The sequence below is a fragment of the Syngnathus acus genome, chromosome 6 (genome assembly GCF_901709675.1).
Source record: "Syngnathus acus chromosome 6, fSynAcu1.2, whole genome shotgun sequence".
NCBI classification, from domain to species: Eukaryota; Metazoa; Chordata; class Actinopteri; order Syngnathiformes; family Syngnathidae; genus Syngnathus; species Syngnathus acus.
Window position 1 is genome coordinate 10,590,590 of NC_051092.1, and position 110,692 is coordinate 10,701,281.

At 39.8% G+C, this 110,692-nt stretch overlaps 5 protein-coding genes and 1 long non-coding RNA gene across 12 annotated transcripts; 3 read left to right on the forward strand and 3 right to left on the reverse strand.

Annotated features, from left to right (window-relative positions):
* Positions 1-2,814: 2,814 nt before the first annotated feature.
* On the reverse strand, positions 2,815-19,256 carry kcng4a (potassium voltage-gated channel, subfamily G, member 4a). Its single transcript, XM_037255438.1, has 3 exons — positions 19,127-19,256; positions 17,060-17,701; positions 2,815-4,651 (listed from the first exon to the last, which is right to left on the reverse strand). The coding sequence occupies exons 1-3, from the start codon at positions 19,232-19,234 to the stop codon at positions 3,749-3,751; spliced, it is 1,653 nt and encodes a 550-aa protein (XP_037111333.1). The 5' UTR covers positions 19,235-19,256; the 3' UTR covers positions 2,815-3,748.
* A 411-nt stretch (positions 19,257-19,667) lies between these two features.
* On the reverse strand, positions 19,668-65,554 carry si:dkey-246g23.2 (solute carrier family 66 member 2). Of its 4 annotated transcripts, none has more exons than XM_037255442.1 (6): positions 65,250-65,554; positions 63,373-63,612; positions 63,043-63,176; positions 50,125-50,341; positions 43,011-43,213; positions 19,668-19,770 (listed from the first exon to the last, which is right to left on the reverse strand). In XM_037255442.1, the coding sequence occupies exons 2-5, from the start codon at positions 63,576-63,578 to the stop codon at positions 43,039-43,041; spliced, it is 732 nt and encodes a 243-aa protein (XP_037111337.1). In that variant the 5' UTR covers positions 63,579-63,612; positions 65,250-65,554; the 3' UTR covers positions 19,668-19,770; positions 43,011-43,038. The 4 variants fall into 4 exon arrangements, with proteins under 4 accessions (XP_037111337.1, XP_037111336.1, XP_037111335.1 ...); XM_037255441.1 differs by lacking the exon at positions 19,668-19,770 and adding an exon at positions 40,121-40,179; XM_037255440.1 differs by lacking the exon at positions 19,668-19,770 and having other exon boundaries at positions 41,923-43,213; positions 65,250-65,553.
* Positions 39,734-58,269, forward strand: LOC119125023. Its single transcript, XR_005098408.1, has 3 exons — positions 39,734-39,818; positions 47,344-47,348; positions 58,258-58,269. It is a non-coding gene; the product is annotated as an uncharacterized LOC119125023 (long non-coding RNA).
* Positions 65,555-65,628: 74 nt separating the features above from the next.
* Positions 65,629-68,457, forward strand: hsbp1b (heat shock factor binding protein 1b). The gene is made up of 4 exons (XM_037255444.1): positions 65,629-65,829; positions 67,056-67,122; positions 67,339-67,465; positions 67,822-68,457. The coding sequence occupies exons 1-3, from the start codon at positions 65,785-65,787 to the stop codon at positions 67,461-67,463; spliced, it is 237 nt and encodes a 78-aa protein (XP_037111339.1). The 5' UTR covers positions 65,629-65,784; the 3' UTR covers positions 67,464-67,465; positions 67,822-68,457.
* Positions 68,458-86,778, reverse strand: zgc:173742 (DNA topoisomerase I, mitochondrial). 4 transcript variants are annotated; one of them, XM_037255437.1, is made up of 20 exons: positions 85,769-86,778; positions 85,576-85,679; positions 82,398-82,452; positions 81,819-81,865; positions 81,051-81,152; positions 80,373-80,463; positions 80,134-80,261; positions 79,877-79,992; positions 79,144-79,265; positions 76,494-76,616; positions 76,205-76,392; positions 75,729-75,873; positions 75,248-75,391; positions 74,152-74,337; positions 73,382-73,450; positions 71,362-71,476; positions 70,606-70,736; positions 69,730-69,830; positions 69,270-69,419; positions 68,458-68,801 (listed from the first exon to the last, which is right to left on the reverse strand). In XM_037255437.1, exons 2-20 carry the CDS (start codon positions 85,614-85,616, stop codon positions 68,699-68,701), a joined length of 2,157 nt encoding a protein of 718 aa, XP_037111332.1. In that variant the 5' UTR covers positions 85,617-85,679; positions 85,769-86,778; the 3' UTR covers positions 68,458-68,698. The 4 variants fall into 4 exon arrangements, with proteins under 4 accessions (XP_037111332.1, XP_037111329.1, XP_037111331.1 ...); XM_037255434.1 differs by having other exon boundaries at positions 81,051-81,155; XM_037255436.1 differs by having other exon boundaries at positions 81,051-81,155; positions 82,398-82,449; positions 85,573-85,679.
* Positions 86,779-86,828: 50 nt separating this feature from the next.
* On the forward strand, positions 86,829-92,578 carry mlycd (malonyl-CoA decarboxylase). The gene is made up of 5 exons (XM_037255439.1): positions 86,829-87,432; positions 89,083-89,195; positions 89,319-89,475; positions 89,753-89,905; positions 91,988-92,578. Exons 1-5 carry the CDS (start codon positions 86,887-86,889, stop codon positions 92,531-92,533), a joined length of 1,515 nt encoding a protein of 504 aa, XP_037111334.1. The 5' UTR covers positions 86,829-86,886; the 3' UTR covers positions 92,534-92,578.
* Positions 92,579-110,692: the final 18,114 nt, after the last annotated feature.

The following is a 110,692-nucleotide window of genomic DNA, read 5'->3' on the forward strand; positions in this document are numbered from 1 at the left end:
CAGCCAACAATCTCACAGCGCACGCAGGTCACCCACCAGACATGCCAGACCCTTTCCTCACTCTTAAACTACAACACAAACTTTAATCACTCGCATTTCTACTAATATGTGGGCGAGGGAACGTTTCCTTGCGAGCAAACATCTTTTTTTTTAGAATAGTCACAGCGAGAAAACACATTTTAATACAATTACTCTGTTAAATATTGGTCAAATTGCATTACATAATACTGCCAGTAGCAAATATATTATGAGATTACCCTGGTCAACAGCAAATTTTAATCAGATCAGTTTTTGGGAGATTTTTGTGTTTCGTTTTTAAATTTGATTGATAAAAAGCTTTTGCAATCCCAATTTTTTAACACAGTTGTTTGACTGTCTCCATGTACCCTGGAAATTGGCTGATGCAGTTGTTATTGTGTTTTGACACTTGCATTGTGTGCATGGTTGCATTGTTACATTTTCACATTGAAATGCATTGAGTTTTATTTGGAGTCCAACTCCTTCCTAATGGAACTTTTCGGAAGAGTGAATTTTTCTGCAGAAAATTAAGGTTCACCCAAAACAAACAAATGTGAGTTCGTTCAGAGTGCTTTAGCCAACTTAGTTGTATTTTCTTGCTAAATAAATAACCTCGAAATAGCACATGAACAGTGTGTCTATATAACTCATTCCTTTCCCAGAAACCCAGTACGCTTTGTAAAATCATTTTTTCAGTTACAGATTTTTTATATCTCCCTAAATTGCTTCGCATGTCCACAAAATGCTTGTCAGACTGTGGCACGGATTGTCATTCCATTTTCATTTCTGTCACTTCATTTCGGAGCTAAAGTTTCTCCAGGGTTAACGTTAGACTGACTGAGCAGATAACAATTTAAAGTTGTGCTGCTGTGCTTTTGATCTAGTCAATGAGGGGATATTGCCTGTGTGTGGGGGGAATTCCTACAGATTGGCTGCTTGGTTTAATTAGATTTAATTTCTTATCAGATGTCTTGTGGAGTTCACTTACATTGACATAATCTGCAGAGAGCATTTTATAAAGCCAGCCAACTTTAAAAGCCGAAATGTTAGGATATTTTCTCATCTTGTGTCTTCGGGTATTTATATTTACCAAACTGCAGAGGGGAGTGAGTTGGCTTTATTTGTGAAAGCCACATATTTAACATGGATAAGAACAGCTACTTTTACTTCTCTGCTTGGAGAGAAGCACATATTTGTTTTAAACTGAGTGTGGAGGAAATGGGCCATGACTGAATTTGTGCTCAGTGGTGCTATTTGACCATGGGGCACTGTGTGATGGTAGGGCTCATCAAAACCACACGCATTAAATATTGGTGGATTTAGGGGTTGAGGTAAAATGAGTCTAGTGTAGAGTGGAAAATCTGGGACAACTCATTGAACTGTTTGGCCTGACAGCAAGTCCGTCTGGAAGGTGTACCTCTTGCTCTCTGCATGAAATAAATATCCATGTACCCATAAAAGCTATGGCCCAGTGGTTTTACCAACTGCTTTGCCAGTAAGTCATTAGGTCCACTGGAGGAGGGACAAAACTTAGCCCTGCCATTTGACACCAAGAGGCTGCCAAGTTTCTCAAGTGCCTGCTTTACATCATCTGTCATCTCGAGTGGTAGAGCAGGTCTTCACATTAAGGATCGATCGCCAAATACCTGAACGTCCCTTCTGACCCTCCCAAGATGAATTAAAGATGCCAACGTTAAAAATACAGAATATGGTTGAATACGACACAACTCCATATTGTATATACTGATAGTTTTTCCTCACTTTCGTTTTGCAAGAACCACATTATAGGGACAGTTTGCTCGTTTTTACGCTTGCAAGCGGGGAGAGCCAGCATCACTTTTGTGCAACACAAAAGTGCTTGAAAGCAACTCCGAACTCTGCTCCCGCAGCAATCTTATTTATTCTCAACAAGGAGGATGTGTTTTGCAGGACATGTCTTTGTCTTTATCTTATGAAAGCTTCAGCAAGCTGGTTCCAGCAAATTTCAGAGGTGGTTTTATCTCTATCTTCACAACAGTCAGCTAGGAGATTTTTCCACTCCCGGGTGGAGCATATAACTCAACGTTACAGCAAACGAAAGCAGAATTAACAGTTCTAGTGAACACTTCAAAATAATCATAAAATCAAAATAAAGACTATTAAAAAAATTCAAGACATGGCATTTTAAAAGCTTTTCACTGAGATATTGACTATTTAGATTAATTCTAAACTCTAAGACTGACTTCTATACCCTGTGTAATCCATCACACGTATTTGTGTGAATCAGGATTACCCAATCCAAATAGATATATACTCCAAACCATATGTTGACCACATGAATCAAAATTGGCACTGAAATGAAATAGGACACCATATGGCCAAAAAAACCCAATCACTGGTAATCTGTGGAGAGAAAACACTATCAAGAAGATCACATTTCAAACCATTGGTTACAGTTGAGTTTCTGACAATTTGGCTGTGTCCCATAATCCTAACTTTAATCTAGATTGTGCTCACATCTGGTACGTCCTTGTGTGCTTTCATTGGGGAGGGGCAGGTTACTCCCCTTACAAATATGGAGTGGCTTTATCCCTAACTTGGAGATGTTACCTATCACACTATTTTATAGGGCTTGACAGAGAAATGGCACTCATCTAGTTTGAGTGTAATTGTGCGTGTGACGACAAACAGATGAAGATTGTTGTTTGTGGAATACTTATCTATGAAGCTGGCTGGAGAAGCTCTCTTCTATTTCTTCTTTGAAATGTTCCGCAGTGTGACTCTGCACATCACTGAGGCTTACACTTGAGACAGAAATTGGATTTGCCTCTGATTATTGAAAGAGCTTTTATTTGGAGCCTTGCAAAGTACATTTCATGGTTGTTAGCGCTCATTCTCTACTAGTCACTCACAAAAACCATGCCTTCATTTGTCCCTTTCGCTCTAGCAGTTTATAAAAGTATCATGTTTGATTTTTTTTTAAATCTATCTCTCGTCATTTGTATCGTATGTGTTTTCACTTCTATGCTCAGAATTAAAAAAAGTCCCCAAAATATTTTTGAAAACCGACAAGAAATGGTTAGACATACATGCATTAACCAAATCAGATTACATGGCAATAGGCATCTCAGAAATGAACCAAAAGGATCCATTACATTATTTGTCATGTCTCGAACAACATAACATTTTGCTTGAGTTTTTTAAAGCGCATTTTTCCAGACAATTGTCTCAACACATTCTAGCTTGGCTTTGGATATCCCTTGGTATGCCAAAAATTGTGCCTTTACATAGCTTAGATTAATTTGTGGAATAATGTTTATATTTGTTTGCAGTGAAACTGCTTCTGGGCGAATTAGATGTGCACGTATGTCCAATGAAGCGCGAGAATATGAGTCATTTGATACATTGACACGCTAGGCTAGTGAGTATTACATTTGAAGTTGCACAGTATTTTTCACAGTGGAAGAAAAAAAAAGCAACTTCGGATTGATATTGCATGTTCATGGAAGTAAAGAGTCACTAATATTGCAGCAAAGGCTTTCAAGAGGTCAACCTGTACCAAAGGGTTTAAAGGGTTTTAAAGAGTCTTTCGGTCTGTGCCAGTGCGTCACACTGAAGAGCCAAATAAATGCAGCAGATGTAATCTCCTTATTTTGAATGCATTTAAAATACACGTGGAAAGAGATGAGTTTATTTTCTTCATGTAACATGGGGATTGGAATGTTTGAATTGACAGCAAGGAGATGTTCATTCAGAAAGCTGATGCTGGGAGGCTGTGATTATTTGCTGCAGCATTGTCTCCTTTTCCTAAAAGAGCCAGATATTCTAGTGAGTGCACACTATCCTTGTCCAGATGGTAGGCAAGTCCAATCGCGGCTGAGTCCTCTAGTTTCACGTTACCACCTTCTTCTCCGGCCATCCCTACCTCCTGCCACTCACCAGTGGCACCAGCTGCGGCGGCGGCGGCTGCGGCGGCGGCGCACTCCTCTTTGAACAAACGGTCGTGCTCCATCTTGAGTTCTTGGTAGGAGCGGGAGAACATGTGGAAGATGGAGGTCGCAGGGAAGGCCATGATCAGGATCCCGCTCAGGATGCTGCTCAGCGCTACAACCTGCCCAGGGATGGATCGAGGCACCATGTCACCATAGCCCACTGTTGTCATGGAGATGATAGCCCACCAGTAGGAGGCGGGGATGCTGCTAAAGTCGTGAGGGCCCGTAAGTTCACTTTCAGCCAGGTGGACCAACGGTGAGAAGAGGGTGACTGCCACGCAGAGGAAAAGCAGGAGCAGGCCAAACTCACGAGTGCTGCGTCTCACCGTCAATCCGAGCGTCTGCAGGCCGAGGGAGTGGCGAGCCAGCCGCATAACGTAAAGAATTCTCAACGCCCGCAAGATCCTCAGCACCAGACCCAGCTTGTCCAAGTAGCCTTTACCTCCCCCTGGCCGATCGCTCTCCAGGTTGGGGTCTTCTTTCACCACCAGGGACACATAGTAAGGCAAGATGGCCATGGCGTCGATGATGTTGAGCGGCCCGCGCAGGAATTCTAACTTGCTGGGAGCCTGAATGAAGCGTAGGATGAACTCCAGAGAGAACCAGGCCACACACACCGTTTCGATGATGAACATGTTGTGGCACTTGGACGAGCACTCGCCCTGCAGAGGACAGAGGGTTGGATGACGAGAAAAAAAAATGGAAGAGGAAAGTGTGAGATGAAGGGAAGAATCATTAGCAAGCCTCACACGTAACTGTCACTCTTTGTTATCCGTTGCAAATCATAACGGGGAAACCCAAACTGCTACAGCTGCATTGAATCGACAGAAATGGGACACAATAAATCACTTTTATGATCGAGGAAACGAGGACTGGCAGAAAGACACACTAGCTCAACTAAATAATGAGATAAAGGTTGCGATAACACAATGTACAAATACTAAATCACGCTTCAGACAAGGATTCTCACCACCATGTTAATCCACCAAATTCAGTTGCGACAAATATGCAATATTGAACATATTTAGAATGCTATTTTCGTTTTCAGTAAACACGGATGATAATCTCTTCAATTTTGAAGAAATACTATGGAGAGTGAATACTTAAAGGGGAAGAAGTCAAGTACTCCCAAATTCTTTTAAATAAAATGGTCCATTCACTCCCACCAAGTAGTCAAAACGCTGAATTCTGCTTGATATTGGATTTATGGATTATTAATTAAGCAGAAAAATCCTCCTGTTTTTATTCATCTCGGGGCTTTTCCTTGCACTGCCACTTGCTGTCGACTGCAAATGGCATCATAGACCGTCATGACTTCCCTGTTTTCTGGGGTTGCTCATGTGCCGTTCGCAAGCTGAGCCGTTAGGCACTGTGATGTCATTATCAGTTGACAAAAGGCAACACGGCAATGAGATGGATTTTTCTGCTTAGTTCATATTCCAAAAATGCAAGATTCATCAGAATGTTTTAGACTAGTGGGGTTGCATAATATATATTTTTTTACTTGATTGATAAGTGTGAAGCAGATCCAGAATCTAGATTTTTCCAGTGTGCGTATTTTTAATTTTCTAGCTTGTGCATATCTGAATTAGACGCTTAAAATGATATAAAGGAAAGACATTTGGCTACCAACAGCTTCTCTCTGCCCTTTGGGCATTGACTCTGTGCTCATGTATTTCCATTCTCTTGTATTTCCTCACCCAGCAACCATCTCCCTCTCATTTTCTCCTCCTCCTCATCATTCATTGCGGTTCCTCCTTCATCAGCCTCTCCGCACTCCCACCCTCTCATCCGTCATTTGCCGGTCGTCCCAGATGCAGCTCACCCTTTCTCCTTTAAAGTCTTCATTGGTTTCAGTTCCCCCCCAAGTGAAAGACAACTCCCTCGGTTGTTTCTCTACATGACACATATGCGTCCCATTCCTCTGATTCTCATTTATCACTTCTTTCCCCTCTGAATCTCTTAACTCAATGTGACTTGAAGTATTTTACATCTGCCGTGTGGGGTTCACTAGCCTCCCTTTGGGCATATTTCTATTATTTAGCTGAGATGAGCTGTTTTTGGCAGCGAAACCAATTATTTCTATTAGCAGCTCGGGCACGGTCATCCTTCCATTCAGTTCTTGGGTAAGTAGCATTAAGAGGTTTTATGGGAATGTTCTTTTCAAGCTGGAAATTGCAGCATCAGCATCCTGCATGCGTCATCCAACATAAAATCATGAATATTTCCATGACCTTTTTTTTTTTATATAGCTAATGTCCTCAAATGGTCGTTTACCCGGTATGCAATACAAAATAGATGTGTTACGTTTAGCAAATGCAAAATCATCACGATTAAAACGTTGGCAATTCTATGCATCCAAATTAGTGCGAACAGTCAGAGGAAGGAGCTTGACCATGCCCAGGTGTACACGTACATAAGTCATGGTTGGATGAGTGTGGTGTGCACAAACATAAGAAGCTAACCCCATTAGGAATGAAATAGAACAGCGATTGTGATTTTCAATACCGAGCCAGCATTATGGAAAAACTGCTGATACTGTAATAGTATCATGACTACTCTCTTCAATCTCCAACTTAATGCCAAAATAAAGAAAATGTGGATATTATTCATCTAGAATCAATCAAATACCACAAATATAGCCCAGAAAATGAACAATGTATTCCTAATCACCGAAGCAACTTCAAGCAGATTTGTATTGAAGGAAAGGACAAATATAATTAAAAGAAGTCTCTATCTGAGAAAAGCAAGTGGTAAATCGAAGTAAACATCAGCTTCTACACCTGCCGTCTTCCTTAAACAAGCCAACATTCTTCACACTGCCTCTGTGTGACATCCAGCCCTTAAAGCACTGTGGGAATTCAGGGCTGCCATTCCCACATCAATCTTTCGGACACTTTGTGCCCTCTGCTCACATGTTTTGTCTCTTATGTGCACTTTCTAGCTCTCATTTATTTCCCTTCTCTTTGCTCTTTCTGTCTTGTGTGCCGACATTGGTCCCATTAGGGCTTTGCGCCACTGTTCTCACCCCTGGTATGAAAGGCCATTTGTTACAGTGACAGGATTTCTTCTTCTGTCTCTTCAAACAGTCACAGCGAGCAGCTGACCTTATCTCCTTTGTGTTATTCTCCCTGGAACTTTGTGACAGCTCATTTCAACATAAACGCAGCAGACGACCCAAACGGGCTTTTGAATTTTCATTTCATTCAGATTCATTGTCAAATTAAGTCAAACTCCACCATGGTGAGAAAAGGGGAAGAGACAGAATCATTCAGGTGAAACGATTGATTCTTTGACATATTTTCCTTGGGTAGTGCTGTGCTTCATGTAATCTATCCGTCCATGACCTAGAACAGGATAAGCAGTATAGAAAATGTATGGCTTGATGGTCAGTTCTCTTCTTCAAAGGAAGTTTAGTGTAATGGCAATATAATAGGGAAGAGAGGGAAGTCTGGGAGTCCCTCCTGAAGCTGCTGCCCCCGCGACCCGACCCCGGATAAGCGGAAGAAGATGGATGGATGGATGGATGGCAATATAATATGGCAGAATGTTTGCCAAGAACCACAGGAACAAACTTGATACTCACACAGACAGTCATGCAGCAGACACACGCAAGTGGCCGCATTCGATTTCTCCCCCGATTAACATTAATTAGTGGAAAGCAGCTGTCGTCAACACTCAACGCGTCATTTCCCGCCAGTGAGTTTTGGATTAACATGAGAAGCTTGCAACTGTGATGCTTGAAGACACAATCACAATTGAGATCACATTTGTTTTTAACATGTCACAAAAATGTGTGCTGTGTTGTGATCAAGAGTCTAAAAGCCTCCAAAAACATTATGCGCCATAGCCTGATGTGTTGAGATCAGTAAATTTGAGAACAATTCTGACCGAAGTAGACCCCTAAAAAATACATAATACAGATGGCATTGAAAAAGCTTCTAAATGATAATAATGGAAACTGTAGCAGTTGTCTCTGTTTGCTGTTGAATGTAAACACCAAGCACTTGGGGAAAATATATGCTTTACTTTGATGTAGGTGCTAATGGTAGCACAGATGGTAAGGGACCTAGAAGTGAGGAAATATAGTAAATTGCTGAATCATAAACATCTGTCTTTCTGTGATAATGTGCTCCAATTGAAATTCGTCAAGATACTGGAAGGGATCTAATTTGTGCTGGGTTTTGAGTCCGAATCAGATACACACACACGCACGCACACAAACACGCTCGGTCAAGCGTATGACAGCTGCTGGCTTTTGTATTCTATTCAGAATTGACTTTTGTAAGAATTCTTGTTCACTGCCATCCACTGGGATTGAGGACCATCGCCTCACGATTTGGTTTACAGGCAACTGCCTCATCAATGAGACCAAGATGTGAACATTGCATGCAGGGTTTAAAGCGTAAATGTGTCCTCTTCTTGTAAGACAAGAAGAAGCTTCTATTGTTTTGAATAGTGAGTTTTTTCACTTGTGGATCAGTTAATGCGCTATATTATGTACCGTCTTTGACAAATTCCACAAGATAAATAAAAGGTGTACAGTACATGTGTGATCGATAATAATAGTCAGGAAATAAAGCATACTCAGAGATAAGCAAACCTGCTATGGCTGAGGAAGCTTAATTCAGAATCAGATTCACACATGAGGGTTCGAATCTTGGGTCTGAACTTTTTATGTGTAGTTTGTATAATCTCCCTGTGCTTATAATACCCCATGTGAGTGCAATGCTTGTTTGTCAAAACAATGCCTGTCCATGCAACTCCATACAGGATAACTGCATAAATGGATGGAGAATGAAATCAAAATATATTAAGCTAATATAGTGTCAGTATTACAATAAGGCGCCTTACACTTCTAAGGCTGAGGATTTGAATCTGGGCTCCGGCCTTTCTGTATGAGGTTTATGTTACTTGCATACTTGCTTGGGTTTACTTTCAGTAGTCTGGCTTCATCTTACATTCCAAAAACATGTTCCATTAAGTTAACTGAAGACCCTTAATTGTTGCTTGTATCTGTTCATGTAAGTCCTGCAGTTACACGGTAACCAGGAAGTCCATGAGTCTACCATGCCACTTGCCCAAAGTCATCTGGCATCGTGAGGACAGCGGTACAGAGAGTAGATGGATGAAGTATTATAAATAGCATAATAAAAAATTGTAGAAAAGTCTTTTGGGCTTCAAGGTTAAAGCTTAGATACGTCTGCCCTAGCAACATAATAAAAATACAGTAGACCATAGTGTCCAGCATCTACTGCAACTCTATTATACCTCATCTTATTGCAGGTTCTAGATTTCAATTCATAAAAAAGACGATGAATCATAATCTTGTAATCCCACTGTGTTCAAAGGTTGTGGGTAGAAATAGGAACAAAATATTGAGACCATCAATCAGCTTTACCTTGTGACGGACCTTGGCCATACTTCACCGAGCCCGCTGCTATACGTACCTAGCACTTTGGTCAAAGTCAGTCAAACGGCGAGGAGCAATGACAGAAAGAAAGAAGAAGTACTGTGTCCATGCGTCATGGGTTATTAAAGGCCTTGTATTATGTGACATCTCCATCCGTCACCAGCACTGTCCCCTTGTAACCTGATGGCTGTAAGTACGCGTACGCACAGTGGAAGGTGTTCGTCTTTGTCGATAACATTCCATCCATCAATTTTCTCTTTCGCGGGAGTAATGCTTATCCGAGCGGACTAAATAGTCACTAGTTAATCTCGGGTACATCCAGTATAGACAAACATGAACTCACATGCACGCCTGAGTTAGTCTTCAATTAACCCAACAATCCCACAAACCCCTGTAAGGCAAGCACAGGGACAATATGCAAATGCTGCACAGAAAAGTCAGAGGTGGGATTTGAACCCCAAACTATAAATTTTGTGTAAAATGCAAACTAAGCCACCACGCCGCCCCGCAACGTAAAAGAAAACCGTGACAAAGGTCCTTCAGAGAATAGTTCCATACTTGCACAGAAAGCTGCTTTTGTGTGCAAGTATGGAACATTAGCTCTTCACTTAGCAATCACACTGCACACCAACTGCGATAAAGATCTTCATTTCATACTTGGGAAAATCACACTCCTTTGCTTTTGATTTTAATGCCAACAGCATTTTTCAGTAAAGGATTCATTCCAATTCAGTTAAAGACCTTGTTAATAAACAAAGACTTGGTGAAAAATCAATGAGTGTACTTGCTCAACACTAACTCTTCTGCGATGGGCCCCAAATGACTTGCTGTGTATTGTAGGCCTGGCACATTTTTAAAGAGACTGCATAATTCACCATTGTTTGTTGAACAAAACAATTTTTTTTCATGTGGTCTGGACATACATTAGCTCTTCATTTAGCATTCATACTGGCAGTTTTTTGGTGGTCTGGACCAAAGTAAATAAATAGAGATACATTAGCTCTTCACTTAGCAATTACACTGGCACTGTCAAGACGTGAATGGAGCACATTTGTCATCCATTATATAATTAACATTATAAAATGCTGTTTGTTATGCCATTATTTTCACCAGCTTAGAAGTTTCTAAAAGGTATTTTGAGAAATGCTGACTCAGACAAGCGTCACCGATGATGTATGTGTTGTCCTCATTTCCTGTGATGCTTTAATTTTGATTTGAATCATGACTGTGTTCAGATTTGAGCAGAAGTGACGCGTACTAACCACCTCCTCTAACAAATGGCCAGTTATTTTTCATTTGGTTGAAACGTGACATGACGGCACGTATATGAATAAATAAATATGAATGCTTCACATTTCCATAATGTACAGGTGTCCTTATCTAAGCGTTACATGTGAAGAAGTTGCCGTAATCACTGGTCAAGTTCATACAACATTACCTGCCCTCATATATAACGCTCAGCTCTAAGAAATCCACTGCATTGTGTTGAATATCTGTACTCTGTTAGCTGTCCAATCCTGTTCTGGCACGGACAAGATAAACACCTCATACTTCTGTTCTCTCCCATAATCCCACTTGGCAGCCATGCAGCGAAGAATGGAAAGAAAACATCTCATAACCAGATAGGCTATAATAGGCATAAAATCTGCTGCACACTGATACTGTCAAACTGAGTTATACATCCTCGAACACACAGGTAATGCCTGAGCATTCACATTAAATGTCTAAGCATTGTTTGATATTTGATCGTCTGGATATTAGTATTCATCCACACAGATACTTCAGATTCTAAAGAGAGATGCCACATATTTTTAAAACAATAGCGAGGCCCCACTTCAAAAGTGACACCACACACACATGCATGCACACACAAATACACACAAACATCACAAGACTCGGATTTGATAACAATACAATTGGCAGACAGAAAGATTACTCTGATTGCAGCACAGTGGTGTACTGGCTAGCACGTCTGCCTCAGTGCACAGTTTGCCGGTTCTATTTCAGCTCCGGCCTTGACAAAAAAGTTTGCATGTTCTCCCCGTGCCTGCGTGGGTTTCCTCCAGGTACTCTGGTTTCCTTCAACATTACAAAAATATGCAAGGTAGGCCGATTGACCACTCCAATTACCCGTAGGTGTAATGGTGAGTGTGAATGGTTGTTTGTCTATGTGCGCCCTGTGATTAGCCGGCGACTGTTTTGGGGCGCCTACTGCCCGAAGTCAGCTGGGATAGGCTCCAGCACATCAACGACTCCCACAAGGATAAGCGTTTGGAAAATCATAGAATGAATGAATGCCTCAGGGACTGTTCAATGGTTTGTCATCTCATCCATATCTGTTTTCCCTTCAAGCTGCCACATTGTGCCTAATGTCATTTTGTTTTCTTTTTATGCAGTCTGCTCATGTCAATCTCAACGGAACAATCAAAGTGGTGCTCCTCACTTATCAGCCTAATGAAGAAAATTATGAGGGGAAAATAAACATGTAGCACACCAAGGTTGATGTTCGACAAAATGTTCTTGATCCATTCTGTATTTTCTTATATTAACAATTAACTTCTCTTCATACTAGGACAAATGTTCTGAACTCCTGTTTCGGCTGCACTAGAATGCTGCTTGGAGAGTTGTGCAATCGAAAGTCTGCATGGATGTAGCTCAATCGCCGATGTACAATCTGATTGATAGTGAATCAACAGCGCTTGTGCTAGTAGTGCACATTTTGCATCGGTTGCTTGGATTTAACACAATCAACAGAAACGACCAATAAACTAGAACCATGCTCAAGCCAACTTTTGTACATACTGTATCATCGCACTTCTTCTGTCAAGTTGCCCTGATTTTCCCCAGTTCTTTGCTCCAACTTGAAAAAGGGCCTTGGTTCTTCGAACAACTCAGATCTTCCTCTTTTTCCTTTTCTTTTCACAGTTTATTGCAAGGTTAATTAGAGGGTGATTAGGTTGATAACCTTAAACAAAGACAACATGGCATTATTTTAAGTTTAACTAAGTTCAGTAATTGCATACATATACCGGGAAAGTATGAAGCATAAGTAACTAATAAAAGTAAATAAGCAACTTAACTGAGTGTTTAAACATAAGCATATGCCAAACATAAACATCCACTTTGCCTTTGTGAATTGATTGAGCCACTCAAAGTTCAGATAAACACAGCTTGTAGCTTGAACCAAACATTTCAAACAAACTAAGCATTAACCAAACTTAACATCCAAGTCCATTTCCTACCAGTTGCGTTTGACCAGGAACTGAGGAGTCTTGTTGGGGTCTTTTTCCTTTGCTTTCTCTGTTTAAGCTTTTTTTTCTTTCACTAACAGGCTTTCCTTTATTTGTTCCCCCAACTTGCATGCTGTTCTGTTGGCAATATGGCCATCCCTGGCATTTAACAGGAAGTTTGGTAAATTGTGATATGGCTGTTTTTTTCTCTGCCCCCTGCAGGTCTGAAGTGGACTAGTGGATATTTTGTCTGAATGATCTGTGCCTCTGTTAGTTCATGTGAGACCTACCGTTGAGATGCTTGCATCCTGTGCAAAATCAAGTATACCTTCAAGGACTCACAACATCCAGGCTACTATCTTAAGTGCAATTATCAATTATACTACAAATACCTTTTACCTTACTTCCAGCCCTTGGGGATGTTTTTGCACTAATTTGCCTAGCATTCAATTCCATCCATCCATTTTCTACAGCACTTATTGTCCTCACTGGGGCCATGTTTGAGTTGGAGCTCCCAGCTGCTTATGGGCAAAAGGCAGTGCACACCATGGACTGATTTCTGGTCAATCACGGGGCATACACTGCACAGAAATACAGCCATTTAATTTAATTGACTCATTCCCTTTACAGGTTTGCCATAATGTGCATGTTTTTCAAGTGCGTGCAGAAAACCATGTAACCGCTGGAAGAACATGCAGACTCCACGCAGGAAGGGCTAAATTCATAATCAGTGCTACCAAGACCTATTGACTGTGAGGCAAATGTGTTAAGAATCTATTCCACCAAGCATTTCTATGTTAAATTACCCTTGAACAGGTTTGGACTGAAATAATTCCACTGCAAAAACATTGTATGTAAAGTAGACGGCATTTGCATTGTCAGACGGTCTAAAATTTTAATAACTTCCCCATTCCAGGAGATGAATGAGGAAAAAGAAAAGAAAAGAGGCTTTACATCGCTGGTTTGATGTTTGATCCTCCCTTTTTAGTTTATTTTTCTCTTAACTTTTTGACTTGCAGCCCCTGTCTTCCTTAAAGTTCTCTTTCAATCCACCACATGAATACTTAATGAGCACTACACAGTACATATAAAAAAATCTACTGACCCTCATTTTAATTATTTAGCCAAGAAGAAATATTTTTCGGTATGTACAAAAAAAATATAAAATAAAAAAAATCCTAAATGTTCATCGTATCAAGACTGACCACAACATTGCTCTTACTATGTTGGTTTTCTTATTATCCTCTACCTCTTTTTCGCTCTCTATACTTGAAATTGATGCTGGGGAGCGTAATTACTGAACAGCAAATCCTACGTTGTAAATGGCCACTTCAATTACTCCTCGGGCCATAAAATGACCGAATTACAAAACAAGAGCAAATCTGATTGTCCTTTTAAAAGACAATGTCATTGGGTGAGAAAAATGAAAACAGAGTATGCAGGAGCAGAATGACAGCTTACACGTGACGGGGGTGACGGTATGGGAAAAAAACTCGGACCATCAGCATACTGCAGTAGGTTATCGATGTGTGATTCCCACTGCACAGAACCGAACTCTTTTTGCACTGCAGACATCATGTCTGAGATTTTACTGAGAGAGCTTACCGGGGTCAGTGCTGGGTTAGCACTCACAGTGCAGTCAAATCAATGCTAGCGTCAAACATAACCCAGTTAGAGTGGAAGTTGTATGTTCATACATTATGTGTCGGAAGTAGTGAGACAAACGTAGGCACGTAAAGCTAAACCAAATAAGGACAGGATCAAGCTCATATCATCTGTTAGCAACATATTGTTCTGATTTGTGACAGTGACTGCAAGAGGGACTACTCCACTTCATAAAGTTAATTGCTATCCAGGTATTAGACATACCCAGACACATTCATCAGTCCCCCCAAAAAACCCGAGTCAGAAATCCGTTAAATCTTTGTCTTCAAACAGCAAATGGGCAATGAACTGCAGGACCAGCAATAAAATAGTATTAAAGCAGCACTAGGTATCAGTACATTGACCTTCATCCCAATTGAACAGTCTAAGTGAAAATGCGTATGGCAGCGGGAAGGCTTATGAATTTTTAAAACTTTTATCTGTGGCAGTATTTTTCCATAAACTGTGAATTATTATGAGCTTGCCCGAAAGAGATTTGTTGTGAGAGTTGTTCCATCCTGATACCGATTTAACCTTCAAATGGACAACTGCTGGCGCAGAAGGAGAAAAGCAGCTTTTGGCGACAGCTGCCCTTTTTTGCCTTCCTTTGACAAAAATACCCTATTATCCTTCTGTGTTATATTGCGGTGCAAAGGTAAAAGAATCTCTCTTTTTCTTAGTAACCTATTGAATTTTGGCTCCAAAATCCTGATTCTGATGTGTTGGAGGAATGTGAGCGTACTTTACATGCAAGTATATTTCAAAACTTCACTGCTATAATTAATGACTTTAAAGTTTTTGTTTTCCCCAAACAGATTGCAGACCTCCTCAAGCTATCCTTCTCGCATCTTGTTTTCTATTTTGATCTGATGATAACTTTTGACTTTTTGACAGGTATCAATGTTTCATACATCTACTTGCATTTACGGAGCACATCAAGGAAGGGCTCTGCTTCCCAACAGAATGTTGGCAACTCAACAAAATCCAGATAATCCATTACAAAGACTTTAGAGGTTTTACATTAAGAGCACTCGTGAAAAAGCAGACAGGGGATGAACCAAATGTCTAAAGTATAGCATTGCAACCAAAACATTTGAGATCACTAAGTGATTGAAGTGACGAGCTGAAGACAAGCATAAGCGCAAGTCTATGCAGGAACAGAATCAGGGGTAAAAAGTTCATTCCATTATGTTGTCTTTTTGAAGCTCCATACTTAGTTCATATAGTTCATTCTCTCAGGCAACCAACCCATTTTCACCCGACATCTTCGACTTACTTTATCCATCTCTGCACTCTTTCACACAGCCACACTCGACTCAGGTGAATGATGAGCGTATGAGAGAATTTTGGCCACTCTCCAGCAGGAAGGAGCACAGAGATGGACCATTTGAATTAAAGATGACAAGACTCTCACTGCTATCACCAGGCTTCACTTGGACACTGAACTCAGGAATTGGGCCCAAGCGAAGGACGGAAGTCAGATAAATGGATGCATGAAATTGTCTTACTTTCCAAATAGCTGGCGATACGCACTCTACAATGTTGAAACCGTATGACGATACAGTCAGCCGTACACTGTAAATTGTTTCCTAACACACTGGATGTCTTGCCAAAGATCAATAAAATGCTGTGTGAATAAGAGTCGATGGGTAAGGTGCTCTGTTCACATTGGAGCGTAGTGGCCCCCGAGGATAGCTTACTTTCTCTGATGGTGTGCCACTGTTTTACTTTGGCTGTGATGAACCAACAAAGAGAAAAGCCCAATTCCTCTCAGTCTTGACAATGAAACTGTAAACAGTACATTTATCAGAAAGTCCTGTTTGCCTCGTTAGCTGCTTCTCAGCCTTGTGTACAAGAAAATAACTACCACAATGCATCACTCCGCTGTTTTTATCCTCTGAGATTCATTCCATCATATCGACAACATCATGCAAAGGTTCTCAGTATCCCTGCAATCGAGCTTATTGGTAGGCTATGCTTCAATCTTTTGTCTGAGCTTCTTTATTAGTTTTGCTTGGACAGCCAAGACCTCCTCCTGGTAGTGAAATCAAAATTCTTATTTTCAGGCCTTTTAAATAATAAGGTCCTCTGCAGATTCTCAAAATTCTCCTGCAAAATCTTCCTGGTGTCACACTCAGACCGATTTTGATTTTAATTTCCACAGAGACATTACAGTCTGTTCTGTCTTCCTCCTCGGTTAGCAAAAGGGACATTTGTGATCTAATTATTTTAAGTATTGGGTATTTAGTTTACACAACATATTGAGGAATAATTATAAAGTTTGTCGACAGCTTTATACGCCAGTTTTAAACAACATCCCAACTTCATTAGAGTTGTATTTGTAAATGTAAACCTAATTCAAAAAGCACAAAATGAACACATTCAATGCTATTTGTGTGTGCATGACTGTTTATGAGTCGCTTTTTATGTGACTTGATGGCTCTGCTAATGTGCACATCTGCTTGTTCCTTATGTAAGTGACAAAGTGAAGCTATTTCATTATTTCTCCAGTGTTTACTGACAGATTCTGGACAGGCCTCAGTGAGCACGAGGCTTCGTTCTCCACGCTGTTATGGGTAGGCAGTTCACGGGATATTCATGCCCGTCACTCACACACGCAAAATGCACAACTTTTGTTTCTAGTTAAGCCTTTTGTGAAGGGACATTTTCAATATATATATGCTCATTACAGCATTGCTGAAAAAGAACAATATTAAGGTGGCCTGCGACGGTTGCACAGGGGTGGATATTCACTGCATGTTCACATTATGTAACACACTCACCCTGTCCTCCTCCTCTCTGAGGTCAGGCATGGTGCTGATACACAAGCTCACCACAGTCACTGCGACCATGATGACTGACAGGCAAGCAAAGATCTTCCCCGGTAAGCCAGACTGCGGATTCTCCACCATATCTCGGAGCCAGTTCATGATTTTTCGGGACGTCGTCTCCTCCACGATAACATGCTGCATGGCGTTCCTCTGCCTGCGCTCCTCCTCCTGTCGTTCTTGCTCGTGCACCTCCTCGATTCGTGTGTACATCTTCCTCTTGCAACAGCGCTCCATGTACGCCATCTCCACGCCCCAGTAGGTGAGTTCGTCGTGCAGGGAGAGGATGCACATCTCCCGCAACAGGCGAAGTTTACCTGCGGCCAGGAAGTTGAGAATAACCCTGAAGGCGGATGGCGAGCGATCAAAGAAGAATTCCTTGCGTGCTTCATCGTAGTCGTCACAGACGCTGGCAATGTCCTCAGGTGACCTGCAGCCGCACAAGCGGCCAAGCCGTGTGAGAGGAAACTGCTGCAGCGTGCTCCAAGGGAAGGTGTAGCGGTTCCCCCCAACGTTGATCACTGCCAGCAAGCGGTGGTCGACGGAGACGAGGTCCTCCGGCTGCCGGATGAACTGAGCCCTTTGGTAATAAACGCCCTATGGAAAAGTTCAGAACTTGTATAACTCAACTTCACCAGAAATAGAACATTTGCGGATTTCAATACGGTTGACATTGTGTATCATTCACAAACAGTCACACAATCATTTTTGAAATGTAGCAATAACAATTCATGAATCACCAACGCCACAGTTAATATTTCAGATTTTAAAATACAATATGTTCATCTTTAAATGACTTTGAGCCACAAAGTTTTTTGAAAAGGCGGAATTGCTCGCACTTGCATTCAGTCCATTTCTCGTAAGTTTCCTTTACACTAGAATAAGACTGGTGTGCTTTGTGTGCAAGATTCTATAGGTCATGAAGGCTTTGATGCCTGGTACAACAGACAACTCAAATGTCACCACTAAGACGCTGGCTGTCACAAACACCTTTCCATTCTCTGAACCATAGATAAACTTTGAATGTGGTAGGCCCCAGATACACTTGAAATAAGGAGATGCAATACAAGAGCCCATAGACACCAAGGATACCCCATGGCCCATCAGTCAAACAATCATTGGCATGTGCTTGCTGCACCATGGACTACACTATTGGAAATTTAAATGCAAGCTGAATATTCCTGTACTTGGCAGGTGGCAATACTAAAGAAGGTGAGTAGGAAAAAAAGACTTACATTTATGATGTTTAAATGAGAGAACAATTAATTGCACATTATTAAATAAATGTAATCTGTAATTTATATATAACCATCAGTGATAGTCACAATGTGATTAAAGCATGTAGTTATCGTGACAAGTTTGAACTTTTAAGCGTCAGAGCTTGCACATTTGCCTTCTGCTTGCAGTGATGTTGTTGCTGCAGTAAAGATATTCAAAGCAGAAGGTGCTTGCCTCTGCAGCGGATTATCTGTAAGGAGATGAATTACTCCCCCCGCCCCTTTCAGATCAATGCAATTGCTGTTCACTGGACACATGATAAAATTAATGCCGAATTGTGTCCCACATTTCTTTATTGTACTATTTCTACTAAATAATGTGTTTTTATTAGTTTCTATATCCTGCAGCAGTGCCTGTAATTGTCTTGGGTGTTGTGTTTGTTTCAGCCTTGTGCCTGGATCAGACTGCAAGACAATTTGCTCTCTCACAATGTCCCATGTCACACTAGTGCCGCACAGTCCATTAGATACAAAGCCACAATATTACTCCATTTTACAATTATTGGACTAATATGGTCAACTCAAGCGGCCAGTAGAGGTGCGACCTAAAAATGGGTCAACGCTACTAGATATAACCTTCTCATAGCGGCAACAAAACAATCATGGAGGAAGAGGTGCTAGTTTTGATTGTGGCGATATTTTGTGTAGTAAAAAAAAGAACAAAGAAGAAAATGCATGGGGTGTCATATCTGTATGAAGATCTGCCACACATTTGTCAGGGACAATCACATCCAAAGTTTCATACCTTGATGGTCTCAGTCTCGGGAATCTCGGTGAATATGCGGTCGAGACTGCTGTCGTCACTGACGGACAGATTGCTGAAGTCGTGGTTAGCATTGCTGATGATGGGCATGGCAGCATCCGGAACGTAGGCAGCTTAGCTAAAGTTGGGAAGATGAGCAAGCTTTTTCTTTAGTTTTAATTTTCAGGATTGAGATGTCCAGTCTATAGTCCTTTTCCAGGTCAGAGGTCAACAAATTGAGCAAAAGCCTTCTTTAGCGTCATCAAGGTCTCTTTGACCTCAGAGCTATCGAGTCTCCTTTTCAGTGATAAACGATGGATGTCCATTTGCTTTAAACTAATGAGGCAAAACCCCAAAATTGGAGGAGGGAGCGTGTCGGGCAACCTGCTGTCACATTTGGGTGACTTTGATGTTGCCACCAGAGGATAAAATGGACTTGCCTGCTTTAACAGCAGCCACCAGCAAATCAGTGGGTAATCTTTGAGTGAAGCAAGAGCGCATTTAGATGGATCAGTGGCTGACAAGTGTGGAGAATGAGAGGGATACGTCAAGGAGCCAAATGTGGTACTGATGTGTCCAGGGAGAGATGGTGATCCTCTGAGGCCCAGGCAGAATTAGTGAGGGCCTGTGGTGGCATCATTCGGGATCTGGGAGAGAGAAAGAGAGAGAGACAAGGACAGATACAAATGTCAGTGAGGAGCCAAGATGGCTGACTCGGATTACGTACTGATATTTTGAGATTTAATTATAAAATCTAACGCATGCATACATTTTTTTTCAGAGCAAAAAAAAAAAAAAAAAACACAAAATACTTAATACCACGCGACAACAAATAAATTGCCATTCTTTTATTTTACAGTTATAACTGACTCATAATATTTTAATTGTTAACACCTTTAACAACTTTTTAACTGTTACTCTGTGTCAAACACTTTTATATCCAAATAATACAATAATATACATTATTAAGTGGGCAAAGCCAATGCTAGGACTTTTAATGGCAATATGAAAAGCAACTACCGTATTTTCCGCACTATAAGGCGCACTTAAAAACCTCCAATTTTCTCAAAAGCCGACAGTGCGCCTTATAATCAGGTGCGCCTTATATATGGACCAATATTGAGCCACTACAGCAGGCGTGTCCAAAGTCCGGCCCGCGGGCCAAATGTATATATCTTATATATGGACAAAGTTTTAAAATGGGCCATTCATTGACGGTGCGCCTTATAATCCGGTGCGCCTTATATATGGACAACGTTTTTAAATGGGCCATTCATTGAAGGTGCGCCTTATAATCCAGTGCGCCTTATAGTGCGGAAAATACGGTAAATCATGCTTACAATTTGGATTTATGAGCAGAATCCATTTTTTTGTCATCAATTCAACAAATTATTTTACCAACAAAATATAATAGCATTCAGTAGAGCAATTTTAAATAGTGTTGGGGAAACATTAAGGACTAACACATTTCTTAAAATGTGCCTGTGAGAAACCCCATTCTGAGTTTTTCAAAGTTGTGACAAGTTTAGCAACACTATTCATTTGCAGCCTGGATGGAAAGGTTTAGTCACTGTTCTTAGTCACTTTAAAAAAAAAGTACATTAGGATGACACAGATGGGATTAAACCATTTAAAGTGGTGACTCAATTGATTGTCAATCAATCAATATTTTCTGGTTTTGCACCAACATGCGCTCGGCACGTGCCACACCTTGACCAAGTTTCATGGAAATTGCTTGTTTATTATTTGCATAAATCTTGTTTAACTATGACAATCAAAACAATAGTACCTTATCTTTGGGAATATTTGGTGGCGGTACTTGAAAACAAAACTTGTAGGTGATTTACAGTTTGGGTGGTTCAAAGAAAAAAAACATGTCAAAGAGAGCAAAAAATGTCTGCAGGTCTATTTTTAACCAAATAGAGTATGTGCTGTATGTTAGACACACGACTGAATTTACTTGGTACAATAAAAATAAAATCAATCTTGTCACCATGATCAATACTGGACTTGAGTGAGAACATAACGAACATTCATCACGTTGGTTTGATCATCATGAGTACTATTTAAAACTAAGGAACAGGAGGAAAAGAGAACATTCAGGTTTAATAGTGTAATTCACACCCAGAGTGAAGTCGATGGAGGCTCAAAATGTGTTTCTTGGCAGTACGATTGCCCTAAAACTTATTGGCACACACAGTGATTGCAGTTGCCCAGAATGGCTTGCCCTGTATCAAGGCCCTAATAGTTATCAACTCCATTTTCTCATTATAGTTTCCACCATGTCTGTAGCTAGCCGCAAATCAAAGTGGCTATTAAATACTCCTTGCGAATAGACATATTTTTCTCGGCTGACATGCCAAAACATGAATTTTGCAATCGTTATCATTCAATAAGCAAGACAAAATAATAATTTTACCCTTGTCAACTTCAAAGAATTGAAGATGCCGTAACAGTGTCCATAACAAAAAAACATGCTCACTTTACTTATCTTCATACAGTATAATAATCCCAAATCTATTTCGAGATGAAAAGGTCACGTTCACCCATTGAAGCATCGGTGATAGACATCAGTGATCAAAGCTGTACATTATTAAAGAGGAAGAAACTCAAAAATGGTCTTTACATAATGTTCTATGCACCAGTGTAAACACGGTATTCTGATGAATATCATGTTTGTGCAATATGAATTATGCAGCAAAATCCATCCATTTTCATCCTTTTTGGGGGCGGCCATTTTGCCACTTATTGTCGACTGAAAATGACATCCCAGTTGCTCAGGGCTCAGATAACGACCAATCATATGGATGGATAGAACATATTATGGTAAAGAAGACCACATTGAAAAGGTAGCAATGATCCAGTGACAGAATTGAAATAAAATAGTTTCTGCTGTATATTTTTAACAGTTTTAAGAACAGTCAGTACATTTTATGATCTCCTGGCAGCCCAGGTGCCATATACTGTTAACATACACATTTCCATGTCAACACAGCATGCAGTTATTTATAATTGACCCACTGGAATTTGTCATACAAGGCCAACCTGCATACTTAACCAGTTGTATACAGTACAATCTGCAGATTACATCTACAGTGAATAACTTGGACAGGCAATATGCAATGCTCATTCCGAACCAGGAGAGCGACTCACATTTGGTGAAAGCAATAAATCATGCCTGTCACAATGTTGGCATTTCATCACCATATCACAGAGAGCGGAAAGCGTGATCAACTATTTCAACATCAATTTGAATTCCCTGTGGATATTTTCATGAGGGAGGTTAATTGATGATGGTGGTTTTGGTAGCACACTGGCATGAACAGCTTTGATTGGTCTTATATCCATTGAAACTTAGAAAAAGTTCAACCAATTCTAAACACATTAAAGCCTCATGGAAAACACTAAACGCATCAAGAGACCCATTTATCAATATATGATAATGTGGAATCATTGAGCTGAGACCACACTAATGAAAAATTCAGCAATGGGGTAAAAAGATTGAAAAAAGTCTCACAAATCTTTGACACATCTCAAAAGACTTCGTCTTAGTGAGAATCTGAAGAATTACCTCCACAAGTCTATTTACCTTTTCTTTGGCATGTGAACGACCAATGAGAATAGAGGACCAGAAATGGATGCAGACCATGGGAAAGATGTACATGCATCTCTGCCTCGGCTGCTCAATACAACTTTGCATTTAAAAGGAAATGATGCTTGAAATTTGCTTTGAACAAAGTTTTGGAATCACCCTGGGGTGAATGTATTCAACTTTGAATAGCAGATGTTGCTATCTTGTAGTGACCACATTATCCTTCTGAAACCATCGCATCCTGTTTGAAATATAATTTAAAAACATACTTGCAATGGTGAATTTGTTATATGAAAACTGTGTGATGTGAAAAATTATTAACATCCAAGTAAAGAATTGCTAGTATATGGTCAAATGTCAATAAAATGTTATCGATCGTAAATCTGATCTTTTTTTTTAGAAAAGTGACAGTGCAAATTGTATCCCGCATTTCGTGCGCAAGCAAACAATTGCGCGCCCGTATTTCACGGGAATCGGGACGAGCGAGAAAGTTAAATGACGCTTGTAAAAATGAGTAATTTTGCAGAAATAATTCAATGAACGTGCGATAGATTGTAATGCGGGAGAAGAAGCACAACAAGACAGCTTTGCATCGAAGTATACAGAACACATCTCAACTTGCACTGCGACGACTGGCGCTATTGCGAACATCAACCTAACTTACCGTCCCGGGCTTCGAACTCCTCTTCATGCGATCGAACCTGCTCGGTATGGGATAATCGGTCGCTTAACGCCAAAAGCGAGAGCGTGCGAATGGCAGCTTCGTAGTACCGCAGATGGATACACCTGTCCGGTATCGGCGCATGGCGCACTGGCTATGGAAGCACACCGCGGCAGGATGCGCCCACGAGCTCGGGGAGCTCACAGTATCCCGTTTCAGCTCGGTTCGTGTTGCTGCAGCAGCAGGAGGAGAAGAAAGAGGGAGGTGAAGAAGAGGAGGAGGAGGAGCAGGAGCGTCAAAAGTTAAAGTTTGCACAAAGGTGGCCAGAATCCACATCCTTCCTGAAGTGCATATTTGAAGGGTACAGACAGACACGCAAAAAAATATGCATGCAGACAAACTCTTCCCTTTGTCTTTGAAATTCAAGGACATTCGGTCTTCATTGCACTCTGTCTTTCCTGGTAGTTACTTAAAAGCCATTGAAGAAATCATCAACAACAACATTCGTCGTATAAGTGCTGAAAATATTATTTGTCTGGAATGCCAATCACCCACCCAAATAATTGTAAGATTTGTGAATGAACTCTAGTATAAACAACAATACATTTACAAAAAAAGGTACATGCAATTCCCGTTTTGAATATTGTAAGAGAAGTATTGTAGTACCGTATTTTCCGGACTATAAGGCGCACCTAAAAACCAAAAATGTTCTCAAAAGCCGACGGTGCGCCTTATATATGGACCAAATTCTTAAATTTAAACTGGCCCGAAGCATTGTGTCATGAAATCAATCATAAGTGGCCCACTGAAGACTATGAATCATGAATCAAAAAGACTATGGATCATTAGTTTGTGATTATAAAGTAATTTGTTGCATCTGAAGTTGAAATAAAAAAGATAAAATGGAGAATGATTTGATTTGGATTAAAAATCTGACATGATGTATTAATGGTGCGCCTTATAGTCCGGTGCGCCTTATATAAGGACAAAGTTTTAAAATGGGCCATTCATTGAAGGTGCGCCTTATAGTCCGGTGCGCCTTATAGTCCGGAAAATACGGTACTATTGAGGTTTTCCTACAGTGCGTACAGCATTCAAATGTTTTTATTTTACATTTAGCCTACAGTAAGAATTCATGCAGTTTAAACATTTCTCAGCCTTTTAGACTTGTTGCTCCACAAAATGAAATTCCCACATCTCATTATGGACATGGGACATGATTAGATTTGTGATCTGTGTTTTTGTTGTTATATATGTAGTTGGTTTTGCTTCATGCTTTTATCTTGTCCTGTTGTCTTTGGGGTTTTTTGGTTCCTCATGGGCCGGTCCGATCCCCTTGTGGCATCGAGTATTTGTTTGTTATTTTGATGCTTGTTTTTGAACTTTTGTTCATCTTTCAATAAATTCTCATACTTGGTTTGTCCTTTTGAATAAATATTGACACTTTCCCTCCCTGGTCTTGCCCATGTGCTTTCCTGAACTTGGGTCCTCAACCTTGGAAAATCCCGACAATTATTTGCATTGTTTCTTAAAAAGGAACAACAACAAAATGCTGTCATTGTTTTTATAGTCCTTATTTTTGCTCTTTATTTCTTAATGTTAAAAAAGACACCTTGACACAGCTACTTGTTCTGTAGACTTATACAATCTTAAAAATGAACGACCAACAGTGACCACCATAGTGCTGATGGTTTGTTTGAGGAGTATGAGGATTTAGTAAATTTGCATCCTCCAGAAACATGGTTGATGTAGTCAACACTGTTACAAACACATGCAGTTGCTAAATTGGACAAACAGTCGTTTGAGATGGACTCACCGAGGAAATGGATCCAGGACCAATTTTACCGTGCTGTTCACATAGGTAAGTGAGCCAGCCTATTTGTTTGGGAGGAAAAGCACGTGGTAGAAAAAGTTTCAATCTTTGAGTAAGTTGATTTTTATGGAAACGTGCACAACGTGAGTTCTTGCATTAAATATTTTGTTGTTCAGCATTTCTGTACTATTTTTAGATTAGGTTTTTTAATCAAGAAAGCAGTTTTTATTAGGAGGCTCAGGGGGCAGCGCGTGGTTGTTATTTTTAAGTCGAGCAGTGGATCTGGAATATTTTGGGGTATTTCGATTATGCAAGGTAGATATTAACTGCATTGATTTCTCAAGATGTCGAGGATGGGGAGCTCGTGTGAGTGCGCTCACACGTGAGTAAGAGTGCCACAGGGTGGGGCCAGGGAAATGTATTACACGCTTCGGCACTAATCACTGACTAAAGCTCACACTAGCCAAATAAAGTGACTTTTCGGTGTTTCGTTTGCTTAAAGCCAGCACAAATCACCTGGTGTGAATTTTCCCTTATCTCAAAAGACAAGCCCATCTTCACTCTGTTATAAAATCTGCATAATGGATTCACGGACGATTCCGTGCACTTTTTACGTGTTGCCTCCTTTTGAATTTGTACATAGTGCCACATCAGCCTTTATTTGGATTATTTTCATTAAATGTCTTCAGAAATGCGCACTGCAGACTTTTGCTTGACGATATGTTCAAGTATATTCTATATTTCATGTAAATTCTACACACAAAGGACCCTTTCATTGCTTGTGAATGTCATTCTTAAACTTGGTGGAAAAGATAACGTGAAACAAATTATTTTAAATTGGACATTAAAGGCACTATAAAACGATTCAACTCAATGAACTTTGCTTTTCCTTTAACACCTTGTACATGCAATTTCACTGTTAAAAGTCAGCGATGAATTCTTACTTATTTTTGCTAGCTTTGCGGGCTCAACTGGGGAAACATGTTATGTGTGTCTTGACCTGAATTAATTGATCGTCGATACATTTTTTTTTTTTCTGTGCGGCCCGGTACCAAATGACCCACGGACCGGTACTGGTCCGCGGCCCGGTGGTTGGGGACCGCTGCTGTAGATAATATGAGGCGTTAATACATTTATTTGGGTTGACAGTCATAATGGCCCTCCGAAGGAAACTATGACTACAATTTAACAAAACAAAAATGAGTTTGACACCCCTGCCCTAATTGAACATGCCTACTCGTGCCGTATGACAAGTACCGTATTTTCACCTTCAACAATAAATAATAAGTGGTAGTCCGCTGACCCACCGACGACACTGCAGTGCGACACAAAAGTTAACAGTCAGAAAACTTCTGTCATTATACTCAGAAAACAGCTTAACAGTGTGACCTAACACACCCACTTTGTCCTTGAGAGGTTCCTCATTTGATCGCCTATGGCTTAGGGAACAACTCTTACAAGGAAACACTTGTTTGTCCAGGAGTGTATGGATGCTAATAGAGTGAACAACACATTAGCAGGAGTGGACTCAAATTGAACGCATGTATATGTGTGTGCATTTGTGTACTGGTCATGTTGAAATCATCGAATCCCTCCATCACTATTCATTAACCTACAGTGCAGCATGTGCCTGCGGCTACCTTGTATATGTAACCTGACACCGACCACACATGCTGGGCTATCAATTTTCGGACTGCTTTTTCCTTTTTTTGCTCAAAGAAGACAATTCCTCAGTTGGAGTTGAATGTATTAGCTGTGCTGCAGGATGCCTTTATGTGACAATAACACTTAATTCCATGTTTTAATTCAGTGTGCTCTATCATTTTATCAGGTTATACACAAAGTGTATTTGGCACATGTGTGGCATTCTGAAATTTCAACAGGGAAATGTTTTCTACCCTCTCCACTATGGAATGTGCTTTCCTCCTAAAATGTTTTATTATTAACTCATGCAGCGCACAATGCGACACACTATACACACACGGTAGAGAACACAGCAATAAACAAAAGAAAACTGCAGCCTGGTCTGCACAAGCAGGCCTCACTCTGGTGGATTAAGGGTTTAATCCCTCACAGGCAAGCAAGGATGAGATTGAATCACGGCAGCCGGCCTGCTGGGGTCTACGGCGATGTGAGGTGCATGCAGGAGAAGTGCAATGAGTCACTGACTATTTAAAACAAACACTGTCACAATGTCACTCCTGACTTTCCGCCTCCATCTGACTCTTCTGTAATTGCAGTCCTCGCTCAGGGAATGCCTTACCACCTCTTACATTTTAATCAGGTAAATTCATCTGTCAGCCAATAGGGCGAAAAGAAAGATTAACCCTCAAGATCTCGGTGACAAATGGAAGCTACTGTATAGCTGCATTGGGAGAAATGGTATTTTGGATTGGGAAATTGGAGTGGAGTGGGTATGGAAATCAATGGAACGTAATGGCTGAGAACCTCACAAGATGAACAGAGAAGGAATCAATCACTGTACATACATGAGGACGGAAAAAATATTATTTTGCTTTCATTTCTTTCAAAGACATGACACGTATTTCCATCATTACCCAATTACCTTTTCACAACTTTCTTTTACACTCGTGATAATATTCCCACGTCGCAATGATGGGTAGTTGTTGTGATTGATTGAGTGCTCATTAAAACATCTAACTCACCGAAGACAATCATCAGCCGGACCGTTAAGTATGCCTGCATAATCTAACGATCCAGCAGAATACCTTAATTAGCCAAATTATCAAAACACGATGCCGTGCAGTTCGAGCAAACGTATTGTTCTATCAAAATATACCGCAGTGATATCACGTCTGATCAATTATTTATGTCAAACAAACATGTGGACCTGTAAGCTTAGCTTGGCGTCCAAACATCCAACAGCGAGATGTTTGGACTCCTTGGGTTACCATACTACATCGTGTTTCCAGCAACATGAAAGTAATTCAAAACGTTAAACTCGGGAAGGATTTCCTCTATGTAATGCGATGGGCTATCAATGTCAATAAGAAATTAGCATACTGTATTTCTTTTTGCAAATGCTGTTATCAATACAGCTCTAGTATTGGATTCCATTATATTGCGCAGGTACTGTCTCTAATTACAGTAAAGTCAATGGAATTTTCTCATGGGAAGTTTATCTTGTCCTCTCATGCTGTGTCATATTTAGAGCTTGCGTGTGTATATTTAGTTGACAAACACCATTTAATGTGTTTACCATGGACTACAATAGGATTTTATTGGTTGCCGTCTGTGCAAAGAGATTTAAGAGTAAAACAAAATACACCACCATATGACTCCTGCCAAGACAGTGAGTCACATACTGGCATTTTATTGTGGACAGCTGTTTGAAGTGAATAAAGCAGGACAGGTGTTGTTGCTAATTCTGCAGCATTCTATTTGAGATCCATCTTTCTTAAATAATGAGCTATAGCTGATTTACAGTCCAAACAAATGGAGATCATAAAGCTGAACCATTCCAAAAGTGCCAGCGGTGTAAAATAAACCACATTCATATTCAGAGCACTTTCACAGCTTATCAAGGTTCCCGACTGAGGTTCCGTCTGTCTCAGCTTTAAACGAAACAGACATTTCTCCACGGCGGGACAACAGACAAGTTGCATACTGCAGTCTTCTCAATGTATCCATTTAGTATGTCACCGATTTCAAAGTCCTCTTTTTTTTTTAACCGTTGCTCTAGCCAAGCTATTTTATCCCATTGAAGCTCAATCTGTACTCAAGCCATTAAACTAACTCTTTTGTGAGAACAGGGTCAAGCCTTTACTGAAATTGAAATGCAGAGGGGTAATGTCTGGTATTTTTCATTTCTCATGACATTAAAAGGAAGTAAAAAAAAAAGCGCCTTCCTTCTCTTTCTCTATCTCACATTCTCAGAGGCCAGGTAAGTTCAAAATGTATTTTTCAAAACTATTAAGAAGCTTCTGAAGAAAAATGAAGAAAAAAAAATTTAACTTTTGGGCTGAAAGTTTAGCAGCTATTTTTTGCAGGAGCCCTAAAATGTTTGGAGCCCTTTGCAATCATACCCCATCCCATGCCTGTATTAGATCACTACTTTCATAATAGACTAATTTTAATTTTAATTTTAAACACATTTACCTAAAGTTGTACAATTAAAGTGGTAATGAGGTTACCTGCATGCCAGAACGTTTTAATGACATTTTCAGATATTTAATCATCCAGAAGTGTTGTTCCTGCTCATTGCCCTGATTTGATGATCAAAATTCCCCTTCCACAGGGACAGAAAAGAAAGTGCGACCGTTCAACTCCAAATACGAGGGCTATACAAATCTAATTACATTCTCATTGCTCAGATATTTGTCTGTCCTTTACAATTTCATTACTGGGTAACAGAATACACACCAATGGACTCTAGGATGAAAAGGGAGCATGTAATAGGGTGAACAAGAGGTGATCAGGTCTACTAATTCACAAAAGAGTCTCATAAATCTGTCCACAGAAAAGCCAGGCTTCTGTAATGGATCGAGGTGTCAAGGTCCACGTCCAGAAAGTAAAAACTCCGCCATGATTTGGTTTTAGCCACAGTTGCATATGAATATTTGTGCACAAGACCAAATATAAAGCTTTGATGTACACCGGATGAGTATGATGAATTCCATTGTGAGTATTGCACAACCAAATGTTAACTTATATACTTGGAACTATCGACAATAAGACTTAAATCTCATGATCATGCTTGTGGCTTGTGATGTGAGTCGTTGGCCAGATGCTGATGTGCATCTGTGTCTTCCTTGAGGTCTTTTTGCACCTTTCCTATTTAACCTGGGCAGCCTGGTGTGCTCAAGCCAGCTGTCCTCACGGTTCATCAGAGCGTCCCCTCTAAACATGTCAGCAAGGTATAATTCAGGCAGAATGATGATTTCTCTCACCTGGTTGGCTTCTGAGCAGGTTTAGCCGTGCTCTCCCATGCCATAGGCATACATGCAATTGGTGTGTCGACAGGGTGAGAAAGACTGTGGCTAAAGTGTGCTAACTGGAGGTTAACAATGGCAGACTTTGTCAAATCTGTCAGTCTCTTAGAGGTGGAGAAACATGCATAATATTTGACCACATGTGAGGTTAACCACACGCATTGGTCCGCTACTGTAAAGCAGCCTGTCATATTGTCTGAAATGGATTAGCATCCTGTCAAAAGCCTCCTTGGATTTAACGCAACACAGATTAGCCGAGTCTCAATATATTTATTGATATTACCAAAGCCAAAAATTCCCCAAAAATAAATATACTACATGGTTTACATGCCTTAAACTTTCTGTTAAAAAGAAAAACAGTGATGCAAAATGATTAATGTAGTCAAGCCTGAAAATATCCAGGGGGTATGGATAATATTATTGTGCTTGAAAAAGCTATTCATTTGTCTTGTCTATCTATCTGATTGGAAAGATCCTATTTAAAAACTGTTTAAATGTCTGCTACTCTGTTACATGAGGTTGGGTTAAAAAAATTATCATACCTTGCATCCACAATTCTTTTTCTTAATGGATTAAGAATAATGGAACATAAACAATTCTTGGAGGAAGCTAGGGAGCGGAAACATTTGATCCTTGTCTTATCTATACATGCACAATCAGCAGGAGGAAGCAGCTCCTCCTCACCTACTCTACTATGCAAGATTGACTGCGCTGATATATGTGCAGTGAGCATCAGAATAGCAGAAATTACATTGTAACGCAACACCATACACAGAGACTTGGATGGGAGGAAATGTTTTGTTGTGATAAATAAAACTGACATATATTGAAGCTTGGTTACACTACAACCAAAATAGAGATGTTTTTGGATTTTTTTTCATACATACTTGCAGAATTGTGTATTTATTTATATTGTAGAAGTTTTTTTTCCCATGCTACAAAATGTGATAGTGTGAATTTAAACTATGTTGTGTCAAAATTGTTGACTGGCTTGCTAGTCTGTTCACCACTATCTATTTACATTCAGTGATCCTGAATAGGGACAGGTGGCAGAAAATGATCAAATGAATACATGGATCCAATTAGATTATCTGGGTAGCCAAAGAAATTGTGCTTACAGTATACCGTTGTCACTTTTTTGTTTTAATACCACTCTTCATGTCTTTCTCCAATGAGTTTTCCCTTTTTTCCTTGCCTCGTACTTTCCTGACTCAAGACTCCTTGTCTACTAAACCAATAATGTACCGACAAAAGGGGGAGCGGGGTGTGTATTCAATGACAATTAACCCCCAGTTATTGTTCAGTGTATAAAATACAGCAATGTTTTAAGCAGCATCAACATATGGATGGAAAGAGCTGCTTTTGGGAAAGGCCAACTGTTCTCTCTAATTAACACGCAAGTTTCCAAACAAGGGACACATTGCTGCGTGGCAAACATGCTGCATCAGGAGGTAAGCAGATGACACACCACCATGAGGGATGAGAGGAAAAAGGATGAAAGTCTTGAGTCGGTTACTGTCACCAAGTGCCCAATCACTTTGTGTCATTCTTTCTAAAATAAAAATATATCAGAAATGTTCAAGTGTTTATGGTTAGAATTCTTTATCTAAGACAAGTATCTCAAAACAGAGAAATTTTGCATGTTATTTGTGATGACACTCATTTTAAGGTGATGTCGGGAAAGGTAACTATGTCTCAATACCTTAGATAATTTATGTTTTAGAAAATCTTGGAAAATTGTGTTTGGCATTTGTTAGCATATTTTTGCGCCTAGTACTAGCTTTAGTGCTCTGAACCTTAACTTCTATTTTGCAATTTAAATGCCCTGGCATCTTGCAATGAAGTAGTAAATGAACAATGTCAATATCTGCCACTCTCTGTCACACGTGATCATCGAGCAGGCCAAGAGTCAAATAACACACTCTTGAAATGATATGATGAATGGAGCTGGAGATCTATAATAATCCCATGACCCACTGACTTCCGCTCTATAAAACATTCTCTTCGTGACTGCCAGTAAATCCATAGATAATAACCCGACTGACTGGTCATCTGGGATTCTGCTATCTTTTTGTGACTTGGAAGAAAAACTGTGAACAGAAAAGCACACAGCACCCAAAACAGAGTAATGTAATAAAGCCTACCGGTTGTTGACAACCACTTTGTTCATAGAATATTTGATGAAAACCACTATCGATAAAAAAAGCATATATAATGTCTGTCTTTATATCATGTCGGCTGGTGACTGGCCATTTTGTGATGCTCTCGACTTTTTGTGGCCGTTGGTCCCGGTCAGGGCTCAGCAAGAGTCTAAAATATCACCACAGCAAGCGGTCAAAAAGATCACATACCATTGGACCCGTTCCCCCTCAGGCAGAGAGTCTGTGTGTGACCAAGCTCAATGAAATCAGAAACTGATCCTTTAAAGTCACATAACAGGAAAACAATAATCCCTACAGTGATAATATTACAAATATGAAGCTGCCAAAGTCAAATTAGTCACCTAATCTTTCTTTATAAAACTTTCCCTCTACAAACTATACTATGTTATGTTCAATAGTCGAAATAATGTCAACAAACTATTCACTAATATATCCAAAGAGTTTTATAGCTATTCCATCTTCAGCCGCCTGTAATGGACTCCCCAAACACACGAACACAACCAGCACATTTTCCACAAGTGCTTCCATGACTGAATGGAAAGTGGGAGGCAGCTAAAAACAAAGTGAAGCTCTCTTCTTTTAAATGGAGTGAGAGATTCTCAAGTCGCTTGTCTGGGCTTGTAGCGTGGTAGTTAATAATTCACACTGGGAGCTAGAGGTCCATAAAGGCTGCAATGATATAGCACAGAAGATGAGAAGAGGCAAGCTCGTTTTTATGCACCAGTGTGGGAGGAGAAAAGTCTACTCTTTCCTGCTCAACCTCTCCATCTCGGCGCCGTGTTTCTAAAAGGAAACAAGTGCAAAGAAAGCACATTTGGAGTGCATTTGTATGTGTGTGAGCCGGCACGTGACGCAATCATGCATACTCTTAATGTGAGCTGGTACGTCCCACAGTGGATGGACAAATGGAAAAAGGTCACGGAGTTGTTTACCAGCAGACTGGAGACGCTGTGGGCATCCCCTGTGTGATGTGCACCCACACGTGAATGTGTGTGTGTGTGTGTGTGTGTGTGTGTGTGTGTGTGTGTGTGTGTGTGTGTGTGTGTGTGTGTGTGTGTGTGTGTGTGTGTGTGTGTTTATGTTCTTGGCTTGTGTTTTTTGTAAGTGGACCACCTTATAATGAAGGGTGGTTTTTTTAGCCACACAGAAGAAAAAATGGATTTATTGATCCCATTAGGCTGTCCAAGTGAACCAAATAAATGTATTGTTCACTACTTGTTAAGTATTATTTTGTAGTATATTTTCAACACGGCACAATATATTGCTAATTCATGTAGTTATACGGACACATCCTTTGAAATGCAATTAAACCCATGAAAACCTCAGGGGTTTTTAAAAAGTCAATGTAATTCCTCCCATCCATTTCTATACCACTTATATTTGCAGTTGAGCTCAAGCCGCTACCAGATGACTTCGGATAAGTAGACACTGAATCTAACATGCATGTATTTGGAATGTGGAAAGAAGTGCCTGGAGAAAAGTCACACAAGCGCTGGAAGAATATGCAAAGTTCAAAAAAGAGGCTGGAACAGGATTTGAAGCGCTGACCTTAGAACGCCGCGGTTGAAGTGCAAACCAGTTGTTCTCCGTGCTGCCTGAAATTTACATATTAATGCTTAACCCCACTATGATAATGAAATATTCATTTTTTACAGCTATAATCCTCCTTGGTCGTTTATAGTCTCAATACTGATGAGCATACATTTTCAGCGCACTAGCGAAAATGACATTGTTCCACTGAGCTGTCGCCTGCTCTAATCCCTTAAAACCAACATGATTAACAAAGGCAGGAAGTCACTTGCAATTCTATCCATCTCAAATATTTTACCTTTGTGTGGTTGTAAAAATGTGAGGTGTGAGTTGCTCCAATTGTAGTAAAATCATCAAATCATCAGTCAAAGGGGAGGGTGAAATGAATTTTACTGGTCTTGACAAACCTGTTGAGTCTGTGGTAGTTGATACTTTAAAGGGGCCCCAATAAATATAATTAACATCTTCAGCGAATTTGATAAACATGTTTTTGAACAGTGGGAGAAGGCAGAGTACCCAGAGGAAACTCAACCAAGCAAAATAAGAGAGAACATGCAAACTTCCCACAGACATGCCCATGAAATTTGAAGGCTGATTCCACCAAACCGTGTTGTAGTGAGGCAGCAGTGCCACCGTGCATACGGCACTTGTCGCCCCGTATTAGATTATACGTGCACGTTTGCACAATCTCTGCTAATCAATACGGGAAAAAAAAATGTTACCGGAAAAAAATTGTTCAGTAAAGGCACCACTGCTACATCAAGCTGAACATTAAGGAATCAGTTCTTTTACAAGGCAGTGGAATAAATGTGAGTCACACTAATGAGGATGATTTAGCATCACAATAAACATTACAAACAGCCCTACGGGGGGATGTAATTCCAGAGTTTGCGAACATAAATATTGTACTTAAGAAAATTAGGAGTACAAAAGTGTGATTGAACATTAATCTGCACTGTTAACAAGTACCTAGACTGCAAAAGCAAGATTTATAGCAGATGAGTAGGCCATTTGTGATCTGCTGTTGCCCAAACAAGCCTTTAATGTGATGGCGTGGTTGTGATTACCAATATACGTTCACCACTCTATTTCTAAAAGACGAAGGAGTCAAGCCAATGATGCATATATAAATAAAGCATCCATACACTTATGCTGATGGCCTATAACCTCATTTCCTTTTCATTATCTCGTCGGGCCAACCATCTTCACGTTTCTCCTCCTTTCATGTCTTTCTAACCCTAGCCCTCTTTTCTCGGTCCAATTCACCATTTTTTCATTCCTCATCATCCTCTAAGCCTCCCAACCTCTCTCCTGTCCTCCCACCCCGAACCCATCAGTGTTCCCGCTCAGGGTGAAAACCGCGAGGACCCCATTGCCCTTGGATCTGAAGAGCAGCGCCAACATCTGTGCCTGGATTTTTACTTTCCCGCTTGGGAACATTATAATCGAGCTTACACGCTGCAAAATGCACCGCACAGCTGACTAATGGACCTCAATTCGGTTCAGGTCTCGTTATGAATGTGCTGAATTTTTTTTATTTATTTTTTTTCCTCGGCCAGGTTATGTTTTGTCTGTCGTTTTGCAAGATTATGCAGAAACAACATTGCCCTGCAGCAATTCCCTGCTTTCAGAGGATTATGGTACTATTGGGAAATAGAGCTGTCTGGGTGGAGATTGCACTCTCTAAGTTAAAAGAAAAGGTCTGAGTGTCTGAAAAAATATTTAATACTATGTTTTATGGTTCCCTATAGTCAACATAAATTCATTCTATTTAATCTTGAAGAAATCTTCAGGAAATCCTTGAGCACCTTGACCTCAACATTGTTGTTATGGCCATAAGTGCATAGCGTGTTTTCGAACAGATAATGTATCTCGGGATATAAATTGCACCGATGCCCTTTTGTTAAATGGCCACCGGCCAACAGCCATGCGCCCTGCGATACTGTCACGCAAGAGAAAAGTATGCAGATGACGCTGGGTGCAATGACTACTAGAGATTGTCAATGATAGTTTGTCAACTCGACAGAGTGTGAAACATGGCCAATAGCTGCCCTGCTTTTTCCTCCAATGACAATGGCAGGATCATTTTACTGCAATGGCCATGAGGGTTATAGCTCACATAATCATCTCCACACTGTCATGCACCACCACCTCTTTCCATCATTTGTCCTGCATATCACCCATAGTCCCAAATAGTATGGTTTGTGGCTTCAACTTCCTTCCTGATACAATGGCTCTATGAATACGATCACGAGTGCTGAGAATTAAAAAAGGAATAGGCCAAGAAGTGACAAAAGAGTCCCAGAGCTCACTTTAAAGGCAAGCTCAAAAACGGATTCATTGACTGTAAATTGAAGCGGCAAAGAAATCGTAATTAATTGAAGAAGTGACCTCAAAAGAGAGTGTAGTAGACCTCAGACCTCACATTCATCCCCAGCTAATGGCAGAAGGAATAAATGAATCAAGCACACGGGAAGGCTTATCAAAACCCAGTGAACGAATGGAGGCAGAGGAGTCTCCAATATAGAACCGAGGTTTTCACCATAGCACCTTGCTCCGCTGCTTTGTCTAAACCACAGGTGTCAAACTCAAGGCCTGGGGGCCAGATACAGATACCACATCATTTTTATTTGGCCTGCGAAGACAAATTGTGCATCAAATTCGTGTGTCATTACTAGAATTGCAAATTGTCTTCACTTTTAAAAATATCTTTTTTTTTTAAAGATTGACCAGTTTTACTCGTCTGATTTGAAAACGAGTTATTCGTCAGTTTGTTTTGTAGCTTTTACTGTATATAACATGAGGTGCTCATACATTTATTTGGGTTGACAGTCATAATGGCCCTCCGAAAGAAGCTATGACTACAATGCGGCCCGCGAGAAAAATGACTCTGAACGCTAAGAAAACAGCTGCTGCGTGGGTAGATGACTACTGCGCTGAATGCGTGATCTGACATCCCGTCTGACGAGTAGAGGAGAGAAAGTATAGCAAAGATGGGCAGAAGCAATCACGAGGCAAAAGGGTGCAACCCCCCACACAAATACAACAGCGACAACATATGAGGCAAACGACACAAAAATGCTCTGTTTCAATTTGCCGGCCAGCTGTGGCTCTGTGACATGGTGGATATTTCACTCGCACTCTGCCTCTCACCCCATTAGGGCAACTTATGGAGTCATTTGACATTTTCGAGAAGGAGGAAGACAAGACAGGGAGGGAGTGAAAGGAGGGGGAAAGGATTGCATGTCGTTACATCTTGACTTACCTACTGGCATGATGTGTAGAGTAGTTTAAACTTGACGTGAGACAGAATGGCTTCATTGATTTTGATCATTTTTATAAGGTTGGTCTGAAGATAAAAATTTAAAATTAATTAAATTATAATACAATAACGTTATGCAAGTAGCCCACTAGAAATGGCATTGTCAAGATTGGACAATTAGCCTTTGAATCAGTCAAACACTTCATGCTTGTGTCATTCACCATTTCCTTTGCAAGGCAATTAATTGATTGCAATTGGACAGCTCTTTTTGTCATAGAAGATGTTTCACCTCTCATACAAGTAGTTTTTTATTTTTTATTTTTAAATATATTAAATACATTTTTTTAAATGTTAACATGGGCAAACTAAGTTTTAATGTAAATCTGATGATTATTGTTTCCTCTTTATGTATATTATCTCTGTTCAAAGTCTACTATTTTGTTGATTTTTTTTGGGAATGACAGAATGAAAAGATTTTGAGTATATTTTGTGCAATATGTAATTTTATAAATTATTTTGCCATCAGCATTTGTTGTTTCTTAAGGTGCCCTGAAAGGCATTTGGAAAATGTAATCATGTGCCGTTTACTTGTTATGTTTGAAACTATAAAAGTGCATATGATGTTTTTACCTTTCACCCACATGTGTGAAGGGTTTTTTGAAAAGAGAAAATAGGAATATGACTTCATTTTCATAGTAGATACCTATTGAAGAGCTTATGTTTTAAAATACAAGAGCTTTATGTAAGAAAAGATAAGTGGATGATGCCTTACTTGATGTCCTCTCTACATTTTCACACAATGAGCCTCTAGGTTTTAAAGGCGAGCTGGTACAGCTTTATAAATAACATCATCTAAAAACAAACCAAAGGAATACACTTTGCTGAGCAGCAGAATATAAGATCTATTTTTGTGCATCTGGTTTTGAAACATCTTCAAAAGAACACAATCTAAGACAATTACACATTTCTGCCATGTGTCCAGCAGCAGTAGCAGCTGACATCAAACCAGCCAGATTTATAAGGTTCAGAGTCAGAGTCAGAGTCAGCTTTATTGTCAATTCCTTCATGCTAAGACACACAAAGAAACCGAACACAACAGACTACCTCTGAATTCTACGAAAAAGATAGAGACTAGGTTTTCCCATGACACACACATGTGCTTTTCTGTATGTTCAGACAGTTGGACCTTGAAAGGATCACATGAGGTTTTCAGAATCCTACTTTAGTCCAGTTTGAAGCTGTGGCGGCAGCCTGGTGAGCTCAGAGAAGCTCTCTGTTTGTTTTTCCATTGTTTGTCATTGTCACTGTGTTGCAATCACACTACCAAGAACAACACAAACCAGCATACTGCAATATAAATATTTTATGCTTGAAACAAGTAACACCATCAATATTTGCCAACATACGGTCTCTAGAAGACTGAAAAACATTCATTGAAAAATGCGGACAGTAAATTTGCATCGTTTCATTTCACAAATGTAACCTTAATAGAGTTGAACTTACTATCAAAACAGTTTGGCTCTTCTCTTTGTATTATAAGTCAATTACACACGTTTGCAGAGCAAAAACATTCAAAGTAAAAGATGTAACATTCTGACATTTTTCTCTCCATACTATGTAACAAAATGGCAAGAAACGCAAGATGAAAATCACTGCGTCAACAAACTATGAACATGAGGCAACCATGTACACTTAAATCTCGATTTTACTCGCTTAAATCCTACTGGACTTTCTGTCTAATGCGGTTTGGTCATGAACCTCAATTTCTTTTGTCATAAATACATTTTTAAGTAGTATTTTAAATTGATGATATAAGGACTGTAAAAAGCTCAATGACTAGCGCGTAAACCTTAGCGCTGATTTGATGAATTTCCGTGACCAATTTAAAGGCGTTTGATAATAACAAATCGTGCTGTTTGTTCTTTATGACTGCTTTATCACAGTGTTAGAGATAGCTAGGATTGAAAATTCACGGAAGCACCTTATCCACAAAGTTACTCAGTAGTAGAATATGTGGTTTTATTCCCTCTTCCATCCAATTCACATAGCATCAAAATGACTTACTCAATCCGCCTGATATTGTCATCTGCGTATTGCTTCTCTTTTAATAAAATGTCAATAGACTTCGATGTGTGTGGAGCAACATGACCCCTTGGGCTGCCAAACAACATGGCTGACTTAAATTATTGATACAATGAACCCTTTTGACAGCCTAAAAACATGCCTTTCTAAAAAAAAACAAGATTTCTATACAACGCGCTATCGAGGTTAACGTGATTCCCAAATCCTGGACACCAAAGACCGCGTAAGATCGAGATTTAGGTGTATTAGCCAATGCAATTGAAGTCAAGTGGAAAATAAATCCTATTAATAAGGTATTCAAAAATACAACACATCTGGTGATGAATACTTTTTGAAAAAGAAACAAGACAAAGAAGTGCAAGAGATTAGACGGACTCACCAACTATATGTAAATTGAGATAAATGGATGCACACGAGAAACCCAAGTGCAAAAAACACACAGAGCAAATAAACAATAGAAGGTCACAGGCAAACAATGCTGACAGCTGCAGTATTAACCGGACATCTTGAAAAAAAATCTATCTACCACTTGGACACTTCTATAAATATAAGAATTTGACATGTAAAGCCCGGGTCGGGATGCTTTTGCAGCTCATGCATAATGTGGCACTGTGAGATCCACATCCATCAAACATGTTAAAGTTAAAGTCCCAATGATCGTCACACACACATCTGGGTGTGGTGAAATTTGTCCTCTGCATTTGACCCATCCCCGTGTGATTTTGATCCATCCCCTGGGGGAGAGGGGAGCAGTGAGCAGCAGCGGTGCCGCGCTCGGGAATCATTTGGTGATCTAACCCTCCAATTCCAACCCTTAATGCTGAGTGCCAAGCAGGGAGGCAATGGGTCCCATTTTTATAGTCTTTGGTATGACCCGGCCAGGGTTTGAACCCACAACCTTCCAGTCTCAGGGCGGACACTCTACCACTAGGCCACAGAGCTGGTGTGTGCAGTCCGGGAGATGGTACGAATTTGGACCGAGCAGGGGCAATTCGTTCAAGTCTGCAGAGATCACAAACAGTGTCTCATTTTCATCCATGTAAAACCTTCAGAGAATGTAAAAAATGTGTTGGATGTTCATTAAAGTTTGTCAAACTCTGATCAGAACGTGAGAAATGTGAGTGACTCCAACAAAATGTAACAGGTCGGGAGAGGTCGTACTGGCATGTGTGGTGAACAGCTGCCCAAATCATAGTGCGCATTTGAACCTCCGGGACTCATGACACCATCACGAATATTACGATTGAGCATGGAAAAAAACTTTGCAAGACCAAGCAAAACTGTATATGGAGACAAAAATGGCCCAAATCCTACAGCGCAATTCATTTTGGGCAAACTGTGCCTTGCTGTGGAACATAATTTAAACGTAGAACATCAGAAGCAAGCTCACTGTCGATTTAAAAGTTGACTAAAAACATACTATACACGGATGAATCAATTAAAAGCAGGCATCAAAGGATTGTTAGGCTTGCATTGGCAAAACCTGTTGATTGGGACTGGTGATATTGAGTAATTTCATCTCCATAGCTGTAGACTGAGGCGTAACTATCTTTTTAGGACTATAGTAACCCCTCGCTATGTCACGGTTCATCTTTCACGGTCTCGTTGCTTCACAGATTTTTTTCACAGTGCATTGTGTTATGGCTTCAGAAGAAATAGACACTACAGAGTGGAGTCAGGTCATAGAGGCACAGTCAGAGGCGCAGTGAAATACGGGCGAGTCACAATTTGTCCTACTATAGTATGTACTTCGTATTGATAATTAAAATGATTATTTTACTGTAGTTATTTGGAAGAAAGTGTTTACCGTAATTTTCGGACTATAAGTCGCACCGGAGTATAAGTCGCACCAGCCATAAAATGCCCAAAAATGTGAAAAAAAAACACATAAGTCGCTCCGGAGTATAAGTCGCATTTTGGGGGGTAATTTATTCGACAAAATCCAACACCAAGAACAGACATGAACGAGCAACAACAGGCTAAACGATACGGTATGCTAACGTGACAAACACAAACGAGGAGCTGAGAACGGGCCTGACGTAACATTCAGAGTTATTAAAAAAACCATTACATAAATAACACGTTTATAAAACCATCTGTGTCACTCCAATTCATTAAATCCATCGACCGTCCTTTGTCAACAATGCCGTGTGCTGCGCCGCAGTTCAAATTATTCCACAGGCCCATACAACGATATATAAACTATATTTTAAATAACTATCACATAAACAACAATATTATCAAACCATTTGTGTCACTCCAAATCATTAAATCCATCGATCAAATTTCTCGTCCTTTATGTCATCCTGGTGACAGAGGACATGTCCAGAGTATATGGCGCTTTAAAGTGTTAATTACTTTATTTGATTTTTTCTCTCTATTTTTCATGTTTTGAATATGTTCAAGATAAAGATATCAAAGCACGTGAAGTGATCAACTATACTAAAAATAACATGTGAAGTGGTCAACTATACTTGTAAGTAAGTGATGTGTTAATGATCAAGTAAAAATTTGTGAAAAAAAAACATATATAAGTCGCTCCTGAGTATAAGTCGCCCCCCCACCCAAACTATGAAAAAAAACGCGACTTAATAGTCCTTAAATTACGGTACTTCTATTTGTTAAACAAATGCTTGGGCCTGAAAACAGGTTTTGTTCTTTGGTTTCCATGTTATACATGTACAATAATGTTAAAAAAATAAAGGATTCTATTTCACGGATTTCGCCTTTCGTGTTATTTTGTTTTTTTTAGCGTAACCCCAGCAAGAATTACTGTAAAGTATTTTCCCCGTTACAGCCAAATGGTTATGGGAAATTAAGCTTCAAATTTGCTTCATGAATCAGATGTATTTTTTACTCTACTGGGTTAAAGAAATGGCAAGTCAGTATGCCTTCAGCCCTGTGGTGGGCAAAGTCCCAACTGGTTTGTGAATCATCTTGAAGCTTCATTTTCCCATCTCTACCGCCAAATGCTTTGGAATATTTGAAAACAATGTACATTTCGAGATACAATTGAAGAATACGATTAAATCGTATTTTCTATGACAAGACTTGCATCAACAAGAGTGTTAACACATTTCATACCAAAGACGTCGATTGCCCATATTCTCTACAGTACATTCACTACGAAATTATGAATTCATTAAAGAGCGACATCATTAGTCAAAAAGCTGAATCTCAATGTGATTAACCTTATTTCCAAAGAAGTCTAAATCAAGATTGTTTTATATGTTAATAACTTCAGTCCTTGTCAATCAAGCTCATAAGTTGAGTCTTAACACAGACTGGTGGCTTTTGCAGAGGCCATTAGTAGCTGAACATTGTGCTGCCTGGCTTGGCACTCCCAACGGCAAAAATCGAAATTGGCTGCGAGCACACATCAGCAGGTATTCTAACAGGTCTCCACTATCGGAAAAGTACACATGTGCACACACACGCAAACACACATTGCATGACATGGGACCAATCTGGTGAAGTGTGGAGTGGGAGACTCATCAGTCAAGCGATAGAGGCCAGTGGAGGTCTACTGGTGCAAGACTGTGTGTTACAGCTGCCATTAGAGCTTCACAGAACTGCCGTTAGGGAGCTGCCAATGTGAGTAATGTCTGCCTCTTACACTCCCTATGCCCACGAAAAAGAACTGTCTGGTTCAGTCTCTTATAACTAAAAACAACTAAAAGCACAGCTACAGTAAGTGTTGCTTTATCTTTGGAAATCTAAGTTGGAGGTTCCTCATGGATAAAACTGTGGTGTATAAAAATAAAAGTTCCATTAAGAGCTAAAGTCTTCCCAGCAAATAACAACATTTCACTTATGGTTTTATATCTTCACACCTGAAGAAAAGTTCCTGTGCTGTCTTCTTCAGCCTAGCTTGATACGGCTGTCCTGGCTGTAGAAGAGCACCTGGAGGAGAATGGCCATGTCAATTAGGATCTGGACAGAACCACACACCCAGAACTGAGATGGGCTTTGGTTGATCAGAAAGTAGGATGTCTTGAAGACATCTCCGGCCATCCACAGCAGCACCATCTTCACACTGCAGCAAGGAGACACAAAAAGATAAGTATCAATCATACTGGTTGATACAGGTGAGACATGATCAGAGCAAACAGCCATGGCAGATTTGGGAGCAGTAGCCCAATCTCCATTACATACAACTACCCTTTAAATGTGATCATCTAGTTGCCATGGCAACCCTCCTCTGGTGGACGTCAGTGGACCTTCAGTGCTGTATGTGTGTTTGGGTTAAATACATTATTTTTGTAAAGAAACTGTAGGTAAAGGAGTGATAAACAAACAGAGCTCACTCAAGGTCAAAGTGGGCTTCTTTAACACCCTGAAATAATTTATTTCGCTAATGATTGCCATACAGTATAGCCTACCATACACTAATGTACCCACGAGCTGTAAGAAAAAAGTCTACAGTTATCAGCCTGATGCAAGCACAGCAGGCAGACAGAATATGCAACATGTTCTTCATCTTGCATCACAGCTTTACATACTTCACTCATGCCGTTTTATTTCATCTGAATTGTATCTCATTCTTCGTCCCGCATCATTTCTGTATTATTCATGCTCTCCTTCCTTCCTTTACATTCTGTGCCCCTTCGGCCTCACTTACTGTCATGATTCTTTACTTTGTTACCCTTCACACTTGATCGTCTGTACCTCACTTCTGCTCCAGCAACTCTGCTCCTGCTGTTCTCCACCCCGATCCCCTGACAGTGACTACCCATTGGTATGAATGGAACATGAGTTTAGACTTTTATTGGACTTGACTGGACCCAAGAAAAAAAGAAAGCCCATCAGTCATCAAAGAGATATGTGGGGGTCTTGCAGAGGTGGAGGAGAACGGAGAGTCAAAAAATAATATCTATCCAACGCGCAATGGCCCAACCAGGAAATCACTAGAGACAGAGATGAGAATGATACGGATGATAAGTCTATATGGGTTGGGAAGCAGCCTAATGACCATCGGGATGTATGGACTGTACTATCCTTGGGCTGTCTTTGCAGAGTCACGTCAAACTGCCATCTCTCCCCTGGGGTCCCTAAAGGCACTGGCAAGGAACGGAAACATTGGCAAGGAAAAACAATAACATTATATTCCATTTAGTATGAAGGTCCAGATAAGCCAAGCTCTTAGTACCAAGCAGATAATGGCTGCATGGTAAAAGTTGCTGTAGTGCCAAACTGTGAATAAGTTTAGTAAAAAGAATACACAATATTTCTCTAAATTTGTGAGTAAATGCCATGTTGCTGTTGTTGCGTCAAAATGGCAAAAAGAAAAATACAAGTTTATAATGTTCATGAAGAAGATAAGCGCGCATCATTGCAATACTCAGAAAGCATACAAATAGATCCCCAAAGTTTCTGTCGTGACATCAGGGCTTCCTGATTGGTTGCTTTCAAAGAGCTATGATCGTCACGCGATATGAATGCTTGTCTCTCCGCAGTAACGTATATGTAGCTTGTTTCTTCAGACGGTTTTGATCTTCAAAAGGTTACATTGACTGAACTAATTTCAGTTACACGTTTGATAACAGTCGACCTTAAGCAAGACAACCTGATGACAAAACAAACTTCATCTTTGTCAACACATGTTGCCTGCCTCCATTCTCCTCCAACTCCAAATCCGGCAGCAGGCTTTTGTCAGTCTCAGTCTGCTTCATTATCCTCCTCCCAAGGCTGCCAGAGGAGCGCTTGTTTAGAACACGGGATTCTCACTGACGTTTTGCTCCCTTAACAATTTAAACTTTCGAGTAAACATTGCAGATTTTGCTAGAGCTGCTTCAAAATGGTAAATAAAATAAATCAGACTCCTGATACTTGTCAATATTTATTAAGTATTATTATAAGTATGTATTAAGTTCTTTATTGAAAAATATGATTTGCTGTGTACAGCAATTTCCAAACATATTACGTATACACTGTGAGGAAGCGTATTTATTTATTTTCCAAAGTGTCTTGTAAAGATGAAGAATTAAGATTTGGGAAGAATCACCTTTGATAGATAATTTCTTGAGCCTTGTGTGAGCCATTTTATTCTAAAATTTATTTATAACTCAAGTGAATAGCAAAAATAGCGGGCAGGTCACTTGTACATGTATAGTCTCAAATGCAATGCAGCAGAAAGGGAACCAAACCCCATTGGGGGTCATTTAACTTTGGCTGGCATCCAATTTCCACAATTTACTCTTTACTCTTTATCATGCTAGTCTCACATAGCGCAATGTGACAGCGGGCGCATTCATAGTAGGCCTTGATGCGGCTTGGCTGTGCTGACAACTGATGAATGACCTTGAGAACAAATGATGGAATTTGGGCCATAGTCATGCTTTCTATATGCACACAGAGAGGAAATGATTATAGTATTGATTCAAAAGACTAAGTAAGTGACTATACCACCTTTTACAGTAACACACACACATATCAACCAGCAGTGTATGCTTTTATTTGCACAATACAAGAAACCAAGCGAAACCAAATGTGCAAACCATGAAATTGCATACTAACCTTTCATTCTCACCAACGTGTATACGCAGTGTAAACGCACACACACACACAAGCAAACACCATAACTCAGCCTGGTCAAGTTGCATTGATCAGTCTTGACCCGACACCTTCATTTGAGCTAAGTGCTGAGAAATGAGAGAGGAAAGGGTGAGATGGTGAACCGGGTACTTGAAGGATAGCTATAAAAAGAGCAGATGATGACAATAGATGGAGGCGAGGGGAAAATGGCGAGAGATGGATGACATTGTGGTGTATGTAACTGTAAATATTGCAAAAGGTGAATAACAAAACCACTTTAATGGTCAGAGTGACGGGACAGGAGAGAGCAATGAACAAAATGATGGAGGGCTGACTGTATCATGAACGCCTGCAATACATGCAAGCAAGCCACAACTAGGACAGGTATTGATTGAGGCCGTCAGGACAACTGTTAGCTCACGGGCTCAGCTTGGGTGGACGTGTTCAATTTGGGTTGGAGTGGCATTTGGAAAGAGACACGAATACACAGGAGGAATTCAAAGGACAATGGTGGGCAATTTGCAGTTTACTCATTTCAAGTCTCAGTCAGTGTGGAGCAGGGGTCTCAAACTCAATTTACCTGGGGGCCACTAGAGGTCTGGGGTGAGGCTGGGCCGCATTAGGTTTCTTTAGGCTCGGATAAAAACATTTACACCCCTGTTCTCAAGATTAAACCACAAATTTAACATTGTTCTGAACATGGCTTCTGCCTACGTCTTGCTACAAAAGACCTGGCAGCGCTTCCTCTCGCATAGCTGAGCCACATTTGGCGTGAGGGAGGAAGCAGTTGAGACCCTCATTAGGGCTTGAAGATGCGCATCAGTAAGTCTGGACCTGTATTTAGATTTAATGAAGTTCAAGGTAGAAAAGAGCTTTTTGCACAAGCACTATGTGCTCCCAAAAAGACACATTCAAATCAGCACCGCACACAACCATTCATATCAAAATCACGGGCCACACAAACATACACCTTTCATATTAAGATAAGGGTCGCAAACTATCGTCCCACAGGCCGTAATTGGCCCGCAAGCCGCGGGTTTGAGACCTCTGTATCTGAATATCAGTAAAAATGAACACTGAAAATCATCACCCACCCAGATTATTGAGAAATATTTGATTATGTAAATTACAAATATTTGTTTTCATGACAGTATTCATACTACAGTATAGCATCGCTTCGTCTCTGCAAACGTATACCTGACTCTCGTGATAAACTAAATGATCATAAACTGGTATCAAATTAAAATTCCTCACAATCCCTTTTTCCCCCTCACCCTTCTTTCACTCTTCAGACTCAATTTCCATCAACTACTGTCATCTTATCTTTCTTTCTAGCCTCCTGTGCTGATTTGCACACAGTCCACTGACCAAGATATGCTTGGATGTCTTAATGTGGGCTTGAATGACAGCCAAATGGCCAAAGTGTCCTTGGCACTTCAGTACACTATGTGCTTGTCCTTTGCATGTTTGGGCATTAAATGTTGAGTGATGAGAATTCATAGTCACTAAACTGTTTCTAAAATCATGACGTTGACATATGAGCTTTGTATAGCTTGTATCAGAGAGTGAGATTTGGCAGCCAGCAACCAATAGTTCGTATGTACTCTCTCTCTCTCTACATATAGCCTGGAGCCAATGTGCAGATGTTTGAAGCTTCAATGGCAGCTTTTTTCAGCACACTTTGCTCGTATGCGGCAGGACGATGAGTTCACGCATGCTTGTTTGTGCATCTGTCTGTATGCCCACACATAAGGATGTGTGTGGAGATACCGTAGAAGCGCTTGCAGGCCCACTAACTATGAATAATGCATGTTTATTGATCGCACATGGGCAAATGCAGAAAAGTCATAATACGTGTATCATAATGGATTCTACAAAATGAAACAAAGGTTAGGTGAAGAGGCGTATCACTCGGTTTGCCTGAAGTTATTCCCAATATTTTTGTAGAAAGCAGGAGTAGTGCAATTAAATATGTATTTACTGCTGTTACTGTGTAAATAGTAATGAGTATGAGCAGACAAACATGAATCTATAACAAGAATGTTGTGTCATTTTGAAGTTTCATTTTATCACACTGACTTACATCGCATCTGGATGGAAAAGACTCCACTTTTGTAAAGTCACCTTCCCCAAATAAATAAATGCATGATTGCATAAACAGATCCCCCCCTATTGTTGCTATTACACTTTTGCAAAGACAGTGCATCTTTCACCTTCCTAGCAAAAACTTCCCTCTGGGGAATGACACTGATTTATAGGTCACAAAACAATTTGAGGTCATCACCATGTTTGCTCTGTATCCTCCAGGGTCTGACTGTAAAGGTATTGGTCCCTTGCCTGAAATAGCTGTGAGGTAAAGGCCACCTTGACAGAAACATGTAACCGTCATCAGGCTACTGTTCAGTTCTGCTCACAATTGGGAGATCGAAAAAAGCTGTTGGCTGCGAAGGTGTGTCAAGGACATCACACACGTACATGCACACAAACCTGAAGGCAAAGACTGACTGTAATTCTTTTTTCTACCTAAAAGTGTGGATGTATGTGAATTGAATCCACATGAATGATTGCACACACATTGGTCTGTGCTCTTGCAAATTCAAAGCCCTCATCTGCGTAACTGACTTTGGTCAGCAGTATGGGTAGAAGAGATAAGGGGAAAATTTGAATTTGCATGGGAGTGGGAGTCAAACACCGACACAGAATCTACATCGTTCGTGTCTTCACATCATTGTTTTATGAATCTGGTTACTTGTTGGTAGATGCAGTTGTTTGTGTGCTTTGTTACAACAGTGAAAAGCAATTTAATTAACCATGAATGTCAGTGTGGACAAAGAGCTGCAGGCGACGGGAATGTAACAGAGCAGACCAGACAGACAAAACAAATCAAATTGAGTGAAACTACATTTTCAGGACTCAGGAGTATAAGAGACGAGGAAAGACAGTTGTGTTGTGCAGGTGGTGCTCTGAGAAGGTAATAATATCAGCTTGGAAGCAAGCAATGTAATTCTAAATCATTCATAATTGTTAACGGTTTTCTTCACCAAGGTTTTTACTTGTTTTTTTTTTTTAATGGCTGCTGCATTCAAACCCCAGCTGTAACCTCTGAGGACACTATGTGAAATGGGAGCCAAAGGGAACCTTAGGTCATTACAGACAGAGACGACTGTGCACTGCTTCTTTGTATTAAAAAATAAAGCTTGGAAAAAAAATCTGGACAGACATATGGCTAATATGAAGTCATTGGTAATGTCCAAGCTGCATGTGTTCCCCTAAAATATAGTGTCTGTTCACTGAGATGAAGTCTAAATGGAAAACGAAAAGCAGTTGAGCTGCAGCATTACAGCAAAACATGCAGTATGTTTAGAAAATATTAAATAGATGTTATCTTTGCCTCATTTCTGCAGCAGTTAAAGGGAACGGTCTTTCAAGGCGAAAAGCAGCTGGAACCAAGGCCATGCCCGCCTTCTCTTGTTCGTGTTCAAACAAGATCGATATAAGTATATTTAAGATTCCTCGGGGAATTGACATCCAGCAAATAAAGCATAGCCAACTGCAAAAGAACATTGAGAACATATTGGGGAGGGAATGCCTGAGTGACTGTGGAAGCACAGTTAGAAAGTAACCCTTCAAAGCCAAGTAAAGAGCAAAACCTACCCAACATTATAAGTGTAAAGACGCCATTTGAGATGTCAATTTATAGTAATTAATGAAAGTAACCCTTCAAAGCCAAGTAAAGAGCAAAAGCTACCCAACATTATTAGTGTAAAGACGCCATTTGAGATGTCAATTTATAGTAATTAATGAATCACTTTTGTAACATACCTGAATTTCCATACATTTGTTATATTTTGTCAAAACACAGTACAGATAGTATAATATGTCATGTGATGGCTTAGTGAAAGCCTACGTGTGAAAAGCACGGCCCGCCACTGGCTTGCTAGTGCCATATTGGCCAGCATTAAAATTGGGCAGTGGATTTTTTTAACTCTCTGGAACAATAAGTGTCACAAACGTAGCGAGTCAGCCTTCAGTGATCACCGTAACAAAATATGGACAATTCATTCGGCAGCTCTGCTGTAGAGCGAGGAAGGGCAAGCTGTGAATCATAATGAGCTCTTTTCACTCGAAGGATGTATCCATAGATTTTATCCTAAAGGCACTGCAGAAGCTTGCTGTGATAAACTGCTATCTTTAATATACCAAGGGCTAAATGTATGCAGATTATGGGTGTAAAAGAAAAAACCTTGACTCAAGTGTTTTTTTTCTCACATTGCCCCATGTGATTATAAATTACCCGATTTGCATACTTTGTTCATGTAAATTCAATTACTTGATTTTGTGGTCAGTGAGGGAGAAAAGGTGCAAAATTGCAGCTCATTCCTAAATCCTATTTGACCTCGATCGGTGCCATACCTCATGCCTTTGGTAGAGCGGTTCTGGAAGTTCTGCATTAGTTGAGGGAGGCCCAGCATGGCCTCAAACATCACAGCCAGGGAGCCCAGCATCTCTACAAACACGGCAGAGTCCAGCAGGATTATGGTGACCACTGCACATAGGACACTGAGGCCGAAACAGAAGAGTAGGTAGTCCTCAAACGCATTCCACTTCCAGAAGTAGTGTAGATCTAAGTCTAGCAAGGGCAAAAGAAAAAATGCAGAACTTTAGGTATGCAGGAGTGCATGTGTGGTGACAGTTTGCAAATATGAAAGGGTAAGAACAGCAGAGACAAGAAATGATTGAAAGCAATACACTATAAAGGATGTATAGAAATTCTGCAAAGACAGAAAACCTAAATCAATATTGCACACAGACGTGAAGGAATAGAACAAGACAAATGAGGAGATCCAACGCTCTTACATTTCAATTACTTTAGTATAACCTGGCCTTTGGGAAGATTGGGTTGAAGATTTAGAAAGTTTATTACATGAGGTTAAAAGGCTTTCTTGCGATTTTTCCACTTACAAAATTCATTTATCACATTCTACTTTAGAAACACAGACCCATAGAAATATGTCTGCAGTTCAAAGCAGTTCAAAGTAGTTTTTTCTCCAAAGAGCAGATTCTCTTCTTGAATATAGAAGGACGCAATCACCAATAACCAAGAAAAATGTCAAATTTGAAGCAGATGTCAAGATTCTCAGATACTATCTGCATTTCTCAATATTTTAACACATTTTAGTCGTGTTCACTGGCAGAGGTAGGGGGTGGGGGGGGGTTGTCACTGGCCCCTCCTGACATACGCTTGCCAGGTCAGATAATTTTGTATTTTCCATTTTTACCGCAATTGTTTTCCCGCATTTCTCCCCATTGTCCGTAGAGAACATCTGATGAATGTATATCGGCGTTTTAAAAGAATTTGTTGGGTTTGTAAGATATTCTTTTAAGTTTTTTTTGTGACGCCCTCCACCCGAGATAGCCAGGGGTGTTTCCTTGAAGAAAACTGTTGAAAGATGGTGTGCCGCTAATTCAATATTTAATCCAAGTTTTTCACATGTCAACAGTAAATTGGCTTTGGAAATGTTACCCATAACACATATGGTGATATTAATACACAATTTATTATTCAAATATTTTATTAATTATCATTTTAGATTGTGCCGATGATCAAAAAAGAAATGTCTGGGTTTACTATTTGTGGGAAACAAATCTGGGAATTGATCCTTTTTAAGGTGTTTACTTAGTTGTCATGGAGACTAGCAGATGAAGATGTACTGCTGACAGCATGAAGGAAAAAAAACAAACAAATGTCACCAGTTTCCCCCCACATTCCAAAGACACGCATGCTAGGCCAATTGACCACTCCAAATTGTCCGTGGGCCAGTGCGACTGGTTGTTTGTCACTGCCCGAAGTCAGCTGGGATGGATAATCAATATGAGATATGCACGTGGGCACCCTCTCCAAGCACTCTGGAATGTTACACATCTCTTTTTGCATTTGAAATCAGAGAGGAGACGTCTTGTAAGCGAGTGCACTGTGGCACATTTGTGGCAAACAGTGAACATGATTAATAGCTTTATTACCACAATCAACAAGAAATTGAGCATTGCTCACAGCTGATCAAACAAGGAAAGGAGTTACACAAACAGAAAACCATTAATGTCCACCGTGCACCCATTGACTGTTGCAGACTAAAAGCCCCGATACCAATGAGATGGTAAAATAGAATTGAGAATAGAATTACACCAACAATAGACAAGATTTAAAACATAACATTTTGTAACAGTACAAAAACAAAATGATCGGACCGCAAACCTGGACCTGGATTTACTGAAAACCCATCATGGATAGCAGAGACTGCAACGACATTTGTAGATTGTCCTTAGTCATTAACAAAGTCCATTAATCAACTTTCCAGTCAGGCTGAGATGTTCAAGTAAAACCATGCTGACACCACCAACTCGTGAACTTTTTCCTGCAACGTCAACATGATTTTGTGTTCCGATGGAAACACTTAAGCACTCTCCCTCATACCCACACTCAGGTCCATCATTCAGTGCAACACAACTACTTCCTTTCCTATTACGTATCTGTCCGTCCCATTTCCCCCAGTCAGTCTGCTTGCTATGTTTACCAGAATAATGAAATTGCTAAGAAAAGTCATGCATCATTCATGAGGGCTTTTCTTTTATTTTTCCACTCATGTCATACATCATCCCAAGCTTTTTTTGGACAAGCAAAAACAAGCCAACTCAAAAGTTTTTTTTTTCTTCTGACTCGCTGACACTAAAAGTTCCATCAAGCAGTAACGCCTGCAATGTTTTGCTTTTCCGTTGTTAAAAGTTTGAAAGAGTAACGAAAATAACTACTTGACACATTTTAGAACCGTACAAGCTGTGGTGCACCTTAAGTGTGAAGACACGGTCAATTGAAATTCCATCTATTCTGTATTTTACTTGATCTTTGTCACATCAGAAAACACATATGCTGAGAACAATCTCGAATGATCACCAGTCAATGAGAAGACTAACAGATCTCTCGACCAGTACCAAACTTTGAGGCCGTTTCCATGTTCTCCAAATGCCTTCAGATGAAGTGGAGATATCGACCGGGCCAATGAATAGCCCAAATCCATATATGATTGAAAGAAAGAAAAAAATCAATTCCCCCCAAATTCTCCAAAAGGAAATTGAGGAAAATCCCACAAACTCAATAAATAAATAACAACAAATAATTGAATAAATTAAGGAATCTACAAAAAAGGATCGATTGCCACTTGGCGAGACATTATCAACTTTTATTGATTGAGAACTGGATCTGTGTTTGTGATGCTGCCAGCTGAAGGATGTGGCCTTCAACAAATGACCCTGTTTTGATGTGTAATGAGGTAAAGAAGATGCTTCAAATGTCTCCAAGATGGTAAGGATCTTTTCACTCTTCAAGCACAATCAAGATAAAACAATTAAATCACCATAACAACATCCAAAGAGGTCTGTGGGCTAGGGGACTGTATCCTCATATCAGTTCCCAGTTAGATGTAAAGTCTGGCAACCATTTGCCAGTTTATCGTCTTCTGGAGTCTTTGCAGCACTGACAGAACTGAGCAACAGTTTTGCACCAGGAGGCAGATGAGGAATGGAAGGCGAGTGATTCAGGGAGGGAGAGAGTGGCCGTGAATCATTCAAGGAGATGTACAAATATCCCAGCATCGTGCAGGCATCTCCCATTACACCGAGCAGAGAGTACAGCACAGAGGAGAGAGGAGAGGCGCTGAGACGGAGATAAAGAGTGACAGATTACGGGGCTTGAAGACATGCTGACTCAGCACTGTGAGAATGAAGTCTGTCTGCTGCTTTTAAGATGCGTGAAAGATGCTATTCTCCTGTTGGCCGTTTGTCAGAGCTCACTGGTCTCAAGTTGGTCCGACAGCTTGTCATGTTATTTTTGCGCTCTCTCATATGGATGAACAGTCGAACATTTTAGTGTTTATTACGGGGATTTTAGTTCACAGTGATATCACAGCTGTTTCAAATACTTTGATGTCATTTAGCGGTAACAGATTTTGTTTACCGTTTAGGAGGATGTGGCACAATTTTACGTGACTCAAATCGAGCACACTACATCTCTGGGCAGTGTAAGTCAAAACCGAGCATTATTATCATTGAAAAGGCAGAATTTCTGATCGAGCTTTTGCAATGAAACTGATTTTAGTTTTTCACTTTGTTCAAATCTACGTACACCTACAACACCTAACCCAGAATTTGTGGCTGATAACCTTCTTCTCACAGAATATGAGCTAAAAGTAGTAGCTCTTTTTTTTTTGTCAAGTTTCACTGGGATCACCTAAGGTGCTCTGCAATTAGTAGCTCAGACCTCAACACTCACTTGCTCTCTTTAATTTTGAGGCTGTTTCTGTGTCATAAAAACAAGTTAGAGGTTATTTGGGAAGAAAAAGTTATTTCAAAATATCAATTTTACCAAACGCAATTAAAGATTGACAGCACAAGCAAATGAAAGGTTGATAGCACTTAATTAGTGTTTCCCTTGACCTGAGCTAAATAGCCCCCTCCACAATTAATGCATGAATAATAACTAATCAGTGGAACTATGCTACTATAGCCAGGTATCAACACTTCACGTGCAAAGTACCCCAAGCACCCGAAGCCATGGTTCCAAACTAATTATATATCGCTGGCATCCAGCCGAATTCTTGTCCCGTCAAAGATTATTTATTTTATCTTGTTTTTATTTTTTGTGTTGTTTACTTGTATGTATATTGTGTACTATGTCTTGTCACCGTGCGATAGTGGGAACGTAATTTCCATTTCTTTGTGTCTTGGCATGTGAAGAAATTGACAATAAAGCAGACTTTGACTTTGACCTCACTTTTCGAGAGGCCCCCCAAAACATGCAATCATTAACACATTGCATTGTGAAAAAAAGGGCAAGCGTTTTTCAACATTCTAGATTGTTAATTAATTTCTTACAAAATAATAACACACAAATGTGGAGTGACCACTAGGATTGATTTGTGAAAAAATATGAAATTTCAGAATTTGTGACTTTGGAGACTTAGGCGATATTTTTGTTTATGTAGGACTATTGTTGCCTGACTTGTGTACATTTTCTAATTTTGTCTCTCTGCATTAAAAGCATAACATTTAATAAGACAGTAGCAGACACAAATTCCCACACACGTGTCCACTGAAAGAAAGGCTAAACCTAAATTACCATAATTATGTTTTTTTTTTTAATCTACCGCAGCGCTGTTCACAACAGCAGACAGTTATTTATTTTTCACACGTGGTTGCCGCTTTGATGCTTAATCCAGTTTTCAATTTGTTGCTTCAATGCCCGACTTGTCACAAATACGTTAGCATCTTTTGTGTACAATGAATAGCCAAACAAATTAAGATTCTGCCTGTGGACCGACCACATCATTTCACACTGTGACAAAAAAAGTCATGTCTGTCTAAACTGTTTGATGACATCTGCCACAGAGTGTCTGCCAACATCCTCCTCAACAACACCACCACCACCACAAGGATTATGACAACCTCACTGATTGTCACACACATAGTAAAACACACCCAAAGCTGCAAGCCGCTCAACGGATTCCCACCCAGTCAGGGTACACTTGCTGACCCACAGTATGCTGTCAGTGGGCGATTAAATGTTAAAATTTGCATCTTCAAATGCAAGCATTCAACTATGACAATCTGATAATTACATCTGTGTCAATCAACTCAGTGTTCCATTCACTCAGTCCTGTGACTGATATGCAATCAGTCCAGTTTACCCACCTTTTCCCCTAAATCATCTGGGATACAATTTCCCTCCACCCTGAACAACATAAGCCGTACGGAAAATAGGGTGAAAAGGGAAACAATTAGCACTGGTTGTTTGAAAGATACTGTACTGCTTGCACAGTGTTGTTGCGACGCTGTTACACAACCTCTTCACTCTGACATCTCTCCCTTGCCTGCAAGTCAATGATTCAATTGTGTACGTGACTATAAAGAGAAATTTCCCTCCATGGATTAATACATTATTTTCAGAAAGGAATTTTACCGTGACCACTCGAAAAATATTCCAAAATTGCATTTTCTAAAGCCTTAAAAAGAAGCTATTAACATTGGTGCATAGCTTTGGATTTGTGTGCGTGCAGCAAGGGAGAGACATGTGAGTGCCTGCCTGCATGTGGATGTGTCTGTGTGTTCTACAGAGACTGCTAGAGGGGGAATGGAACGTTCAACTTTGAAGACAGCCCTGCAGGTGAAACATTTATCCGCATTACAAATGCACAGAATGTGTCTAAGGTAACAGCTTCCCCCAGGTGTGCAATCGTGCGATTGCTTGGACTCATTATCTCTTATAAATGTAGCTTGCTCCGGGGCTAATGCGGTATGTTGGAGTCGAGGATATACATACATACAGTATATTGGATATATTGAGGATGTTGGATTTTGGTATGCACCATTTTTTTTTAATAACTCTGCAGTTTCTCCCTTCTAAGGAACGTATTTGTGAAATAAAGCTCAATAAATTATTATTCCAGCAAGAAGCCAATGACATAAATGTAATCTAAAAACAGTGCTGCACTTATTACATTTACAGTTGGCTATAATTTTATGGTGTAAATACACATTTATTTATTTTTAGCATTTGCTCGATAATATTTCACTATTTTTTTTGAAAATGTCAAGAATGCTGCAATGAGAAACATTAAATTTACAACCATGGTATGTCAACTATTCAAATAATTTGAGAAATAGTTTGTCAATCCAATTATTTTGCGGCATGTACTGTATGTTTTTGAGGAGAAGCCAAAGTTGCTGAACAGCACTGACCTTGGTGCTGAGTTTGAAGGAGTTGCTGATAGAGGAGGATGGCATGAAAGAGGTAATGCATCACTGGAGCGCTTTACTCCTCCTAACATATGCTGTGAGAGCTGGACAAAGACAGCAGCAGGACATCCAATTAGCTACACTTGGCTTCGCTTGTTCTTTTGTTTTGATTTGACTTGTTCTATCTAACTCATATCTCACAAACGCAGTCCAAGAGTTTTGGAATTTTTGGCGTGTTAATACTCAAGTCAAGGTAGATGTATAGATTTCAAAGATTTCATGTATTTACACAGCTGAGCTAGTAGTTTGAAGTCGGAAACAAATTGCTCTCTGCGGATGAGGCCTATCTCTTATGTATCAACACATCACTAAGTAAGCAGTGATCAAGTGTGAGTGTAAAGCGATGTGGTGATTGTGGGAAATGTTTTTGAAAAATAGAGTGGACAAGTGTGACAGTTGTGGCGGGAACATTTTTTGGGGGGCGGGGGCAAGTTCTTAAATCTTTACGCATTTACTGTACTATACAACTTGAGCACAGACATTTTTCCTTGAAAAAAATCTCAATATTAAATTATGCATGATGTATGCATCCTAACCCTAATATTACCGTACACGTGAATTGATGCTCAGGAGTCTTTGACCAATGCAGTGTCAATCACAGGCAGACACATAACAGATCACATCATACTGACATGTCATGACAAATTGAAAAATTGCAAAACCTCCTTTGTAAATGTGCATACTAAAGTTTAATATTGCTTGTATTTGTGTTTATGAATCAGCATGTACACTTAACATTTGATTATGCACACCAATTTTCTTCTACCGTATTTTTCGGACTATAAGGCGCACCTAAAAACCTAAAATTTTCTCAAAGCCGACAGTGCACCTTATAGTCCGGTGTGCCTTACATATGGACCAAATTCCTAAATTTAAACTGGCCCGAAACATTGTATCATGAAATCAATCATAAGTGGCCTGCTAAAGACTATGGATCATGAATCAAAAAGACTATGGATCATTATTTTGTGATTATAAAGTAATTTCTTGTGTCTGAAGTTGAAATAAAAAAGACAAAATGGAGAAGGATTTGATTTGGATTAAAAATCTGACATGATGCATTAATGGTGCGCCTTATATAAGGACGAAGTTTTAAAATGGGCCATTCATTGAAGGTGCGCCTTACAGTCCGGTGCGCCTTATAGTCCGGAAAATACGGCAATTAAAAACATTTATTCAAGACTAAGCCTGTGCGTGCGTGCGTGCGTGCGCGTGCGTGCGTGCGTGCGTGCGTGCGTGCGTGCGTGCGTGCGTGCGTGAAGGTGATCGGGTCTGATAATCAATTGTTAAATAGGGGGAGCAGTCCTGGGGTTGAGATAACAGCCCAGTAGAGCAAACTATTTAATAGGGTCTTCTAGGGCAGACACATCATCAATGGGAGGCTTTCTTCCTCATGAGATAAGCAGGTATAAATCAAAGATATTGTGTCTTGAAAACAAAGCTTGGGGTAGACAGCAATTGATAAACGACTGTTATTGGAGGCACAATAACACGGTGCGTCGAACGGTTCAAACAAATTGACCTTCATAGGGGAGATGACTTTGGTACTACAGGCAACGATCTTTTGTAGAACACATGATTACATTTCCCATTAATACAGAAACATGTAATGACATAATAGATGTGGCAAGTGGCAATTCTCTTCAGTCACATTGCTCAAAGCCGTGTCGTTTCCTCTCATACACACCCTGCATACACAAGACATTGTATGTGCACTCTTCTACTGCCCATTACCCACAGAACTCGCCAATTGCCTGGATCTGAGAAGTCAGTTACACAACACCTCAAAATGGTACAGCTCCTGTAGTGGCAGGAAACCACTCCTCACTGCACATACACACAATTAGTCCAATTTTCTAACAGAAAAACAAACAGGGAGTTTTGTATGAGCAATGCAAGAAAAACAACAATAAAAATTTAAATTGGGAAAGATGCACAGCTCCATAGGGTACTTCATGTGCTCAATTAATCTCCTCAATTTACAATTACCCTAACACAGTCCAAGAGCAAAATAATAATTAGCACAGGAGGGCCTCATTAGAGGTTATTTAGTTGAAGAGTAAATTGACCTTCATGTGACCCTATTTAGCTGCTCTCCAACACAGCCAGAGCTATACTGCAAACAATACGACAGAAGTGAGGAGGAAGGCACAAATCGCCAATTCTTAGAACTTGGAACTATATACTCTTCTTGGCTTTGACTGGTCGATTATTCAAGAGACTCAACTCTACCCTTGCCTGAATTACAAGTTTGTTCTGTAGTTCAACATACTGCGCCATGCTTTTGGAGGACTCGTCACTGTGAAAGACACAGATGTAGGTAAGCTACAGTACGTGGGAACCTTCGCTGCTTTGTAGTTTCAGAAGGAAGACTCAAAAGCATGAAGGTCACTTTATAGTTTAGAAATGGAAAAGATTGTCCCTGACCTTTAAAAAAAAAAAAAAAGAAGTCTGGGAAGATGACGTTAGCACAGTCGATAGCTTTTGCCGACTTTGATGGTGACAGTGGCGACGTGTCCGTCACATCAGTGACAGTGTAATGAGTGATTGAACATGATTATGGAGAGATGTTGCAGATTTTGGTGCAACAGAATATCAATAAAAGATATAATACAAACTTTATGATGTGGTGTTTTAAGCAAAATGATGTTTTTAATATAATTTCTAAACAGTGTTTTTACAGTATCCGTGCATTTATCTTTACTGTCACATTGTCGGGTTTATAGTCATCAAGAAAGAAGCAAATAAAGGGGTAGTAATATTGTCTTGACATCTTCTGGTGGTTTGTTTATTTGTATGTTTCAGGACAATAACGCAAGAAGCCATCAGGGTGATGATCCAAATACTGTCAATATAATATATCTTCATCTTTTTATTTGTCATGTGCTATTTTGTATAAGCCATGTTCAGAAAGTCTCTGTAAAGTGATTTGTCAGCATCTTTTAAAACAATCTCACAGCCGTTTCAGTGTGGGGTCAAGATCAATGACCGAACTGGGATGAACAGCGGGTACCCAGCAATCCATCAATGCCGACAACAAGAGTAACGCAGCACGGCAAACCAGTGACAGAGCACTCGATAGCGAGCTTGGGGTTAGAACTCTCCCATCCAAATGAAGCCTGCGCTTCGTCTTCTTGTCCCACGGGAAGTGATGTTCCCAGAAGGTGCCCTGATAAATATTCTATCCTGTACCATGCAGTTCTTTGTTATAGCTCAAAACCTTTCCATTTTTGTGAAGTAGAAATTAATATTCCAGCATCCCTCTGACTTTTAAGTGATTCGTTAACTGGATGTGGAAGAAGCTGCTCAAACGAAATGACAAGCCCGTTGTATGGAAAGGTGGATTTCGACTGTGGCTTACGTAAGGGTACACACAATCTATAGTAGATTTAGTTTGAATTGTGGGTTACTGTGTGCATGAGAAACAAAGAGCATGTTACAGCATGAATGCCGGAGGGCGTTCAAGTTTTACTCTTATCACATCATTCACTGTGATGGGGTTTAATCAGAGTGTGCTGCGAAACAAAGCCGTGAGAGTGGAGGAGCAATTGTTGGGGCTTCAGTTTAGCTTAACGGGGAGAATAATGATCTTAAAGATCACAGGGATGTGTGCCCATCACAGCTCCTCCTTGACATTGCAGAGTCAAGGACCGACATGCACTCAGCTTCCAAGAATGACATGTAATGTAAGTAAAAACCAAACACTCAGAATTCATGCACATGGGCTTGAAGGGCAATTCATTGACACTTTTCTGCAATTTCAACCAAAATGAGTCCCTGTTACAATACATAGATGACATTGGACTAGGTTAGAGAGAAGAATCTGAGAAAAAAACTACAAGCTGGAGAGTTTTTTATTTTTATATCGGTGCTCAAATAATGTCCAGTGATGAAAACTCAACTACACTCAAAGACAATAAAGATTTCGATCTCTTACAGCACTAAATTCAAAAACTTGTGCAAAAATAAAAACGGTTAGAAACTCAACAAAAGATAAATTGCAGCCGTGATTTAAGACAAAACTAATTAGACAGGCACAGAAATGTCTTCTCAGCAAAAAAAAAAAATCCCACACTTTCTCCAATTACTGAATCATAGCTAGGTTAAAAAATGCACTGTAGTGTAAAAAGAAAATTGTGTCCAGACGTTCTCCCACAGGGACAATCTTTTGCATTTCTAAATGATTCTGTGCGAGCAACTCTAAAAACATGACTGCTCTTGAACTACAGTGCTTCTGCTGATTTAATTTGCCTTGCTAATCAACTTTAGCAGGGGGTTAATTAAGCACACTGGAAGTATACAGAACACTCTTTCTGTGTGTGAAAGCATGGATGGGCTATATCATGGGTATTTAGTGCGTGTGCTTCCTTGAGTTCATTACACACAATTTTGGGAAACCGCATTGCTGACTGAACGGAATCCAGAAGTCCAATAATAATGTGTGATGTAAACAAGACCTAATTTAAATACAATGAATAAGATAAATTTAAATAATATTACTGCTAAGTACAGTACATTTATAGAACAATAACAGTGGGTTGATGAGGCATTTTGTGTCGATTAGTACAATTGTTTTAGAGGTTGAGCACAAAACTTAATGTGGTGTCGTTTATATTTACAGACAGAAGGACTGAATTCATGTGCACAAGTAGCTTTGTGTGGCAATTTCAATTACGGTAATTCATTAGTCCAATTATTTACAACCAAGACTAGCTGCAATCAGTACGGTAAATTTATAACTTGGTAAATACTGCCCCCTTTTGGCCAAAAGGTACCATAACCATCAAAAAGCCATTATGTATATTATTCAATCACTACATCCACGCGCCATTTTCAAGGAATTTGTTCCATTATATACTTGGTTCAATTCTATGAAACGTCATTAATTAAGCTACTTCCCTAGTAATACATATACAACTATAGTGGGAAATATACAGGTTGTGTGCAGTGCAAGATGGGCTCACAGTCAGTCAATTAGTCAGACTATTCACAATTTACCCTCGCAGTGACTACTAATGCAGCATATTCTCACTAGAATTCAGAAGGCGATTGTACACATAAAAATAAGCAATAAAGTATTGATGGTGCCCTTTAAAATGTTTGAAATAATTAAGCGAATCTCATTTGTATTCATTTTTTTCCCACAGAATAATCCTTATATAGTAGAGCTGGGCGATTAAAACTAACAATTAGTTTTGATTGATTCTGTAATAGCGATGAATAAAAACAATGATGCACTGATTTCAACTCATTCAAATTCAAAGCAACTTTCCAAATGAAATGATCTTTGGCAGTTTGGCAATACCACCATCAGCCATGAGATGGAGAAAGTGTAGCACACATTAAGTGAACATAAAGTTGAATGAAACTATTTTGTAAAATGCTTGGCCTGGTTTAAATCCATCAAAACTGACATTGCCTTGACAAACATAAGACATGGATGTTTAGGGGGAATCCAAGTAGCCGTTATTTGCTCAGAAGACAGTAAATCACATTCAAGTGATTTTGTGACGCGTGTTTTACAGTTTGATTGGCAGTTATATTACATGCATTATGTTGTTTACAGTGGAAAGGGTCAGAGAGGAGAAATAAATTATTTCTATACAAATACAATGATCAGAAGTGTCCAAATTGAAGTGAACGTTGTTTCTCAAGAAAGAGAGTATGAAATAGTTGCATATTTGGAAAACGTATTGAGACACACACCTTTTAGAGGAAGTTAACTTCACATGACGCTGATTCTGATTTGTTGGGACTTGTTTGCCAGTGGAGAGAAGACAGCTCATTTTCATTTGAAGGTGGCTCTGATCTATTCTCGTTCAGAGCCCACCATCCCCCCTTTGCAGTGAAACCGGACCTCAAGGGACACTTACAAAGCAAGCATTGAGTAGTTTGGCATGTAGTCATAGAAGGAATACTTGTTCTTTTTCACTTCTATGTTTAACTTCTTCACTTAGCATTGATCTATGTCCAATATATATTGTTAGCATATCAGCATAGAAGAGTGTACAGTGTCTTGTGTGATAAATGGGCTTCTCTGTTTTATCCCAGAGTAGCTATAGGCCAGCTCTCAAAACATTTTGTGGCAGAATGCAGCCAGTCTGTATTGCCTGAGCCAAGTAACAAGACAAGAGGAAACACATTGGAAAGCAAAGTTTCCCTTTTTGTTTTCAATCGATTAAATCAGTTTCATACCAATAACCTACCTAATAAAATGTGAACCAAAGCCTGAGTTTCTGCGGGCCTCCTTCCAAAAGCAATCAACTAAACTAATTTTGTGTACAAACAACTAAAACTGCAGTAAAAGAAATGAGAATTGAAGTGTGTGGAAGCGGTCAGAGAGAGAGGAGAAAATACTCTTCAAAAGAGGTTAGGCATTCCAAGTTTTGCATTGGGTCTATCTTTCAGCAAGGAGTAGGAATTGTGTTGCATGCGACACCATTTCTTATCACTGCTTCTGAAACATTCAAGTGTCATGCTGGTTACCTGTAAGTCGGTGCTGCTTGGTGCTCACGCGGTTGCTGTTTTGGACAAAGCAGCAGAGGTGGAGCATAGCAAACATGGTGAGTATCATCACCACACTTTGGAGCAGCAAGGTGAACTCAAACTGCTTTCCAATCCTGCACAGGCCGAAAAGGAAACAAATCACTTAAGGCAGCAGGTCGTCAAGTCAATTTCTTTGAAGCAGTAGGCCAGTGTAACCAATGAGCTGGAGTGCGTCAAGATTCAATTTAATGAGGCAGTGAGCTTTTGTAGTGGGGTTTTGTTAGCATGATGACTGCTGACAAAATTCAGAACATCTGTATTTTCCCTTACCAGAAGAAGATTCGCAGGATGTTGGCTATGAGCAAGACTAGACACACTCTGGTGGAGAAGCCTTCAGTGTTGCTGCTCCTCTGGATCTCCTGGTATTGGGGCACGTAAGGCAGGGCACCTCCAATCACCATGAGGCAAGAAGCCAGCCAGGACAGCATCCACGAGCCTTCAGTTTCCTCCTCCTCCAGGACTACCTGAGGATTCATTATGCTAGGAGGGGATCAGAAGTGTCCAAGGAACCTGAGAAGAACAGAAGTCATGAGGTTTGGTGAGCATCATGAGCTTGCTTTATAACTGTCTCAACAATCAACATAAATCGTTTCATGGTGACAAACGGCACTTGTACGTTAACTGTTTTTTTTCCCCCAACAGGAGTGCTGACGGACTATGTTCCTTATAAACTGAGGATCCTCGGTAAATAAATTACAGTACTCTGCCTACTTTGTTTTACTATTTGAAATGTGGTAGGCAGTCAAGGTGTTTAAGAACAACACGTGAAGACCCCAGATTCAACTTTTTTTAAATTGTAAAATGCTAATCAAAACTGGAGAGCTTCAGTCCTAAAGGTCATGGTAATGAGTATTTCAGTCTGCTGCACAGATATTATTTCTCTATAGCTCCCCCTGCTGGATCTATCGAGTAACTACTGAGAACGCCCCAATGCAACCAAAAATAAAAATATATATTCCGAAATCCGTGTTTTTATCTGCAAGTTCTTCCTTGACCCATGGGCCACTGATCCAAAAAAGATTTGTGGAACCATACTGTCGTTTTTGCATCATCGTGCTAACTAACTCTAGTGCAGAAATCAAAATATAACAATTTTCAACAACATCACAGCTGGGTGTTTATATGTTCATGTGAAAATGCAGATGACCTGATCATCTGACCCAAAGCGAGTGCGTCACAGCCTCACTCATGCTAACAGACATGATATACTGCAGACAACTGCGGGGGCGAGGTTTCGCTATTAGCTGCCTCAGCATGAAGATACATTTCTGGCCTCCTCCCTGTCAAGATCTCATTAAATATTACACATTTAGACCAGCTGCGGTATTTAAATACACCCTAATCACAGAATTAATAAATTCTCATGTCCACTAAACAGGACTTTAATGAAATAAAGGACTTAATTAATTCCCCAAAAAATGTTTATGCCGCCACTGAATACTTTGCAAAAAAAAATGCAAAGATGAGCCAAGAGCTGCTGATCGCTCATTCTTCAATCACTCGTAAATGTATGCACTTGGTGAATGTGACCGTCACACAAGCACTGAAAGCGTAGCTTTGTCCCATTTTAAATAAGGGATCAGTGTCACACTTTTGTCACACTTTACAGCTTAAAGTGGCTGCAGCAAGGCCAAACTGGTCAAATGGTAGATAACAAGAAAACCCCCCAAAACAAGTTCTCCAAGGGCAAGCCTTACATGAAAGAAAGAATGAATACACACATAAACAAAGGGGTCATCGCAAAAGACAGACGTCAGAAGATTGTGACATTTGACAAGACAGATAATTCTGTAACCTGTCAAATGGTGTTTTAGATAGTTTACTAGTTATTCATTAATCAAAACAGATTCTATAGCCTTGTCATGTTATGAGTGACCCATCACTGCATCGTCACCTGGAATTACTGGCCCCCGAGGAACAGTCTTGCAAAGCATAGCTTCATGGGGTTGGGCCACTGAGTACACAGTTTCGGCGGTATATAAAAAGTATTAATAACAAACATGCTCATGACAATATCTGAATAGATTGCTTTATTGTTAGAAAACAGTTTCTAAATCAGGACGAATATCATTATTTATTTTGTTAATATAAAAACAGCAATTGTAACTGGTTGAGACGACACTTTGCCGAGCAACTTGCTGCTTTACCTGTTGGCGTCATCCAGTTTTCTGCACCGAAACCAAACACCAGTCGGTTCACTGGAGCAAAAGTGGCGTCAGAACCACAATCGAAGATTCTTGACACTTGCAACTTTAAAACTTAAAGCTGCAGGGACGCGCCCCCATGCGCGCACACGTACACGCTCCTTTCCTAAATGCCGAATAATAATAGCAGTCAATACAGTTTGTGCACCAAACATTCCGATAGCGCACAAAATACCGATGCGAGTTCGTCCACGGAGCTTATCAGCAAGTCCTGTGAGCTTCCTGAGATAAAGGTTTCAAAGGCAAAAGAAAACTACACGCTACTGTTTATGTCCCTCCTTAAAACACAAGGTCCCACATTCCTTTGAGTGGCGCTGTGAACTCTCGCGTGATTTCATTTTCTTGAGCGGAACAGCTGACTACGCAGTGGCTTGTGCAAACGGATTGCGAGCCAATATCCATTCCGAGCAGGACAAGATCATTTTGTGTAAATTACGAACTGACCTTTAGGGTTATAGATATCTATTCCCAACTGTCAATGGCCGAGACGAATCCCAAGTCCGTTCAGGACTTTACAAACGTGGTGAGTCGTAAGCCTTGAAAGCAAGCTTGCGTTAGCTACACCAGTTTAGCTCAAGCTGGCTAACAAAGCTATCGCAGCTGGCTAGCCAGTGTGTTAGTCTTTGAACTGTTACTCAAGTTGTATACGAATATATGACGTGCATTTCAATTAACCTATTTAGCGGTCATAACGTGTTATAAATTCGCATGATTATTAGCGGCTACAAGGGGCTGCAAAATCGTGTTTAGGCTCTTAAATTTATTATTTTTAATACATTATTTAGTTGGTGTAGGGGATACTAAACACCGTAACTATCCCTTTGTTGATTTATTTTATCGTAATACAGAATACATAAAAAATAAGTTTGTTAGTAGCGGATGGGTTAGTCTGATTGCCATGGAAACGATTCCAAGAGGCTTTCCTCCCAAACCTTCACGTTGTATGACTCTTTTTCTTGCCGTACGTGAACACGTTTGTCTAAAACATTACATTATTGACTTGAATAGATAGGGGCTCTCCATGGAGCGCATTTGGTGACCCCTGAACTAGAGTATGCAGTGTGGCTTAGGATTCATTAAAGCATTATCTCCCATGTTTGCTTAATTCAGTTTGGTTTGATGTTAAGAAAAACATGCACCTTCGCATTTCAATTGAGATTTTCTCCTTCAGATAACCGCTGAAAGGCTTCGGACGCCGGTAGTGAGGACAACATGCCGGTGACTGGGAAAAGCGACCACTTGAATGAGCCCTTACTCTCCATTTAGTATGAATGGGAACGAGCAGTAGAAGGCAAGAGAGATAGAATATTGAAGCTTGAGATGAAATATTTTGCAAGCGGCATGTAAAGCATGCCACTATCTCCTAATCACTCCGAGTAGAGAGGTTGGATTTTCATATTTTCGCATATCCATGTTACCGACATGTGGTCCTTCACTCTCCGGTGTCTGAAGCCATCCGGTGGCGGGGATTTTGAAAAGCAGTTCCATTGTGATTGCACAGCCCCCAAAAAAGGTGATGGAAAAGCTCACAGGCGAACTAGGCCATTCTGTTGCTCAGGTGTGAATCTGGTATAATGGAAAAGAAATGTTAAATTATTGCTGATTGTGGTTGTTCCCTGTGTGCCATGTGATTTTCTGGCAACCGGTTCAGGGTGTTACTGCTGGGATATGCTCCAGCACTCCCGCGACCCCCCTGGGGACAAGCGGTATGGAAAATAGATGGATGGATTATTGCTGATTGTTTTCCAGGTCCAAACTTTGCTGCAACAAATGCAAGACAAGTTCCAGACCATGTCGGACCAAATCATCGGAAGGAATATCCTAATTTCAAATTATCATTGGGAAATGTGTTTAATGGACTGAATATGAAGCTAGTATTTATTGTGCGCCAGGGCATTAATGATGCAAATGATCATACTAGCGTCCTCATACTTCCATCTAATTTGTAGACATGGATGCAGTGTGTGATGAAGGCAATCATTTCACCACACCTAAGAGTCATTGATACAGTTTACCTTAACTGCCTCTTCACTTGATGAGATGAGCACGCGGATTGATGACTTGGAGAAGAACATTGCTGACCTGATGACACAGGCGGGCGTAGAAGAAAATGGGGCCATACCGGAAAAGCCGAAAGAAGGTCAAGGCTCCTCATGAAAGTAAGCCATTTTGTCCAATCTAAATACCAAATAAACAAAAATAATTGGTTAATGCACAGTAATCCAGGAAAACATGCAAATGAAATTGTATCAGATTATTCAACCAAAGAAATCGATAATCGGTTCTAAAAATATTAAATGGTGACAGACCTAGGTACATGATAGCAAGATACAGTAAGACATAATACAGCTTGAACAATGGGGTTTCTGGGCTGGCATTTTGATTTCTCAAAAAGTTGTCATTTTCACAATATTAGGATTGAGCCCGACGAAACGATATTTACATATAAATCAAATGACCAATTATGTGATGTCCTGTTTATGTATTACTAAGTAAACACGTGTGTTCCCCACAGCTCCAGAGACAATACGCTGCATTCTAGGTACTGGAGCAGCGGAATTCCAGTCCTGATAATGACATTGACTTGTGTGATGTTTTTTTTTTATATACATATATTGACTATTGTGAGAAATGTTTGTGGTGAAACAAAGACAAATAGAACATTATTTGTAAGCTAGAATAATGTGTTCTGCCTGTTAAAATTCTAGTTCCGCAAAGATACAAATTAATGCAGTTTGTGCACTGACAGGGATGTTGTCCTATATTGTAATAGATTCTTGTGAAATGAAATGCTGGCTGATGGGAGTTACTGTTGTCCAAGCCTGTCATGATGACATCACACTGTGGGCTGATAGATTTCAAGAACTGCCTTTCAAAGACAGGAAATTAACATCTGATGCTTGCATTATTTGACAGCCACTGTTCATCAGCGGTGAGATGCATTCCCTCTTAACAGGTTTTCTTCTATTAAATATATTGACTAAAATGCTGTTGAATTGCATAGTATATATTTTGTGCTAGGTGCTTTTAAATATAATCAGGAGGTGCTTTTTGTAAACAACCGTTTTACAATGCAATCGATACATGTTCACTCTGTTTAATATTTAATCCAAATAAACTGTGTTCAACTGAAACACACTTGGCACTTAAATGCACAATAGGAACCTTTATTCAGATGAATGCAAACAAAACTGTACAAACATAACACTACAGTAATCTAATGAATAAAGTGCCAAACAAAGCAAACCTGTCAAAACATCAAGCAGTCATTGGTCATGTCACAACACTGCATGGAGAGAAAAAAAAATAGCCAGAGAACATTATGAATGGAACGTTTAACTACAGAGGTCCCTTAATTGCATTTGTGCAAATAAAACTGTCCAAGTAAATATTCAGAACTCAAAGTTTGTCTCTGTCATGTCAATTGCCCAGGCAAACTTGTCCCTCTGGGTCTTATTGTAGATTTTTTCAATTGGCACCCCCATTCTTTTGCACCTGAAACAAGTACAAAAAATACATAGATTACTTTTAGCAAAATTCTATATGAACAAATTGGGTTTGAAGTGCAACATGCCTTTGCCTCAAAAATCTAGACAATCTGAAAAGCATTCATTACTGCCATCCTTCAATAATCGCTTCACAGAAGCGTAATAGAAGCAACTTGACATGGTGTGTTATACAATTAAATCAGTTTATCCTATTCATTTACAGCTAGGACACACTTTCTGCCTCATTAACAACTGCTATTTACTAGTTCAGATGTTTGACTGGATACATTAACTATAATCATTGCCAGTTTAAGGTGAAATAACAAATGAGCAATAATAAAAATCGTCACATAACAGTTATAACTTTGGCTCTTACAATAATTGGCTCTTGCAGGCACTGTTTGTCGATTGTAAGGTGTCCCAATGTAATTTTGCCATCTCGCTATCAATTTGACTGGTTGCCTCATGCACTCACCAGGCCACACTGATGCGTGGATCCAGATAGTTAAGCTTGGAGGTACCCAGTGCAATCTGCTTGTTCTCCTCTCGATCGGTGGCCTGGACTTCCAGCTTCATAAGACTCTCCGAACAGCGCTTCACAGCTGCTTTCTTCTTCTCCACCAGTCTGAGCATTATGGATCAGAGACAAATCACAATAATACTTCATTTTCAGGAATTCTACCGCTGATCAGAAAAATCTTAAAATAATTATCACGAAAGTTTTGTTAATGAGCTATTGAACGATGGGCAGCAGGCCAAGTTGGCTGATTATGGCAATGAAAAACTCAACGAGGTGATATGAAGTACTAAAATATACTGGACCCTCATATTCCTGCTTCAGTAGTCACAAAAAAATAAATAAATCTTAATTATTTTTTCCTTAAACCTGTCCTGGTAACCCAGTAAAGCGGTCTCTTTTTAAGTGCAATACATACATCTGCAGCTTGGGGTCTGAGCGGCCTTTAACCTTTGCGTCCTTCTTAGCTTGCTCCAGCTCCCTCTTGGCATGTGCCAGTTGCTCTTTTCTTGCAGTAATCTGAAAGACAGTTGTGGTACAGAATGGGTCAGCAAAGTTCCAGAACTGGTGTCACAAAAGTCACATTTCAAATCCAAACTGCTCTGCCCTTGAACTCGGAGTCTAACAATTCCATGGAGCCAAGTCAGGTGAGTAGGAAGTTTGCTTCAGCAACGTTCTCAGCCAGGAACTGTGAGACGCTCAGGGCCTTGTGAGCAGGAGTGTTGTCATTATGATGCAGCCACAAGCTTTGCTAGAGGCTGACATTTTTGGGAAATCCTGAGGGATTCCCACAACGCGGGAGTCACCTTTCCCTTTAATACAGGGATCTGGACCGTACAGAATGAACATTTCGAGGGAGCAGGATTATCCAGTAGGGGCGGGGGGCTCGGAGAATGAATGATTTATTTTTTATGTAGCTGACCTCCAAAATAGTACATGGGGCAGGAGTCTTTTTCCACCAGGACAGGACATGATTTTTTGTATTGGGAGTGGGGCGCAAATGAAAACCCACTCTTGTGTCACCCTCTATGCTTCACATGCCACAAGGACCTCTGTTTGCATTTGAAATGTATTTTTGTGACAATTCATATACTGCCAGTTTAAATATGCAGTAATTATATTCATTTAACAAAAAAAAAAAAAGTTGACACCTGTCTGAAAATTAAAATAAAAAAAAATATATAGTGAAATGCCACTCGTGACAAGGAACTGTACAGTAACAACGGTAACAGAAAATGTTGCCTCCACCCTATACATATGCCATAAACTAGTACACTTGTACAAAAAATCTAACCTTGGCCTGAAGGTTCGCCATAGACTGTTCAAAGGTCTTTGGCGGCGCCCGCTGATGGTTACAGAGGATTGCAACCGCTCTGTTCGCTCTGTTGTAGCCGAGAAGTTTCTCTGCATCATTGACCATTGAGTCTGTGGAGGGTGACGGAATAATAATTTGCATTTAGACAATTGTGATGAGTATCACTGTCATTCACTGCAATCTAATTGGGGGACTGCTGGTTTAATTACCGCCAGCTCAACTATCTGCTCACAAAAATCATACAAGCATTCACAATTTCACGGCACTAAAATCGACTAGATCTCTTCTACCGTGGTGGGTAGAGTAGTCGTACTTAAGTAAGATTACAGATAGCCCATCTTGAGGAAACTATGATTTAGGTCAAAGTATAAAGTGGGAGGCTATATATCACGCAAAAGGATTCAACCCACTAATAAGTATCTGAATGGTAAACTGTGAAGGTCAAGCTGTCAAAATGGAAAGGCGGAGTGACATCAGTGTTCTTTAGAATATAAACTGTCACATGGACTAGTAGGTAAATGCGTATCCATGATCACATTTGAATTTAAATTGAAACCAGCGTATGAATAAAATAGTATTTTGTATGTAATGTATTTATGACTTTTAAGCAAGATGTAATAACCATGCCATTTGTGAATAATTAACACAAAATGTACCAACAGGGTGTTGGTACCAACTCAGAGAAAAACAGATATATTGGTTAGGTTTATGTGTGTTTAGAACATCTTTGATTACCTTTTGTGAGTTCTTTCAGTTGCTGCTGCAGAGTGGTCGAGGCATTGTATGTCCTGAAAACCTTTGCAGTCAGACCTGGCATGAGGGAACTCAGATGCTTATTTAACATGGCGGTCTGTCATGGGGAGAAATAAAACAGAACAGAGACAGATCAAATATCCCATTTGACTAAAAGGTACGTACACGGTCATTATACAAATGGAATATCTCTTTACTACCACTGGGTGGCACTGTGGTATTTAGAACCCACGTCTATTCTGCACCCAGTCATAGTATTTCATTTTTAAAAAGTTCAGAAGACCTTCCATCCTCTGGCAGTGTGGTGGTATCATAACAAGTTTGACGTGTTATAGGCAGCAGCCAGCCATTGGCTGGAGCCTCAACACCGCAGCAGGGATGAAAGGCTGCAATGCCCCCGTGCTAACATTCACTTGTGGGTCATTACAGGTCTGGCAAAAGAATAAATTATTCAGATGAAGATTGCAATAATGATGAAGCTTGGTTTAATCAAAGTGGGTCCAGCACCCGGCTTTCTGAGGCCACACTTCTGGATGAATGTGAGCCTATTAAATCGACCATGCCTGTGAATGGACATGTAAACATACATGTGCATTCACATGATGAAGGACACTGGCACATGGCTACTGCAGCTTCTACCTTACTAATGAGGGAGCCAACTCATCATTGGCCATGCTAATGAAGGTTTTGAGAATCTCCAACGTGCTGCTGGCAAATCCATCCTTATTGCATATAATGTAATAGGAAATATTTAATGACGGCCACTATAGACATAGGTCAAAGCAAACATCTTGATTGAAGTCGGCGTAGTCATTTTGAGTTGTTTGACGTGTGTGTGTGCGTCAATTGCAACTCAAACTACACTTTTGGGCTGGTGGTGAAAGTCAAAGACTGCATGAGCACGCCAGCGTCCCTCATAAGGGTATGAAGAGTTTCAGATCAGCTTAATGGAAGCATTTTCTAAATCGGCACAAACCCCTATCGATATACTTATGTTGGTAACGTGGCCATAGATTGAAGTAAAGGGAAATTCTAGCAGCAGTTGCATTTCATATTTACATGCAGTTGAGAGTAATCTTACCATACTAACCCCAATCTAGTCACTGTTACGACTTCGAGTAATAAACAGTTAATCGGATTTTGGGCTGCTCTTGACCCTTCGACATCCCTTCTCTCATTCCTCTTTTAGTCCGGCCATCATAAGGCATTTCTTACTCCTCCACTCCCCTCACTGTCCACCTTCCGCTTTTTGCGTGACCTGACCTTTCGGCGTGTCAATCAAACAATCTGCCCAAAGCAGCCATTACCTTGCCACCTCCAACACAACTTGACATTTTCGAACAGGCCGAAGGCTACACAACAGAAGCAGTGCACTTTTGCTGCCAATTGTCCCCTATCTAATCCTGTCTCTTCTTTTTCCTTTGCCACAAGATAGAGGTAGCGGGCTGGCAGACCCTCTTGAGCTTATCTAATTGATTTTCTTTCAGCTTCATTTAACTACGTATTTTGCTACAAAATGTCAACTCAACTGTTGTATCTGCCCTCACCTCCGGCTCTGTTGCGCTACAGAAACTAATGTGCTCCGCAACCGTCCAAGCACTTAACACAGGGTCACCTGTCAGCGGGTTGTCAGCATTACTGCACTACAAGAATTAATACTAAAGGGGAGATCCCTGGCCTCGCAGTCAAGACAATCTGTTAGCCTGGGTTATGCTTTTATATGACAAATGACTAACCCTGACAAGCTCTGTGTCCTAACGGTGGAGGAACCGTTGAAATCTGTTGCCTGCAATTCTATGACAGATTGAAAAGTGATATTTATATGAAGAAATGATATACTATGCCTTTATATATATATATATATATATATATATATATATATATATATAGCAAATAATCTCATTTTCAATTCAATGGAGTCTTGAGTGCTTTCAATTAAAGTTGTTCTATAAATTACAAAAACTTGAGAAAAAGAGGGACAAAGGAAACTCGGGACACTCACAGTGAGGCGGTCAAAGAGCTCATCGCCAGGGTCCTTGTTTTCCATGAAAATCTTGAGATTCTTAAATGCCTGGCAAAGGAAAAACAGTCTTATAAATGTTTATGTTAACAGTTGCATAATGATACGATTCTCCAATTTGCAGCTTGCGTGCCAAGACAACCTCACAAATTAAAACGCAGGGTCATCTGAGCTCCCAGCTTCTGCTGCATGACATTACCCTTCAATTTTAAATGCATAGATAAGGCATACTAGAGGAATACCATCCTGTGCATTTCTGACTCACTGGTTTCACAAATAGAAATGTTTAAAATTCACAGTGACATTTAGCAATCTCACATTTCCTGAGAATGAGGTTCGCTATTTGGCAGGAAACCAAGTCATCCTGTCGAGTATATTACTTTTGTACGCGCTCGTTTCATTGCACGCGCACAGAGAAAAACAGATATAGTAAAAGAAATAGCAGATTGCCAAGCATACACAGATACTTGCGGGTCCATTAGCCTGTTTAAATGTACGGGCGGGGAAAAAACATGCACACAAAATAAAACCCTCACAAATTTCTGAAAAACAGATGTGCTTTTCATCAGACAAAAACAGCAGGCAAGCAAAAGTTGCAAGATGCTTGTGAACACCAAGACAATAAATCTTTTTTCTTCACACTGTTCTTTGCATGGTCACAAATCAGAAAGTTTGCTTGTGGCTGAGTGCGTGTACACGTGTATGTATGTATTGTATGTATACACGTGCGAAGAAGACTTTTGTTCCTTTACCTTATTGATGACTGGGACCTTGTTGTAATAGCGAATGGAATCTTTACCCAGGAAATCAAATTCCACTACACATTGGTTGCCATCCAGCTGCTTATGGAGTGTGATGTGCTCAACACGTAGTGAACAGCAGCCCACTGTGTCTGCCGTCTCTCCCTCCTCCTTTTCATTACCAGCTCTCAGCGCCAGCTTTTCCAGGTCAAAAGATGAAGAGATCAATATCAAATCCACAGTAGGGATGCTTTCATCTTCAGTACAAAAATTCAGAACAAGCGTTTGCCAGTAAAACCAACAACATGCAGAGCTTTATGGGGGAATCAAGTCATACTTTTTTTTTTCTTCTCTTTAGTGGGGTGGCCATTTTGTGACTCGCTGTCAACTGAAAATCGACATCAGAGTGCCGAAAGGCTTGCGAATGTCACATGACCAAACCCAGAAAACAGGTCCGCCATGATGGGTCACTACATGAGCCCTTAGGCAGTTTGACTTTTTTTCCCTCCATCCATCCATCCATCCATTATCCGTACCGCTTGTCCCCATGGGCGTCGTAATTAGGTCAAAACAGGTTAGTTCATATTCCACTGAAGAAATGTTCATCAGAATGCTTTTTTAGACTAGTGGGGGGCGCACAGCACATTCTATTGTCAAGAAAATTTGTGACTTGACTTCCCCTTTAACACATTTACAAGACCAACACACTATTTGAGGTTTACACTCCTTACCTGTCCAAAATATAAAGCATTTGGAAATGCCAAAATATTTATTATCTTTGATATGGCAATTGTAAATACAGCAGTAGTATGTACAAATTGCCTAAACTGCACTTCCAAAAAGCCAATAAGGAAAAGGTAGGAGATGGAAACACAGGAGGAAAGAAAGTTTACATACAATCAAATATTGTCCTTGCAAAAGGCATTGTATTGTACGTGAGAAGGCAGAAAAGTTATCCAGACACACAGAGATGGATTTTTCCATATGCTCATGTGTCTTCCAATTAGACCCGAGTGTTAAGAAGGACCCATGTGATAAGTTCATCTTAACGGTGTGTAATAATGGAGAACTTGGTATTTGCATTAATTGATTCATACATAAATCAGACCTTGTCAATGAAGTAGAGGGCCACAGCTCTCTGTCGAATACGCATCTCTTTGGACTTCATATCAGTAAGGTACTGTTCACGGATGCCATCCACATGCTGCTTAAGTTTGCGAGCAACCTCATATTTCTCCCAGTCCTTTTCACCCTGCAATCCAAGAAAGTAATGCAAAAGTGTAGACAACCAATGTTGGTAAAGAGTCAAAAAGACAAACAATCTAAACAAAACAAAGAAACTACTGCAAACAGTTCATTTACTAACAAAATCTACAGTACTATATTACTCAATGCTTGATTGATTTATTGCTCGACTCTTTATTACATGTGCACTATTCTGTTTTGTTCTGTTTTTCGGTATTTGCTACTGGAATCGGAATTTCTCGAGGGAGTACTTCTAAGGGATAAATAAAGTTGAGTCTAAGTCTTAGAACATAATGCGTGTTGTTCATGTCTGTTACACAAAAACAAGATTTTCCCAGACTGACTTTGAGTTTGGAGTTGGCATTCAGCATGACATATTTAATGCTCCCCTGGATGTTTTCTGTCCAACTGGCCAACCATGTCACAGTGTTGTCATGGCGGACTTCCTTCCAGTGATGGCCGGCAGGAGGTACAGGGATGCAGGATTCTCTGGGGCAAACGGAGCAAGAAAGAATCACAAAGTACACCAAGCGTAATGTTTTGCAAGCAACCTCTCAGATGTACAAGCTCTATCTTTTCAAATCTGCCAGAAATGATCATACTTCACCTCTTTGTGTTAGTAGATTTAGAAAAGAGCTCGATTTTCAGAAGGGAATGGGATTGCTCGGGTTATCGCTAAATCCGATCAAAACTGATAGATGACTAACACTCGGATTTTCAATTTGGGTGTCGACTACAATCACTAAGCTTTTTGTCAAGTCGTTCTTCACATTTACGTCAAATTAATATCACACATGGACAAACTTGGCCTCTCGCTCACCTGCTGCAGTTGATTATGACATCTTCAGGCTGGATCCTTTTCTTCAGCTTGCCTTGTTTGGGATGCTCGCCTCTACCTCTGAACAGCCCTGGAGGTTCAATCTTAAAGTTGCCAATACGCTCTCTGTGGTGGTCTAGCATACAGTAGCCAAACTCCTCCACTATCTTCTGATTGGTCTCTTTCAAAACCTGCACGACACGCACCCAAAAGCCAAATGATAGAAACTATGGCAGACACTTAACACCGACACGTCCACCCGATGCTCACACATCTTAGAACGTAATCTTACCAGTTTTTCCTCCTTGCTTAAGTTTCGCTTTTCCTCTACCTTGGCTTTATGCATTGCATGAATCTCTCCAAAATCACATTTGTCAAGGTCTTGAATCAACAACTGCTCCTTATGCGTCATCTCCTATAACAAGTGAAAGGTTTGTTACAGACAAGTCTGTTACAAGGGCATGGGGAAAAATAAACAAGATTGAGTGCAAAAAGGTTTGACACGACATTATTGTTGCATGGCCTCACTCTGGTTTATTGATTTGTTGTCATTATCATTTCAACACAGAAACAAATTACATTGGAATTGTGTCTAGAGCCATCTTTGACACTTCCTTGAAACATGCAGCATTTGTGACACTGTAATGTGACAGATATGAAAGACTATGCAGTCTGGCGCATCTGCATGTTAGGCAGTTGAGCTGAGCTTTTTGCACAAAAGATTTTCCTCTTAAAAGAGACTGCTATAACTTGGCATCAATAAACGCTTGCTTTCGGTGGACACTCTTGAGTATCTAAGATGTTAGGGTTGAAAAAATGTCATGGCAACGTGTGGGACTTTTATCATCATCAAAATGTCAAACCCAGAAAAATATATAAAACTTTGGACTCTGTCGCCGTAGTTGGTTGCTACCTCAGCCCTGAGTAATAGTGACGTCATTTTCAGTCGACAGCATAGAACATGTACGTTACACATTAAAGTACATTTTTGACTTGATCTTTTTCTTTGAAGAGAAATTAAAGGACAAAAAATGTATTAAGTCAAAAGCACATTATGCAATGGACTCAAGTGCTTTTCCATGTTAGTCACGCAATTGCAACCTAATGAAACATCTTACACCAGGACATACCATTAATGCCTAAGGAGAAGATAGAACCAAGCTACCAAAACAAATCAGACTTATTTTTCAACCTGCACTTGTTAACTGTTTGTGCTGTACCAACTAGATTATATGGAAGGAGATTTATGTACTATATAAGGTGGGAAGGTACACAGCAACTACTGTATAGCAAATGGCTTGGCCCAAACTAGTGACAAACACTGAAGAGGACTTTAATGAGTTGATCATCTTTGTCATCAATTTCCACCAATGCAGTCTCTCTGAGGTCAAAGGAGTTTAAAAATGCAAAACCTCGAGTGTCGCGTAACATACTTAACAGTGTACACTTGGAAAAACACGGTGGCTGTATGGACATCCAGTCAGTCAGCGTATCTAAGCATGACTGACAAACGACAGGAGGTGGGCACTGAGGGCAGTGGAGCGAGAAGAGTTTTTTCCGCCTCTAATATAACAGTTTAATTGGATTTGTTCATATGCAGAGAAGCTACTTGTATGGATTAGCATATCAATGCATTGCTACAAATTATATTTTCAAGTGCATTGCGCACTAAGCAGTGCAAAATTAATTCTGCATGATATGCCCCCAAGCTTGGCGCATCATTTCCCCTCCACAAAAGACACCTCTGACTGACAGCAGTGTCAATGGTGGTAGTCTTACTTGCACATCATTTCAATATTTAGAAAACATACGTCACATTTTACGCAAACCTGGAAAACATGCAGGTATTATCAACATTTGTCAATGTAACCGGTAAGGCAGTTAAATAGTACTAGCAAGATCCATGTCACCAGACATGGGAAAAGAACTGTACATCTTAAAAGTATTCGGTGTGTTGTCCTGTTTCCATTTTGTATGTTTACAGCCTTGATCTAAAATGAATGAATGCATTAGTTTCCCCATTAAGATTCTAAACCCCACCCAATAATGCCAACATGAAAAGTTTTCTTGAAATCTTAAAAACTCTTTTTTTCGGTAGAAGAAAACAGTTTGTAGCCTTTGGAGCTCACTCATATCCATTCATATTCCTCGAGCTGTTTCTACAAGCGTAATTGGAGTTCTCAGATCAGAGAAGGGAAATGGACTTTTTTGTTTGGATTGGCAGACACCGGTTAATAAAGATTAATCAAATTGACAGTGCATATTAAAGGTCACTGCACAAACCAAACATGAAGTTGAAGCCTTGACTTTCGAGACAAGATTGTCTTGAGTTAGTTGTTTGGATAAGGGTTGAGAAGGATTTCGGCTGTTTTGAACTTCCCATTGACCACAGTGGCCTCCATCATTTGGTCAGTCTGTCAAGGCTCTAGGCAGCGTTTCTCTGTAGAAACCAAGAACTAACCAGAATAGGAGCCATTTCTGGAGAAATCCACCAATTAGGCTTTTCCAAAGCTCGAGACATATTTTTGCAAAATGTCATCGCTGTTATATGTGCAGGAATAATAGATTGACAAAGGCAAATGTCTGTACCAGGTGATTACCTTTTTATTCTCAGTAAAGTTTTCAAAATGTTTTTCTGTTTCTATTATGGGGTGTTGTGTGTAGAATTTAGAGGGACACAATTTCTTTTTTTTTTTAGAATGACGCAGTAAAATAGATTCACCAGATATTGGGAAATTCAAAATATATGGAGTGTCATGAACATTTTAAGTTTTTATAATTCCAAAGTGTATTTTTAAGCATCTTAAAAGGGGAGACAAAACTAGATTCAAGAACATTTAGACTCAATCAAATATAAGAACGACAAGATAGCAGTACAAAATATACTGTCGGGGTTGTTCATATTGTGGAGAATTCATTTTTAATCCCAAGTTTATATTTACCCGTCTCCAAGATTTGAAGAAGTTCTCCCGAAAAACCTTTTTTGTAGTGTATTCATGATCTAACATCTGAGCAAAAAAAACAGCCACCTCCTCAGCTGCCAGGCTCAGTTTCACTGGATCACCTGAGCACAAACACAAACAAAACAAAGCAAGATGATTTGTTTCTATTTAATGGTAGGGTAGCAGTAGTGGGGTCAAATGTAGCATTTCTTTTAAGATATCATTCTTCAGCAAAAACACAAACCAATACACATCTATATACTTGGAAGTGGAACAATTCAATTGACTCACCTTAAAAATCGTCCTTTTTTCCCCCCTTACACCCCTTGTGTAACAGGCCTTTAGTACAATCATTGTTTTTGTATTGACAGTGATGCAACTTCTTACATATTTGTCATATGGTGGTTTAGTTTGAAAAATTCTCAACATTTCTCCAAAAGTCAATATATATAGTGGAAGCGAGCTTATGAGGTAGAGAAAAGTGAATGAAATCAGGGTAGCCGAACGGAACTGTATATTATGCAAATGGTAAAGAAAAGATCACAAGATTATCTGATTGAGGGTCAATGCAGATGACTGAAACATTTCCTGAAGACATTGTTTGAACAGACTAAACAAAACAGCAATGTTACACATTGGAAGCCTGTGTTTTTTTCAACAATGTTTGATTACTTTTAGGAGAGAGATTCTTCTTGGGTAAATGTTTGCACGTTCTCTTGGGCAGATCGTTTACCTTTGTAGTAGAAGTGAACGTTGTCTGGTAGGGGCTGGTAGTCAGGTGGAAAATAGGGCCCTTTGTGTTCCAGAAACCTCCATTTTACCCCAGCTTCATACTTCTCTTCTTCCCACCTGACGGATGTGATATGAGGATATATTTGACAATTCTAATTGCCCAAGTGTGTGTGCGCATGTGTGAGGGAGAGAAAGCGAGCCCAAGAGCGAGAGAAATATGAGGACAGGTTGAAAAGTTGAAAAGCAGCATCTCCAAACCATCGCCAGCGCTTCTGTTCCTCCTCTTCCTTCTGTCGAATCTTCAATTCTCTTGCTTCTTTAATCTCCTCCTTTGTCTTCCTAGACTTTTTGGAAACCGGCTGCTCTCCTTCCTCTAGCTTCACATCCTGTACGGAAAAGTACATTCAAAAGGTGAATTCAATACGTTCCAGCATTGACCAATCTTATAACTCACACATTATTGTTGGTGACAGATCAAGCCGAGGAGACAGGTTTACCGTTTTAGGTTTTTTCTTAGCATGTTTTTTCAGAGGTTCTCCATCGCTTTCTTCCTCTGAATGAGGCCGTTTTTTATGTTTGCCGCCGTTTCTACACAAACAGAATATCAAATGATTTTACAATGAGGCAGTGCAATTCAGCAGACATCTTTTAGTTGAGAAGGAATTCCTGTAAGGGGAAAAAACAAACAATCGACAATGTCCTGTATACAATTTGGCTTGCTTAGCTTGAATGGTCTTGAATCCTGTCAAAAAACATCCTTGCCATAGACCTGCTTTCATTCCCAGGACTCAACTGAGAAACACTGCAACAGTTAAGAGATTGCATCACTGGAAGAAAGCACAGCTCACAAAGCTCTGTGTAACCCCCCACTCCATTGCAATCCATTTAGTTTTTTAGTTTTCCACTTGTACCATTACAATCCTACTGTAGCACAAAAATGAAAATTCTCCCAACCGTTCAACAGTGGTGTCAAATTTTATCCTAAATGTAGTGCAGCACTGGTTAATATTCCAATAGAAAGGTGACACACGTAGTTCCATTTTATAGACCAATTGCCATGACACTGTACTTTATTCGAAAAAAACTTAAATTCTTGGCAAGTGTCTTAGTAGTAGGTCAGTCAGTGCTTTCTTTTATAGGATACTCAACACCTTAGATTGCTGACACTGACTTACTTGAGTGCTTCACTGGTGGGAACATCTGCAGGTTCATCCTTGGTTCTTCTTCTTTTCACTCCTTTCTTCTTTGTAGTGAAATTACCATCATCTGGCTCACGACTACTACAAACATGCATGCACACAAACACCATCCATTTAGAGTCTGATTCTAGACAAAGGGGAAATGATCACAAACACATTTAGGCAGATGTGTAAAGAATATTTAAAGGGAATGGCCTTTTGGGTATGTTGGAATTTTATTTGTCCAGCGCACAAAAAATGGGAGCGAAAACAAGTGTTTCAATTGTACTTTTAGGTTTTTGCCATAGCATCATTTCCGTCTCAGCATCAAGGTACTATATGCAGGAAGAGTACAGAAGTAAAAAATTTTGTATTGTGACAACACCCACATTTTCTTGTTTTCTACCCAAATGTATGTTTATTACCGAATCATTCATTGCAACCATAACTTACCCCCTGTGTGAACTCGCTCAATTATTACCTAAACCATTGGACAGAAACATGTGAAGCCACAAATACGAATAATGTTTTATAAGTCGATTCTGTCTTTGAAATGTCACTCTTAATACAGGTATAATTATTTCCGTGGGAAAACAATCACGCTATAAAATGTGGATGGATTTTGTGCAAGTTGTTTGAACATCAAAATGAAAGAAATGAACCAGGGGGGGGTAAAATGAGATTTTAGGTTCAATCATTTCAGCATGGCTTGTCAGATATTATCTGGGCCTTAAAGAAACACTGGCGTTAAAATTTCATTTCTACCTGAAATTGCTTGGTGATTCCAGCTTCACAGTTTTTGGCACTTTTATCTGCAGGGAGACAAATCAAAGCTCAGCGGACCGATGAAACACACTTGCTACATGAGCTGATTGACATGGGATGTATGCTAATCTGGGTATTTTGCTAAAGGGCAACTCAGACATGAATAGGTTGAGACAGGTGAGACTCATTAGTTTATCCCTGTCTATCCTTTTGCTGGTCTGGAAAAATTAAATTTGGGATTTCTTCTCAGCCACAGCTACCCATGGGGACAAGTCCTTGTCAGTAACAGGATAGGACAAGGCTGTCTTTGAGAGCAACGCAATTCAATGATTGTATTAGAATGCATTGGCTTGTGTAGATCTACTTAATATTGCAGCTGGTTAGTGTAAATGTACTCGAGTAATTACAAAGAAAATTAAGTGGAGGTCAAATAGCATCAGAGCTAGTGCACACACTTGTACCTCTAAGAAAAACACAGCTGTTTAACTTTGAATGTTCATTGAGCTTGATAAGCATGCTTCCTCATAATGATGAAAAAGAATCCTTGAGTTCCACAGTAGAGAGCAATGGTGATTTTACCTTGTTGATTTTTCCATTAGGAGTTTTCTCTGTAGATTTGGTTGACTTTGCACTGCAGGTCATACGAAAAAGAGGAGACATTTAAGAGATGAGAATTCAAGAATATGAAAAACAAGTACCGTAATTTTCGGACTATAAGTCGCGGGTTTTTTCATAGTTTGGGTGGGGGGGCGACTTATACTCAGGAGCGACTTATATACATATATATGGTTTTTTTCACTTTTTTGGGCATTTTATGGCTGGTGCGACTTATACTCCGGTGCGACTTATAGTCAGAAAATTACGGTAGTTGGAACTGAAGCATCTGATTAAAGACTTGCTTTAAGTTGACGTATTGGTCCCTTTAATGACTCTTTGTGCTTTACAAAAAAAAAGCCAAAGCAGTTGTTAGGCTTGTATCTTGACCTGGTTGATATTCTAGTCAGACAATGCAGTAAAATGCCACAAATTAGTCAAGCAGCATGCAAGAGGTTCTTCATGCAGCTCTTGCATGTTTCTTCTCTGTCTAACCTTTTCACGCTTGAGAAACAAGACACCGGGTTGTAATTATGACACCGGCGCCTTTATTGTATTCTTTTGAGAAAAGAAAAATTCAAAAGGTTGTAGTCCATACGATAAAAATCTGTTATGTGACTGAGGAAAACCAAAGAATCTATCACACATGTTATTCTACACCATTCACTTTATTATTATACATTGGATTTTGTTCCTCTAAGTCAGTGGTTCCCAAACTTTTGCAGGCTGGCACCCCCTTTGGCTCCCCAGTGAATTCCTAGCGCCCCCCCCCCCCAAGGACCGGCATTTATATAAATAAATAATACATTTATATAAATAAATAAATAATACATTTATAATATCATTACCATTACATTGAATTAGTGGGAGCACTGAGTTTGTTTATCAGAAACGAGCCGGTCCCATCTAGACGTAATCGGAGACAATGACACCCGAAGTGATTTAAGGTTTGTCTTTTATTGCAGGATGCTTGGTCTCCATGTGTTGAAGCAGTTTTGAATGCTTCACTGCCTGGTTAGTTAGCCTGTCGCCACATATTAGCTTTGCGGGCTCGACTGGGGAAACATGTCACGTGACCGGGACGAGTGTCTTGACCTGAATTAATTGATCGTCGATAAAAAAAAAATTCTGTGCGGCTTGGCGGCCCGGTACCAAGTGACCCACGGACCGGTACCGGTCCGCGGCCCGGTGGTTGGGGACCACTGCCCTAACCAGCTCAACACAACACAACACGGCGCGTTCTGGCGAGTCCCCAATTTCATGTTGACTTGAACTCAAGATGATGTTGACCGCCAGAATGCGGTTTTTATTATAAGATAAAATTCTGAACATTACAAGCTTGAAATTACAAACCTGAGCTTTTGCTTTTGTAGTCTATGCTGTCGGATCTGACTGGGCCAGAGCGGCGTGTTGTGTACAAATCGACTGCCGCCCCCCTACCGCCCCCCTACCGCCCCTTTCTTCCTCACCGCCCCCCCAGATCTTTCCACCGCCCCCAGGGGGGCGGTACCGCCCACTTTGGGAACCACTGCTCTAAGTCTACATTTTTTGACCGATTCTCATCATTTGAAATTTCAACAAATGCATGCCCTCATGGAGTAAATTTTTCACACACCAAAAATTCAGAATTAAAAAATAGCAACAAAAATATTCAACGTTTATGATTTATTGGGTTTTACACCTATTAATTCTACATTTTTTTGACCTATTCAAATCTTTCTGTCACACTTCATATTGTCCCTTCAACCTGTTCACACCAAAAAGCATAAAAAAAACATTTTCTCAATGAAAATGACCAGCAAAAAATATTTGGGGAGAAATTAGAACAATTCAACATGCTCAGATCATTCTCAGTCATTGTACTGGGTATCATTTAACATCATTCAATATTATTCCACACATCTTTATTCAGCCTCTCAGCCTGCACACACAATTTCTTCAGAAATGTGATTCTCTGGTTGTAGCCTACTCTGTCATCTCACTCTGCGATTTTACCTCTTGTCTGCCTATGCTTAAGTCAGTGGTTCTTAACCTGGGTTCGATCGAACCCTAGGGTTCAGTAAGTCGGTCTCAGGGGTTCGGCAGAGCCTCCACTGGGGAGGTCCGAACACACGTGATCTATCATGTAAATTCGTGATAACGCATCTCTGAACTAGTCTTGCAGAGGCACACTGATTTGCAGGTATGTAATTTGTTGAGTTCATGTATTGTGGTTTTTTTTTTTTTCTTTGAACAAGATGATGATCATGCACGGCTCATTTTGTGCACCAGTAAAAAACATCAATGTCTTGAATTAGATTTTTTGGGGTGAATTTTTCACTAAAGAGGGGTTCGGTGAATGCGCATATGAAACTGGTGGGGTTCGGTACCTCCAACAAGGTTAAGCACCACTGGCTTAAGTGCTGTCGTTAAGTGTCACCAGACAATGGCATTGCAAGCGCTTTTGCTATGTGCTGTTACACTAGGTGCCACGTCTTACCTTTCGCAGTGCACGGAGGGACACTCCCTGAGGAAATGTCCCACTGCAACTGTACTCTAACACTAACTTAATTTATACTTCAAATTTTTTTAAATATTAGTTTATGCGGTCCTGCCCGCTCATGCAGTTATTCAACTTGGACGTTTCACTCAACATAGACAGAAATAGGATTTAAAAAAAAAAAAAAAAGAGAGAGAGGAAGAGTGCAAGCCCCCAAAAATTGCAAGAAAAATTAGTGCTTCCATTAAAGAATAAGAAATTGTGCATTGTAACAAAGACTGCAAATGTACACATATATAGCTCTTTGTTTTAGTGTAAAGATATTGTGCAGTGTGTAAATGAGGGTGCAGGCAGATTGCGCAGTCTCTTAACATTAGCTGAGTGAGACGACATCGTCAGACGACGCTTAGCAACAGTACTTTGTCAAATGACACGTCATGACGATACGTTCGAGTTTTTGGCACAAATCGAACGCCATAAACATGCACTCAGGTGGCATGGAACCTAACCTTGCATATTTACCTCACTTATATTTGTTCACTTTCCAATGTGCAGTTTTTACGATGTCCAGTTTCCCTTCCATTATTTTTAATTGTTGTTGTTAAACATCGAGGTTAATGTATGCATAATAAAAAAAAACAGTGTCTTTCATTGCATGTATTTGTGGTCAAAACTACTCACGCGTCGCCCCCAGCTTCAGCAACCTCATTGCCGTTTGGCCTCATGTTCAGTTTCGTAACTTTGTTTGGTCTTCCTGTCTTCTTTCGCGTCCTTCTCTCTTCCCATCCCTCACAAGTTCCTGTGAGAGACAGATGATAGAAATAATGAATCAACAGCCCAAGAAAACGCCACGATTTACGTCTTGATATTACCATACCAGCTAGTACACTCAGTCGCCCTCGGCTAAACTTCGAGGTGTTAGCCAATTAACGCGTCAATTCTATCCAGCTGCAATTCCATTAAGCTGCAGGTTACCTACAAATAGTGAATAAAATGATGCAGTATCCGTACAAAACTATTTTATGCACCCAACTGTGGGCAAGAAACGTCCAGCGTTTTCAAAACACGAGAGTAGAAGATAGGCCTATATGATAAAAAGCCAGAAACACTTTACGTCATTCAATCACTATGAAAAAAACGAGGTACGAGTGCTGCATTCGATGACGGTGGGAAGTCGGAGTCTTTAGACCTCCGACCAGCGAGTGAAACTGTGGGCCGTGAACATGAAAAAGAAAAGTCGAGAAGAAAATATGGATCCCAACTTCACCGAGTTATTCAAACTGACGTCATTCGACAATAACAATTTATGTGAATAAAAAATCTTGTTAAGAATTGTTAAATTTGGCTGGCTGATGACAGGTTGCATGACATTAATTAAGAGGGTGACGCAGTACGCCTGATCTGATACAGCAGTGACTAGTTTGTAACAGTGACTAGTTTGTAAAGTGAGATGGATGGATGGATGGATGGATGGATGGATGGATGGATGGATGGATGGATGGATGGATGGATGGGGCAGTTGAGAGAATAAATCCCTAGAATACTATGAGTTCATAATAAAGCTTTCATCGATACACGTATCGCATTTTCTTATTAGAGGCACCATTGATTGGCATATTGCTGAGGAAAAAGAGAGAGGGGTGATGGGTCTCTGCAAACTGCGTGACCACCAGGGCGTAATCTTGGAAAGGGGCGTTACCGTGGAAAGGGACCGTTCTGCTGGCGATTTGTCATTTACTGATTTCAACAAAACACATTGATAAAATTACAAATTCAAGCTAATATTATTTACCCGATCAAAAAAATACACGGTGAGAGTTTGTGAATGGAAAATGGGTCACCTAGCCCTCCCTTATGGTCCATTTCAGGGAGGCACGTTCATAAAAGAAAACGACCTCACAATTAGATACACTGTCACTTTAAGATACCCGGAAACAGTTACTGTCTACGTTATCAAGGCTTGGGTCCATAAACAACCCGTGATCCCTCCCAGCAATGCTATCCCAACCCGCAATGTGTGCTTTTCGTGCCAGTCTGAAGTGTTGGCGACATTGGGCTGTCCGAAAAGCTACTCTGGGGTTGTTGGACTTCGGCAAGTGCCGTTGGTTGTCTTCACCATCAAGTAGAGCCGTTACTGGTATGGAGGAAATATTGGCAAGAGTCGTATCACCTTTACCGACATACGAAACAAGAGAGAAATCTCCGCCTCCTCCAGAAGCCAACAGCTTGGAGTTCATGCATTTCTACACAAGTCTTGACAAGGAAGAAAAACTAAATTTTCTGGCAAAGCTCTCACATGAATTTGGAGTGGATCATAAAAGCGTTTCGGAGTTCGCTGGGAAGCTTCTACACACCCAACTCAGGGACTTGGCGACCATTTTGCAGGTGGAGGACAGACTTCGATATAGCTTGACACCCCGATATAAGCAGCTTCTGAACCACATAAGCAGGGTGGAAGGGGGAGTGAAGTTTCTGGTTGACCTTAGAGCCGACGTGCTTGAAATTATCTCATCAAAAAGTAGCGAGAGCCCGCACTTAAGGGTAAGCATTGGTTTGTTTACATATTCTACGGAAGCTCGCATGACTCAATATATACAAATTGCATGTTTGCAATATCTCCAAAGGCTCTATCTATTAGTTGATTTTTAACTTAGTATTCCAATGTAGTTTGACACCCACAGGGATAACATTTTGGTGGTGGGCGGTTAACCCACAGAGACGTCATACCCCCCCAAACAAGGCCGACTCACATGGTTCACATTTCAGAACGCACTGCCACAGTGCCCTTTACCCTAGTTACATTTTATTTATTTTTTGCAAGTAAGCATGCCCAAATAATTTGCCAGATGAAAAACACCCCGATTTCTGAGTTGTTTATCATAACATCACGATTTTGAACTGCATAGCGATATTAGAAATATACAAGACCTTTTTATTGTAATTAGAGGCTATGAATCATTTACTGTTAACTCATCCCAGTGAAATGTCATGTAGTTGAATTGCCAATTAATTTAAAGGTATGTTTTCAGTTCAATTGCAAGAATAACTCCAGCAAAGCCAAACTCAATAATTACAAAGTGATTGCCTACATAAAAGTAAATTATCCATCATAATTTGTAAATCAGCCTTATTTGAGTTGTTTAAATTTCATGAACTAGTATTTTTTACACGTCATAAACTTTGTGAACATTTAAGTGTAACTTTTATAATATTTTTACAGCTCTTATTTTCATCCCTTGCTTGTAGTATAATTAAATGGAATTCCCCCACGAGCTTATCTAGAGTTCAAAGCCACACTTTAGGCACAAGCCATCTGGCCATTTAAATGAATGTTTAGAAGTTTCTGATTAATAGGATCCCAATAATACCCATGCTTTTTTGAGTGTGTAACTCTTAAAACGATTTCCACATTTGTATTAGACTGCTAATGGCTTTGCTCTTGGTGCTGTCTGTAGATTTTAAGAGGGTAAATCCATCTTTAGACAAATCCCAACTTGCATTGGTCATCAAGTAATTAACATTCCAACTAATCTTGCCGCTGTCTCAGTCTACTGTTATAGTGACGTCAGTGGGTGGTGTGGGTTACAAAAGTCAGGCTGGCTATTTTTTGCCCCTACTGAAAGAATCCTGGGATGGATCTGTGCACCCATCCTACTGGGGTAAAGGTGTCAGTGGTGTGGTCATTTAGATGGACACTTCCTTTTAACTTACTGCAGTTATGTTTGCTCTAATGTTCACAATATTATTGTAGCACACACAGCATGAGTGAAGCTGAGCGGAGCTTGCTAATGATACAACTGAAACGCAAACCTGTAGTCTTCCTATGGAGCTGTCTATATAGTGTCTGAGTTCATAAACTTTGCAGTATGTGTGTTTGCAAGATAGCGCTTTTAAATGAAATCTGATCTTTTAAGGGCATCAGTCCTGCTTTCAAATGGCAAGTTGCTTATTGAAAAGGCTCCTGTGTAAATATTACAAGCTCAGAAACGTCATTTCTCATCATGTGAGAAGACTCAAAAAGCAAACATACATCAAGGGAGGGGAACACACAGCTCCAACAAGGATGTGATTTATCTGGTATCAAGTCACTCTGCTGTCATTCTTTTGGTTGTCCTGTTTTTCAGTAGACATTTTGAGAAGATATCTCACGTACTACATAAGTGTGGAATGACTCACTACCCTCCTTCTTAGGACCTGAATGGAACCCTGAAGAGCTTGCTGTCTGAGTGGTTCTCTGTCGGTCTACTCCGACTAGAGCGGATCACTTGGCAGTCACCCTGTGAGATCCTACAAAAGATCAGCCAGTAAGGCAGCAAATGTGATTCTTCAATTTGTCATTTTTGGAGTCCATAATAAACAAATGTCTTCACCTGAATCATGCAACTCAATTTGGGAAATGAAAAGTATAATGACAAATCTTCTGTCAGGTATGAGGCGGTGCACCCTGTTAGGAACTGGGCTGATCTGAAACGCAGAGTGGGGCCATACCGTCGTTGCTACGCCTTCACCCATGCCGCAATGCCCGGGGAGCCTCTGGTCGTGCTGCATGTAGCCCTCACCGATGAAATCTCAGATAACATACAGGTTAGAAGGAAAGGATTTGGAGAATTCCTATCAATTTTTCACACCGTACAGGAAATAGGAAATTCATGATATATATAAATTCATGATATTAACTCAGAAATTGATTCATACATTTTCTGTCATACTGTAAATTAATTTCTTATAATACTAGTTAAGGTATTGTAACCGTATTAAAGCAAAACATAAGACTGAGTATTTTTTTTACCACATTATAGTGTTTCTAATTCATCTTGGTGACGTGCAGAGTTTTACAGCATACTGTGGCCTCTTTTTTTAGAGTATTGTTCGGGAATTTTCAGCCCTGGACCTGGAAGAAGATGTAAACAAGGTAAATGCAGCAATTTTCTACTCCATCTCCTCCACCCAAGCTGGTCTACAAGGTGTTGAGCTGGGAAACTATCTCATCAAGCGGGTGGTGCGGGAACTGCAGGTGGGTGTAGTTTTGTAGTTGGTATTAGATGCTGCAAGTCAATGCTCTGTCCAAACTAATCATCCACAGTTCTGAATGATGCATTCCTACATGGGTATGGCAGTTTAGCTGCAATTTTATAAAGTATTAGTTTGGTGAATGGTACAAATGAACTCATTAGCTGCCATTAACAGGCAAGCCACTGTAATACCAATGGTATCAAACTGGGAGGTCTGGCAGTGACTTTAGAGCTTTGTTTTCTGAAAATCAAATCAAATTCTGTTACAGTTTCCTTACACATACATGAGTAAAACCTTGCAAAGATAAGCCCAAAGATTGCAACGATTCAGCTGTGCTCTCCTTCTCCCCGTTCTCGACTTTTGTATACACTACGTAAGCAAATATGCCAAACTGGAACTAACCTACTTGGTCTGTAGCCTTCAGGTGCGGCCCATGTCGCTATATTCTTTTGTGTGCAAAATTACCTGACAAGAGTTTTGTTGTTCTTCAAACATTTAATGGTCTTTCTTTCAATCTCTTACATAAAGTATTAATCTCCTGCTATTCAAGCATTTGTTTACAAACTGGGATTGATTAATGAAGAGAGACAAAACAGTGACTACCACATTGACACTGTAATGAAATCCCATCCATCTTTTTTAATAAGTCTAGAAGAGTCCGCGGACTCTTGCCAGCACTTATGAAATGATTAGGACATTGAATGGACCATCAGAAGCCACTATGCCCAACAAATGGGGAATATGCGTCTTTGTAATGCACCCTCATAAAATCTGTTTTCCAGCTTTGCAGTGCACTTTAGTTTTTAGTTCAAGGAGACTGGTGCAATTTATTTATTGGCATTTTAATTTACATGGAAGAGTAAGCACCGCAAATCGAGTTTTTTTTTTTTTTTACCCTTTAATACAATACAAAACTGTTTGTCCAAGGCTTGTCCATGGCGGGGGGGTACCACATAATTATCAGTTGCACATGCAGAAAATGTTTCCCCTCTTTGAAAATAATATATTGCTGCCCTTGGACTGAAACCTCATAAGTGACAATTTGGTCTTTTCCATGTTTTGTTTCAAAATGGTCAGTCTACACGTGGTGGGTGTTATTTTTATTGACCAATCTAATCTGTTGAAAATGTCTTTCTTGACTGCCAGTAGTGGTGCTTAAGTCACCGGTTATTTCAGTTTTACACATCCGCACATCCGGTGAAGCCTTCAAACTATCAAAAAGGTGGTGGCTCATGCGGGAGATAAATAACATTAACCAAATTAAATAAAAATAAAATCACTTTGGGTGCCCGCGTCTTTCACTAGCCCAAAAGGAGACTGGTTTTCTGAAACAATCACAAGGCTCCCACTTATTACGAGAACTCCATTAAGTGTAATGGTGAATTATATATTTTTTTTTTAATTTTTAAAATCATTTCGATCCCCTTCTGTCAAAACTTTGCTGGTCCAATGTGGGGAAAAACCTTCAACTAAGCACGTACATGACAACTTTTCCCAAATATCCTGCTGCTCAGATTGCGTTTTCACCTTCTTCCAATACATTATCTGTCTTATAGTTTTTTTTAGCATTATTTCCAATGCCATCTTTCATTGTCAGCCCTGCCAAGAATCACACACTATGAAAGAAATAGAAGAATGATCCTGATATAAAAAAAAAAGCCTGCAACCATCTGGATGATGATAGCAAGGAAGGCTAACTCGGCAGAGTTATACAGCTCAACGACAAAGTTAACTCTCTGGGGGCTGTCTGGTGCTTGCTCTTTCATCTGAAGCTTTTATCACCTCTGTTACATCAACTTGCTTATCAGCCAAGATGCCAGCTTGCCAAGATGGTTTTAGAAGAAGGCTAAGAAGGCTAAATCAAAGCGTGAGAGTTGGATAGTGTACAAATAAATAAGGGGGAGCATTTTTTAAGTAAAATTGAAGGTGAGAATCCAAGTGACCGTTGAGGAAGTGAATGCGGATTTGTGTGTGAGGTGTTTGTGTAACCATCAGCAGCAGGATCATGCACACATTTGAAAACATTGAGTTGTTTTTTTCCATAATTGTTCTATGCATATTTTGTTTTCTTTTCTCTCTCTAGAGTGAGTTTCCCCACATGGCCCAGTTTTCCAGCCTATCCCCCATTCCAGGCTTTTCCTTGTGGCTTCAAGGCCTCCTGAGCCAGTACCGGAAAGAAGGACGTGCCTCGGACCTCCTCTCTGAGCAGGAGTGGGAGGAAATGAGGCAATTCACTGACCTATCCTCAGACGCCAGTGCCATAGATGCCCTTCGCATGTTAATAGCCACCGGTGAATGGATGCGCTCCGAACGTCTCTCGCGTTCATTGGAGCCTGTCCTGATGCGACTTTGTGCCTGGTATCTTTACGGGGAGAAGAGGCGAGGTTATGCACTTAACCCAGTGGCCAACTTCCACCTTCAAAATGGCGCTACCATGTGGCGGCTCAACTGGCACGCAGACACGAGCCCAAAGGGCGTGTCCAACTCCTGCGGCATTATGGTGAACTATCGTTACTTCTTGAATGAGACGTCAAAAAACAGCGCTCTTTACTTGCAGAATAAAGTCATCTTGGCATCAGATCAAATTCTCGGATTGGTGTCGCAATTTCAGAAAAACAGTAAACTCTGAAAAAAGACACCGTGTGCATTTATGATTCCAGAGTAACACCTGCACGATAAAATAATCGGCTTTTGGTTGAGGGCCAGCTTGGTGAGCATCCTCTACTGATTTTGTTGGCTCGTTTGTTATTTGAAGTACATTCATGGGTTAGGTGTTTGCATCTGGTTGGCTTAGTAGTTGATGATAAGAGACTGCAGCTAATGAAGCACCCTGCATCTTTATACGATTTAGCGTGTTCCAGGATAACAGCGTAATGGTTTAAGTAGGAGCAACGAAGCTGTGCAGCTACTGGAATAAATGGTCCGTACACTTTGTTGCACTTTCTTAGAAAACAATAAGGGAGCGCATAGAGTATCGTTTTAATGTCTAAAAACAGCTGCTGTTATGCTTCATATACTTCACTTTCCCACAAATGAACTTCAAATCCTCCAAAACCCAAACAAAAGATGTTTCTATTACCGTATTTTCCGGACTATAAGGCGCACCGGACTATAAGGCGCACCATTAATGCATCATGTCAGATTTTTAATCCAAATCAAGTCATTCTCCATTTTATCTTTTTTATTTCAACTTCAGATGCAACAAATTACTTGATAATCACAAAATAATGATGCATAGTCTTTTTGATTCATGATTCATAGTCTTCAGCGGGCCACTTATGATTGATTTCATGACACAATGCTTCGGGCCAGTTTAAATTTAGGAATTTGGTCCATATATAAGGCGCACCGGACTATAAGGCGCACTGTCGGCTTTTGAGAAAATTTTAGGTTTTTAGGTGCGCCTTATTGTCCGGAAAATACGGTAATACTTTTGTGCCTTCTGGATCACCTCAGATGTTAGGGGTGCTAAATGTTATGGTAACAAGTGAGGCTTTTATTGTCCTGTCACTGTCAAACTCAGGAAAAATGTTTGAAATTAATCGACATAATCCATCCACATAAATCATTTGTGGGGCAGTAAAGTATGTCAGACCGTGACAATAAACATTGAACATGACTTTAATTATATTTGCGATCTATTGTGACCTTCGTAGTTCACCAGTTTCTCGCCTGAAGCGTTAGGAAGGATCCGCTTGATGTATTTCCCCCCTTTTTCTTTTGATAATTTTGCTGACACACACAGCACCGAGCTCCCCCAGAGAGCCATCGGTGCTGTTCTAACAGTTCTGTGCAGGTGCCAAGGAGGACTCATATCGGCCCACACCCCATTGTTGTGAAATAATACATCGCAGCAAGTTGACTGTGAAATTACATTTTATGTCTCCAAGGAGCCAAACTTTCTTCTCTTTTTTTTCTTTTTTTCTTACCGTGCTTTTCCTCCACCCTTTTCTCACAGTGCTGCTCTATGTCCTGAAACTAATGGAGTGAGAAATAAAATTAAAGTAAATGGTTAGATTGATGGGGTTCAATTGTGAAGCAGGGGGGAGGAGAACAAAGAACCATAAAAAGGACTGTTGGTTATAGGATGCCCTTGAGAGACCTGTTTGTCTCTTCAAACGCCCACGGTGCTCCATGCACGTGTGGAGTGGATGCTCTAAAAAATAAAAAAGGCTCTCACATTATTTTGTGAACAGGGGGGGGGGGGGGGGGGGTGAACTGTAGGGTTTCTGTGGAAAAAAACAGTGCCATATTTAATTCTTTCTTTAAATAAATAACCGTAAAGCAGTTTTTGAGGAAATCAACTGTAATTCATCATTTTTGAAATATTATTGAATGCTGTACAGTTAAATAGTTTTTTTTGTCAGTCTGGCATTTCCTGGAGAAAGAAGACAAATTGCTTGTTCAGTGAGTGGTTACAGCACTGAAATTTGATTTATCGATACATCCCATCCCTCTAATGCAATGATACTGGAGGTATTTTAACAATATGAGTTAATAGACAAAATGCAGATAAAAAAAGAAAGCCGAAATCCTAATTCACATCCTAACAAGAATCATCTTGCCTTCTGTTCTTCCTACAGCGGTGTTTGCCAATGTGCTGACCTATGTGCATATGTGAAAATAATAAAATCTCTTTGTGCACTTTCTGTCTTTAGGTTGATCTCATTACTGCACTTTTTCAGTGACTCGTGTCCCCTCTATGGCGTTTGTCTGAAATTCCGTAACACCCCAGTGACGGAGGTAGCGTTAATTAGAAATTCATGTAATTTCTTTTGTGGTTTTAGAAACTAAAGCAGCTTCTTTGATACAGTTCATGTTGAATCTACCATGGTATTTTTCCCTCCTTCAACACCCCTGATTCAAATGATCAAGATTGTTATCAGGCGTTTGAAGAGACGTGTGCTGATAAAAACACCGATGCAATAATCAAAACAATGTTGGCGAGAGCTAAGCTTGGGTTGGGTTGTGTGGGTGGCTTGTTCTTCTTTGGCCAGCATCCATGCAACAGAACTACTTCTTGGTTGCCCATTAATGACTTTTCAGAATTGCACACACTTTTAAGTTTAAAAGTATCAGATGTGTTGTTGTAAAAACTCAGATCAATTGAATAATTATTGGGGAATGTCATATATTTTAAAAAGTATGCCTGACATTTAAGAAAACCTATACTCTCGCCAGCTAGGCTTGGGGCCAATTTAATGACTGTGACTTTTGCATTTGTGCTGTTTGAAATATGTATTCATAGCAGCCCTTGCAGTATTTGATGAAGAAAATTACATTTTCACTTGACGGGGCTGGGAGGGAAAACTTTCCAACAATTGGCAGCGCCTTGAATTTAGTGTACAGTATGTATGAGTCATTTAGTAAAGGAAAAAGGGCGTTTATTTGAGTGTGATCATTCATATTGGTAGGCTGCCGCTTGCTCTCGGTCATGCATCTCATCTCACAGCACTGTCACCATTTGCCGCCTTCCTTATGTCCTGCTCTGCTTGCCTTGCCTCTACAGCCATGCCAATCAATGTTCCCTCTTAACCAAGGGTTCCTTCTATGCTTTGGGAGCAATTATGACAAATAGACTCCATTCTCAGCCCATCTTTATCGTGCTTATTATCACCTATAGGGGGCAGTGGTGTTCCATTCCTTCATATGGCGTTTGATCACGAGTCCACAACTTATGTTCTCTCATTTTTTCTACAACTTATTTCTCATGTCTGTAGACTGAGAGCTTCCATTGTGCTTCAATACTGTTATTTTTCTCACTTCACTTCTATCACACTCTCAGTCCTCAAGTGAATGAGTTGGAGATTGACAAAGCTTCCACATCTGGTTGGAGGCTGCAAACTCATTTGAATTGCTGATGGTATCCCCTCTTCATCTATTCCAATTAGTCATCATTAGCTGACCTGATGTCTTGTATCATTTTGAATTATTAAATTGGGGGAAAAGGTTAACAGACAAATGTAATATTGGCAACAAATAGAGACAACCTTCTGCAGGATTAATACATAACTTGAAATGAGAGTACAATATCTGGTTATCTTATGCCAATGTGATGTACTGCATAGCTATTGTTTTACCAGCAGCCAAATCTGTTTGACTGTGCAAGCAACAACTTGTTTGTGCCTGTTTTACAAACACAATCCTTAAATAAATCATTACCTTTGTGTTTAAAATGTGTAGACTCTGAAGGAATGACATCTCATCCATTCAAATACAGCTGTGTAAGACATTCATTATTCAAAGCGTGAATAAAGCAGGTCCTAAATTCATTTACTGGACTGAAATATAATGTAAAAAGCCTTACTTTACATGGTCATTGTTTTAAAGCTTTACCATACAAGGGCATTTTTTTTTTTATTATTAAATAAAAGCATTACATTACGTGTTTTTTTTTTACTAAAAAGCCTCACTATACATGGTCATTGAAAAATGCCTTACTATACATGGTCTTTTTTTTTTTTTTTACAAAAAAAATCCTTACTATACATGGTCATTTTGGGAAGAAAAAAAGCCCCACTATACATGATCATTTAAAAAAGCCTTACCATAGATGGTCAATTTTTTTAATGCCTTAGTATACATGGTTAAAAAAAAAAAAACTTTCTCACTTATAGAAACCAAAATTCTGTGCAGATAGATTGAGCATGGGCAGAACGCAAACCAATGCCCCGTTTTAAGGAGCTAATTCGATCGTGTTTACATGACAATATTGGTTAGTTAGAAACGAGGTAACTTATTCAGGTTTTTAATAAACTGAATAAGAGCATATTTTTTACACACATTTATATGGCTTTTAAAATCCACAATACTGCCAATGTTTGGGTTTCAATAGGGTTATCAAATTTAATTATTGAACGTATATACATAAATGTAGTCACTGTTGCGTCCAATTTCAAAGGCTCTAGCAGACCTTGTGGCTTTCTTTAACAAGCTTTGTATGTACCTTGTCAGATGGTTGATGGGGTAGGGTAGGGTAGGGTAGGGTAGGGTAGGGTCAGCGAGCAAGGGTAGCAGGCCAAGTTAGCAGGCAAGGTTCCAAGGAAATCAACAATCCAGTGAAGTGGCTCTGGTTCGGTGAGTTTCCCAGAGTCCGGTATTAGTCTGAAATTTAAACTTTCAAGTAGGTTTCAAAAAAGCTTTCTAGTGATTTCGTAATGGTTTCCACAGGCTTCCCAAAAGGCTTGTAAAGAGCTGTGTGACCACCAGGTCTTCAAACAATTCTACTGCCTAGGTGTGCCTCATAAGGTCAAAGGTGACTGGCAGTCATCTTACCTCTAAAGTACTTCAAAACAAGAGTCTAAGGTACTTAAAAATAATAATATCAAAATAAGAGTCCAATAACAACTCAATGTAAGATCAATAAAAAGTCAACTAAAGCGCAATCAGTTTCAAGTGCTTCTGTAGCACAATGTTACATGTTTTATAAAATAAAAACAGAAATGGCTCTTACAGTCACTGTTCTATCACAAGGTTTTGTGAGCTGTTCACGCACATCCACGTGCAAAAATCCAAGTAAATAAATCTCATACTTTGAGTGGGCATCTTTGTTCGTATGCTTTACGCACACCTCTGTGCATCTACACTTTTGATAAATGAGGCCTCTTATCACCAGCAGCCTAATGAGGAAAAGTAATATAGAAAATGGATGAATGGAAAATTTTCTTAAATAAGGTTTGACTATGAATCATGAGTAACAACCATGATAAGGTAGTTCAGTGCCTCATAAAAAAACGTATAACCTTGTTTCTTTCATCTTTTATACCATCAAATCTCATGTAAAGAAATAAACAGAAAAACGGACAAATATGTCCTCGTCTTTCATATTAGAGTAATCCAAACAAGGTCTGTTTCAGACGGCTCATAAAAGGTCGGCGAACCTTATATATGATGAATTTATATTCCTTGAATTATGTAGTGTAGGCTAATTTGAAAACACCGTACAATGCATCAAGTAAAAAGACGTTAATTAAATTAGAATCTTAACGATGCATTACCTTTCTTGTGTTTGCTGTGGTGAAGCTTTTCTTGTCAACAGTCTGCCAAGGACATTCCAAGTACATTTTGTCAAGCTGCATTCCTGAGACCTCCTTAAGATGTTCTCACTCATGAATCTTTTGAGATGTGTTCTCAAAACTATATCTTTCCGTCATAACAACATACCATCTACGTACTATGCCGCTTTCGGGATTTATTTTGCTAGCACCCTTCATCCAAACTGCTCACTGGCTGCAGCATCACATATTGAAAGGAAGCACAGGTTCCACTTAGTGTTGCTCTAAGTCTCATTTAAAAGATGCTGCAAGCTGCTGCAATGACAAGCATTTCTCATTTCACTGATTCATTTCTTGCCAGTATTTCACTACACTGGCAGCCAACAGCAACAACCATCTTGTTTCACTTCTTGCACTACACGGTCGAATTGAAGGCTTATAACGGTGGTTATGATCGAGATTAAATGGCTTTGCCAGGTCTTTGGGAGACTGGATGATGGTAGCAGCAATATGACGGTTGCGTCACACACAGTTGTTTGGATTTTCAAAATTTTAGCAAACAATGTAATGAAAAGTGGCAAAATCAAGTACCTTTTTTCCCTCAATTAAATGCACTTGATTTGACTCAGTGGAAAAATCACATGCTTGAATTGAATACATGCATTTAATCCATCATTATACCTACTGTATGCTGTGTGACCTGGTGTCTCAGAGTTTGTGTCCATCGGCTGTACAGCTAACAAACAAATGAGTGTCCATGAGAGGTGGGAAGGTCATCATGACCAAATGATCAATCTTCCAGCTCTTTCTTGAATCAGCACAAATGCCAACATATTTTCCACATCCACTTGATCTGAGCCACTCCCATCACTCTCCAAGACCATTGATCTCAGAGTTAAACATACAGCTACGTGTGACGTGATTGATGACCAAAGCTAATGATCATTATGAAGGCAGCTTTTGTTACTTCATAAAATCATCTCGAAGCATCTGGAATTTTTTTCTCTTCACTTTTGCCCTTTATACATACATGATAATTAAAGATTCATTCGGACAATCCTTGAAACCATTTGCATTACATAATGTGCGACATAATTAATGGGTGTTCTCCTCTAAATGAATGGGTGTGAAATTAAGTCAATGCATAGCTTTAATTTTGCTGCATGGCCAAACAATGTGCCGTACTTAATTCAAACATCAGCTGATATACCTGCATCCTATACAATGTAAAATCCAACACTGGTACAGTGGCTAAGATTTGTGAGGCAACAAAGACAAGCATGTGTACAGCAACAACAATCCCAAAGGCAAGCTCCAAATACTGTAATTGAACGCTAGAGAACAGGAGCAATTATACATCTACATCTATTATTGTGAAGGACCTGAGGACAAAGACACGAGCCTACCTACACTCTGACTAATTATAAAACAAAGGATGCTGCTGGAGATATTTAAGACAAATGAAAAACAATACAACAATGTGCATGATTTCATCGCAACATTTCCCACCCCCAGAAATGCCTAATCTCTAACCCTCAGATGAGAAAAAAACAAACAAACTCAACCTGATATCACGAAGAAGAGTTTTGTTCTTTGAAGAGGAGTTGTACATCATAGCTGGTACACCCGCAGCTTCGCGTTGACTTGTTACCTTGGGCTTCAGGAGCTTGAAATAGCCTCTTTTCGGAAAAAAAACCCCTTTTGGTCCGATGAGAGAAATAATTACTTAATGTAACGGTTGGGAAATAGCACAAAAATGTTGACCCCAAAGCAGACAAGACAGTGGTTGAGCAATCAGAGCTTTACTTTACTAAGGGGCCACATAATGTGAGCAATTTGTGAACAATATTTTAATTGAGTGTTTTTATCTGGTTAATATCGGACTTGCTTATAATTGTTAGTTAATGTCCAACTTTGTTAAATTTTTAATGCAGTCATGTGAAACCCTTTGAGACGTTTCTGTGATTAAGGGCTATTTAAGTAGATTTGACTTGACAAATGTCAGGATATCATTATTTGTCAGTATGCTGGTATGCCAGACAGAAAAAGGAGGATAACATTTTAACATGATTTTGTTTTACTCACTCCTTGTGGAAACAACCCACGAGCCCAGTGATTTTGGCATCATTACCAGTTACAAATCTCTGTCTGAGGGGTCTCAGATTATTTGCAGTCAGTAAAACACTGCGGGTTGGACACATTCAGTAAATATTATCAAAAAAAATTTCTAGCAGGTGTTTCACATTTGAAAAATACTGTAGGCCGCTGACAGTGGTGAATCATTAGCAACCAAAGCAACTCCCATAATATCGACTATTAATCTTAAGATCAGGCTGCAGTTCATTGTGAGTTTTTTGATCTGGCTGTGGCACAACTATCATTAAATTTCATCATGACATGAGACAGTTTGTTCAAAATCAATAACAAAATGAAGCAGCTTGCAACGTGTGAGCAGCAGCCACCGAGTGGAATTGAAATTTACTGCAGAGATTTACCAATAACCCCTAAATTGAAAGAAATGATTAAAAACATCAAGCTCTAAACTGTAAAAAAAAAAACTCATTCATGTATTGTGGTTCAAGTTTGTTTTTGTAGTATCCGTTGTAGTACATTTGTTATGCAGACATGCCTCACAAGTAAGCTGCACAACAGAGAAGCAATGCGAGAAAGTAGTCCAATCAGAACAAGTGCTTTAGCACTCTTGCCAAGCAACATTCGCATTTTCAGACCACTTGCTGGCAGGAAATTTAATCAATGCATATTTCTGAGCTGCTGTGGCACAAGGCTACCGGAGGCCATGCGTCTATCTTTCCTGTCACGTTGTCTTGCTCTTCTGGGTGAACCCTGAGGCATATCCAGGCCAGATGGGATATGTAATCCCTGCAGCACGCTCTGGTTTTTGCCTCGAGGTCTCCTTGGTTGGATGTGGCCAGAATAGCTCCACATGCGTGAAGCTGATTCTTTTGAAGGAAGCAAGCTGGAATTTCCAACAAGTTGTCAGAATTTTAGAGCACCCCAATTTATGTTGAAATGCTAGGAATGCCAAAGAAACAAATTTTGGTTTCTAATTTCTCCAATTTATTTCTGTCAGTCAATTCACTAAAGTTCACGTACAGTTCAAGATTGTAACAGCTAAAATGCCTCCTTCTGTCAATGCTTCAGTGTGCTCTGAACCCACATGAAACTGTTTTGGATGGAGACTTGAAAAGCCCCCTTCTATGTTTCGGCACACATTTATTTTACAAATGTGTTTTCATTTGCATAGTAAGTAAAACAGCATCCGAGTGCAAATCCACACTGAATGTTGTGAGAAGAAATGCACAACAGAAATTAACCCTAATTTACAAACTCCAAAGATCAGGAAAGAACATAATAATCTGCAATCATTTCTCAGGACATAAGAAACCACTTCAATATAATTAAATATAAATATGACGTTTCACTTTCACTGTATAGCAACTGCTGAAAGCCTATATTGCTATATCCTGTAATTTCTGTGAATATTTTCATAATTGAGAGATTGTGTATACATTTGGGATGCTTACATACAGATTTCCTCCATTTAATTATCCTCATTTTTGCTTCAGAAATTGCATTTTCAAATGAACATAGAGAAATCTCCAAACTCCTTGGAAATTATTCAAAAGAGAATTACCAATAGCTAGATAATCTATCATGCCCTAACAATAGTGATGGAAAATGAAGCTTCAAATTTGCTTCATGAATTAGTTGTTGTGCTCAGTAAACATAAATTGTTAAAGAATGGTCTAATATTTGTTATAATTACAAAGTGGAAACCAATTTTTTTCATTTCTTCTAATATAGAAAGCTGTCCCGTTATTTTTAAGTGTGCTGCAGTCGACAAGGGCAATGTAGAAAATGTTGCCAGTTTGTCCGTATTCATCCGTCTTTTTAAACCATGGTGAAAGATATTAAAAGAAGTCAAATTGTTGATTACACACATACAGTGCAGTGAAAAAACATTTGCCCTCTTCTCAAATTCAACTTATTCAAAGCTACCTGGCCTTGTGTGGATAAAGTACACCCTTTTAAATCTTTAATTAACTGTGGCGAAGGACAATTTCTTAGAAACCTGGATTTATGTTCATTGGCCATATCAAAGCCTCCAGACTTGTTCGATCAAGAAATGACTTAAATAGAACCTGTCTGACAAAATAAAGTCACCCAAATGGTCTAAAAAGCTGCAAGAAATTCAAAAACAGATATGAAATCAACATGACATCTTTAAGTCTGAAATGGGTTCCAAAGCAATTTATAAAACTTTAAGACCCCCCAGCGAACTACAGTGAGAGCCATTATTTACAAACGAAGAAAACATTTAACTGTGGTGAACTTTCTCAGGAGTGGTAAGCCAACAGAAATGAACCCAAGAGCTCAGCCATGACTCATCCAGAAGGTCACAACTCAGAAAGAACAGGCTTTCCTCGCCTCACTTAAGGCCCAAGGTCATGCTCAGACGCTCTTCCGGTGTTGTTGACTTGAATACCTCCACAGAGCTGTCAAATACATTTATCAAATTATAGGAAACACTTGATTTCAGTTGTTTCTGCTTTTGGTACAAACAGTTATTAAATTTAAAGGGCAAGTGAATTTTATCTTCACTTGGATTGTGTTCATTTGATGATCTTAGATGTTACAGTGGGGAAACTGCATAAAAGTAAGACTATGAGCAGAGGGCAAATACTTTTTTCACAGCACTTTGCAGTACGTGTACAAAAGGTGACCTGATGTACTCAGTTGGCTGACAATCAGGCTTCTGCTGTTCTCCTCTATCGTGAGTTAAACTAAGGCATGAACACACACACATTAACGCTGCCTCCCGCTCCTGTTGCACCTTAATTATGGCCAATTACGGGACACAGATTAGAAAGAAAGATTAACTTGTTACTTCGGTGAACAATGCGGCCGTATTAACCAAGGGCATTATGTAGGAATGATTCCTAATATATTCCTGAGGAAATATCTTATTTCAGCTTCAGTCGATTTCTCCCATCCCCTTGCGGAGCTCATTCAGTTGCTATGCTATCTCTACCATTGTTTTAACAAGTCAATGTTGTTAGCCTTATCCCTTCTCCTGCTCCATCTGGCCCCACTTTATCTTGTTCTCTCAGGCAAAGTACAGATGCAAGTCAAGTTGTCGCTAGCAGTGGTGTCTCTTGATGAAAACTCAGGGGAAATGTGCTGAGAATTGCTATCATTTTGTAAAAATTGGGCTATTCTTTCCCTTTTGTGTTCGATGCAGCCAGGCCCAGCTGTTTGCTCAATTCGGAACAAATGGATTTCCCTCCTGTGTTTTTCTTCACTCTTTCCATCTACTTTGTTGGGACAATTTGTACAGTTGTAATTGGTTGGCTCTGGCTTTTCAAACCAATTGGATTGGAAATAGCACAACAAGTTGACTTCCAGAATTTATAGGGATGCTCATGATGCCTGAACAGGTATATTCACTCTATACCGATCCAGGCCTCATTTTAGTCTTGAAGAAAGTATGAACTGATTTTTGGATCACAATAGCAAATAAAAGGACACAAGCATATATAGAAAAATTAGCTCACAATCACCTCAATGCTCCTAAAGTCAAGCCATGTGGTTAATGTACCCCATAGCCGCTGTGACATACTGTAAAATCTGGTGTATAATACGCACCTCCAAAATCAACCTTACATTTTATTTATAATACTGATCTGCTGGTAAATATGTTCATTTTGTCGCATTTGTGCAGAGCATTTTTGGGGTTGAAATGCATATTTTTTTCCAGGTTTTTACAGTACCTGTTTTACAATGCTTAATGTGTGTGGCTGCTGTGGCATACCCGTCTTATAAGGCGTATGTAATTGTATTTTCTGATTATAAAAACTTATAAATCTCGCACAAGAACCAGCCGGTGATTCATAAATAAGTTGACTATTGTGCCACATGCAGGCAGCCTTCCTAATTTCAAACAGACGAGGACAAATTACTTATTCATCAAAAAAAACACACAACTCCCTCGCTCTCATTTTACAACATTAATGCCACACAATATGTTCTTTTGTTGGACTCATATCAAGCACCATATGTCTCCATGTATACAATCAAAACACCAACAAAAGCCATAAAATAAACTAACACAAAATAAGTGCAGGTATGCTTTTCCAGAAGTACACTGAGGGTGTTGATAGTGTTTGTTTTGAAAGAGACATCCTGTAGGACAGCAGCTCAGCAGTCCAGCCAGTCTAAGGACAACTAGAGGTTGTTAAGTAAATCCACGCACAGCTATTGTTGCCTTCTGTTCGGCTCCCCAGCAGTGTGCCAGAATTCCCTTGTGTGATATTGATTGTTTTCAAGTAACAGCCGGTGAAAATGGCCATCTCATTATTTTTAATGGGTGTTTGAGATGGGCTTCATTGCTATGCTATGCCATCATTTATAAAACCCGGAAGAAGATTTGAATCCAACGAATTGGGGGAGGTGCGCTCAGTATAAACTTCAACACCAGAGTTGTGACAGAGGTGTGTTCTGACTCTGTTGTATCCTTAGATTGGTGTGCGCTAGCTTTGGCCAACAAAGAGGGAGCATACGGAGGAAAAATTAAAGAAAAAATGAATCAGGAGAGAGAGGGAGAGCTGTCACCTGAAGCAAAGCTATGTTTGCATCTGGACTCTGTCATGCAGGAACATGTTAATTGCATCCATTTTTCAATCTACATTAGCCAGTTGTCTGCATAGGTCCTTCTCTATTCTACCACCGTGATTAGGTGAAGATACAGTTGCTTCTACAACCCCGGAGGTGCCGGCAGCTCACCAACAAAATGGGATTTTTTTTCCCCAGTTGTTTTTCATCGATGATTTTTAATTACGTTTTCCCCTGTGGATACTTTAATTAGACCATGAGAGTTTTGCCTTTTTCCTACTTGTTTTGTAAGGGACCTTGCAGCATCCTTGCCACTCAAACCGCTTTTTTTATTTTAATTTTTTTTATATTGAGAGATCCATTGGCACCTATTGAGATGTGATACATATCTGGACACCATCAACAAATTCATAATAGGTGCAGAGTTGAGATGGTGAGGTTTGGTGACCTCAGTATTGAGTCTCTGATTTTTAGATTCATGCTTGATCAGGCTCTCACTGGGGTGGTTTGCCGTTCAAGTTCCCCATTGATCTATGTATTTCTCTCACTCCCTATGCTTGCAATCTGTGGGAAGTGATTGAGAAAACAATAAAAACATGTGGCTGGAATTAGTTTTCTCTGCAGGAGATCTGAGCTTGAAGCAGTCACTCAGGAGGGCGTTAGAGAAGAGCCAGAACTCCGCATAGAGAAAAGCCTAATAGGGTGACCTAGGGAATCTGGTTAAGATACCTCCCTGGTGAGGTATTTTGGACATGTCCCACTTGGAGAAGGCTCTGGGGAAGTTGCAGGACCAGGGAGAAGGCAAGTCTGGGCCTCTCTGCTAAGGTTGCTGACCCCCCTACTCAAACTGACACTGATTCAGAATGTGAGAACATCTGTAAAACCAGTGGAACCTCATACTCTACATACAGGACAGGTGACAGTCCTGACTTCTGTGCTAACTAAGATGGATATTAAGACACAAGGGCCGAGCAATAAATTTACAACCTTAGAAATTCTTTAAAAACAAAATATTCCTGCCATTTTAAGACGTGATGCAACCACTGACTTATCACTTATGTAGCAAATTCTTGAATATTGCACACAACTCAAAACAGTAACAATAAATGCCAATATTCCAGAGGCATGTGACAAAGATATGTCTTCTCTCAAAATTGGATTATGACATTTTACCTGGAAGTGGTAAAATGATGAGGGGACATGTTTTATGTGGGCACCGTGGTGAAAACGAACTCATTAAATGTTGGTGTAAATAGGGGCAAAAAGGATTGAAGAATGACTTTTCATTTGACTGCTCCAAGTCTTGTTTTACGGCTGTGTGACCGGACATTAATCAATGTCTTTTCCTACCGAGTGCCTGAAGCCGATCCTTTGGTACCAGTGAGAAATCAGCGTGTCAACAGACAGCTTCTTGAGGATACCCAAAGGGACATACTTACTTGCATCATCCATGAGCTGACTTGTAGGTGAATCTATGTTAGATTTACTCTTTAAATGGTAACTCATACAAGATTTCAAGGCATGGCAAATATGTAGGATAAAAAACATGCCAGTGTATGTATGTAGTGACACATACAGCCCCTTTTGTTCTCTGAAAAATATTCAAGTCTTTTATGTTGGAAACTGGAAAAAGGAAATGAAAGGGAAGTTAGGAAGATGAAACATGGGAGAGGTTATGGAAGGGATGGGAGAAGAAGGCAAGGGATGAATAAGGATGATAGAAGACCAAGCCAAAGCAAAGTGCATCCCTTAGGCTTGACGCATGTTTCAGTGTCACCAGTCCAGTGGCCCCTTTGGGAAGTTAGGGTCATGTAGCAGACCAAATCGATGAGCTGAGAGGGAACTGAGAGGCTCCATACTAATACCTGCTCCATGGTAATACCGCCTGTGCCATCCCTGCTGGGGAATGTCATCCATCATGCTGCTGCTGCCACCAAAATTGAGCGGCGCTGGAAGAGATGGCTGAAGATTGCAAGACCATCTTTCCTCTACACCTTAGTGTTGATGTTAATGGAAGTGGTAATAAGGAAGCTTTAAGTTTCTCCAATGTGTCTCTGTCTCTAGAAAGAGAGATAAATGTTTTGAAGGACATCGCAACAGGACATGCAACACAGACAAATGCTTTGGGCCCAGAGCAGAAGAGGGCCCCTGGAGATAGCCGGCGTTGGCCCACTGCTTTAACATCGCAACGACGAAACGAAGAAAAACAAAAAAAGAGGAAACCGTGACAGTGGCAATGTGTTACGGCAGAAAAGTAGTGATGCCAGTTTCTCTCCTTCCCAACAAATATCAGAAAACTTTACTCACATTACAGTATTCACAAACATTATTCAAACAGCATTAGATGAGATGGAACAATATTTCGTTGTATTTGTTTTTTGTGCACAATAGAATAATGCTTTTTGTTGTCAAATGTTATCTACCTCAATTTCGCAGCGTGTAATGTGGTGAATATGTGGAATCCTAGTCCCCGAAGCAGACTTGAATTGAATTGAGCAATAAAACAGAATTTATTAAACCCAAAGCGCATGCAAAATTGAGAGGAAAATCCCAAGAACAAAGCGAAAAACCAAACTGAAAAACTACTCAGAGATACCTAGAAATAACAAAAAGAGACGGATGGACAGTGTCATTGTGGAAGATACTCATACGGGCCAAACTATTGGTCTACAAATAAATAGCAACAAAAGCTATTCAAATCCTGCATCTTACTTGCACTTCTGCTGAATTGAAATATCCCGCTAAGATTATTGACAGCAGGTGACTCCATCTAGAGATCCCAGAAGACACTGTGGAAATATAAACAAAACAAAATGGCAGAACAAGCAGGCAGAAAAAAATGGACATGACACTGTCAGCTCGTACTATCCAAAATGGATTGATTTGTGTTTCAATAGAAAGATTATTATATACTGTCTCCTTGAATTTTCTGTTGAACACTAAATGAGCAAAATGTTGAGGTGAAGCATTGAAGTTTCTGTTTAGGGTGAATTCCAAAGTCAGTGCATCCCAATACCTTCTTGCTGTGTGCATTGGGATGCAGACGTGATGGAAGAAAATTGCAAAAACAGGATTGTCCAAAATGTCAAAATGAGATGAACATTATCTTTACTAGTGGGTTAAGGCTACTCCTCCTATAGTGGTAGCCCTTACCAAACATCAAACTGCCAAACATAAAATTGTGATTTGTCAATCCATAAAACATGTTTCGATTGCAACCGTCCCTCTGACTTAGCCTTATGCTTGTTTATGTGAGGTGCACAGTTTTTGTGTTGATTCTGATACTAGGGGACATTTGGAACGGTGCATGATTTTCCGTGCTGTGTATGTACCGTACAGTAAATGATTCCACAGATTTAAAGAATATGTAAGCGAGAATACATTCTTGAGCTGACTCCAACAATGGACAAAATTGTGAACTCCATCCAACCCCCAAAATAAAAAACATTAATTTTCACTGAACATTTTGGTCAATTAGAACAGCATATTCGAGGACCATGCTGGGCTTCCATTTTAATGTGAAATTGTGTAGACACTGCGGTCTAGTGGATTTCTGATTCTTCCCTCTTGATCGACTCCTTTGCAGCTAACATCGTCTGTCTTGTTATCATGAAGTAATCCCAGGATGCAGACACTTCTCCCAAAACACCATGACAGCATTCGATTCCTGATTAATAATTCTCAGTGTAATTAATGCCATTTGAACAGGCATCAGGAGATTCCGTGAACTTGTCAGGGGGGAAACTGACGGATTTGAGATGAGTTGCAAGTACTGTGTTTTCAAATGACTGGAGAAAAAAAAGAAATGCTGAAATGAATACTATAACTAAGGGGTACATGAGGGCTAAAGAGCTTTTTTTTTTTAAAGTTCTTCTGATGACAGAAACCTTTCTTATATTACCAATCTGATTTCTAAAGTACAAACTCTTGAATGTGCCACTCAGACAAAAAAGCGTTGAGTAATTAAGTCACACCACCAGTCAGTTAACCTGCCACAAGTACGCATAACACTTTTAATTACTACTTAGGAAGTTATATAAAGTGCTCTAAAATAATAGACCATGTGAAGCAAATATCAAATCTAAGCAATATGTTGGCTCCCTGCAGTCCCAGTATGGCGTAATTACTAGATGTTTCTGGGAATGGCAGGCTGCCTGCAATTTGCTGGACGTATCTAATACTTAATGCCAATCATAGCATAGTCTGACATTCTTTGTGGAACTGGAACCACTTCCAGTTGGTTTGATTCATTTTGGTTAAATCTGTGTGTGGTCTAGCAATCAGGTTTTATTGAATCAATCTTTTTTTTTTTAAAAGGGTTTACAGTAAAATGTGAGCAATTATATGGAATTGCTCACATATTACTTCACCTTTTTTCAAATAAATTATTTAAATTCTATTATTCTAACTTTTCTTGCACCTCTGTATATGCAGTACAAATGCAGTGATTATGATCCAAGTCAATATTGTATATTTGTCATTTTGTTATAAAAAAAACAACAACAACAAAACAACACTGCATCCACATATTTCTTAATTTCCTGCTTTGCCACCTTCAAGCAATCCCTTAAAATGGCTCATCTCTTCAGGACCTTATCCATTACTTTTACACTTTACATGATATGATCTGTATTATTATTAGAATAATACTTATCAATGGTGTATAAGTATACAGTATTTGGGTTAAATGTGTTACAAGGCCTTTGTTTTGTACTTTGTATTGTGTAGAAATTGCCAGCTCATAAAGTGAAAACACATCCTTGGATGCTTGTAATCCGAGTTAATTCCTCTAAACGTAATGCAACCTGACTTTATTTGTACAAAGCTACAGTAAATCCCTTGCAAATGGAATACAGCCTTTTAGAAGTGCTACATAATTAAAGGTTGTAAGCAGTACGGTGAAGTGAAGTGCTACCTGTGTTTAAAAAACAACAAGAACAACCCCTTAATGACAAAACATGACGGTTTGACTAAGAACTCTTTTGCTCATATTTTACCCACTTACAAAAAAAGTGTGGGTTGCATTCAAAACCAAGCTCATGCTAGTTTTGGATTTGACATTGCTTGTTTGTTCGCTGATGAATATTTAGTAAATGGCCTGCGGAGAATGATATGTGATTGTGTGCGACAGGCTTTGCGAGAGTTAAAGGCAGGTGAAGGTGAAACACGAGTTGTTTGTACATGACTTGTTTTACCCCGGTTAAATCATATCAAAGTCATAACTTGCGCAAACACATTAACGCTTTCTCCTAACTTGCCTACATGACAACCAAGATTCTTTGATTTGCATCAGAAGAAAAATGAGACGTTCTTTAAATCATCTGTTGGTACATCTAATGTCTCAATTTAGTAGGTGGGGCGGCTGCAACGTGGGAGTATGTGGCTGCACAGGGATTGTAAATAACAAAATCAGTCGTGCATTTACAGTAACACGGAAAGGTCAGGCTATGCTAATAAAAACCTTCACGTCTTACAAGATAACCACAGGATTGAGGTTAACTTCATACATTGGTTCCTATTTGTAATGATAAAAATGGCCTGGGGGCATTAAATTACGTCATACACTTGACTAGGCTTTGTGGTCGCTTGGAATTCAAACAGTGTGATGTTGCATGAGCCTTGCAACCATCTTTTTGATATTCCCTGTTTTGTGCAACAAAGCCAACTCCGGACTTCTTGTCAAGGTCACCACGCTCAAGTAATGACTTGAACACGAGAGGCTTTAGTCCCACACAGAATTAGCTGTCAAACATATGCAGTTAAAAAAAAAATCTTTTAATTTACTTCAGATAACCCACAAGATGCTACCCTGGGTTTTCAAAAGTACAGTATGACTCATACATCACATGCAGACTGGTCAACTATTGGCACAAAACACTGACAATCTTTTATAACCTAATTTACACAATACTAACGTTGGCTAACACTCGCAAGTCTTCGCCAATCAGTGAGATACCGCCTTAAAAACATGCACAACGTTAGCTAAGAATGCGCCTCTGTTCATCGGAAGAGACTTGTTAAGTCCTCCCTAACGAGCGTATTTCCGTGATAGCAGCACAAAATGCAACTTAGGATATTTTCCTAGCCAATTTTCGAGTCTATGCATCCATGGTTTAAGATCTCTGACAAGAACAATTCTGTGCATTGCTGGTATATCAGGT

Coding starts and splice junctions, on each gene's coding strand:
- zgc:173742 (XM_037255434.1), bottom strand. CDS start 85,616: ATGAGGCCAAACGGCAATGAGGTTGCTGAAGCTGGGGGCGA. Junction 82,453..85,575: donor GTTGCTGAAGCTGGGGGCGA/CGCGTGAGTAGT, acceptor TCGTATGACCTG/CAGTGCAAAGTCAACCAAAT. Junction 70,737..71,361: donor ACTGAAAGAACTCACAAAAG/GTAATCAAAGAT, acceptor CACCCTCCACAG/ACTCAATGGTCAATGATGCA.
- kcng4a (XM_037255438.1), bottom strand. CDS start 19,234: ATGCCCATCATCAGCAATGCTAACCACGACTTCAGCAATCTGTCCGTC. Junction 17,702..19,126: donor CCGAGACTGAGACCATCAAG/GTATGAAACTTT, acceptor ACTTTTCCATAG/GGCGTTTATTACCAAAGGGC. Junction 4,652..17,059: donor TCAGAGAGGAGGAGGACAGG/GTGAGTGTGTTA, acceptor TGTCCTCTGCAG/GGCGAGTGCTCGTCCAAGTG.
- si:dkey-246g23.2 (XM_037255442.1), bottom strand. CDS start 63,578: ATGAATCCTCAGGTAGTCCTGGAGGAGGAGGAAACTGAAGGCTCGTGG. Junction 63,177..63,372: donor ATCCTGCGAATCTTCTTCTG/GTAAGGGAAAAT, acceptor CGGCCTGTGCAG/GATTGGAAAGCAGTTTGAGT. Junction 50,342..63,042: donor CAAGCAGCACCGACTTACAG/GTAACCAGCATG, acceptor TGCCCTTGCTAG/ACTTAGATCTACACTACTTC.
- mlycd (XM_037255439.1), top strand. CDS start 86,887: ATGCTATCCCAACCCGCAATGTGTGCTTTTCGTGCCAGTCTGAAGTGT. Junction 87,433..89,082: donor GCGAGAGCCCGCACTTAAGG/GTAAGCATTGGT, acceptor CCTCCTTCTTAG/GACCTGAATGGAACCCTGAA. Junction 89,906..91,987: donor GGGTGGTGCGGGAACTGCAG/GTGGGTGTAGTT, acceptor TTCTCTCTCTAG/AGTGAGTTTCCCCACATGGC.
- hsbp1b (XM_037255444.1), top strand. CDS start 65,785: ATGGCCGAGACGAATCCCAAGTCCGTTCAGGACTTTACAAACGTG. Junction 65,830..67,055: donor TTCAGGACTTTACAAACGTG/GTGAGTCGTAAG, acceptor ATTGTTTTCCAG/GTCCAAACTTTGCTGCAACA. Junction 67,123..67,338: donor GGACCAAATCATCGGAAGGA/ATATCCTAATTT, acceptor CTGCCTCTTCAC/TTGATGAGATGAGCACGCGG.